General features: G+C 26.9%; 7 protein-coding genes across 8 annotated transcripts in view; 1 reads left to right on the top strand and 6 right to left on the bottom strand.

Annotated features, from left to right (window-relative positions):
- LOC145834566 (5-hydroxytryptamine receptor 1F-like) overlaps positions 1-7,896 on the bottom strand; it is a 15,130-nt gene extending 7,234 nt beyond the window's left edge. Inside the window, exons 1-2 of the mRNA XM_082942021.1 lie at positions 7,673-7,896; positions 793-993 (exon numbers count right to left, since the gene is read on the bottom strand). Coding sequence (XP_082798147.1) covers positions 793-993; positions 7,673-7,881 — 410 coding nt within the window. The 5' untranslated portion in view covers positions 7,882-7,896. The remainder of the gene's footprint in view (positions 1-792; positions 994-7,672) is intronic.
- A 14,920-nt stretch (positions 7,897-22,816) lies between these two features.
- On the top strand, positions 22,817-35,937 carry LOC145833334 (tyrosine-protein kinase RYK-like). The gene is made up of 9 exons (XM_082940517.1): positions 22,817-24,590; positions 25,030-25,045; positions 25,614-25,816; positions 28,244-28,448; positions 31,793-31,896; positions 33,867-34,037; positions 34,150-34,199; positions 34,314-34,506; positions 35,130-35,937. Exons 1-9 carry the CDS (start codon positions 22,842-22,844, stop codon positions 35,271-35,273), a joined length of 2,835 nt encoding a protein of 944 aa, XP_082796643.1. The 5' UTR covers positions 22,817-22,841; the 3' UTR covers positions 35,274-35,937.
- A 1,870-nt stretch (positions 35,938-37,807) lies between these two features.
- Positions 37,808-40,800, bottom strand: LOC145833333 (lysophosphatidylcholine acyltransferase 2-like). Its single transcript, XM_082940516.1, has 4 exons — positions 40,459-40,800; positions 39,814-39,999; positions 39,155-39,454; positions 37,808-38,281 (listed from the first exon to the last, which is right to left on the bottom strand). Exons 1-4 carry the CDS (start codon positions 40,798-40,800, stop codon positions 37,808-37,810), a joined length of 1,302 nt encoding a protein of 433 aa, XP_082796642.1.
- Positions 40,801-44,885: 4,085 nt separating this feature from the next.
- LOC145833332 (lysophosphatidylcholine acyltransferase 1-like) lies at positions 44,886-48,660 on the bottom strand. The gene is made up of 4 exons (XM_082940515.1): positions 48,382-48,660; positions 47,578-47,763; positions 45,709-45,990; positions 44,886-45,400 (listed from the first exon to the last, which is right to left on the bottom strand). Exons 1-4 carry the CDS (start codon positions 48,658-48,660, stop codon positions 44,960-44,962), a joined length of 1,188 nt encoding a protein of 395 aa, XP_082796641.1. The 3' UTR covers positions 44,886-44,959.
- Positions 48,661-58,698: 10,038 nt separating this feature from the next.
- LOC145834614 (uncharacterized) lies at positions 58,699-68,734 on the bottom strand. The gene is made up of 28 exons (XM_082942086.1): positions 68,632-68,734; positions 68,497-68,558; positions 68,315-68,430; positions 67,864-68,167; positions 67,556-67,707; positions 67,146-67,404; positions 66,956-67,078; positions 65,837-66,033; positions 65,349-65,636; positions 64,920-65,279; positions 64,774-64,863; positions 64,481-64,691; positions 64,265-64,413; positions 63,960-64,196; positions 63,443-63,892; positions 63,139-63,373; positions 62,852-63,070; positions 62,531-62,785; positions 62,157-62,403; positions 61,849-62,087; positions 61,327-61,771; positions 61,042-61,255; positions 60,365-60,557; positions 60,167-60,298; positions 59,893-60,036; positions 59,342-59,827; positions 59,152-59,276; positions 58,699-59,081 (listed from the first exon to the last, which is right to left on the bottom strand). The coding sequence occupies exons 2-28, from the start codon at positions 68,555-68,557 to the stop codon at positions 58,884-58,886; spliced, it is 6,129 nt and encodes a 2,042-aa protein (XP_082798212.1). The 5' UTR covers position 68,558; positions 68,632-68,734; the 3' UTR covers positions 58,699-58,883.
- An 18,301-nt stretch (positions 68,735-87,035) lies between these two features.
- LOC145834615 (uncharacterized) lies at positions 87,036-96,555 on the bottom strand. The gene is made up of 28 exons (XM_082942087.1): positions 96,453-96,555; positions 96,312-96,373; positions 96,131-96,246; positions 95,717-96,020; positions 95,286-95,437; positions 94,830-95,088; positions 94,640-94,762; positions 93,867-94,063; positions 93,379-93,666; positions 92,950-93,309; positions 92,784-92,873; positions 92,491-92,701; positions 92,275-92,423; positions 91,973-92,209; positions 91,456-91,905; positions 91,152-91,386; positions 90,865-91,083; positions 90,547-90,801; positions 90,182-90,428; positions 89,857-90,095; positions 89,335-89,779; positions 89,050-89,263; positions 88,699-88,891; positions 88,498-88,629; positions 88,226-88,369; positions 87,675-88,160; positions 87,485-87,609; positions 87,036-87,414 (listed from the first exon to the last, which is right to left on the bottom strand). The coding sequence occupies exons 2-28, from the start codon at positions 96,370-96,372 to the stop codon at positions 87,226-87,228; spliced, it is 6,120 nt and encodes a 2,039-aa protein (XP_082798213.1). The 5' UTR covers position 96,373; positions 96,453-96,555; the 3' UTR covers positions 87,036-87,225.
- Positions 96,556-114,215: 17,660 nt separating this feature from the next.
- On the bottom strand, positions 114,216-129,188 carry LOC145833711 (unconventional myosin-Id-like). 2 transcript variants are annotated; one of them, XM_082940861.1, is made up of 25 exons: positions 129,055-129,188; positions 128,719-128,825; positions 128,406-128,507; positions 128,218-128,303; positions 127,125-127,298; positions 126,262-126,391; positions 125,562-125,701; positions 124,294-124,381; positions 123,837-123,952; positions 122,517-122,593; positions 122,106-122,244; positions 121,668-121,880; positions 120,845-120,990; positions 120,561-120,693; positions 120,126-120,292; positions 119,284-119,370; positions 119,028-119,045; positions 118,207-118,327; positions 117,807-117,919; positions 116,966-117,076; positions 116,248-116,395; positions 115,925-116,017; positions 115,528-115,644; positions 115,051-115,196; positions 114,216-114,980 (listed from the first exon to the last, which is right to left on the bottom strand). In XM_082940861.1, exons 1-25 carry the CDS (start codon positions 129,147-129,149, stop codon positions 114,821-114,823), a joined length of 3,027 nt encoding a protein of 1,008 aa, XP_082796987.1. In that variant the 5' UTR covers positions 129,150-129,188; the 3' UTR covers positions 114,216-114,820. The 2 variants fall into 2 exon arrangements, with proteins under 2 accessions (XP_082796987.1, XP_082796988.1); XM_082940862.1 differs by lacking the exon at positions 119,028-119,045.
- Between the last annotated feature and the right edge of the window lie 14,991 nt (positions 129,189-144,179).

Below are 144,179 nucleotides of genomic sequence, written 5' to 3'. Positions count from 1 at the left end.
ATTTTTTGTTAAATTCATTTAATTATTAAAAACAACCGTTTTAGTGTAATAAAATATTTTCTAAAATGTTGCTTTAAACAGTTCGGATGTTATAAATTACTTAAGCTGTTTTATTTATTCTTAGATAAATTTATCATTGCTTGCAGAAATAGTTTGGCTTTTTTATACTGACATTCAAGTAAAAAGTTACTCTAGTTAAAAATTAAAGAACAATTGAATTTTGTTAAATTTTTCTACTCTAACTTAAAATACATATACTAAAAATTCAAAAAATATCCACTAAAAAACTCTTACTTTTGGTTTTTCTTCTAATTAAGCTTTGTGAAGGTTTATTAATAAAAAAGAGAAAAACCTTGTAACTATTTAAAAATATGAAAGATGTAAGTTTAAAGCTTTCTTTTATGTAGCCAACAAGAATAAAATCTAAATAATTTCTTTGTAGTTCTTAAAAGTTATATGATAATTCCTTTATTATAACACGATATAAATTGAAAGTATGTTGAAGTTAAGATACATATTGCTCGTATATAAAATATACATATATAACTTTAAAAGTAATTTTTAAGCTCTTTACTAAAACAAAGTTATATTATATATAGAGTTTGAAAAAGCTTACTAATTGAAACTAAACTGACTAACAAGTAAACTAAATTTGTTACTAAACATAATGCCTTTTGTATGTTTTAATTACTTAAAAGTTAAAATAAAATAGTTTTTAAGTAAAACTAGTTTTAGTTCGTATATTCAATACAAGAGCTGATTTAAGATTTTAAGTTTTTCTTAAACAAGCACCTGTCGTGAGCAATGGCGCACAGGTGCAGAATCGAAGCAGTGCAACAGGCGACATCTATCGACACGAAAATCTTGCAAGTCATCTCAGGGTCCTGACCTGCGTCCGCCAGCAGAATGTGCCAGTCGGCAAAGTGGAAACTTATCCACGCGAAAAACGGGCTGACTAGAAGTGACACGAGAAGGTCTGTCAGCGCAAGTGACCTGTAAATTAGCATTCAGTTCTATACTTTGTTGGAAAATAAACTGTTATTTTTTATATTATCGTTTTGATACTAATATTTTTTTGTTAATTATTATTTAGTCTTAAAAGTGTTGAGTTTTTTCAACTGCAACTAAACATGTTAACCTAAAAAGCTGGTCCAAATGTTAAATCTAATAAAATTGCTCGTGATTTTCGTGCAAGGTTATTTAAAACAAAGTAAAAATTTTACGCACGAACCAGCATTTAGCATGGTGCTGCAAAATAAAATTAAAAATTAAAACAAAAACCAAGTTGGAAACTTTCAAAGTGTAGCTCAACTTTGTTAGTTTTCTTTCGTGTTTACTAATAAACTTACCTCCGTACGAGCGTTTTTCCGCTTCTAATTAAGTAAGCATAAAAATTTCAGTTCGAATTCGGGAACGCATCAAATGTTTTAATTCCCGTTAGGCATATAATGTTATTTATCGTTTCGCTTCATTACTATTTTAAATCAATATTTACTCCGTTGCAAACAATGATTATAAAAACAATCCAAAAAAGCTTTGAAAAATAAATGCTTTTAAAACTAAGTTCTTTAAGTATGGTTTAAGTGTGTTTTCAATAAAAAAGACTTTTTTGAAATTTCAAAAAAAAAAAAAGCTTAAGTTACTAAGGCTTTTATAAGTTTAAGGTATGGTTATTTTATTTTTAATGATTAATTTAAAGAGTATGAGAGTTAGTATACTAATCATAAAAATAATTTTTCAAAATTGTGCTACTTAAACCATTAAAATATACCAAAAGTAAAATTACACTTATATTTGATGTAATTTTTTTTTCTAATAAGGTTGTAATTTTTCAGAATAAATAAATAAATAAAAAATATTAAGATTTGTTTGAAAACATTTCTAATTTATTTTCAATTTTTCAAGCTTTTACTCTTTTTTTTCTATTTTTAAGTTTAAAAGTGGTAGTTAAACTTTTTAGCATTAGTTATATGTTACTAGATAATACAATTTATTTTTAACTGCTTACAGCATAATAAAATTGAGTATAAATTATTTATTTATATTTTTACTCAAGCTATTTTGCACTACTTCAGTGCAAGCTTAATCTAGAGAATATTGTAAAAGTTCACTAACTCTCTTCTCAAGCTTGAATTTCTTGTGTGATTGACAGTGTTGTAAAAATAATATGTTATACAGTATAAATTACCATTAAGTATAAAAAATATAACTGTTAAAAACAGTACCTCTTAAATAAAAACAATCATAAATTTTATATTGTCAACTTATAAATGATTTAAGTTTTTTTTTGAATCGTACTAAGCAAATTTATTAAAAAAAGATTAATTTAAATCATGTGGCTAAGTATAATGTTACGAAAAAACTAACTATATTCATATTAAAAAAAAGAATAATTTTACTTTTAAGTTTTGTAAATTGTTTCGGGTTTAATGAGAACTTTTTTAATCTTAACATGTGTACTAATTTCATTATTTTTGTAAAGGATGTTTATAATTAAAAAAAAACTTTTTTTGTAGTTTTATCATTTAGATTCAACGGTATAAAGTTGCATTCTGTGTCAATATGTAAGATTGATAATATTTATATGAATAAAAGAAAGTTTTGTTTATAAAATTTAGACAGTTTTTGAAAATGGTTATTAAAATTTACGTTGTTTATTTTATAAGTAAGCTTTAATCATGATAAAAAACTTGTTTTTTAAATGTATTTTTCTTAACTTGTAAAGACTTAAAGAAAATTAAACAGAAAATATGAAACTACAGATTATAAGATGACAGTTTAAATAATTATCAAAATTTAAACATTATATAAACTTTTAAAGATATAAAAGTTATGAAAACGCACTTATTTAATAAGAAGTTTAACGACTTGATGTAACTGAAGTTTATTAACAGAACTGGACTTAATAATGTTAATAAATCATAACTAATTAGCGGTTGTAAATCTCTAAGGAATACTATATCGTAAATTTATTTTTAAAATGTATATATTTAACTACCTAATAAATAAAATAAACAAAGGTAATAAAATTCTAAAACTTACACTCCAAATAGTTTTTCTGAGCGAATTTATGATTTTATTAACGGGTGAAACTTTATAAAATTACGTAGTGCTTATGCTATATAAAAAATTTACATTTTTTTGTTATCTTATAAGTTTAACTGCAATTTATATCTACTAATTGACAAATGCATTATATAAAGTGTTTAACTTTACTAATCGTATATCATTTTTAATTACAAGAGTTTTATAAAAAAAATATAAGCAGCTACCTGGGCAATAAACCGTTAAAATATTACATAGAATTGAAGTTTTAGAATTTTTTTAAAGAATTCTAACAAACGCTTTACGATTTGAAGGTTTTTTTCAATTTAGGTATATTAGTGTTACACATAATACTTTAAAATCAATTAAGCTAAAAGTATGCAAGATTGTGTATAAATTGTTGAACGAAAAACTATTTGAATTTGCAATAAAAAACCCAAACTAAATATCGTTTTAGGTAATCTATCCTTTGGTATTATTATTATCTAATCATTTTTAAATAGCTTAAAGTGTACGTAAGTGTTTAATAAGTCTTGATACATGATAAAATAATATGTCTCAAAATATATTTTAAAGTTAGATAACAACTAGGTAAATGTGAGTAAATAAAAAGTAAATTACTTTAATTAGAACAAAATATTTATGTGAGTAAAACAAAGAAGTATCAAGAAACTAAGGTTAAATAGTTTAAATACTTAGCAACTAAAATAATAATTAATGTTTGTTTTAATTTAAAACCAATGTCAATACTAACCTCTAATTACTTTAGCTTATCCATGCTTCAAAAGATTTAAATTCAAGCAGTAGTGAGGCGTAGACAGACGCACGACATTAATAGTAATTATTACGAAAATTAAAGGGTAACAAATTTAGTACTAAACTATCATTTTGACAAGATAGAATCGGAGCATTAACTTGATTGAAATTTTATTTATTTCAGATCTGTTGTATTTTCAGTTAGGGACAGAAAATGCAATGAAAGCTCAAAAATGATCATTCGAGTAGTTAATTTTTCCAGACTTGTTCCACTTAATCCTTTATACTATTGCGTCATAAGTCACAGTGGGAAGTTTCCGTTATTTCTTATTCAGCTTTAGTAAAAGAGAAAAAAACGAAAACATTTTTTAAAAGAAATGGTAATCAAAAATTTTAGCAATAATTTTTGGATTTAGATTTATTGATTTTTATTTTTAATCTTACTCTACAAGCTTTTCCTAACGAATGAAAGTTTAATTATTGCACTATTTTTTTTTATTATAAACATAAATACAATTTAATTTTCAGAAATTACTCATACAATCTTTGATATCTTTTTATTACGATAAAGCTAAATGATCATCAAATAACGTTTGCTATCTGTTACGCGCATACCAGGGGCGTAGCGAATGTTGGAGTGTTCGAGTATAAAATAAGTATAAAAAGCTTAAACTTGTTTTATGAAACTATTAATTTTTATTCAAAAAAAAAAAACACTTATGTTTATAAACGAGTTGTTTTTATTGTAGTGTTTTTACCTAACTAAGTTAGTTTTAGAGTATTAAATTAAGAAGTTTTTAAATACTTTAGATTTTTTCCACACTAACAAAATACCACGCGTCGCCACTGGTGTAAACTATAGAAAAATAATGTAACTTTATAATTAATTAGACTTTCAAAATGCTTTAGTTTATATTTAGGTTTAACCGTCTATAAAACTTATATTAAAAATAAAGTTACTTAATTATATACAAAAAAGAATTACAATATTAGACGTTAATATTTTAAATAAAGCAATTGTTACTTTTGACCAAGTCACCAAAAGTTTTGAGATATTTCATAAGTGAAGGTATAAATAAGTATTAACGATAACTTATTATTTATGAGTTAATAAAACTCTAACGTACAAAACATAAATAATAATCCTATCAACTCATATAGTTTACATAACGTTTATATTATAAGTTATATAAAAAATATTTATACATATAAATGATATAAGAAATAAATAAAACTTTTTTTAGAGTTACAGTCAAGAATTGTAAATTAAGTCAAACAAGTTTACAGTTTCTTATATTTAACTTTTATGATATTACCTTTTTTACATGACTTGTTTTGTTTTCAAATAAATACTAATAAATTTTTACTTTTTACGTCATACATTAGAATACAAAAACTTTGTATATTTTTAAAGGTTATTCGTATATAAATAATTTAGCATAAAAACTAATTTTAGAACCTTTTTTTTCTATTTTCAATATAGAAAATTATAGTACTACACCCTAAATAGCTAGTTTTTAACTGTTATTTAACAAAATCCTTTAAAAAAGGTGAGTTTTGTTGGCAGAGTCTGCAATATATTTCTTGGAACAAATTATTTTAATATAAAATAAACATTAAATTCGTTCGAACAATCAAAAAACAGGGATAGCAGCAGTTTAAAATCTAAAAGAAATAAGCTTTCTACGCTACAAATCAGCACTAGCTATTTGCCAACTTTTCCGAAGAAAAGTAACTCTGGACAGTGCACATTGATTTAACGCTCAAGTATCAGAGTACAATGCAAATATAAATTTCTGGCACGAGTCCGTCACCACTCCAATTCAATCGAATCGATTTTGTCAACTTGTGCAAGACGTAAACGCGTTAGAGGCCGCGAGTTAGAAGCTAATTTTCCCCCGCGCAATTTACTACCCCCAGCCACGCTGCTATCGATTGCAAGCTCGGCCCTACGCCGCTTGTTTGTTTATGGTTTGTGGTGGAATCTGCATTTGTTACACATGATGCAGATATCAATACACAAACATCAAGCTCGGCGTATGAAAATTTCATTCAATACGGTGCTGGGCACTTTGTTATTTCGATAAGCAACTTGAACTTAACTTTATTGGTCTTTATAAATTAAGGCAAAAACTTTGATTGTAAGTACAAATAGGCTTGACACCAGAACTTACTAAACGATTCAACCTACTTGCGCTTAACTAATTAGTACTACTTATTCCATAGTTCAGTCGAAGTGCTATTATCATTTATTTTTATTCTATTGCTTTAAATATATTTAACTATAAAATATTGATGGTTTTTCTTTAAAAGAGCGAAAAACGGCACCTATTGATCATTGGTAGACAAATTAGTTTACATTACACACGCCAAAGTAAGTATTAACTCAGTAAAAAAGTGTTTAGAAGTAAGTAAGTTTAAACAAAGAAATATAAGTTTATAAGGTATATATTTAAAAAAGATTGAAAAAAAAATCTTTCTAAAACAATACTTTTAAGCCTTTACTTTTGTAAAACCGTAATGTATAAATTATGCCTAGTGCTTTTAATCTATGCTGCAATAGACTAGACAAGTTTATCATTCTGATATGATAATTTAAGTTTCTATAAAATTAAAATTACTAATTGATACTTTCAAATGTCAGTGTGATATGCTATTGATCTTACACTAAATTTTTAACAACTTAAACCGCAACATGATAACCTTTTAAATGTAAGTTAGAAAATAAGTGTTTTTATGTGATTTGATGTAATTAGAAACCTGTGTATGAGTTTCTAAATTATTCCGTTTAAATTTAAAACCAGGAAAATATTGAGTGTTACTCTGTTTTAAGTGATACCAGAAACTTTAGTACTTTCAAACATAATATTTTTTTGTCAAGCAAAACAAGGTAAAAAGCTTCTGTACGTTTGATAATTTTCAGAATCTTTAGCTTTTGTAGTTTAAGCAAGTGTAGCAAAAGTTCAAAACGTAAAGACTACTATTAAATTTACTCAATAGATTTTACTAATATTTTAAAAGTAAACATTGGTTAACTTGTTTTGCTTACTTGCTAAAATATCAAAAAACTTAAATTACAAGCTATCAAAAATGCTTTAAAATACTTGTTTTCTATCCGTTTTAATCTGTTTTTTAACCATTGAAAATAAAAAAACAGGTTTAAGAAAACAACTATTATTTCTTAAAGGTAGAGTAAACATAACTGTTAATTCAAACACCAATTGCTCTAAAGATTAAAAATATCTTGTGTTAGTAATATTAAAAAGTTGTAAATGCTTTACGTTCGATAATAAACAAATGCACATTGTATTTTGAGAATTTGAGTAAATTAATTACACAGTAATTAAACTTTAACTTTCAGCATAAAACTAGTTTATATTTAACATATGGTATACATTTTCGACTATAAGAATTTTAAGAAAATTTAAGACTTTTTTTACCTCACTTTATTGATTACTTATATGTAGTAGTCTTTAATCAAAGTTAAAGCTTGATTGTAACTTTATATAAGGCAAAAATGTATATAAAAAAAGGTGAAAAATCTTCATTTGTACTTAGAGAAATACAAAACTAAAATTTTTTCTAGGTTTTAAAACAAACTTATATAGACATAGTAATATATTTTAGAAAGTTCTGTGCTGCATAATCTAATGCGAAACTTAATCTTTAAATCTTGTTATCTACATACACGCTACTATTAAACATTATATTTTGAAACTAGTCAAGTATTTATTTTGTACATATGTAACAAAAATATAACGGTAGAAGATTTCTTAGTATTTATTCTAAAAGCTTGAGAAGTTTATTTTATTTACTAACACAACATTGAACTTTTTTATTTTTGAGTAAATTGTATACGTAACAAACTCACGCTATAAGAAAATTTCCCCTTGTGTGCAAGCGGTGGTCCCTGACTACACTTGCAATGATGACTGCGTTTCCCACAACTCCGAATACCACCACACTCACTACAAAACACGCACCAAGTACAGTTTTTGCAGTAACTTGCTCACCATTTCCTGGGTCAGTGTTGTTTTCTTGTAAAAAAGTGGCTATTGTTGTGACACCATCAACTGACATCTTGACACTTTTTTAAAAAAACTTATCCTGAGAAAATGAACAAGCTTATCTATTTGAAGTGACTTCTTTTGAATACTTAACAAAGCTACATAAGTAAGCTTTAAGTATCAACTTAGAAGTATATTTATCATTAATCCGTGAAAATATTTTTATAATTGCTGTTACAAGTAGTTCAACACATAAAAATATTTTTAACTTGAAACTATGTTGCTTGTCAAAAAACATGTTCAAAAACTCCTAACGTTTTGGAATTTGTAGATACTTCGAAAATGTAACACAAAAACCCTGTTTTTCTTTGTTGTTAAATAATTAAAAAAAATTAATTGAAAAACATGACTAAAAACATTGAAAATAAAAAGTGCAGCAACTGCATACGACGTAACTGAAACGAAAGAAGTGTGACATGCTCGCTTTTGTAGTTGTTATCTTATCGTTCAATCTTGGCTGCGAGTCTATTGTTATTTGCTGTGAAATTTCCTCTGTAAATTTAATTTTCCAACACAGAGACACTTTCATCTTTACATTAACTTTCACTTTTATAGGATACGTTTTGTTTCCCGACCTTCCGTTTGAATGAGTTTAAACTAGTTAGATTGCAAAGTTGAAAGCTTTTTTTTTGATTTGTTTTGTTTAAAATTTGGCTAAGCAAACAGCAGATTTTGAAATTTATTTTTTGGCCGTTTTTCAACAACAGAATTCTAAAAACACTTTTTGTGGTTCAATGTACTAAATAAATATAATTTTAACTAAATCGAGAAGTTTTTCTCAAAATACTAAATTAAAAATCTACAATTAGTTAGAGTCAAATTATCATGTAAAGCTGAGTTTTTTTCTTACTAACACATAGATGTAAAACTAAAACCAATATAGCTTCCAAGCAATCTCAGTTAACGTTAAGCATTACTAAAAACTTCAAGTTCATACATAAGATTAACTCAGCATGACTGCAACGTTATAAAACATGTCTTTGTATACTACATGTACTTATAAAAAGGTTAATAAGCTTCTGTGTGAGCCAGTAAGCAATGCTTCCAACTCATGACGAGAATACATTGTATGTTTCGTTTTGTATACTATTTTTTTTCTTCTCTAACATTGTCTTCTGTTGGCTTAAGAGAATAAAAACGTAAGTGTTAAAAACTCAAAGTCCTTAGTTCAATTTGCCTAAAATTAATGACTGAAAGCACTTTTGCGCTGCGAAAAAAGGTAGTTTTTGAAGAATAAATTAATTTAGTTTTATCTTGAAATTTTTAGCAAGAATACAAAAGAATTCAAAAACTTCCGATTTTATCTATAAAGTTTTTCCCAATTGTTCAGTAATTTTTAAAGTTACACGTTAGAAATTTTTACAGTATATATAGATTATCATTGTAGTTTAAATATCAATAATCATATTTCTAAGTATATATCTAAAAACCTATTATATTACTTTTCTTTTTACCTTTTATAAAAAATTTATGATTGCTATTCAAATTTAAAACTGAAATTAGCAGAAAATTAGTTTTTAACGAGATTTTTTATGACTATAATAAAGAAGTTATTGCTTTTAATTATAGTTAGTAGCACGAATACCTAGAATATTTTCAATTTCTTTAAAGTATAAGTTAACAAAAGAACTGATTTTAAAAGGTTTTATATTTGGTAAGAATAAAACTTTCGGTCTTTGGTTTAAAGGTCAATTTTTATGTCATAGATATGAAAATTCATTATTTTGTTATGGCATAATGCACATATAAGTTGAAATTTATTAAAATATATATAATTAAAAAAGGGTTTATAATTTTAATGTTTTTTAATTTGAGACAATAACATTTTTGTATAAAACGGTTAAATTATGACAAATAAATAATTGTCATTTTAACAAAATTTTTGTTGAACGAATGTTTAAAAAAAGATTTTAGAAATTAGATTAAAATTGGTTCAAAAGCTAAACTAAATGTGCTCAAAATTTTATATTCGAAGCGTTAAAAAAAGTTAAAATTTAAAAAAGTTTTATTGCGTTTATAAAGTATACTAAAAGCTAAATTATTCAGATACTGTTCTTAGTACTACATTTAGCTATTAAAGTTTAACCTGATTGTAATAAATAGTATTCTATTTTAAAACTTAAAATAGTTACATTTTCAAAATATGATTTCTTTTTTGCTCTTTAAATATTTTTTTTCAGTTTTGTTGTTTATTTTTAAAGTAAACTTATAACGCCGTAATACTATTTCCTTAATTTATGCAAACAGATAGAAAGCATGATATAACAAAATTTATCTACGATTAATGGAAAACAAAGTTTAATAAACATTTGTTTTCAATATGCCGTTTTGTTGTTTTAGTTTGAGGGAAATTACTGTTGTCGTAGCGTAAAGCGTTAATTTTTCCTTTCCATCTTTTACTAGGGTTTAAAGTCAAGTAATCGATTATGTGACATTAGTAACTACTTAGTGAGTGATCTGATACAGAGAGTGTAAATTGTTTCTTCGATATTTTCTAATCACATGTGTATATACATTTATCGTTGCTGACTGAATCAAAATGTTAATGTAGTAGTAATAATCAAAAACTTAATTAAAGAATTAAGTGTTTACCAATTGAAAAAAAAAATAATAAAATAAAATTCAATTTTAAAATGTCTTTGTAAGAAAAAATCAAGTTATCAGAAACAAGAAGTCTTGAGGGAATAGCTGTTTGTTCTACAAAAAGTAAAATAAAAATTAATGGTAATTCATTTTTTTTTGAAGTTCCTTAAAACCTGATCGTCATACTGTTTGACAACCATTCAAAATCAGTTTGCAAATATGAGAAAATAAACTACAATAATGTTACAGTGCCTTTTTTAAATAAAGAAAGTTGTTTAAACTTAAACTTATAATATAAACATTTGTCTAATTAGAAATAAAAAAGTGTTTTAATTTAGTTTAAGATTATTTGAGTCATAAAATTTTTGTACCAAAAACTTAGTTTCAAAAACTTCAATTATATAATTAAACTATAATTTAAATATTTATACTATATTGGTTTATAAAGTTTAGTGCAATTTGACAATATTATTTAATTTTTTTTTGGTCGTAAATTTGATTCTTTTTCTTTAGTATTTTCTGCATTTTCTAAGCACTAAATTTTAAGCTACGTAGGCTTAATTAAAAAGCTTTAGTTAGAAACTACCAAATAATAAGGTGAACAGTTTTTAACTTAACAAATAAGATACTAGAAAGTTTTTTTTTAGTATCTGTTAAAATAAAAAAGTTATTTTAATTTTAATAAAAAACTTAAAAATTAAAAAAAATTAATTAGTTTAAAACTGCATACGAAAACGAACCAATTAAGTTTTGTTTCTGAGTTGTTTGGTTTTACACATGCATTTAGTATAAAATATTTTAAAAACTTGTTTTATTGTTTTAGATAGAGATATAAGTATACAGATACTTAAAATGAAACAAAAGTATAAATTCATTTTCAACGAATAAACTGTCTTTTAGACTTAATAAATTTTAAGTCTTTCTTTTATTCTACCTGAAGTTTATTTTATTGATTATAAAGGTAAGCTTACTTAAAAAAAAAATAGCTTAAAATTATGTTAAAAAGTGTTCAAAACCAGGTGAATTACTTGCGTGTTAAACAAATTGTAAGATAAGAATTTCGTGCATACTGCGTTTGTTTTATGAAAAAAAAGTATAAAATAAAATATGTTGTATATGTCCATGAAACTTACTGGATTAATTTTACTCTTAAAAGTATTTTTAATTTCAGTCAATCATGTTAATCATTGTTAGCGATAAATTATAGTAGTTTTGTGATTCTTGTGAATCAAATAGTCTAAATGTGTAAAATCGGTGGTTCAGTAAGTTGTATATTTTAGCTGTTGGTTATAACTGTCTTTTTTCAAATCGTCAGAATTAATAAATAATATTTCTATTTTATATAACTTTTGTAAATGTTTTGATTATTAATTTTAAAAAAGATTTTACAACTTTAGTTACAAAAATTATTTTTTTAATTAATACTTCTAAAATGAACTATAATGGTGTCTTACAATATTGTAAATTACATATCATGTAGTACAACCTTATTATTTTATATTTAAAACGTCTGCTGCCAGTTATAGTTTTAATTTAAAAAAAATTACAAATTACCTTTGATAACCAAATTGGTTTGAAAAATGATACTAGACATCTGTTAAAAGTGATTACTTCGTTAATAATACTATCAAAAAACAAATACGTAGACAAAATAAAAGCATAGCTGAAACTTTTAAAACTAAAACTACAAAGCAAGATTTATTATTTTATCTAGCCATTATTAATTGTCAATGAAGTCATTCGAGATAAAATTATAGTGTGTTAGTTAAGCAAATCAAGTATAAATTTAATATTAATTCTTTTTTTTTATGTTTTCTTCAAAAAAAGTTTTTGAGGTTATTTCTTTTACTAATAGTTTGTACTGTTTTATATTTGAGTTTGTTTTATTTTTCAAACCCAACTTGATATTAGATATGGTGTACACATCTAAAAAGTAGAAATAACATTACATTAAAATTGCTTGCACAACTAATGCATGCTAGTATCTAGTGTACTAATTTTTTCATCAATAAATTACATTAATTTATAAAAGGTAGTATACAACAGAATTTTATATTTAATTATCAAATGACCAAGGATCAATATTAGGCTATCAGTTTTAAAGAAACTGTAATTGTCCCGGACAAAACGTTAATAGGTATTCAAGTGGTGTGCGATTACCAATAACCAAAAAGTTCTTCGTGCAACATGTTCAAGGTCCAAATATTTTGAGCATCTTTTTTGTCGTTAAAAAAACTATTATTTATTATTAGCGAGTTCCATAACTTTGGTAGAAAAGTGCTATTAGTACATCCTAAATCATTACTATCCTATAATTTTAACTAAAAATTGTGCTATAATATAAAACATATATATATTCTTTACTTTTTAATTTAAAAGATATTTCACACTTAAGTTGAACTTAAATATATTTTAAATACTAAAATCTAAATAGCAATATTTATCTAGATCTAAGTATTTAACACATATTTAAATTACAACGAAATGTGAAATATTTATTTAGTTGAAAAGTTAAAAAGTTGTAAATTAAAACTTTTTAGCATTACTTTTTAATAATAAAACTTACGCAGAAAAAAAAATTAATAAATTTTATAATACTTTCAAACAAGATTTTAGATACATCAATGGCATATTTATTTATAGTTATTATTTTTAAATAATCAATGACTTTTAAATATTTATTTTTTACATTAACTTAAAAATTACAGTTAACTTTTGATAAAAATAATTTAAATAAGCTAAAATTGTTCTGTTTTAGAACTTGGGAAAAACTCTTAAAATCTGGAGTTGTTTCTTTTACTTGATCTTTAGTTTTAAATAATTTTTTAAAAACAAGATACAAACCAATTAGAGTTTTTTTTTTCAATAATTATAAAACAGTTTGAATGTCCTCTGCCAAAGTGAGGGATATTTGTTTTTTTCAAAATATAAAGTATATATTTTATTAGAAACATATGATAAATTTTCACTTAAATATTTTAATTTATTTTATGATATATTAGATTTTTTTTTTATAATGTATAAAATAAATATACTTTAATAATAATAAAATCAAGATTATCTGCAGTGAAAAATAGATAAACTAAATAAATTTAATTTAAAGTCTGTATAATACACTTGGTATAATACTTTTAAGTAATAACTCTAATAGTACATCTCAGCAGTAATAAATTAAGTAGTTTTGTTTTCAAACAAGATTAGTTCAATTTAATACAACAGTTTAAAAACAAACTTTAGCAAAAACATGTTAATTAAATCTATTTTTATTTCTCAAGCGCAATTTTATTACGTCATCAGAATTTTCTTACGCTGTGTTGTCTTACTTGAAACAAAATGAAATGTTGATTTTTCTACTATTTAGGAATATTTTGATTGACACAATAAAACTGACTAAAATTTTATTTTTGTATCAAGTATCACAAAGGTCGTTTTTTCTTAAAGTAAATATAAAAAACTTTTATTTTAGACAAGCTAAAATTTATCTAACTGTATAAGACTATAATTACTTATATTAATATGAAAATATTATAAAATAACAATGATTAATGTTAATTAAAAAACTAAATAAAAATAAATAAATTTCTACACAAGCATTTAACGGTATTAAAAAAAAATTCGAAATACTTACAGGATAGCCAAAAAAACTAAATTTGAAAACTTAAAAAAATACCTGGAATTTTGAACGATAATAACTAAAAAACCTGAAAAATCTTCAAATTTTTAACAGTTTTTACATGTATAATGATAAAATTTTAATTAGGTACAAAAATCTATCATATACAAGATTTTTTATTAAAAAGACATTTCAAAGCATTACTTTATCTTTTAATATTTTTAGAAAATTAAAAACAGTTTTTTACCTTAAACTTTATTTTATACTAAAAGCGGAGAAATAAAACTTATACTTTCAAAAACCTGTAAGAAATTTAGAAAATCTGGAAACTATTTAAAATAAACCTTTGACAACCATAAAAAACTCTGTATTACTCTGTATTTATATAACAACATTTTAAAACTATTGATTGATTTTTAGTTCAAATTTTTCTTGTTTCAACTGAACATAATTTTTGTTTTAAATTTGAAAAGTATCATGTTGATAAAAAAACAAAAACGAATATGTTTATTAATATTCAAAACATTTTGCAAAATTATTTATGAATCTGAGTTTTAGCTTTATAATTGTTTTTTAATATGAAAGTTTAAATGTTATTCAGACATTTTATAGTGTATGGTATAGTTTATAATTTATTGAACGATGAACAATGACGCTCAAAATATTTGGTCCTAGGACCTGGTGCACGAAGAACCTTTTGGTTATCGAGTCGCACAACACGGATACCTTTTAACGTCTATTCCAGAACTTATAAGTGAATAATTTGACTAATAAACTCATTTTAGTAAGTAAATAAAAGTAAAAAGAAAAAGAGTCTTAAAAACTATAATTTAATTAAACTTTAACGACACATTTTTTCGATGGGAAAATGTCTAATAAAACAAATGAAAAGTCTAAACTTTCAATAAGGAGCGATTTGACATGAGATAAATTTTTAATAAAAAAATACATTAAAAAGCGTCTAAAATATTGTGCATGTTTTGTAATTGTGTGATTTTTTTGATTCTTTTTATAGTTTATTTGCTAATAGTTTTAATTTTATAACGTTATTATTTTAGAATTCTTTAAAACTAATATAAAAATACCGTTGATTTATTGAAAAAACTTGGTTTTTTAATTATTATATTGTTATAACTTTTTAGACTAAAAACTTTTGATACAATTTTCCGAAAGTTTTACTAAATATGTTCCAAAAATCAAAAATAATTTGCTAAAATTGTTTTTATTATTGTAGTCGGAGTTCAGCAATAATGTTATATTAAGGCTACTGCACTAGTGCTATGAGTGAAAGCAAACTATGATCTATGTTATTTTTTATGCAAAGTACTTTGATCTAATTTTTTTTTCTTCTATTGACAGTAAAATTTAGCTTTGAAAAGTATGCTAATTGAACTGTGAACTGTAATTACTTGAGTTATAATCAGACAACGATGTTTTGGCCGAAAATTGTATGTAAAACTAGCTGTGACAAAAAAAAAATATAATATAACAGTACTGTTTAAGTATAACGAAATTATTGTAAAAATGCAATATTGCTTCTACTGTCTTAAAAATGAACAAAAAACACGCTTTCGATTCACTAGTACTTTCATTTATTAAAACATTATCAAGCGATGAACGGAAATAAAAAACGGTTTAAAAAGTACTGTTTAAGCTTTTGTAGAAACAACACTGAACTTAAAAAAAAGTAAAATAAACAGTTTCACTGTGATCCGTAAGTTTTTAGTATAAAATATAAATAATTGTTTCAAACTATTTATTTTAATTTTACTATGAGCCTCCTAAAGCAAAAAGTTTGTCAAATCTTTCTGAAGCTTTGTTTTTTTTTAAACTTTTTCTTGTTTTTTTTTTCGCTTATAACTTGTAGCTCAATGAAGATATTTAGTTTCTTTAAATCACATGACTAATGACTGTTAAGGTGTTTATAAAAATGTGACGCTTGAGTTTTCAGCTAGAAATAAAGTGTTTGCTAAATATCATAAACACACATTGTGTAAAATTTTAGCTGATCTAAAAACAATTTCTCGGAATATTTTGAATTTAATTTTTTGAAAACAACCCTAATGTAAAATAAATGGGACATAACAAATGCAATCTTAGACTTTTAGCTTGAAACTTTTATACTTGTGGAAATTGCCACAAAAACAAATTTTGCACAACTTAAGACGATTTGAAAAAATTTTACGGAGACATTTCTTGATGTTTTGAAAAAACTTAATGTTCAGAAAAACTACAAATAACCAAAAAGAGTTACATGCAATCAAAAAGTACCTTGTTGAAATTTTCATTGACCATACTATCTTTAATTTTTTTGCCTTAAATAATATATTTTAAAAATAATTGCTGTTTAACTAAACATTTTCTGTTTGGAAACAAATTTAGTTATGTAAGAGTTTTTTAGTAAAAAGTTAACTTAATGACAAATAGTTTTTAAGGTTATTTTTGATTTATTCCTTATAACTAAATATACTTTTCGTGAACAAACTTATTAGTTTTATTGCAAAAAACTAAAATTTGCTGTTATCAGAAGTAATATTATTTAGTATTTTAGAGCTATTGAAGTTCTGTTTATATGGTATTTTTAAATCATTATAAGTATTATTTAAATATATAGTTGTTTTTATAATTTAAAAAACCTATAACAATCCATGTAAAAATCTCCTGATAATGTTTCAACAAAGTAACAAAGTAGAAAAGTTGTTTTAAAAGAAGATTAGTAATGTCATTAATATAAGTTGCGTTATCATATCTAAACAGCGATCAAATTTAAACATTGTTACTTCATAAAAATATATTATCCTAATGAAATAAAGATCTGTAACCACAATCAAGGTAAAGCTTGCTCAGCGCATATAATATAGTTTAACTTTAATTTTTGTGGTTGAAAACAATGCCTCTTAGAGCTGTTATAACATGTTAGGAGTAAAGTATTCGTTTTCAAGTTATCATTTTTGATCTACGAAGTTAAGTTTTTCAAATTTGATTTTTCAACGTAAGAAAGAACTGTAAAAGCTTAGTTTGTTGCTATAGTTAGAGTTTTTAAACATCCAAACAACAAAAAGTATTAACTTTGAAAAGTTCGTCAACCTACAGCATAAAAACATAATGCAGTAAAGTTTGTTTTGTTTACCTAGATCTATGCTAAATCTAAACATAAGATATGCTTTTTTACAAGTTTTTAAGTTATAGATGAAATAAAGAATTTTCGTTGTTACATAAAAACTTCCCAGTGACCATTTTGTGACGATTTTTTTTAAAAAGCTATAGGAATAGATAATTTTGTGTCAAATATAACTATTTGTATAAAAAGTAATGTACACGTAGATTAGTTAAAACTATTCAAATTTCTAGAGATATAAAAAATCAATTATAACATGATTCTAGTTTTCAATTAACAATTTTTCAAATTATTGTTAAAAGTATAGTAGTAAAGAATTATAAAAATAAGTTTTTTTAAAGACATGCAATGTAAAATTACTATTTTTTTTCAAATATAATTAAATGGTTTTTTACAGCTTTTTGAAAATATAACTTAACTTTATTTAAAATAATTAAAAAAACTATATAAATCTATTCGAACAATAACAGTTTCCTACAATAGGATTAAACTCAGAATTTTTTGATTAAACAAGAAATTTTTAGATTTTAAAAAAGTTAGATATGTATTGGAAAAACTAAAAAAGTGTAAAAAGTTTTCAAAAATGTTAAGTTTTATAAGATGTAAACAATTTAAAAAACATTATTTAATGTGTATAGTTAGTTATCTTATCATTAATTTATACAGTTTACGAAGTTTGATTCATTCAATTTTATTTATACTTTTTTATAGAAAATAATTATTATTTATCAAGTTATTGGTATGCTAATGATATTGATTATGTTTACGTAAGATTAAAAGTTTGTAAAAACAAACAAAGTAATTTTTATTACACGCTTACTTCTACGTATTAAAAAAAACTTCAAAGAATATATGACATTTTTGTATTCTTAAAAAAATTGCAGTGTTTTTAAATAAATTACAATGAACTGCAGTATTTAGTTAAGTGTTAGCATTATACTCGCGTATTATAAAAAAGAAAGTGTCTCTTAAAGATTAGAAATATCAACATTTTCAAATTTAGAAATTTAAAAATGTTTTTTAATTTTTGCTTTTTTTGGCTTTGATTTATTACGTTACAAAAAAGTATATAAAACTTCAAATATTTTTAGATAATAGTAAAATCTCAATTTGGGGTAGTTATATCTCTTTATAGGACGATATTATAAAAAAAAAAGACCACTAATCAGGCAAATGCGACCTACAAAGCAGAAGTATGCAGCCTGCAAGGTGTTTTAAAGCTAACACATAGTTTTATAAAATTCTAAAATTGGTTCTTCTTTTGTGGTAGTAAAGACTTACTATTTATTTAACTATTGTTAACCACTTATGCTAAATTATTGCATACTTCATAGCAGTTTTAAAATATAATTTTTTGTTTCTAGATAACTACACTTATTTTTAGTTAGTGCAACCAGCGGAATATACCTTTCTAAAAAGTTAGGCTCGCGAGTAATTTTTTCTAAGAAAATTGTCCTTAATAAATAAAAAAATTCACACCTGACTTAGACTTACATTATTTTTTTTACTTTGACGTGTTAAAAAGATTTAATAAAACTGATTTGTAATTTTACAGAACTTTAGAATAGAAGCTCTAATATTGAAAAATAGTTGTCATCACTCTTTATAACATAATTCTTTGATAAAATGTTAGATAAAATGCTACATTATATAAGATAATATAAAAAAATACAGGGTTTGCAGCATACTTGTCAGAAATAGAACTTAATTTAATTTAGCTGTTCATTTGAGCGTGTTTTGTTTTATTTGTTTTATCTATTCAAAAAGTTGTAGTTTAGTAATCTCTTAAGAAACTAAGGAGAAAATGTTAGAACTAAATGCTTTCTTGCAACTCTGCTTCAGTCTTTAATAAGTGACAAGCCAATTTTCGAAGAAAAAGTTGTTTGCCGGCCTTTTTTTATAGTAAAAAGTCTTCTACGGACCGAAGTTATTTCAAACAGTGATATTTATAACAAAAAATTCAAATATAAAGTATGCAATAATAAAAAATTAACTATCTATAGGCTATAGCTAACATTAAACCATGATCGTAATAGTAATAGTAAGTTTTCACTATGAAACATTTTGTTTTTATAGCTTTTAAAAGGTATATTTTTAGCTAAAAGTGTTTGTTGCAGACAAAAATTTTATTTTACGGCCGCGGTTGGCCTGGCGGGTTGCAGTTTGCCTCTCTCTTCACTTAATGATGCATTGCCTTTCTTAAAATGTTTGAGTAAAAGTTTTCCTTTTAGTGTTTATTTTTATTCGTATACTTAAAATACTGAACGTCTGTATTATGAAGTTTAGAAAACAAAAATTGAAAAAAATAGAAGTCTACTCTTATTTTATTAATTATATTGAAGATGTTAATTTTAGAATTACATATAAATCCCTTTAGAATTAAACGTATTTAAAGGTTTTAAATGCTACGTTGGAAACTAGCAAGAATATTAATAAAAGTTTTACAAAAGTTCAAGTATATATTCATTAAGAAAATTCACTTATCTTTATGTCTTTTAATTTTAATTTTTTACTTTTTAAGGTAGAAAAACATCATACTCACTCTTCCCTCTACATACAAACGTTTTTTGGAGGTCAAGCAAGCAATTTGTTATCACCTGTCATTCTACCTCCCCCTTTTGAATTAACACTGAACAAACTAAAAAATAGTTAAGAATATAAATAAGAAAATTAAATAAAGTGTGGACACATAAAATTTAGGGTATTATATATATTGAATTAAAAACATCATTCTACTCACAAATTGAACATTTTACCTGTAAACTTAGATTTTTTTGTAAAAAAATCACTTCAAGCTCTACCCTTTGAAACAAATAATATTGGCAAAAAAAAAATAAAATATAATCTTACCTGCCCCTTTAATAATTTAGTTTTAAATAATCAAAAATAAAGTAAACTTGAATTTAATTAATTCTTTTTAAAATAAAAAAATTTGATACTTTTTGAAAAATACAGGAGTATAGAACAAAATAATAGAGAAATATGGAGTTTTGAACTATATATAGTATATTACATTGTTTCTGAAACTTTTTCTAGTGGCGGAACCCTTTTCCAAAGTTCAACTTTTCCGCAGAACCCCTAATTTTAATTTTACATAAAATGTTTAATTAAATTAATGTTCTTTTCTAAATTTCAAAAGACTTTGCTGAACCCCATTTCAGAAGCACTGGTATAGTATATAGTATACAATAAAGTTTTTGTATGTTGCTTTGAGTTTTATTTATTAAAAATGCATTTAAACTAGCATTATTGTATCTTTTCAGTAATGTTATACTATTGAAAACATTATTTCATATTAAATTAAAGTACTACTAAAAAAAGGAAAAAAAAAACTTCTACTAAAAGTTTGGAAATTAAAAAATAGAGTTGCCACCCACAACTTATATTTCCTTCTGTAAATAAAAAACCTTAATCAAAACTTATTTTAATTACTTATTTTATAAGTTTAGACCAAGACTTATCAATGGTAAACAAAGGTATTCATTTATTAAAAATAAATTACCACTTGAAATCATCCATTTCTTATTGAGGGAAAATTAGCGTGCAGTTCTGAATAAAATCTGAACTTTAGCAAAGCTACTTGGCAAAAATAGTTATGAAATTTTTATATATTTTATTGAAGACATTCAAAAACACCTTCTCAATTGTATGGTAAACCATACAGTAGATTTGACATCACAATTAATGTTTGGATTTTGCTTTTGATTTTAGCTAAAAACCTTTTCTTCAAATTTGCTGCACGCATAGTTTTGAAAAATTGTATATGTTCTATCATTAACTACCTTATTAAAGCTTATTCTTGCATTGAACTTGATCCACTAAAAGTTATATGTGAACTTGTACAATTTTTACTTTTTTTTTGGTGTGGTAATAATTATTAGTTAGATTGACTAAAAGTTAGTAAGAGGTTTTATAAAGCTAACATATAGTACTGACAAATGCTTTCTTAAATATACAAGCAGTAATTTTGTTAAAAATAAAGTTGTCATGTCACCTGAAAAAAAGTTTACACATAAAACTTAATATAAAAAGTAATCTTTATTGGTTAATACAATCAGGGTGGCCATTTAACTTGAAAACGTAGAATTTTAAACAATTTTTTGTTTATAGAATAGTGAAATTTAGATTATATAAAAGATAAATAAGATACAAATTTGAAATTATTAATTATTTGAAGTTGTATTTATTATAAAAACTTATAAAGTAACATTAGATTATCTTTTAGACAATTTTATGTATTAAAAACATTAAAACAAAGTTCTTAGTTCCATTCATAACCCAGTTATAGTGTGTTAATCCGTTAACACACAGAAACATATGTTGGTACAATAAAAGAAGATACTGTATAATTTGTTTTTATTAGATTAAAAACATTTATTTTACTCTAACTTTAATCATACAAAAAAAACAGAAAACTTGTTTTAAATAGACCTGGAAGAAATTTTCTAAAAATCAGTGGCAACCCCGATATAACACTATTCTTAACTGTTCAAAGTTAAGTTAGTTTAACAGATATAAGTAAATGTATGTTATTGAACAGAATAAATTTACTTTTTACTAAAAAACTAAACTTTTTTATTATTAAAAATGTTGTCAATGTTTTATTTGTTTCAAAGTTAAAGATATTACTGTTACATTAAAAGTTTTTATCAATAAAAATATATCTGTATTTAAGGGCATAGGGGGGGGGGGGTTAAACACCCTTTTTTGGTTTTTGATCTTATTTTATATAGTTTTTACTAAGCTACAAGATGCTTTTTACAGATTTAAAAAATTCAAAACAATTTTTGAGATATATCCGGTCAAAGTCGTAGGCTACAATAGGTTCCTTATGGGAGGCGCAAACTAAAACGGCAAAAATAGACTATTTCACTAAAAATCTATCTTCTCCTACGTTTTTTGAGATAACTACCTCAAATTTTCAGGAAATGTTCCTTGATATATTTAAAAAATTCTGTCGGAACAGAATTTAAAAAAATTAAAAAATAAAACAGTTTTTTTTTAGTTTTTTTATTATAAAATTTTTATTTTTTAATTTTTTTAAATTCTGTTCTGACAGAATTTTCTAAATATATCAAGGAACATTTCCTGAAAATTTGAGGTAGTTATCTCAAAAAACGTAGGAGGAGATATATTTTTAGTGATTTCTAGTTATTTGCAGTTTTAGTTTGCGCCTCCTATAAGGATCCTATTGTTGCCTCCGACTTTGACCGGATATATCTCAAAAATTATTTTGACTTTTTAAAATCTGTAAAAAGCATTTTTTAGCTTAATAAAAACTATACAAAATAAGATCAAAAACCAAAAAAGGGTGTTTACCCCCCCTATGCCCTTAAATAGCTTACTAGACATTAATCCAATGTTTCAATGCGTTTTTAAGTGTATGTTTTTATTCTTCACAGAAAATGTTTCATAAACCCACCAAGTTTCCCTATTTTACTATTATTTTTTTAAATGATAAAAGTAAATTTGGAAACATAAATGAGTACTACTTAGTGTTTTTAATAAGCTTATAGCTGTTTAAATTTTTAAATTTTAATATAATGTACTTTATATATGTTGGATTTTCTACTTAAACTTTATATAGCATACTAAAATTATTGTTTTACACTTATTAATATTTTATACAGATACTCAAAAAATTTTATAGAAATATGAAATGAAAATCTATTACTTTATTTACTTCTTGTCTGTTTTAAGTTTTACACACAGCTATTTAGATGTACTTCTCAATGAAACTAATGTGTATGAACTGTTAGGGATTCCAGATCACCAGTTGTTTTATATTAGAAATGGTAAGGTGAATGAAAATGCTTGTAAATTTGTTATTCATGCCTCTAGTGATCAACCAATAGTTCAATTATCGTGGAAGTCTCAAACCAAAAAGCATGTTTTGTATGATATTAATGTAGAAGAAACAGAAATAAAATATTTTGATAATAGTTCTTTAAATAGTAACCAAAGTTTAATTTATTCTAGTGAAGATCTGACTCAAAAACTGTCAGGCTACATAACTGATAATTTAAGTAGTTTTGTTTTCCCATTAAACTGTTCTAAAAAATCAAACGGGTCTATTGCCTTAAAAATGTCTTTCTATTTCCAATATCAGGATGCAAGTGTAGCAGCTGGTAATAGTACAATGGTTATTAAGCGTTTAAAAACTTGTTATGCAGAAGATGAGATTAAAGACCGATCCACCTACAAACAAGATTACATACCTCCTACTACTGATAGTGGTGACTCTACTCAAGCATTTTTCATAGCAATATCTGTGTTCACAACATCAATTTTTTTGTTTGTGTTTGTTGTAGCACTTGTACATTTTCGTTCATCTAAGAAACATTCTTTGCTTAACTCTACTGGAGCTGTTATGTATAGTAGAGACAATGGGTCAATTTCCAATCATTTCCTCAAGCCAGATATTCTTAATAACCAAGTGATAAATAGATTTAATAGAACACCTAATATTAAATTTACAAATATTGACTGTATGGTAAATAATTTAGAAGATGATGGAACTCTAGATGAGCTACAAAACTCTTTAAAAAGTATAACAATACCTAAATATCATCTTGATGTTGAAGAAGTACTAATGAAAGGAACTTTTTCTCGTGTTTTCTGTTCAAAACTACAGGACGGAGCCAAAGTTTGGATCAAAACTGTAACAAGTTTAGCAACGTCAATGCAAAAAAAGTTGCTTATTGCCGAAGCATCTATTTTTGTTAAAGTATCAAACCACCCAAATTTGTTAAAAATGGAAAAGTTTATGGTTGACATTAATAAGTTGCCTGTTATCATTTATCCAAGCATTATTAAAGGAAAAAATTTGAAATGCTTTCTACAAGGAGTTGAGTCTAATTTTGATAAAGTAACTTACAGTAGAAACAGGAATGACTACATAACATCTCAGCAATTACTGAACATTTCTATACAGATATCAACAGCTTTAGAACATTTAAGTTCTTACAAAGTTGTACATCAAGATCTTGCAGCAAGAAACTGTGTTATCTACCCTGATGGAACTGTTATGGTAACTGATTCTTCTTTGTCTAGGGACTTATTTCCAAACGATTATTGTTGTCTTGGTGACAATGAAAACAGACCTGTTCGCTGGATGGCTTTAGAGTCATTGATATACCATAACTATTCTTCACAATCAGATGTATGGAGTTTTGGTGTTCTTTTGTGGGAGTTGCAGTCAGGAGGAGGTATACCCTACATTGACATTGATGATTTTGAAATGGAGGCATCATTAAGAGATGGGTATAGATTAACAAGACCTCTAAGTTGTCCTGAGTATTTGTACTCACTTATGGTCAGGTGTTGGCACTATTCGCCAAATGATAGGCCAACATTTTCTAAATTAAAGAAAAGTTTAGTAAAATTTCAAGATGAATTGATCAAATATGTCTAAAGGACATCAATTTCTATTGATCTTATCAACTATTATTTGTTTGTAGAAGAGTTTTTTGTACAATAATTTGTGCTGTCATAATTTATTATCTGTAAGTAGTTTTGGTCAACCACTTAAAAATGTTACTAATTAATTTTTGTTAAATATTTTGAACCTGATAAGTAAATTATTAATATTTTATTCCTTTATAAAAGTATATGTTTACTATGCATATTCACTCCCTATTCAGTTAAACAGTTAACACTTTTTTATCATAAAAATTTATTAATTTGTTAAAAAAATTAATTTAAGCTATTATTATGTCTTATTTATTTTGTATAGTAGCTAATGATTTAAACATGATGAGTCTAGGGGTAATTGGATTTTAAAGATAGAGTGTGATGGTTAAAATAAAAGTGCTTGTATTAAGTCTCTGACAAAAAAAATTAAACAGCTTTTACATTTTATTGGTAAGTATTGATCTTTTATGAAATCTAGTATAAGTTTTTCAAATATTTTTAGAGAGTCATTGAGTCTTTTAATTAATCTAAAAAATGTTTATTATACATTATAATTGATTTCTTTATCCATACATATTTGTTTTTGATTAGAAAAAGTTCTTTTTAGTTTTTATTTATTCTTAAATTTGTTAATAATGTACACATAAAACACAAACTTACATTGACTGGTATAGACTTGAAAAGTTTTATTAAAATAAACTGTTACTTTATGCTTTTAACTATTGAATTTTGAGAAAACATTTTTTTCTAATAATGTTTTAGTTTTTTAGATCATTTTTTATTATTATAACTGCCTAAGTTGAACTGTTTCAGTATTGTATATAACTTACAAACTAACTTTACTTTGTACCATATGATTACCTCTTAATTTTTTAAGTGTATATTTACTTATTGCAAATAAGTATATAATTTTCATCTTCATTTATGTTGTTTATTTATACCAATGGTATGGTATAAACTTTTTGATAAATAGTAGTTTTTTTTTCTTTTGATTGTTACTATAAGTTTCATTTTTAAGACCTCTTTGAAATGTTAAGCGAGTTAAATAAAATAAAATTGTTGTGGTCTGTAGAGTCTGAACACAAATTTAATGATGTTGCTTATGGCAAGTTGTTCAATTATGAAGAGAACGTTATCGCAATAGGAACTGAAGATGGTTCTATAAAGGTTTATATGTTAAACCATTGGCAAAGCCATAACGATGTTTCTAAAAATTTGAAAGTTAGTTGTGACAAAGCATTTAAAACAAATAAAACACTTGTAAATTTAATGTACTTGATAATAATAATTTTTATAATGTGAGGTAGTAAAAAACTTAAAATAAAACTATATTGATAGCTCTTGTGTAACTATGTCAGTAGTTCGAATAATAATAAATATAATGTTTAGTTAAAATTTATTTATTGTTATATAGTCTAGTTAGGATGTATCTGGTATTCAGGTTTCTTCTAGCAGGTGCAAACTAAAAAGACAAATATGTCTAATCGTATGATAAACTCACAGTTTAATCCACATTTTTTACGTAATCTTATCAAATTTTACATACTTGCTAGTTTTTAAATTATTTTAGTTTAGGAGGAAAACTTTTTTTTTGTACCACAGTTATGAAGTATTTTTTATTAATACATCAAAATTTCTTAAAAACATACTTTCTTTTTTGTTTTTTAGTTAAAGTGTTAGCCTAAAAACAAAGTTTTTGTTTTATAAAGACAATTTTGAAGTGGTACTAATGACTTAAAAAGCTAATTTTATGAAATACTTGGACTTCTTTTTTACCCTAAAGTAAAGTTAAAAAATTAGAATAAATTTTAGTTATTTGAATTTTAATTAACATTTAATTAAGTTTTTTTTAAACAACAAAAAACATTTCAATTTTTTAAATTATTCTATTTTAATTAAGACTGTAAAAAGAGGTTTATCATATTATACCTTTTTTTGTTTCGTAAAGTTTATAGTATTTGTAATATTTTACTAAGCTACTTGTTGCTTTTTACCATATCTTAAAATTATAAGTAATTTTTGAATATACAGGATCAAATTTGGTTGATCAAACAGGTTTTATATAATAAGTTCTATATGTCAGGGTTGCCAAAAACCCTAGAATCCTGAAAAATCCAGAATTTGACAATTTATGCTACAAAAGCATTGAAAAACATGAAATTTTTAACAAAATCACTAAAAACCCTGGAATTTCTAAGAAATTTTTCTAAAAATGATGTCAATTTGATTAGATACAAAAAATCTATTAATTACAATATTTTTTTTTGTATCATCTAGAATTTTATCTGTTATAAAACACTTTTAAAGTAGCATTAAATTATCTTTTCAAAATCTTTATTGAGTTTATAAAAAAAGTTTTTTATCTTAAGTTTAATTTTATACTAAAAATAGACAAAAAACTACTTTTGAAAAACTAAAAAAAATTTCAAAAAACCTTTAGCAACCCTGATTTTTTCTCTTCTAATTTTAAATACAATTCTTCAATCATTTCAGTTGAATCTGTATTAAGTAGTTAACAAATTCTATTTGAAATGTTTTTACTACAATAAAATAATTTTTAAATAAGGCCTAAGAGTTTTAGGCAACTTTAATGAAAAATTGTTTTTCTATGAAAATTTTAAGTATGAGTTATTTATAGTACTATATTCTACTGCAATTTTTAGCTAGAGACCTCAGTTTTTGAAACACGTTTTGTATGATTTTAATAATTTAAGATAGATAAAACAAAAAGTTTTGTTGTTTTTAATTGAAATAAGGCTATGACTATATTTTGTTAAATTAAAAGAAATATTTTAGATATAATTAAAGATTTGAAACTGTAATTTATTTAACGTCTTAGAAAGAAATATTGATAAGGTTTGAAATAAAATGAATAATACCTGTATAAGAAATATTTAGATTATCTCCTGTTTTGCTTTTTTACTTACACTTTCAACACAAAACCTATTGGAGTTTTTAATTTTGATTCGGTTTACCTTAAAAGTTAATTTGAATATTAAATTATAGTAAAACACAAACCTGATACTTTAATTTAAAATATCAAAAGTTAAACTAGTGTTAAAACTGCTGTATCCCTTTAATGTTCTTAGCAGTTCTGTTTTTAGCAGGGTTGCTACACATTTAGGCTACTCAGAATAATTCAGACTAGTTTGAAGTTTTTGAAAAACTCAGGCCAATTTTGAACTTTTTTAAAAATCTCAGACGGACTCAGGCTAGTTTTTATACTTTAATTTAAGCGAAACATAATATTTTTTTTTATTTTCTGTTATTGTTTAGTCATTTTAAGTTATTCAAGCTTGCTTAATAGTAATTTTAAAATATTTTAGCTCATGCTTTTTTTACAATTGTCTTATAATAACAGGCCGACTCAGATTAGCTTGATGTAACTCAGACTAGTCTTTGGTCACTCAGGCTGACTTTTTTGCCTTAAAAGTGGCTTCTTGGTGTAAAAACGCCTGTTTATACAAATTTTGGACCAGTTCATGTTTTATAAAAGTTTGAAAATGTTAAGTTTTTGTGTATTAGATTAAATCTTAATTAACTAGTGTTTCAGTAATTTATAAAAATTTTAAACAAAAAACAAAATAGTTATTAAATTTTTAGTACTTTAAGAAAGTATTTGTACATAAAGTTGACTACTTTTTATAGCTATATTCAACATTAGAAGCAAAGTGTGGATCAATATTTCAAATGTGTGTGAATAATATATCTCAGCTCAATTCACACGATCTTGTTGTTGCTGACAACAAAGGTAGATATATTGTGTTTTTTGAAGGTCAAATTCTAAAAGGCTCATCAAATATGACTACTACATTTGATGAAGCTACTGCTCTCACTGTCCATAAAAATATTTGTTAGTAAATAGTTTATGCAGGGTTGCCACTCGGTCAGGAAAAGTCAGGAAATCAGGAAAAGTCAGGAAAAATAAAAAAAAATTACAAAAGTCAGGAAAAGTCAGGAAAAAATGGGGGGTTTTGAAAAAAAGTCAGGAAAAGTCAGGAAATTTGATAAAATTAAAAAAAAAGTCAGATTTTTTCAGTTTAAATTTACAAAATTCCTTCTTTTCCAAAGCCTTCAAATGGTAAAAACTAATTAAAAATCCTTTAAAGTCAGAAAAAAATTCCAAAATTTTCCTAGAAATTTACAAAAAAAATTAATTTTATTTCCAATGCCTTCATCTGGTATAAGTTAGTAAAACATCCTTTATAAAACTGCAAAAGTTTTCTATTAAAATATTGAACAAGTACCCTACTTGAACAAGCAGATTTTGTAAGCTTTTTAGTATTGATGATCTGTAGCATGGACACTTCCATAGTGAAACTGTGATATATACACAAAAGTTTATCTAGCATAATTCTAGAATCAAGGTTTTAATTGTAAAAGTTCCTTATATGTCGTTTGTTTATCTAGATACATTTATGCTAGGAAATGCTAAAAATTTGTGTCTTTTTTCAGACAAGCTGTGTTTGTAAGATAAGGTAATAATACAAGTATTTTGCTGATAGAGCTGTTTATTACAAACATCAATCATACACAGATAGTTTAAGTGATGTACTGGAAGTTTGATGATAGAATTCAGCAAAAAACTGTTGTTCTAACCTGTATTAAAATTAGATTGAAAGCTTTATATAGTTTCAAGTGTTAGATTATGTATTTTAGAATAAGTTTAATGTAAGAGTTTGATTTAGAAAAGTCAGGAAAATTTTAGTAAAAAGTCAGGAAAAAGTCAGGAAAAGTCAGGAAATTTTTCTGAGCTTGATCAGTGGCAACCATGTTTATGATATTTTGTATTTTGAGGCGAAAAAAAGAAATGAAAAATATTTAAGAATTTAGTTTTGTATACATTTCAAAAATTAAAAATTAAACTAGTTTAGATTTATATATAATGTTTACTTTGTTTTACTTACAATAACGATTTTTTTTTTCAAATATTACTTCAAGGCTATAAGAGGATCCAATTTCTTTTTTACAAAAAAAAAACAGCATTTACTTATATGTAAGTTTTTTTTAATTAGTTTTCTCAAAAATCCACTGAAAGTTTATCTACTTCATTATTTTTAAAGCTTTATTTTCAAAATTTCGAATTTCCAGAAAAAGTTCTTTAAACATTAAAAAAAATTATAGACGTAAGGAAGTTTACAAATTATAAAATTAAAGTCTTTACCACAAAAAAATCTCTATTTAAAAAATAAAGCAAGTTTTACATAAGTTTATACCAGTATTTGTTTCGGCTATCATCAACAAAGTTGAGATGTTTTGTGCCATCAACAATAAATAATGATCTTCACTGAACGACCATCAACAATAGCATCTAAGACAACCTACGACCGGTTTCGTCCTTATTAGGACTCATCAGGCAGGCATAGTTGCAACACATATCAACTTTGTTGATAATGGCCGAAATAAATACTGGTACAAACTTGAGTAAATGTTGCTTTGTTGCGACTATGCCTGCCTTATGAGTAATTCCTAAATTCCAATCAGTTATATCTCAAATATTACTTTGAATTTTGTAATTAGGTAAGTAGTTTCTGAAAAATGTTTTAAAACTAAACAGAATGAAATTAATTTAAAAAAATAGACATAACTTAAAATCAGAGTTGCCACGCACCCAAGGTACTCAGGGAAACTCCGGATATTTTGAAGTTCTAGAAAATCACGGGATAATTCAGGGTATTTTGACTTTTTTCTAAACTCGGATGACTCAGGGTAGTTTTGATTCTTTTTAAAAATCTAAGGATAGTTTTAATTTTTTATTTTAAGTCTCAGGGCAGATTTTATTTTAGATCTAGAATGAGATTTAGTTGATCATTTTTCAATATTTTGTTATTTTATATACCCAATTTTGTTCAAGAACGTGATTTTTATTGATTTTGAAATGCTTATTTAAGATTTTTTTGCCTTGCGGCTAGCTCTTCACTATTCTCAGAAATAGAATTGTAGTTTTTATTTTTTATCTGAATGTAATATTTATCATAATTTGATTTAATTTATTAAAGTTAGTATTTTATGTGGTATGATTAAAGTTAGTCAATTAAAATAAAAAAACAGCAAACTTTTTTTAAAATTATATATAAAGTTAACTAACATGGTCACATAAAATTTTCCAAAAATTTTGTTTTTAATCTTAATAGATTTAAACTTTTAACGTTGAATCTTTAAAACAGTTTTTCTCATAAATTTAGTGAACATTTAATGCAAAAGCATACACATACAACCTTCCTTTTATTTATTAAGGAAATAAAAGAACATTAGGTATAGATACTATAGTTTGGGCCAGAACTCAAAAAGTGGCAATGCTGTGGAATTACTGAGAAATAAAGTGCAAATGTATTCAACATTTCTATTTCACTGATAGTTGTTTTATGTTTAAGTTTTGGCATTTCGTTTTGGTTACAAGTTTAAATGTTATTCTTTTGCTGCGAAAGCTCTGTGTATTTGAAAGAACTATTGTCCCTTTAAGCTACTACTTCTACCAACCTTTTAATACCAATTTACGTTTTATTTTCCCTTTTTAGAAATTAAATGCTATATAAAAAAATGTATAGATATAATTCTAAGTGTTTGTTTCATTAAGTACCAAGTTAAGTATTAAAAATTTTATTTATAGAGCTTATTGTTAATTATTCAAAAGGTACATCTTGTGCAATATGTTATTAATATTATCTATTTTAAAAAGCTATCTGTAAAAAAATAATAAATTAAATTAGTTTACGTAGACATGTGAAAGCAGAGTTGATGAATTGTTAAGAAGGTATATTACCATTACTAGGTTTTACTATTACTTTTTTAAATTGGGTAATCATTGATTAGGCTGTTAATGTATAATATTAACTCTATTATTGTTAGCTAATAATGTAAGTTAAATAAGTAAAATGTAACTTATTGGAAGTTGACAACAGTTAACTTTGAAAATACAGTAAATGCTATTTGAGTGAGAGTTTTTGATGATGTTTAAAAAATATTTTAGTTTTGTTAACTATAAAATTTTTCGTACAAAATGTTTAATGAAAACGTTTTTACCTAAAAGTCAACTTGTTTTAATAGTTACACTTTATATTTGTTATCACATTTTGTTAATGATAAACCATTATAAGATTTGTTATGAAACTTAAAACTAAAAATCATGCTTAATTCTGTTCTTAAGTGTTAGGCTCAATTTTTTTGTAAATTTTTATCATATTTTTTATTTTAAAGTAAATGAAGTCAAAATATATCTTGGAAAGAAGAACGGCGAAATAATATGTTTCAATGCATTTACGGAGCATTGGAAACTCAACATAGATAGCTTTGATCCAGCAGTAAGTTATTATGTAATTTCTAGTAATTGTGTTTTAAGCATTTTTTATTTTTCTATACATTAGTTTAAAATTATTATTAGTTTGAAACTATTAAATTTCTTCGCCTAATATTTTTTTTCTTTAGTTATTGATTTTCCTTTAATCTCTAGATATTTTTAGTATTCTTTAAAATTTCTTAAATTAAGGTTTAAAGCAGGGGTCGGCAGGAATTTGATGGTTGCGGCCCAAATTTTAAAGATTTAAATGTTAGCGGGTCGCAGTCGTAGCTTCAGTTTTATCTTTCCATATTTTACTCAAAATGTCTAGTGTAGGTTTCAAATCTCCCGTAAATTTAATCTGAGACCTTTTTTATTTATATTTTTAATTTTTTGCTCTTCGCTTCAAAACTCAAAATATCTAGTGTATTTTGAAAACTATTTTTATATGAGCCGAATTAGCATGCATGCGGGCCGTAGGTATTAAAATTTTTGCGGGCCATACAAACCCAAAATATCTAGTATAATTTTCGAATTTTACGTAAATTAAACCAAAGACCTTTTTTTTTTTACTTCCAACCTCAGTATACCTAGTATAAGTTTAAGCATTTTTATTTTGCGGGACATATTTGCATACTAGTTGACCGCCGGTTTAACCTTTCATGGGTTGCATCCTGTTTAAAATAAAAACATGCTCGCGGGCCCCAGTTTGCCGAACTCTTCTAAGCTCGATTAAACCATTCTAAGCTTCACAGTTTTTTATAGACTTTATGGAAATAGTTCCGACTATCAATAATTGTTTTTTTTTTATTGTGGAAACCTCTCCAGTTGAAAAAATAATTTGTTACAATGCTGGGTAAATATTTAATAATAGTATTAATAATCGTAAAAAATATTAAAGACAATACACGATCAATTATCATTATTTTGAGATTAGACTATAACAGTTTTAAGGGATTGCTAGCTGTGGCCCACTTTTTAAATGTATCACTTCACAGTGTGGGAATCACTTCCAAATTTGATCCCTCATATCTCAAAAGTTACTTAAATTTTCAAAAGCCGCAAAAAGCAACTTGTAGCTGGTGAAAGATCTTCGAACTGAGACTAATTTGAGAAAAAAATAGAGTGTTTTACCCTGCGTGGCGGTTTTATACTGTTTTCATTTAAAGAAAATACAAGACATATGTAAAAGTTATCATAAGTATGTTTTTACTACCACGTACAGAGATTTTGATGTTCAGGATCAGTGTTTTTCAACTTTTTTTATTGTAATGAGTAAAGTTCTGTTGTGAAATAAAATGTACAAGTAGTATTTTTTTTCTACAGCCAGTCTTAAGTTTTATAATATATTTATTTGTAAACCGTACTATTTTATATAATTACAGTTACCTGTCAACTAGGTAAGCACTTCCTAGGTACGCCCTGCCGTTATGGTACGCACTTTTTAGCCGAAAAACCCAGATTTCAAAATGATTTGTTTTTTTTTTTACTTAGCGTTTAAAAAATTTAAAAGTAGTAATACAAAATTATTATATTTAAAAATAAATTATACTATATTAAATTTAATTAAATAATAATTAAAAAACACAGAAATTAATTTATGAACTTATAAATGGTATATTAAAACCAATACTTGAAGCAAAAATATTACAGTTTATTTATAAAAAGAAAAATAACAAAAGTTGCAATTTAATTTTGCATACGCTATGATTAAAACATAGGAATAATAAATACTTAAAAAGTCATAAAAATTTAGATGAACAAAATAATAAACCGTGCAATTAACATTTAGCCTAAGTGACCTGAAATTGTTGTAACCATGATAAATACATATAAACAAAACAAGTAAACACAACAAACCCATTATCATAGTATTTTTGTATCAGAAATACTTTTGCTGCTTTGAAAAAGTGTCACTGTAAAGTTTGATGACGTAAGTCTTACATGTTTTCATGCTTCATTTAAAATTTAGTTCATAAGTAATTTTGTAAACAGAGACAGCATTGTGTTTCGGCAGTAACTCACCTACTTTGTACATCGTTTGTCCATTCAAAATGCTCATTGAAATTAGATTACTTGTTAGCTAGCGATTCAAACGGAAAAGTCCATGTGATAAAGAATGGAGTGTTAAGTAAAACAATTAACGTCGGCCACGTTGTAAACACTGTGAGTTGCCTTTGCCTTGATTTATATTAAATACAAGCTTTTTACGTTTTAGTTAATTGAAAAGATGATAAATTCTAGTGTTGAGAGTAGTTTTGACGTTTATTTTTTTCAGATGTGCAAAGGAAACTTTCTGCATCTGGACAACACTGACGAAGAAAACAAGTAAGTGACAAAGTTATTTTTAATGAAAACAAATAAAAAACATTAAAAAACAATTTTAAAACGACAAATAGTATGTAAACAGTAAAAACGCAAAAAGGAGTTTAATTTTCACAGACCAACCCATATAGCGTTGGGATGCAACGACGGATGCATTCTGCTGATGATCGACTTTCAGGTGATGGCTGAGGTTTACGCCAAGACCAGCCACCCAATCACCCACCTCAACACCCTCCCCAACAGCAGCAACGTGGATTCGATCGTCTGTTGCGGCCATTCAAACGAAGTGAAAGTTTTCAAAAGCCGTGTTGTAAGTTTGTTTTATAAGGTACTTTATACTCTATTGCAAGGATGCCCAGTCTCTGCTGGTTCACATTGCGGTCCATTTCGAGTCATTAAGTTTATGAAAACCATATTTTTTACACTTAACCACTTTTTTGGATTAACTACTTACTAACTTTTTTTATAAATTTTCTTTGTCTTTTTCAATTTTCTAAAAACACATTGTTATTTAAATATTAGTGTATTTAAAATATAAAGTTCTGTTTATTTCAGGCTTCATTAAAAATTTGATTTGCAGACCATTAAACTAGTAGCTTCAACATCAATTATGTAATAAGTATTTTTTTGTTAATTTTTGAAGAGTTGTGTGCATTTGAGCCAAAAAATATATTTTAGACTACAGCTATGAACTGTTATATGTTTGTATAGCAAAGATTTGGTTATACTTATTTATTTAATATAGTATGAGTGTAAAACTTGTTATGGTAATTCTTACATTATAATAGCAAAAAAAAACCGTTGTTGCACGGAATTGCATTTTTTCAAACCTTAATTGTAACTAAAAATCTATTATTTAGTTACAATTTAAAAAGGTTGTTTACTAGTGGTAAGGTGCATTACATTCTGCTAAATAAACATGCTATTTTTCAGGAAAAAGCAACTTTTGTACTTCCTAGCTGGCCAATAACTGTGAAGAGCTTAGCAGAAAGTTCACAGAGTTCAAGCAGATTCGAACGAAACAAGATACTAGTCGGGTGCATGGACAAAAGTGTGCTTCTTCTACAAGTATCTTGAAATTACCGAAAACTGTTACATAATTAAGTTGTCTCAAAAAGTTTTGCTACGTTGACTCTAAAGTGCAAAATTGTTTCAATAAGTTTAGTTTTCGGCTAGTTTTGAATGATTGTGTTGTTAGAATGTGATAGATGCATTATAGTAATGAGAATAAGTGTGTCTAAACCACAAATTCAATGAATATTTTTTTTCTTTATTTAAAGTATATGCTTCTAATAGATTGTTGTAAGTTTTTGTAAAAAAAAGACGCTACAGGTGTTTAAGTTGAAATATATATAAATATTTTGTTGATTTTTGCAAGAGTAATAAATGTTTAACAATACAGTTATGAAAAAAGTTTTAAAATGTAAGACAATACGTTAGTTTTAAAAGGTTTTAAATTAAGATGAACGTTTAAGTTACGAAAACCGTTTACTACAAATTAAGTTTTTATATGAAAGCATTATTGACAAGAACATATTGTACTTAACAGATATATGAATCCTAACTTAGTTGAAAAGATAAATTAGTTAATTCATTTTAGGCATTTTTTGAATTTTATGATTTCTTGCTCAAGCGAAAAACCCAGTTAAAATTAAAAAGCTAATTTATTAATTTGAAAATACAAAAGTGTAATAAAAACAAATTTTTTACAGCTTTGGTATGATTAATATTTTTTAAACAAATTAGATTAACATTTACCCCCGTTTGAAAACTTGAAACATATTTTACATAGTTATTTTTATTGGTAATAAATTTTTTGATCAGCTGTTTTGATATACGCAGTTTAATAAAGAAAATAAGATACAAACAAACGTAAAATTTTTCATGGCCGATTTTCTTTGACATAATAAAAATGTAGTAAATAGTTTAAAATTTAGCTTATAAATAAATGATTTTCTGATTAAATTGTTAATAAGTAGAATAATTAAATTATATTTTTGTTGTTAACTCTTAAAAAAAGAAGATATATTCAGTTAAAAATATCCTTCCTGTAAATTAAAAAAAAAAATATAATGAAACATTTAAAAAACCTGCTCAAAACTGTAGGAGATATATTGATTTGAATAGTATTTTTTGCCTTATTAGTTTGTTTTTTCCATTATGAACTTATTAAGCTCTCTAACCTTAATTACAGTAACCTCTCGCTTATTTACGCACATTGTGTCCACAGAAAAAGTGCGTAAAGATATGAGAGATCGTAAAGAAACGAGAGGTACCAAATATGCTAACTATAATGGATGTTTTTTAATATTGCTTCTAATTAAAAGCAGACTGGGCACTTTCCCACTTTTAACTATTTGTTTACTTCATTTATAAATATGAAAACAACAGATAAAGCTATACATATATTAAAAAAAAGGATATGAATTTCTATAAAAAAATAATATAACGAGTATAAATAATTTGACTATTTTAATAATAAGTAGAATCGTTATTTTTACTTATATGTGACATTTATATTCTATTTTACTTAGCAAATTCAATTTATAATTAAGCATTTCTTTACAATTATAAAATGGTGTTTATTAATATATAGGGCAAGAGTGCTGTATTCTTTATTTGTGTTTTAAACTCTCATTATACTTTCATTATTAAACACAGTCATGTTTATTTCAGAATTTTGATTTAATCTCTTATTGTTAACAAAATTTCTGATATGCTAAGGTATAACTAAATGTTTATCAATTAGTCAAGGAACATTAATTTACAAAGTCTAAAGATATAGAGAGCTGTGTTAGCATTCAAAAACTTATTTTAATTTAAAAATATACATTAAACCTAATTTGTGCAATATAAAAAAAAGTTAAAATTTTTATTTTCTGAATTTTATAGAATTCTGAAGTGCGTAACTAAACGAGAGTGCGTAAAGATCCGAGAGGTTACTGTAATTGTATCTCAGAAGTTTATAAAAATTCTAAATAGTTGTAAAAAGCAACTGGTAGCTTAGTTATTAGTGTAAAAAGTAAGACTAATTTTAAATAGTGAATTACTCCCCCTTAGTATTCTGTTTTTCACATCAAAGACAGCGTTAACATTTTACATATATTGTTACACATGAGCATGATGTTAGCACCGAGTTGAATTTTTTTTTTAAGTTTGCAAATTTAAAATACTTTGGAATTAGTTCTAGATTTTTTATTAATTACTGCTAAATTGTTTTTTATTATTAATTTATCGAAAGGCAAGATAATAAAAAACAAAACTGATTACTTGTTAATCATTATAAGTTTTATTGTAATAATGTAGTTCTATAATGTTTTTAGAAATTTTATTTTTTGTAAGTTTCAAAACACAAGCCATTAATTAATCTCATTTTGCATTTATTGATAGCTTTTATACTTTTTTATGTAAGAATACTTGAATACGAACTGTGCTAACTTAGCTTTTAGAATATTTAATTTTCATGAAGTCTCATCTTTTAAAACGCTTGGTTTTAGGAAAAATGGTTTGTTTTTAAGATAGTATCAAACAAAGCTTTACTGTTGTGTTTTACAATGCTTTAGTTTCTTTTAAATTGTAGAATATTTTAAAAACCTGTAATAAAAAGAAAGTTATATAAAGTTACTATGACATTCGTTAACTACACCTTCATCCTTTGCAAACGAACAAACACCAAAAACAAACTCTTTAAAGTTGATTTTTCCTCGTTGGTTTCTGTCAAACTTTGTCCAAGTGCAGTCGGTGACTTTAGAATCTAATGTTAGTCCGATAAACTTGTTCAGGAAATCATCTTTCGAGGCTTCGTATTCACCACGCTCAACTATGTCAGAAAATTCTTGTAACTTCTCTGCAACAAACTCGAAGCTAACGCTAAACTCATTTTTGATCGTGAAAAACTCTACAACAGCGTGCTCTCGGGGAAAGTTAACTTTTTTCGCGTACCGCATGAGCCGACGGTCTTCGTAAGAGTACTCGGTCGTCGGTAAGTTGATGTGCTGCGCAATTTCGTTTCGAACGTTTTCTGCATACAAACTGGGATCAAGAGTCTCTTCTTCTGTTGGATTGTGCACTGGCATATACTCAACCTAAAGAAAAGCTAATAAAATGTCTTTTACGTTTTGCAGAGTAACGATTTAAAGGATCGAATACTTTTTATACAAAAATATGTTGTTTGTTAAAGTATTTTCAACATACTACACTTTTACTTTACACGTTTACAAAAAAGTTACTATTGAAAATTTTGATTATATGACTGTGTTTAAGTTTCTTACTGATATAAAAAAAAAGAAAATGCAAAACCAATAATTATTTTCAAATAAAATAATAGTTTTTTCCATGATCGCAAACACTAAGAAAAAAATTCAATAAAAGTTTTCTGTGCTAAAATAAGTTAAGAATAAAAAAAAAAACACTTTATAGTTTCACTTGACATTTTAAAGATTTTTTTTTGCATTTGAGTTTCAAACAATACCAAAATTTTTACTTTTTATCATTTTTTTCATTAAATGTTTTGCTTCTTAATTGTTATAATTAAACTAGAATTATCTTAACACATATAGCCCTACTTTACAAAAACACGGTATATCAACTTACATAATTATTTATTTAAATCTGGTAGAATATAACTGATAGAATAATATATTAAATCCATATAGTATATAAGGCATTAAATCCAAGTGATCCAGATATGCAAAGCCAATTAGAAAACTAAACAACTTTTTTCGTACGTAAATACTTTATTTCTTACGACAATTCGCTGCTTATAAAACATGAACAGGTCTACAGGGTTAAATACGTTTGCCATATTTTTGTGAAATTGATTCTGTAGAGCAGTTTATAATTTATGAGCAGTAAAAAGTAGTGAGTCAATAAAGTATTTTCAAACAAAAAGTTTTTTTTTAAATTTCCATCTGCATATTTTAAAACCAGGATGCTTGTCATTTCTACCTTTTTTATACTTGTTGAACACCTACTTCTAGAATAGTCTTCCAGTTGCAAATCAGCATCCAGAGCAGCCGAAACATGCCAGGGCTGGTTTCTGTCTTCGTGGTGTAGTTGTAAGGGGTGTGGTACCTGAAAACAACTGGCTGCACGGGAGCGCCGATGGTGAACACCCCCTGTTTGAATTTGATTAGGCTCGTCCCGTTGGTGCACGTTCCTTCGGGGAAAACCATTAATTGCGGGCAATCGTCGTTTCCGCACGCAACTCGCTCCTTGATCTTTTTCAAAGCTCTCAGACGTGATGCTTGATTCGATCTCTGCTTTTATACGTTTTGTTAGATGGTAAAAGTATAAAGGTACTGATAAATCTTATAAAGTCGCAGACCTCTTTTCGCAAAACAAGTAAGGAACAACGAATTCACTTTGATATATGATGTTATAAAATTTAACTAAAAAAAAAGATATTTTACGTATATTTTTTTTATTAATCTAGATTCTGGGCAATATAAACGAGACCTTATTATAATCTAAATCACCTTTTTATTATTTTTAAAACTGAAGTGTTTTTATTTAAATTTTGAAACGTTAGACTATATTTTTAAGTATTTTATTTATTTATTACAAGTACTACTTTTGAATATAGACTTTATGAGAGATTTTTTAAATTGTTACGGACCTCAACAAGAACTGGTTCGACTACTTTTATAAGAGTTCCCATTATAGGAACTTTGATGTTTTCACGTTTTGAAAGAGTTGACGGTAGGTTTTCGCACATCAGAAAAAACATAGTGTCAAGGTAGGAAGTGTGCGGAGCACCTACAAGTATTGGTGCTTCTTTATAGGAACTTCTTTTACCTTTTACCTACAAACTTTTATAGTTTTACATTTAGAGTAGAGGAAAATAAGCTTAAGTTATACCACGACTATTTATTTAAATATAAACTAACCGTTTTTGCTCTAGTTTTAATACTACAAAAATCTACGTTGTTAAATTCTATAAATTGATAACCATTTTCCAAAAGCTTTAATAAAGAGTTCACACTTTTATTCTAAACATTTAAACATAGTTTTAGTAGAGAAATTTATATAACACAATACAAAATCAACTTTTAAAAAAATCAACTTCAAGAATATTCTAAATTACCTTTAACTAATACAAAATAAAAGAACTTTATATTTGTCAAATTTAATCACATACGAACATGTACCAGTGTATAATACAATTAGAATCATACAATGTAACACTCAGGTAAGCTTACTAGTAAGTTAATGCTATTTTTTTCTACAACTACACTTTAAAAATACATACTAATCGACTTACTTGAACTTTAACCCCTAAAAAGAAGGTGGCAATTGAAAACAACCGGCAAACGACTTTGAACAGTCTTCGGCGGAACGGGTGGACTGGCTTTTCAAAATTGTCGTTTACCCCGATGGTGAAAAAGAAAGCGCAGATCCAAGTGAGAAACAGTGAGATCAAGCACAGCAGAAGGCGGAAGGGAGCAACCGTGAGTGACATGATGAGGTATCGACGCCTCTGCTTGGAGCTCATCACTACGCGATGAACGAAAGGGTTCACATTAAGCTCGTCTTCGCTCATAACTGATTCGTTTACGCGGTTTTTTTCCGGAGCAGTACGAGTGTTAAGGTCAAATAAGTTCATCTAAAGTTTCTGGGGTGTTTTGTAAACGTTTTTTATTACTGAACGAATCAATCATTCATGGTTTAAAAAGAAAAGATAATATCTGGAATCAGAGTGACAGCTTTGAGAAAAAAAGTTAACGTTTTGAAATATATGCATTTTTAGACGCAAAAGTTAAAACTAAGTTGTAACTTCCTCACAAAGTCTAACAACAAATTTTAAGTACTCATTATGGCTTTTAACAACTTGCTTTTTAAAAGTAAAAATGAATCAAAAAATACTTATAAAAATTTAGTACTTTTAAACTCTTCTAATTTTTTAACAAGCTCTACAATAATTACTTCAAAAATATTTATAAGTTATAAGTATGGTTTTTAAATTAAAGTTTTTTTTAAAAATTGTTAAGTATTGATTAATCAATAAGTTTTGGAACTTTATATTTTCGATTAATTTTATTATCAATTTAACTTGTGTGAAAAAACTAGAATTTATATCTAATAATAACTATTTAAAATATAAATTCAAGCGTTTGTTAACAAAAGATCCTAGCGAAACAAGTTCACTGGAATATATAATGATAAAAAATTATACAGTATTCTTCTTTTATTACACTGTCATATAACATTAAGTATTTTATCTATTATTAACCATTAACCTATAAAAATCTATAGCAATTATTTTATAGTAATGGACACATGTATATACCTACTTTAGCTTCTATTCTTTCCTTACAGTATTTATTTTTTTGCAGAGCTCCGTTGAAGTGTATTAATCCGTTAACACTAAGAAACATGTGTTAGTGTAATAAAAAAAGGATACTGTATGATTTGTTATTATTATTTAATAATAAAAATTTAAACATTACTATTTGTTTATTACACTAGAACATATTTTTTACACATGTTTCTAATTCAACGGAGCTGTGTAAAAAAATAATATCGTGAGGAAAGAATAAAAGATGAAGTCGATGTATATATGTGTTTACTAAAAATAAAAACCATAGATTATTGGAGATTAATGGTTGATAGTAGATACAATATAGTATGTTAAATCCAACTGTTATAAAACTATATAATATTAGTAATTATTAAGTCTAAAATAATAAAGCATAGTATAACACAAAATAAAATAACAAATCATAATATAAAGCAACTCACATGAAGGTCAAGAAACTACTGATTCAAAATATTAAGCCGTTGTAAAACTTTCAAAACCTGCTTTAGCTTCTATTATTTTCTTACAAAATTCATTTTTTTACAGAGCTCGGTTGAAGTTTGTTAACAAGTTAACACACAGAAACATGTGTTAGTGTAATAAAGAAAGAGTACTGTTTATATTTGTTATTGTTATATATTCAAGTGAACATGTTTCGCTAGGATCTTTATTAGCAAACGTTTAAATTTATATTTTGAATTGAATTTATATTTATGCTTTTCTTTTGAAATTATTATACAATTGAAATTATCAAAAGGTTTTTTTACAGTGTTTTGTGTTTTAAATTTTAACTGATCGATAAAAATGTTCACCCTCTAGTTTTGAAAATAGTTGCTTAAATGTTACAAAAATTCTCACTTTCTACCAGAAATCAAAAAACCACCTTTAGCACTGTTAACAGTTAATTAAATTGTTATTATTTAGTTTGTTTATATGAAAATAGATTAGACACGTATTTTTTATATATATTTTACAGGTTTGTAAACAGCTATCTTAAAAAAACAGTTTCTCTTTTACTCTTTTGAAAACTTGAATATTGCAACACGAGAAAATATAATTTATTAGTAGTTTTGCAAAAAGTATTTAAACCGTAATTTGTTGGAACAAATTTTTAGTTTCTTATCAACTTAAATTAATGACAAAGTTATTTAAACTTTATACTTAAAGCCTCAAAAACTAAATCGTTATGTAAATTAATTAGTAAGAAAGTTTCATTAACTTCTGTACATTAGAAAATTACACCCGCAAACCATAGATTTTATGAACGAATTTTGACTATCGATTTGAGTTTAAGTCTTAAAAAGAAATATAGTACTTTTGAAAAAAGTTGCTAACCTTTCTATTTCTAATTAAGTAGGTTTAGAGTAAATTACATTAAAAATATGTTTTTTACTCTAAGAATGTTTTAGTTTAGTTAAAATTATTCATACCAAGAGATGATAATAAATTTATTTTATGACGTAAGATTACTTTAAAAAAAGTACTACATTTTTTATTCAATGTGTTAAGTCTTATTAGATTTAGTTAGACAGTTTGGTTTAATTGTACATTATAAAATGGTTATTGCAAAAACATTTACATCTTAAATAGTTATACAAAACGAGAGAACAAAAAAACTTATGATGATATTTTTTATCTAAACAGCTTTTATAAGAACTAAACTATACAATCTTTGATTTTTTAATGATACTTTTAAAATAATGTTTTTTTCACAAAAGTTTCGGTCTGACTGCATGTAAACACTCAAAAAAGTAACCAAGGTAAGTTTAACTTTGTTGTGAGATTTTTAATAAGTTATTAGGGTGAAATGGTTCTGGAATTTTGAAAAGACACGTACAACCTTTTTATACACGAAAATCTCATTTCTCAATTTTTCTGCAAATTGCATCTAATGTAAATGTACTAATGATAGAGTGTTATATATATTTATGTAACCAGCACCAAAAGTTTTCTAAGAAAGCTAGAGAGTAAATAAAAAACACGAAGACGTAACTGTTATTTAATTTATTTAGTTTCTAACAAGTTTTAAAGATTACTTTTTTATATCTTTTTAAAGTGTTGAAAAAAAATTACTTTTTAGTTTTAAACAAATTATATACTTAGGCTTTTACTACATGAAAATACTTTGTATCACGAAAAAAGTTGATATTACAGATATAAAAAAGTTGCTAACAGGAGTTTACATGTCCTAATTTTAATAACTGTGATGGATAAACAAATTTAAAGTTTAGCCAATATAGGCTAACTGCTGATATTAACTAGTAAATATACAAACACAGAAAAGGCTTATCTTGCATTTGTACAACCATTTTATATACCATACCTTTCTATGCAAACAAATGTGGATTTTAGGAACTTATATTAAGTCTCTAAGTTATAGAAGTTTTTCTAGTATTTTTAATAACCAGATCAGTTTTGCCGTTTTTAAATGAACATTTTATTTGTTTTTCAGCACCTCGTTAAAAAATGGACTGTTTATAAGCTTTTTTAAGAAATATGTCCAATTATAAAGCACTTTATGTTAATAATTTATTGAACAGATAAAAAAAATCGACGCTAATTAAAATGGTCAAATGACCTGTGTGTTCAACAAGACCTCTAAAGTCTAAATCTATGATAAAAATTATCCGCCATAAACAGTTTCTAACTTAAACAAATATCGCATGAGTTTTGTAGTTTTTATTAATTATAAAAATAGTTATTCTAACAGTTAAGTGTAATTTAAATATCGTCTAGATTTCAAAATTTGTTTGTTAATCCTTATAAGTAACAAACAATTAGTTAATATGTATTTAATTTCTTTGTATTTTAGTGAATGTTTTATTTCTTAAGGTTTAAAGTTAAAATTAAAAAAACTAATTTTTATACGCTGGTAAAAAGCGGCTGATTTGAGCGGTTTTCTATCTTTCAATAAATAATAACACTTTATAAATTTTATTTTGTACTTTATAGAAAATCAAAAACATTATAAAAAATTGTAAGTATAAGCAAACATGTAGCGGTACAAGACGAATAAATACTTTTATATAAAAGTTCAACAAAATCATTGCGTTTTATATATCATACCTTAAATTTTGGAATGAAAACATGAAGTTTATAAGTTATAGTTAGATACTTTGCAAATTTTTGAGCATAGATTAAAAACAAAAAATAATTTTTTAAAATATATCAACAATAATATAAAACTAACTAAAAACCCATTATTTAGCAACAAAAACAACAGTTTATTTAAAAACTTATTTTCTTTCAAAATACCATTAATAATCAATGTTTTTAACTTTAAGGCTATAGTTTTTAAAAAACATCTTATTCAGTATTCAAAACCATAATAAAGCTAGATATCAATTTATATATGACAAGTAAATCGTTATAGTGAGGTAAATTTTTTCAGTAACTCGTTTATGATTATAACTAATACTGTTTTAAGTACTATTTCTAACTTAAGAGCAAAAGATAATAGTTTGTATTACATATCTTCTCTCAGATTACAATAAGCATAGAAAAACTCTCTAAAGTTTAGTTTTGTTTTTTGTTTGCTGAACATAATATCAAATACGTCTTTATTTTGCAAGCCGTCGAGTTTAACATCCTTGTAATTGCTAAGAAAGTCTTCCTTGGTAGCTTCGTAACAGCCATTTTTGACCACCTTCGAAAACTGTTTTAATACGTCGAACGCAAAGGCCAAGTCGACACCGTACAGCTTTTTTGCGTGAAGAAACTCAACTGCGGCGTGCTCCTGAGGAAAGTTGATTTTTTTCGCGCACCGCATCAGCTGTCGGTCTTCGTAGGAGTACTCGGACGTCGGAACACCGAAGTGAGAGGCCAGCGTTTTGCGTACATTTTCCGCGTACAAGCTCGCATCGTTCACTTCGTCCTCGTTCGGTTTGTACACTGGAAGGTAATCGACCTATGATGGCGAAATATGTTTACTTAAATGGTTTTGTTTTAAAGAAATTAATTGTTTATAAAACATGGTATTTTGTTACAATAATAATAGTTTGATTAGATGTTAGTTGCTAAAAATCAGAAGTTTAAACTTAACTGCAATTCATAATCCTTTTACTTGTTTTAATGAGTAAACGTTCTTATTATCTTGCTTACGTTCACAAACTTCACGTTTATTGCAAATTTAAAACAACATTTCATTGTAAACACAAACCGCATATCAACTTTTATTACCTAATACTTCTTGACATAATAAACTACACTGCTCACTTTCAGAGTCGTCCTAAACTGGCACAGCATTATCCATATCAGCTTGATCGCGCCGCTGCTGATCTCGGTCCACGTGACGTAGTCAAAGGGGACTTCCCACCGAACCGCAATCGGCTGAACCGGCACTCCGACGGCGAAAGCTCCTCTTTTGAACGATATCAGGCTGGACTTGTTCGTACATGTTCCCTCGGGAAACAGGAGCACTTGCGGCCACTTGCCCGGTGACGTCACACGCTCCTTTAGCATGTTGAGTGCTTTGGCGCGAGACTTGATATCCGTTCTCTGTGACAAGTTATTTATTTTTTATTTACTAGTTGTGCTATTTGTTATAATAACAATGAATTGTTGTATAAAGTATTGTACAGAATACAAGGTTTCCCAAAGTGGGCCAGATTTCTTAAAGGAGGGGCTCTAAGTAGTAAAGGGGCTATGAGGCCGTAATTTGAAACTAACATTAGATATTATATATTCTTGAGTTGGTGATAAAGAACAATATAAAGTTTTTAGATGTATTTAACATTAGTTTTATGAAAAATGTTGTTGGAGGGGGCCATATATTTTATAAAATATCTTCAAAGGGGGCCTTATGAAGTAAAGTTTGGGAAACCCTGGTATAGAAGAAACTATACAACTTAGAGTTTATTAGAAAAATGTAACTTTTGTAATAAGTAAAATGGGTAAAAAATTGTAAATTTTAAAGCTCTGATCCTTAATAAGGGACTTGCGATTTTTTATATGGTAACTAACTTTAAGCGCTGTTCACTTAATATTTGTTGATTAAAAATGTTAAAGTTTATAAGTTTTGCATCACATATCTTAATAAAATATTTTAGTCAGTTAAAGAGACTTAAACTAACATTATTACCAAAAACTTCTGGCTTTTGGGTTAGATTTTTTTTCACATAAAAAGTATGAATTTTATTTATAAAGTAATTACAAAAAATAAACAAACCATGGTTTGAAAATCTACCAGTTGTTGCAACATTTTGTTCAAATTAATTTCGCACAACAGTCCTTCATAACTGAAATTTGAAATTAAAAACTCCTTAAAACCATCGTTTATTTATTTTTTGTAACTACTGATGCAGGGAAAAAATTACTAGTAAAAACAATTGACTTGTGTCCTGGACCAATTTGCAAGTTATTTATAAATCTTGATTTATAAATTAAAACATGAGTAACAAGTAACGATAGTTCTCCCGTTAGAAATAAAAAAATCAGTCAACTTTATTTTTTGATAAGGTTTCAAAAAGAAGTATAGTTAATATTTGAAAGTGAAGTTTACTGGTTTTTCGTTTTTTGCATATCCTAAATTTCAGCCCTCTACTAGAGGGTCTCTAGTTTTACTTAAACGTTTGGTTTGTTGTGAATATGTTACAGCTTCATGCTAATGTTGTTCATAAATTTTATTATTTGATTTCGCAACAAATACAACATAAAGTAGATTGAAAAATAGTTTAGTAACAGCTTTTTACCAGAATTTCTTATTTTAATATTTATTATATTTTTGTCATTTCGCACATGCTAGCGCTAAATACTTTTTATAACTTCTTGGCTTTAAACAATATGAATATTTTTATAAAACAGGTTAGTGATAGTACAATATATTTAAAATAAATTAGATATAACATCACCTTATTTTTTCATAAAAAAACAATAATTTTAAACAAAAAAGTCTATTTTTAAATCTGATTTAGGATTAAGTGAGTGATAACAAAGGTGCCGATGTTTGCAAGGCTGAAATATAAAAGATTAGTAGTTATTAGCTTCCAACGTTTTTGAAGCACCTGAAAATGATCATTAGATAACGTAATTTTTTATTGTAACGACTCAATAAATTTCGTAGTACTATGAACGCATTTGACAAACCTGTACGAAAACTGGTTGCACTGCTTTGAACAGGGTACCAAAAATGGGTAGCCTCAGGTTTTCTTGCTTGGACATCGCGGCCGGGAGGTCACCGCCAATAAACCAGTACATTATGTCTAAGTAGGAGGAGTGGGGACATCCTATCAAAATGGGAGCTTCAGCAGCAGAGCTTCGAACACCGCTGACCTTTAAAACAAGACTTATATTTTGGAAATGATTACTGTTTGCTGGTTAACTTTTTAAAACGTGTATTTGGTTCTAAATCAATAACTGTTAGTAACTTTACTGCGTAAAACAGCTTTGTGATGTTTATGTTAAGAAGTGAAGTTGAAAATTAAAATACTTTTTTAAACAATAGTAAATTTTCTACTTTCAAGTGTAATTAGGATAAGTTTTTATTAAAGTATGTTACAAAAGTAAACTGTGTTGTTTTTTTGTTTCTTACTTCGTAATCTTGAAAATTTATAAATTTTTTAAGTATTAAGTAGTACTATTCAAAAAATAATTTTCTAATTATAAACTTTTTTTTTTGTTATTTTATAATGCAATAGTGAGAGTTTAAAGAAATAAAACAAAGTTGTATGTTAAAAGCTAAATTGTATGTTAAAGAAGTTGACTATTACTAATCTGACAAATTTATAGCTAGTTTCAACGTTTATATCTTTGAAAAATTATATATATTTTTTTCAAGATACATTCATAATGAACAAATAGATTAAACATTTTCTATCATGCTATTAAAATGTACATCAAATTGAATATTTAAAAACACTAATAGGATATACAAAACTTACAAAACGCTACCTGAAAATGAATTCCGCAAAAGAAGCCAACCAACGAACCCATTTTACGAAGAAAGTTGTATAATTTTTGACGAAACGAACTGACAGGAACAGTGAAGTCGCTGCTTGCTCCGAAAGTAAAAACAAAACCCATTACCCAGGTTACTAACAATGTTGAAAAAGCAAAGAAGAAGCGCATCGGGGCGAGAGTAAAGGACATTATAAAAATTTGCAGTTTTTGCCTGCTTGAAAGCGACATCCGGTGTACGAACGGATTCGCATGGCATCTTTCGTTGTCCATACTTAGTTTTACTTGTTTGTTGCTTTTTGTGTAATTTAAGCTGTGGTTGCTGCTTAACTTAAAGTTGAACAATAGTTGAAAAGTTTATAAAGCATTGATTTATAAATATGTTATTAATTTTGTTTTTAGACTTATACACTTATATTTTTAGTAATAACTTGGTTAAAAAAAAATAATGAAAGTAGAAAATGTTTAAATATACTGAATAAAAATAAAGTAAACAAAATACTTAACAATTTACTGAATACATTGTGAAAGGAAACAATAATTTAATTTTGTACAAAATGTTTGTATTTCAAATATTTTAACTGCTTGTGAACATAAAAACTAAAGACAAAAATCCAGACAATGTTTAAAGATTTTTCAAGAAAACCTTTCTTTAAAGAAAAAGCTTATATAAAATGTTCTGATTATGTTTTCTAATTGAAAATGCAACTAAAACTTTAACTACAACAACAAGCTAAAAAAAATCTGTTAACTTTTTTAATAAAATAAAAGCTAAGAATACTCTTTTTTTTATCTTAGTACTAGGCTGTTAGTTTCCAAACTTTTAAGTGAATATGTGAATTTAAATAAAACTTTGTATTTGTTTAACTTTAAACAATGCTTTGCACAAAAAACGAACTTTGTTTACTTAGTATCATAGTAAATTTTTCAAAGCGAAAACTTTAGTGTTCTGCTTAAAAAGCTTCGTTCTAGTCTTTATGTTTTATTTTTATAAAAAACAGTTTTGAAGACTTAACCTAAAACTACTTTAATTTTATAGAGAAAACTAAAAATATTTACTTTTTTAATAACCTACAACCAAAATCAATTAAAAGTAATTTTTATTATACATTGTGTTTTGTTTTTAGAATTAAGAAGGTAAAATACATAAAACTGAAATAATGTTGAAAACCTAAACACAATAAACTCATAATTTTAAGTTTAAATTACTCTATCATCTAAAAGATTGTTTAAAAAAAATATTTTTTTTTCAAAAGCTATGTTAAACATATAATAAATTCTGTTTGAAAAAAAATCTTTTTCCTTGTTTATATTTTTCTAGAACAGCAGTAACTTCTTATTTCTAGTAAAGTACATAACAAAAACAGTTGCAAATTTCAATACAATTTTCTATTAAAAAAAAACTTTTTAAGTCTTTTAGTTTAACAAATAATCTAGGTCTTTAAATTTTAGTACAATAATTGTCTAAATTGTCATATAATGTATAAGTACAAAAAAAAAAAAATTGATAAAATAAAATATTAAGAAAAGATAAAAGTTTTTTGATAATCAAAGCTTCTGACAATACTTCTAATCTTTGGTATTTAAGAAAAAGAAAAACAAAAACTAGCTTCTAAATTTTTAGCATCTTAAGTATAAAAGCTTAACTTCAGTTACTTAAAAATGGGTTTACAATTAAAGCAAAGACTATATGTAAAACAAAGATCATAAATGCTTAAATTATGCATGAAATATTACTTCTTAAACAAACCAGTGTGCTTTATTTTTAACTGAGACATAAAAGATTTACAAGATTGACCAACAAGCTAAAAAAACTTCAAGTAAATCTATTAATAAAGTATTTAATAAATGTTAACTTGTTGTTTACAACTTTTGATGCCTCACAGTTAAGTTCAGCATTAAGCTAAAACGAATTTTCTTTCTATTGTCTCGGTTTCTCTCTGTGCTTTCAAGCTCATATAACATAACACATTTAGCTAAAATACATGAACTATTACTATTAAAACAATATTGAATATAAGCACAACCGTCGAAATGACTATATAGAATGCATTTAAAGTTATAGACTTGTTTGCTTTGCTTTTACTCTTTAAACTTGTTAGCGTGTAAAAAGTTGCAAGATGTACTGAAATATACTTAATAAGTTTTAGTATCAGATAAACACCTTGAATTAATTGCATGAGTAGTTAGTTGTATTTACAACATATAAATAATCATTTGGTTTATATTTCAAATAAAAATAGTACTACATTAGGCAAAAAATTCAAACTAAAAAGAAATATGCATTGCATTTTTAGCATTACCTACTAAAATTAAAGTAATAAACAAACATTACTTACTATTATAAATTGTACAATACAAAGAAGTCCTAAATCAAAACTATTTTGATTTGGTATAAAATAAAACTTTATTTTAAAAATCAACAATTGTAACACTTGTACAAAAAGTTATACAATTTTAAATTAGCTAACCTAACTGTAAGGCATCAAAAGTTGTAAACAACAAGTTAACACTTATTAAATACATTATTAATTACTTGAAGTTTTTTTAGCTTGTTGGTCAATCTTGTAAATCTTTTATGTCTCAGTTAAAAATAAAGCACACTGGTTTGTTTAAGAAGTAATATTTCATGCATAATTTAAGCATTTATGATCTTTGTTTTACATATAGTCTTTGCTTTAATTGTAAACCCATTTTTAAGTAACTGAAGTTAAGCTTTTATACTTAAGATGCTAAAAATTTAGAAGCTAGTTTTTGTTTTTCTTTTTCTTAAATACCAAAGATTAGAAGTATTGTCAGAAGCTTTGATTATCAAAAAACTTTTATCTTTTCTTAATATTTTATTTTATCAATTTTTTTTTTTGTACTTATACATTATATGACAATTTAGACAGTTATTTTACTAAAATTTAAAGACCTAGATTATTTTTTAAACTAAAAGACTTAAACAGTTAAGTTATGCTTATTTTTTAGCTTAATAAAAAAAAAACCTATCCTAGCTAAATTAAGTAGTTTAAAAATAAAGAATGCTAGTGTATAAGATATGCAAAAAAAGTAAAAAACAATATGCAAAAAAAAAGTTCTTAAAATTGTTTTATTTACTTTTGTTTTATTTTTGTTTAATAAAATACCAAAAGTTCTTTTAGAAATAAAATATTACAAGCTAACGATTTTAAGTCTGAATAATTAGTCTGCCTAGACATTTTTCCTAATATTTTTAAATAGGTGTTCGAATTTTAACATGTTAGGTTTATTCACACATACTATCATAACTTTATAGAACTACATTTAAAATTTTAAATTTAGAATTCAAAATGTTTTTAAAGTTATTATGGAACTATAAACGTTACGTTTCCTGATATAAAAATTAATATACAAGTATTTGTTTATTTTGCTCAAAGAACAACTACTAAATAAAATTGAGCTTTGCTGGAAAATGCAAAGTAGTGAAGCGATAAGTACTTTTATAAAATCGTATCGTGCAATAGTTTTAAACAATTTAAGTAGTATATTGCACATTAAAGAAATCAAAGTTTTTACAGTTGTTTCAGCACTTTTTAACTTGTGTAAGTGAGAGATATGCAAGGAGTGTAATTTTTCACGGCGTCACTTTTGAACGAAGGGTCATTCTGCATGAGAGTAAAAAATTGAATAAATAAAGAAAAATGAAAATTATAGAAATTAAATAAGTCAAAAAAAAAAAAAATACCGACCAAGGGTCAGTGGTAACAGTGATAGAAAAATTATTGTTTTAACCCGTGCAAAAGTGACCCTTTATGCATGTTGACACCTACCCCTTTTGGACATCGTCATTTTAGTACGGGTGGCTTTTATTAAATTGAAATAGAACTGAGTTAAATTATATCAAACCTTTTATTAAACTCATTTAGATCTAATTATATTAAACCTTATACAGAACTTCATTATAAATGAAATAAGCCTAAGAAAAAGTCAACAAAAATTTTTATTAAAATTAATTTTATAAATCAAAGTTATTAGTTAATTATATGGTTCATTAAAAAATTTTCATGGAGGAAAGTTCGCTCGTTTTTTGGTGTTGTTTTCTCACTCACTTTTTTACAAACTTTTTCTTTTCAATTCATTATCTGTTTAGTTACCGGTTTAAATTTATATAATCTCTTGTGTGCTGTTAGTGAAAATGTATTTTGTACGTCAGACTTTGGTGTAATTTCAATTCTAATGAAACAATTTATTGTTGAATTAAGATTTAAAATTTTCTTTAAGTATTTAGTAATTTGTTTTTTTAATAGTTTAAAAAAATATCTATTGACACTGATACGCTCAAAACTAAAATATAGAATAACATAAAGAACGCACTGGAACAATAATCGGGGTACGTACTTTACTGTGATTGGGTCAGAAATGCAAGACGTCACTTTTGCAAATGTCATCATTATTACTAAAGGAGGAGTTTTTGACGGCATTCCTTTTGAACCAGTGACACTTTTGCATATAATGGATGTATTTTTTTTTTACATAAAAAACTGAATTTATTTCTGTAAAAAATTAAACTGTTTGGATAAATTTTTAAATTCTAAGACAATATTTTGCTAAAGTAGTTTTAAACATGTATTATGTTAAAACTTTCGAAAACTATTATATTTTTGTATATAATTAAAATACTTTGCTTTATGTTTTGTGGATACAAAAAAATAAAATAAAAGTTTATATAAACTTCTAATACATTTAATTTTGTTCAAACTAAACAACAATAGTTAGAAAATAATAATGGACTAACTTAACAAAATAAAACCTATTAGGTTTGGCTTTCTTTTAAATCACTTATAAGTTTTTAATTACTTTTAAAAAAAGTAGAAATTAAAATAAAGTAAATTTTTTTATTAAAGGCGTTTTGATCAAATTAATTACTTAATACGTTTCGTAAAGTTGTAAACTGAGTACATGTTTTTACATATTCAGTGTAGTTTTATATAAGAAAATTCTAAACACTCTTTTAGATGCAAAAAAAGTCTTGTAACTTTTAAGCAAATTAAAAACTAGTTTTAAACTAAATTATATTTCAACTTTTTGTTTATAAAAATACTCGTTGCTTAACATTTCAAAAGTATAATAACTTTAAAAAAAATTCAAGTTATTCTTTATTTTTATGTAAATAATAGCGTACAACCATAATTCTTTAGGTTAAGAACTATCTAGCTGATGCACGAGTTACGGCACGCATTTTATTATAAAAATAAAACGTTAAAGTAATACTCTAGAATAGATATAAAAAAAAAGAACATTATTATTTTTTAAAATTTGGATGTCTCGATTTGCTCTGTAGTGCGTTTCTGTACTTTGTTTCAATGTTTAAAAATATTAAGTCAGTGTCATCTTTGAAATCATATACATTGTAAAATATTTTTATTTATTAAGTTAGCATTTTTTCAAAGAAGTTTATAAAAGTAGGATACATATGTTATTTGGTCTCCTTTTTCAGTAAGTGAGAGTTCTTAAACTTGAAATCTTTAAAAAGTATAGCTTAAGATTTTTTATTTATATTAAAAGTTAATTAGAAAAAAAGTTTAAATGTCACCAGTTAAATAACTTTGAAAAATTAAAACGACACCTTGATCTCCTGTGAAAAAAAAAACATTACCTTTCACAGCACATAAAACATAATAGTCACTTGTAGCTGGTAGTAAACGAAAAAAACAAGAAGACAAAAATTCAAAAAAAAGTTGACATAAGACTTAAAAGCATGTGAACTTTCCTTAACGATTAACTTTATTATTTATAGTTAAGTTTTAACTCGATTTTTTAAAGTTAAGTTTGTCTTTATTTTATTAAATTTTTACTTCGGCTAATTTTAGAATGAGTTCTAATAAAATTTCTGGTCTTATTTTACTAACTTTGTCTATTTTTTACAGAAATTATCCGTGCAACGTTATTCAAAAGTGTCTTCCGTGTAAAAGTGACGTTGTTGTGCGTATTTATCCCATTCCAGAGTTATTAGTCTCTCTATAATATATAGATTATGCTTTTATTACAAGTAGACTAAAAACTGTTATGTTAGGATTTATTAAAAGTACTTTCATTAAGGTATAGATAAAAATCAACTACTATATTTAACTTTGTTGTTAAGTCTCAATTTGTTCAAACAAATAAAAAATAAAGAAAATAAGGTTTTAGTTTAATTAAGTATAATTCAAAAACAAATTAAGTCAGTAAAAAGCTTAGAAAATGTTTTGCGTTATTAGAAAACTTTACTACGCGGATATTTTCACAATATGCATACATAATTTATTTTATTAGGTTAGTTTTTATGAATAATTACTTTACAACTAACGAATTTCAATCCACAAAACTTACAGCTCACACCAAAATACTTTCTGTATAGTTTCTTTACGAAAACCACAAGATATTTATCAAACCAAAATTTTTCAGTTATCAACTGCGTCTAAGTACATAAAATTTGGTCAAAAAAGTGGCAAACTAAGTTAAAAACATAAAGTTACATATAAGTTAAGCTGTATTTTCAAACCTCTTTAACGTTGAAAATGTTTTCTGTCAAAAGGATACAATTTTAAAACACATGAGTAAATATTGTAACTGTGGTATAGAAATGTTTGTACTCTAAAGCTGTTGTTATGTATAACTTTTATATGCTCATTGTATTTGTTACTGCTTGATTTTTATAAATTTTAACCATTTTGCTAGAGCTGCAGTGTTTTATAACAAGGAACTTAGAATACATTTGCGCGTATAGTCTTGTTTTTATTTTTCATTATACATTAATCCTGGACAAGAGACGTTAAACTGTATCCAAGTGGTGTGCGACTCGATAACCGAAAGGTTCTTCGTGCACCAGCTTCTTGAACCAAACATTTTGAGCGTCTTTTTGTCGTTCAATAAACTGTATATTTTTCGGGACTCGTTAAAAATCCATCCGATCAAAATCCACCCAGTCAAATTCGAGAACCGCTTAGCGATCGAGGTTAAGGGTTAGGGGAAACAGTGATAGTGATAAATGAAAAAATAAATAAAAAAATGCAAAAAGTATATAAAATAGATTAATAAATAACGAAAATATAAAAAATAAATTGGGTGGATTTTGAACGCAGGTGGATTTTGAACGCGGGTGGATTTTGACAGTATACCATATTTTTCATACAAAAAACTTAAAAAATAAAGTTAAAATCAAAAAATTTTAACGAAATAACTATTAAATACTCTTTATTGCTTACTCATGATTATGTTACTGTCATTTTAAAAACCTTTGTTAGGTAAAATAAAACAGTTTACGCTCTTGTGCATTGACTCTTTAACAAATCGCAGACCAGAAAGTTATACTTAAGCGATCCGGCCTGCAGACCATAGTTTGCAGACCCTTAAGTTATTCGTTTTTAAAAGGTTTAATTTGAAACTAACCTGAAAAGTATCGAGTTCAGTAGTTCCTAAGCATAAAAATTATAAAATTTAGTTGTTATTTAAGATTAACTTTTTTAACACAGTTGTTTAGTTCCTTTAATTATTTTATCCATTTTCAAATGTTTAACTTTTAAAAAGCTCAACATAGTATTTGTATGCATTTTTTGTAAATGACATGCGTAAAATGTACAAAAAAACTTTTAGTGTGTTTCTTTAATTACAATATTAACTGGACTGGTGTATTCCACACGGGTTCACGACTATTCAAATTCGGACAATTCAAATTATTAATAAAAAATTGAAACGGCTAAAAATAAAAAAAGTAATTTATATCTGTCTAAAATAAAAAATGTATATTTAAATCGTATAAATATCTACAGACCATTTTTTTCTTTTTGCAAAAAATATAAATATTTTTTGAGATATGGCTTTAATTGAATAAAAGATATAGTTATTTTTAGTAATTTCAAAATATCTTTGAATTTTTTTTTGATTTCTCAAAAAAGATAACAGTGGCTTGTAGATATCAATAAGATCCACATACGCATTTTTATTTTTTTTCAAATTCATTTTACTTTTTAAGTTGTAGTTTTTTTTATATTTTTTCAAAAATTTTAACTGTCGGTACTTGAGTTGTCCGAATTTGAATTGTCATGTAACCATTCAACACCACATTGGGAATATAAACAAGACAAAAAATACTTTTGTTTTGTTTCTATCTGTGAGAAAATGGTAATAGCAAACGCTGACAGAAAAACTCCATTAAAGTAAAGGAATTAATAACTTGGTTGCTGCCCCACTTTAAAAGTTTAAACATGTAAACTTAGAAAACTGTAATGAATATTGTGTGGTAATTAAAAATCTATGTCTATCTTAAGTTATGTATTTAAATATAAAAACAATATGAAAAACATTAAAATTTGAAACGCTCTAATACTATTGGATTTTTAGTAAAATTTATAGTTACGTGGTAACCTTTAAAATATTATTTTTAAATACATAAATACAGTTATGAGTTTAATTTGTTAAAGTTTAGTTTGCTGAAAACATAATTAGGAATCCATGTGTTTGTTTTACTTAGTTTAGTATTTAATTTAACTTGAAGATGTCGCAATTTTTTGTCACCGAAACCTGGTTGTGAATAAAATTTTTAATTTATTTTAATTAATCTTTATTTAAATAAGCTCTTCACATTTCAGTAAATTGAGCAATCTTTTTAGTTAAGACAAACAACTATATATTTTTACTTACAAATTTTCGAGACCTAGTTTGTAAGTCTTTTTGATTAATATTTTTAAATACTTAAAAGATGTTTTTAGTACTACTTAAACCTTAATGTAAAATTTAACATATTTTTCAAGTTAAAGTTAAATAAGTTTTATGTTTTTAAATTGTTTTTAAATATATCTTGTAAATTCAGTTTAGCCTAAATATCTACATATATCTTTGCTTCAATTTCAAGAATTCATTTATAACTGAAGATAGCTAATTGAATCAAACATTTTTTTACATCACAGTTCTTGTACATACAATATTTTTAATTATCCATTTAAACCTAAGTTTATAACTTTAGTAGTTACACTTAAAACAAAAAGTATAAACATTTATAATCATAAAATCTGCTGAAAATCTATAAGCTAACAATGTCTTTTAAGTGTTTACACCTGAAACGCCTTTGATCGCCAATCAGTAGAATTCATTACGAAAATGTTTAAGCTACAGCTTAAAGGTGTATTTACAAGTGGAACAATTCCAATTTAAATATCTCTTAATTTCTACTAAAAACTAAAGAGTTTATAATATTGCAAAAAAATAAGATTCTATTTTATAACCTTTGGTTACACCAGTCTTTACACAGCTGCTTATTTACAAAGTTTTTCTTATATGAATAGACTTGAATTATTAAAAAGAAAAGTAATACGTAGTAAAGTATAACGAATCTTTGAAAAACATGAAAAATGCTTTTTTTTGTAAAATATATTTTGGTGGTATGCTTCTATTTAATTGTACTAATAATCAAAGTAGTTGTTGCTTTTTTTTTTTAAAGACCGACAATTATTAATTTAAAACATTTTAATTCAATAATAATCTTTAAGGAGAAACAAGAAAAAACTGAACATATTACATTTGAAGATATTAAACTTCGTACTCAGAAACTTTCTCGCACGTCATGTGATTAAAAATTTTTTTTTTTAAGTTGTTTTAATTATTCCTCCAAAAAGTACATTTTTTTATGTTTCAACGTATGTCTAGTTAACTTCTGTAAGTATGAAACACGCTAAAATTTTGTAATGCAAATGTTTTTATGTTTTATCGTTACTTAATATTTTTACCAAATCAAAGTAAAACTGAACAGTTTTTCATAGCTTAGCTTAATAGTTATATTAATTTTTGTTTGAAATTTATTATTAGCAAACAGAACACTTGTTGTTTAAAAAACGTAATTTTTAGTGACCAACAGTTATTTTATGAAGTATTGACACGCGTTTTTGTTATATGATTTGAACTTACTGTTGTTCAACATTTTCAAAGTCGATAATTATCAGTTGTTTACAAAATAAAATAAGTAAAATAAAATAAAAAAGATTAAAACAAAACTTAGTAATACTTATTGAAGTGAACTGTTTTCCTAACGCTTGAGATAATGGTAGAACAACTTTAATATATGAATAAGATGAAATAGGCAATTTCAAACACTCCAGTAATTTATCAGTTTTAAAAGCAAAACATATTCAAACTGGTAATTTAATAGATAACGGTGTAGTTATATACTTAACTTAAATTGCTAACTTATGTATTCTTAAATATGTTTTCTAGTATTTACCTGTTTATATAACAAAAAATTGCTTCTAGTTAGGAATAGACAATTTTAATTTTACTATTAATTAACTAATAAAAAAAAGAAACAACTGATTTTTTTTGTTCACAAGTTTGAACATTTTATTTGCAGTAAAATTAAATTAATAAAAAAAGATGTGGTAATTAGCTATACATGGAGTTAAATACACAAAATATTTAAACAATGCATAGTGGTGAGACCGTTCCAAAATTGTTAACGTAAGAGAGATTACTAATGATGCTTATAATCTTGTAATGCTTTTAGTTTAATAATTATCATAAGCATCATAATCACCATTACTATTACTATCTTTCAATGCTTCTACTACGCAGCTACCAACTGGTACTTGTTCTTTTCCTTCGAAAACGAATTCGCAGTATCCATTTCCAGATACACGCTCGAGATCGCTCTGAGAGAAGATCACTGCGCTACCTTCGTTTCTCACAACAGTACAGAACCATGACTGCAAAAAATTAATAATAAGTTCGAAACATAACTTTTTATGTTTAATTATAGTGTGTTTAAAAACTTACAGATACGCTCTTGATCATGGTAGGTATTGAAACCTTCAAGAATGGTGATCCGGTGACCCAAGAAGCTCTAGCTTGAGCACCATTTGGCCAGGTACTGAGGAAGGCAATTTCTCCACCGGCACGAGCTATTTAAAAAATAATAATTTAGTTCAATAATTTATAACTTTATTCGCTTTAACAAGTTGCAAACCTTTTTCACAGACAGCTTGTCTACGGAAAAGACAATTATCAGTGTTGAACTTTCCGTTTGCATCAACATACACGCACTTGTTGAAATCTCCAGGTGAACCATCAGCCCAGTTGTCCAAAGCATTAACACTTCCGTCAGAGTTGACAAATACTCCAGCTTCAAGTTCGCTTGATGAACCAACCCAAGCTCCGGCAGCAACGCGTCCGACCAAAATAGCAGTTCCAAGGTCATTGACAGCCATCAAACGTGCTCCCAAACCAGTACAAGCGGCTGCAGCGTCAGCGAAAGAAGTGGCAACATCTACAACAGCAACACAAGTTTGTCCAAGAGGAGAGAATCCGGCACCACAGCCTACAGCAGTTGTGCGTGCGGAGCAAGTAGATCCATCGGCATTAAGGACAAATCCGGCACCGCATTCACAGAAGTATCCACTTAAAGTGTCGACACATTGCTGTTCACATGGGCTGCTAGCACAGTCGTCGATGCCTTGGAAATTTAAAACAGTTAATGACAATAGTCTAATATATTAAAAAATAAGAAGGTCTACATACTTGCGCAAGTTTTGTTGTCGGCTTCCAAGTACATGTTATCAGGACACAAGCATTCGTATGCTTCTTCAGTATCTTGACAAGTGTGAGTACAGCCACCGTTGTCATCGGCACACTCATCAACATTATCAACTTGATCAGGGTTTTCTGAAAATAAAAATTGAAATATAACTTATCTTAATGGTATATCTGTATTTTTTTCATTTCAGTAATCATTGTTATATAATCTTTAATCACTAAGTGATTTTTTAACTTTAATTATAGTAACAAATCTTACCGGCGATTGAGACGCAAGTACGGAGATCTCCACTAAGAACGAAATCTTCTGGGCATGAACACATGTATGAACCGTCAGTGTCAGTACAAGTATGAGAACAACCGCCATTGTCAACCAAACATTCGTCTTTGTCTAAAAAATGTATTAGTAGTTTCTTTTGTTCAGTACTTTTTAAAATATGACCTTGCACAAACTAACTCTGGCAAAGAGAAACACGGATGTTTTCGAGTACAGTAGTTTCCAAAGCAGCGAAAGAAGCAGTGGTGAAAGCACGGTCTTCGGCTCCAGATATCTTTACAACCTCAGATCTGTCGATTGTGGTACCAATACCAACGGCGTAGGTTGAAATTCCAGATGCACGAATAGCTTCACTTGGGGCAAGAACATCATCCTTAAGATTTAAAAAAAGTTTTAAACATTAAAAAAACGCTATAATCAAAAAAAGTTCGTGAAGGACAATTGTCATAAGATTTAATAAAAAACGATTGCGAAACTGAGCATTCAAATAGAGAGATAAGCGAACAAAAGAAGTTATATTACTAAACAATAGATCTTAAGTTTTCATTAAAACTTATAGCTAGTGGCAAATAATATAGAAAGTATTGTAAATATAAGAAAAATAGATGTGTCCTAATTGAAGCTTAATACCCTGCTGGTTTATCATTTAAACATTAATTTAATTATTCTTTCTATTTTCTAATAAAATAACTCTTAGTATATAGGATATAATAAAAACAGAATAAAACTTATAACAAATCTAAATTTACGTTCTGAGCTTCTTGAGTTTTTATAAGTTTATGATCACTTGATTATATATTCTTTAATGTCTACTTATAAAATTATTTTGTTTTTAAAATGATGATAAAAATACAAACCTGTGATTTTCCATCAGTAATTGTGACCAAGATTTGTGGAGCTTCTGGTCTCATTCCGTTTGCGGGTTGGAAGATATTTTCAAGAGCGTATTGGATGGCTTGGCCAGTTCTGGTTCCAGATCCTCTGTAAGGAGTTTGACGAACATCGTCCATGACTGCGTTGGCAGTTTGGCTGTCAGCAAATGTACGACGGACATCGACGTTTTTGTTGTACCTGTTTTAAAATTTAAGAATTAAAAAAAAGTTAATTTTAATATTTAAAGCATTGCAACAGAATATATGTACCTAATAAGAGCTACGTGGACCATTCCGACTCCAACCTGGAAAGCGTTTACGAGATTCTGAACGAAAGATCTCATGGTGTTAAAATTCTTGACTTTGACAGAGCTTGAAGAGTCCATGATAATAGCAAGATCGGCTTTGTTGATGTTGCATCTCTTGCTGCAAACACGTTCGGCTTCATTACACAAATGGCTGGTACAACAGCATCTGCATACATCATTATCTTCGTCACCATTACACTGTGTTGGTAAGAAAGCTTGACGTGGGTTCTGGATCTGGTTGTTTCTGCAAGCATGCTCTTGTTTGCACCTCTTGAAAATTTGTTTCTTTCCGTGGTGGACGCGAACTTCATTTTCACAAGCCTGTGAGTCTGGTCTACATACTTCCATAGGTCCAGCATTGCACTCTTCGTTAGTAGCAGCTCCGTGACATGAGAAACATGCAAATCCTATCAGAATGTAAAAGTAACATTTTAAAAACTGTCCTGTTTAGATTGTTCTTCTTTTAATTCAATTCTAAACTTACCGCAAGTTATTCCATCGTGATCCAAAGCAGTTCCTGGTGGGCAGTTACATTGGAAACCTCCAATGGTGTTTGTGCAGTTGTAGCTACAAGTGTTGACTCCTGGAGCACATTCATCAATATCAGTGCAGGTTCCGTCATCGTTCAATGTGAATCCACTTTCACAAGCGCAAATGGTGTTTTCTTCATCGACAATGCAGAGCTGTTCGCAACCACCGTTGTCAGGGAAGCAAGGATCATCACTAAAAAGTTTAGGTATTTTTTTAATTTTAATTAATCGGTTTGATAACTTTATTTATATTCCCACTTACCGGCATGTCATACCATCATCAGTCATGATGCGTCCTTCTGAGCATGAGCACTCGAAGGCTCCGTCAGTGTTCAAGCAAACATCGCTACAGCCACCGTTATCGGTCAAGCACTCGTCGATATCTTCACAAGTAACACCGTCTTCACCGACAGCATATCCAGCGTTGTGACAACCACACTCGTTTCCTCCCAAAGTGTTGATGCAAATTTCAACACATCCTCCGTTGTTTTCACGGCATTCGTCGATGTCTGAAGTTATAAGTTATTTGTTTACTTTGTTTCATATTTTCGTTTTATTCTAAACACATAATCATACAACTTTTGGTTCATTGTGAAAATTTTTTTGATTAAAGTTATTTTAATAAGGCAGTCTTACCGCAAGTGAGTCCGTCAGTAACAAGGCTGAGCTCGCCAGGGCAATAGCACATGTATCCTCCGATGGTGTTAGTACAGTTGTGAGAACAACCTCCTTGGTCGATATCTGCGCACTCATCTCTTTCGCAGATAGTTCCATCAACGAGAACGTAATCTTCTGGGAAGTCTGGGCACACACATTCAAAACCACCAGGGTAGTTTACACAAGATGCTGGTGCAACGCAGCCACCGTTGTCTACAGCGCATTCGTCAATATCTGCAAACAAATTTTATATTTATTTATTCATAAATATAGACAGTTAATAATAATTTTGTTACTAACCAACGCAAACGTCAAAGTCTTCTGATGAACCATCCCAAGCAGATGTTCCGTTAAGCATGTCGTAGACGCAGTTAAGCTTGGTAACTCCAGCATCTCCAAAGCTGGGTTCAAACCCTTCTGGGCAGACAAGTGCAGCAACACCTCCTGGAAGGATTGAACCATCCAAATCAACACCACGGAAAACAACGTTCTCAACGACGAAAGATGCACAAGTTGGTACTGTACAAAATTATAACTTAGAGTTTTGTCTTTTTAGTATTTATCTTATCTTTGAAAAAAACTCTTACATTCGTTGGGGTATGGGCACAAGTCAGCATTGCACTCAGTAGTGAAGCAGCAGCATTCGCATTTTGAGTGGATTCCGTTCACGTTGCATTGAGATGGACCTTCACCTTGGTCGCGTGGGTTTTGGACAAGATTGTTGACACAAGCAAGATCTTGTTTGCATCCCTTAGAAATAAGAACCTCAGATCCACGTGTACGCATAGTGGCGAAGCAAGCAGTCTCGCTTGGTGGACAAGTCTAAAAGTTATTTACAATAAGTAAAATAATAATAACTCAACATAAACTAGCTACTTCAAAAATACTTACAACAAGGTCGCTGCACTCTTCGTTTGATCCGACATTTTCGCAAGTGTAACATTGGATGACACAGCTCTTTCCATCAGTGTGCAAGAACATACCTTCTGGGCAAGCACACTCGAATCCTCCTTCGAAGTTGATGCAATCGTATTGGCAGCCACCGTTGTTGCGGTCGCACTCGTTGACTTCAGTACAGTTGTGCATGTCTTCGCTAAGTTCGTAACCGTCTTGGCATGAGCAGACGTAGTCGCCTCCGGGGATGCTGGTGCAAATGTGCTCACAGAGTTCAGGATGGTCACGTCCAAAGCAGCTATCAGCAACGCAAGTGAGACCGTCAGTGTCAAGTGCAAGTCCTGGTGGGCAGACACATTCGAAACTTCCTACGAGATTGACGCAATCATGTGAGCAACCGCCGTTGTCGTCAGCGCACTCATTGTAGTCTACACAATCGACTCCATCCTATAAAAATCATATTTTGACTACTACTCTAAATAATTAAGTAATCTGTCAGAAAAAAGATACTTACAACTTGGAACTCGTTGTCACACAAGCAGTGGAAACCACCAAGAGTGTTGACACAATCACCAGAGCAACCTCCGTTTCCGACAGCACATTCGTTGAGATCGCAAGTTTTACCGTCGTTAACAATTTCTTCACCTGGTGGGCACAAGCACACGTATGAACCGATAGTGTTAGCACAATCATCGGAGCAACCACCGTTGTCGTAAGCGCACTCATCGACATCACAAGTTTTACCGTCAGACTAGTAAAAACGTCAAGTTTAATAAACAGATATAGTGGTACTTAACAAAAAAAAAATCTTTAACTCACAGTCATGTAATGCTGATCTTCAGCACCAATGCAAATGCTCATATCACTAAGAAGTTCTTCGGTAAGGGCATCGAAGTTGTCAACTTGCCTGTATCTGGCTGAGACTCCTCCAGCAATTTTCAACAATTCCTTTTCGTTAGAGTTTTCAGCTGCAATGATAATATTCGGTTATAGAAGCCTATTCCCTAGTATAAAACGTGAATTTAGGCTACTTACAAACACCAATGGCAAAGTTGACGGATCCAGCAGCAACCAATTGTGCAAGGGCTTCATCCATAAATCTCTTATCAGAAGCTCTTCCATCAGTAATTACTACAGTTGCCAATGGTGCGAAAGCACGACGTCCAGAAGCAGCTGACAGCATTTCAGCGGCAGAGAACCTGATAGCGGAAGCTGTTCTAGTACCACGTCCTTCATAGACAATAGCCTGTTTTTAATGTGTTGTATTTTCAACATTTAAAATGATCTTTTTAAAACTTTTAAGGCTTAGTATGTTCACTTAAACTAACATCAAGACCTTTTTGGAAATCTTCGATGCTGTCAATTTCGTTGAAGAACATTCTTGCAACTTGGTCGTTGTTGTAAGTTACCATAGCAATCTACAAAAACAAACTGTTTGATTTTAAACAGTATTTCCCTAAAAAAAAGTACTTACCCTTGTGAAATCTTGTCCGACGGTAAAGAGGGATGCGGCGGTGTTAAGCCAGTTGACCATAGTAGCCCAGTTGTCAGGTCCGATTGAACTAGATGAGTCAACAACGAACAAAAGATCGAATACTTGGAACTGACATGGGTTTTCATTGGGACATCTGCACTCGTATGTTCCGTTTAAGTTAACGCAGTCGTGAGAACAACCTCCGTTGTTGTCAAGACACTCATTGATGTCAACACAAGGTGAGATTTCTCCAACCCAAGCACCTTCCAAAGATCTTGGTTTCAAGTTACAGAAAACTTGATCGTTTCCGTTTGCAGGTTCGTATCCGGCAGGGCAAACAATGGCGCATGAATCACCGATCTGTACATTTATACAAGAGATTTAGATAAATAAAAGTTATTACTTGATATAACTAAAAATTATACTTACAGCATTTCCTGAGCATTCAAGACTTCCTCCGTTAGGTGGAACAAGAGTGTCAGTAGATGGGCATCTTACACCATTGTCAGCATCTTCACAGTCACCAGCGGAGTTACAGTATGATTCAAAGCAACAGCACCTGCAAACAGATACCTCTCCTTCGAGTTGACATTGCTTGATATCAACAGCATCACGGGGGTTTTGGATTTGGTTGTTTGAGCAAGCTTCAGGCTGTTTGCATCTTTTGGTGATGTAAAGAAGGCCATCGACAAGACGAGTCTTAGTTTGGCAGGCAGTCTGAAATTTTATTATTCTTTAACACGCGGTAAAATAAAAATATTTTAATAATAATGCTAATTGTGTATGGTTTAAACGTTTGTTTTATGTTATTCCATTTTATTTTTATTTTATCATTAAGTATATACAGTTAAATCTTAAAAGTTTCCTATAACATAACTCAACGTCATAAAATAAATTTCACACTGCTTTCTTTTTACCTCCAAATCCGAGCAGATAACGGCTTCATTGCATTCGTCGTTGGAAAGGACATTTTCGCAAGTGTAGCAAATGGTACCACAAGTAAGACCATCATCACGAAGTCCTTGACCTTCGGGACATGAGCACAAAAATCCTCCAACGGTGTTGTTACATCCGTGTTGGCAACCCGATGTTCCTTCCAAGCATTCGTCAATATCTATTTTATATTTTGTTAAAACTATCCTAAGAAGTAGTTGACAAATAAGTTTTGAGATAGTTGTTTATATACATATTAGTTAAAAAGTTTTTATCAAAATGTTGTCGTTTTCGGCTCACGTGTAAACTTGCCTAAAGACATATACGTGGTTTCTGTTTATCGACCGCAGTATTTAGTGGCCTCTAATTTATGTACTTACAAACCGCTAAACTTTTAAAGTGGTTATAAAACTTTGATACACCTATAGTATATCTAGGTGTGTTTCTACCCGCAAAACCAAATCGTGATACGTTATGTTAAGATACATAATTTAATAAGTTACCACAAGTTTTGAAAAGTTTGTTTTTAAAGCTTGAAAATTATGGTTAAAAGTTATAGCAATTAAAGTTTCAAATGCTTTTAAAATTTGTTCAATTAGAGTTAAAAAGTTTATTAGTAAAAAAGTATTTAAAAATTGAATTTTGTACAAGGCTTGTCTCGTTTATTGTTGGTAAAAAATATTTTAAGTAATTTAAAGCAGTCATTTAAATATATAATTTAGGTCTTATATTTACGCTTAAACAAATATATTTTTTATTTCAACGCTTACCACATGCTTTTTTCTCAAAAATGTATTTTGTTACTTTTTAATAGCTTTAAGTTAAGGGTAAGTCACGTTACACCCGCCAACAAAAATATCTGGCCAGCGAAGTGTTTTTACTTTAAGACAAACTTTTACAAAACAAATAAATTTCAGCTATCTATAAAAAACATAAGTTTGTTACGATTAAAAAAGAACAAAACTTGTGGATATAAAAAGTAAGTTTCATAAACTATCACTTTTTATAGTATTCCCATTAAGTTCTATAAAAATGACACAGAAAACATGTTTGTCATTAAATAATTCATTTTATGACGGAGTGAATAGTTTATTTTTTCTAACCTACGCAGCTGACGAGATCTTCAGCAAGTTCGTATCCAGCGTCGCAAACGCAGACAAATTCTCCGCCTTCGACGTTCTGGCAAGTGTGAGCGCATGCATCGTTTCCGAAGCAGCTATCTTCAACTGTAAAAGGAATTAATTTCTAAAACAAAGTTATCTTAAATAGTTTTTTTTGTAAACTTTTACTAACCACATGAAAGTCCATCGTTTCCGAGAACAAGTCCTTCGGGGCAAGTACAGGTGTAGCTTCCAATGCTGTTTTCGCAACCACCTTCACATCCACCGTTTTCTTCCAAGCACTCGTCAACATCTTGACATTCAGTGCTTCCGCTAAGAACATATCCAGCGGGGCAATCGCAGTAGTAGGCGCCCAGAGTGTTAACGCATTCAACTTGGCAACCTCCGTTTCCGACAGCACACTCATTGACATCGTCTTCAATTTCACAAACCTTAAAAGTTTATCAATTAAAAACCAGAAACATAAATAAGTAATAAATAGCTAAATTGAAAATACAAACTTATTGTCAAACAAAAACAAAGTATAAATTATTTTTTCAACTTCGATTACTAAATCAGTTATAAACAAATTGATGATGTTACCTTTTCGAGGATTTCTCCGACAACACCGGAAAGCTCTTCGAAAGATGGGGTCATGTAGACGTTGGTGTCACTGGGTTGAGAGGCAATGGTGACTAATTCATCACCGACAACATTAGGTCCAATACCGATGGCAATGACGCGAGTAGCTTTAGCTGTAAATTAGGATAGTAGTAAAGTTTTAAAGCAATGTTATTATAATCAAACTGTTAAAAAGTGTTATAAAACCATGAGTAGAGCAATATTGTTATTTTTAGTTTATTATAGGATTCTAAAGACTATTTGTACAAAAAAATCACGTTTTAGACTACCTTTAATTGCTTTAGCTGCAGCAGCAAGACCAGCAGAATCTTGGCTTCTTCCGTCAGTGATTACAACAACTGCGGTGGGATGTCCTCTGTATCCGTTGTATGGCTGAAGTGCGTGAGCGGCAACTTCGGACAGAGCTTGGGCAGTTTTTGTGCCACGTCCGTAGTAAGGACAGTTTTGGATTTCTTCCAAGACGGCGTCCTTATCGGTCATGGTGTTCAAAAAGAACCTGTGATCGACCCAAGAGTTGTACCTGGACAAACCAACACGAACAGCGTCTTTTCCGACATCAAGGTTCGAGACAACCTGTTTAGTGTGGTTAGTCACATCACTTTTTAGGAAACTGTAGAAGTCATTCATTGAACAAAAATGTTCAACAAAATATGAATATCTCACTAAATTGCTTTTAAGTTATGTTCAAAATTGAGAAGAGATAAAACATTAGTTTCTTACTTCGTAGACGAAGTCTTTGACAAGGGCGAAGTTTTCTGTACCAATAGACGATGAAGAGTCAATGACGAACTGAAGGTCTCCAGTGAGTACGCAAGCGGACTCGGGTACTGGTGGTGCTATGAAAAAAAAAAGATTATTTATTTTTTATATGTTGAAACAAAAGTTTTTTATTGAATACTAACGTGGGACTTCTTGAGCGAAGACAACTGCCACCAAAAGGGCAACCAAAGAAATGCACCTCATTCTGTTTGTTTTGTATCAAAATAATTTATGTTAAACGTTACTATTTAATTATTAAATCGTAGTTGATTTCTTACCTGTACTAATGCAGACCTTTCTTTTATTTTTAGAGTTAAATTAAAAACTATATAAGCTTAAAATTCTAAGATCGAGGTAATTGCCCCTTCTCACTTTAACGCTGAAAAATTAAACTCGTTTCGTTAATTGTTTAAGCACCAAAAAAATACAACAGTTTTAAGTAGCTATATTTTAACATTTTAAACTACATATTCTCTTTGATAATTTTTGTCCAGCTCATCTTAACCCTTAATCTTGAAAATATTACACTTTAATTCAATTTCGGAAAGATGCTTATTCAAAAACTTAAAACATTCATTTCTAATATAACAATTACTTTTTTTAAGAATTTTTAAGCTAACTTCATAATCAAAAAGCTTTAAATTTAGTCTTAAAACAACTTTACAAGCTTGGTGTAAAACATTTTTGATTATAGTTTAGATGGAAAATTAAGCTTTTTAAATAGGAATTAAAAAGGCCTGGAGGCATGTCAACAAAGCATACATTTCTTTATTAATGTTTTCTTAATTGGAAAAAATAACACATAAAATGACTTTAAGCGTTTGAAACACTAACAGCCACAAAATAAAACCATAAAACGTGGAATTGTGTAAGCAGTCTTTCTGAAAGATAAAAATTTTGTTCAAGTAAAAGTTCATTAAAACTTTTGATTTTTAATACTTTTTAGTTATTTGAAAAGTTTTGTAAACGTAATCTAGATACGAAAACTAGCACACAATTAAATTATTATCTACTTACATTATTGCCTCTACTTAGTCTAAGTTGAAAAAAAATTATATTAAACTAAGGCTGCTGTTTTGTTTATTATTAAATTAAATAATAAAATGAACGTAAGTAAAGTAAAGTCAAGTAAGTAGCAACTATGTTGTTAAACATCCTTACAAGTTTTACATGGTACCAGTTAAGTACGGTAGTTTTCTTACTTTTCTTTGAAATTTCGATCAAATATTTTTGTAGATCATGTTGTTTTTCATGTCATAAATGCTATAACATAATGTTCCAACGAAAGCTATTAAATTTTTAACATAATTAAAAAAAAATAAAAGTTCTAAACTTAAGATTTATAATTAAATTTGATAATAACTTTGGTTTTGCATTTTATAAATTCTAAAATAACTGCAAAATTTTCATTAAACACTATTTGTATTTAACTTTTAACACTGTAGCATCTTAATGTCATAGTTGATTTAAAGTTTATGATCTAGTTGCTAACAGTTATATTATTACTTATCTGGAACTATAGTTTAATATTGTTAGATATTTCAATTGGGTTGTTTAACATATAAGTTTGTTGTAACTTTTTATTAGTTTTCAAAATTTATCTTCATAAGACTACAATTTTGTTAAATTAAAGCTACTTATGTTTATAAAATCAATACTAGCCAGAAAAAAAAAAACTACTGCTTAAAGTGTAAACTTTTCAGAACTTTTCTTTAGATAATAAATTGGGTCACGTTAAAGAAAACAAAAGTAATATTTTCAGCAGTATCTTAATTTTTGAACTTTAAAATAGACAGATATTATAAATAAGTATATCAAAACTTAATAAAACACGTTTTATTTGAAAAAATGTTAAACAGCATCTAAATTATACCTAAAAACCTTTGTAATAATTATAATTGTATGAATTTACTTTCTAGTAAAAGTTTTCAAGTGTAAAAATTCACAAGAGAAAACTTGTTTTTAAAACAATTGTTGTAACTTTTGAGCGAAAACAAAACTAACAAGTTTACAAATGTTTTCTGTTACGTGCAAAATTTTTAATACGGTTTTATTTGTAGATCAACTAGGTTATTTTGTAAAGGTAAATAATTATTCTAGATTGGATTTACCTTAAAAAAGCTTAAACCAGTTTTAAAAGTTGTTTTTTTTGAATCAAATTAAAAAAAAAAATTAAATAAAACTAAAGTAAATAATTTTTTCAGTTTTATTTTTGTTTTGAACATTATTGTTTCGACCTATTTAAATATAAATTGTATCATATACTGAAAAGATCATGGTTTAGATATATGACTCAAAGCTTTCAATATGCTTTTAGTTTTGTTATTGCATTTTTTAGAATGTTTGGTCAAATAACTCCGACCAATTTTAATAAAACAATACAATACATAAATTTATATACTTTAGTATTTTTGTTACATCTTATTTTGTTGTTAAACAAACTTGTTATTACATTTATTTTGGCAACTTTACCGAGCCTTTCATACAAGTTTAAGTTTTAAGTATGAAAGAAAACTTGTAACAACAGATAAAATGTTGCGAACAAACAGCTTAGGTAATTTGTTTACAACGTACAAACATTATTTGTTTTTTTTACAGCCACGCAAAAAAAATCAATTATTAAATTAGTTTTGTATTCAATTTGCTTAATTTAATTAGTTATAGCTTTATTTAAAAATCCCTGTACCAAACTATATAAGATTGTTGAATGAAGTTATGCTTAATAAACTTTTTTTTTTCAACAAAGGTTTTAATATTAACCTGTAAAGTATTTATTCAAAAGCTTGTGCAATATTTTATATAAAAAAATAACATTTTTTACTCACTAAACACTCAAAATGATCATATATTTTATTATTTGGTTTTTGAGCAACTTAATAAAAGTTTCAGTTGTAAAAAAATATTTTTCTTTGTTTTAAACAAATTAAAATTAAGCCTAGATTTAAAGTAAAAAATAGTTTTTTCCTAGATTTTAAAATTGTATAAATTTAAAAACATTTTGTATCGGGTGTTATTTGCATCGGGTGCACTTCACATGTCAAACTTTTATTTTACTATAGTTAAATGATAATAATAAAAGACCCGCAATCAGCCGAGATTGGCTTAGCGTAACTGTGCATAGAAAATAAAAATAAATGATAATAATAAACTTAAAGCACAGTGGTTCAATAGATAGAACAAACAGATAATAAGCAAAAATGAAAATAAAATTAACCTTACTTCTAAATGCTTCATTTCTTTGGGTTCTTAAAGTATTCTTTTTCTGTTTCTTTCAGTCTTTTGTGTACAGTAGATCTTCATTTAGCGCGGTCATTTGCAAGCAACTCCCACTCATCAGTTCTTATTTCAATTTTTTTTAGGTCGCGGTTGCATACGTCCTTAAACCGTAATTTTGGATGACCTCGGTTGCGTTTGCCAACGACCAACTCGCCATTCAACAGAGACTTTGGGCTTCGCTCTACACCAATTCTTAGAACATGACCAAGTCAGTAAAGCCTCCACTGACTGAGGGTAAAGTACATGGTGGTAAGACTAGTACGTCACAATACTTTCTCGTTGGTGATCTTTTGTTGCCATGCAATTCTAAGGATGCGACGAAGGCATTGTAGGTGGAAGGTATTGATTTCCTTCTCCTGCACGCCAGACAAAGTCCATGTTTTGCTACCGTATAGCAGAGTACTGCATACACAGGAACAATAAACTAGTTCAATATGTTTCTACAATATGTCCCCATAAGTTTTAACTTTACACCAGGCTTAAACTTAAAAAGTTTCTGTGTTACAAAATATTTTTTTGAAGTCTAAAGAAGTAGAAACTTTACGCTAAGTAATCAGGAATATTTGTTATTTTTACAAGATTATTGTCCTACGATGGACCCAGGCGTCAAAACCTAGGCCACTTGAACTGAAACACACATAAGAAAGGACAAAAAAGAAAACATATACAGCACAAAAAATTCATATTGTTGAAAACTGATAGATAAACATTTAAAAAAGTTTAGCACATAAAACGTGTACTAATTAAATTAATTACGATTTAGAGTAGAAAATTTTCTGAATATCTTGTTAAAATTGTCTATTCACCTCTTTCAAAAAGTCTTCTTTGCAAAATTCAGCTGAACATTCTGAAACGCAAAAGTCAAATTTTTCAGTAAAAGTTAGCAACATAGTCTGAATCATCGTCAAAACTTGAGTATAATTTCAATTAGTATAGCTTTTGTTTTGTTGAAATAGATAAAATTGAAAGTAGTTCGAATAGAAACTGATTGAATAGGAATTATGAAGTAGTAAATAGCTTTAATAAAAATTAACAGGATGGGAACTGATCGGATGTAAAGTTATTTAGATATAAATTGATAGATTAAAATTCAATTTTACAGGATTAATCAGATTGGAAATATTTAAAAAAATGATTCGGGTAGTAACTGATCCAAATCGGAATTAATAGCATACCGAACTAGGATTAGTGTGAAAAAAATTAAAAATTGTTTTTTTATTTAAAATGTTTTATTAATTGATTCAAGTTTTAAAACTACAACACTGGAATTTTCAAAGTAAAGATTTTATGTACAAAGAAAGAGTTTGTAGAAATGAAAACTGGAAAGTTAATTCGTATATAATCAAAAGATAATTCTGTGAAATCAATTAGTAAAATGTATTTTTTAAATAGTAGTTATAGATTTGATTAAGGGTAGAAAATTATTTTTGTATATATAAATTTTAAAACTTTATTTTACTGACTAGTTCAAAACTACAAAAACATTACTTACAAAAATATTTAAGACAACTAAAGTCTAAAATAGAAATTGATAAATTGTAAAATTCAATAATTTTAATTATGACAGTTTAAATTCTGAAAGTTTTGATTACGACATTTCGAACTACAACTCAAATTTCGATAGTTCAAATTAATACCATTTAAGCTTTTATAAGTCATATTACAACAACTCAAATTGCTATAATTTAAACCAGGACGTTAAATCTACAACGCGTTTAACTTTTACTTATTTATTTTCAATGAACATGATGACACACCTAAATTTTATTTATTGAGATTTCTTCTTATTAGTTTCATCATTTTTAATTTTCATAAAAGTTTAGCACCTTTTACTAAGTATTTTTTAAGATATGAGTTGGCAACTTTCATGGGTCCCTTTCATTAGATTTACTAGAAAAAATATTTTTTCGGCCGGAACTATTAAACAGGTCTTCGTAGAATGCCTAACTTAAAAAAATTGTAGTATGAATATTTTAAAAACTCTTAACGAGCAAAATTGTTATAAAGTTGTCACTTAGTAAAAAAAACACTGTGTATTGAAGACCAAACTAAGAATTTGTTTTTTTGTTTTTAAATTTATTTAAAACTGAAACTTATTTAAATTTCACAAATAGTTTTAGCTGAAGATTTTTAAATACCACGCTGGTTCCGGCCTGCGGGCTGTACGTTACCCAACCATAATTTAAGACAGTTAAAACAGTATCAGTTTTTTTGTGATGTTTACACTACGTGACCCTTTTGTTTTTGTTTTAATTACTGACACTTAATTTATTAAATGCATCCCTAAACTTTTTAATACTAATAATCATTTTATTCTTTGTTCGAAAGAAACATCAGGAACTAGTTTTTAAGTTTTTAAACAGTAAAATTTCAACTTTTGTAAATTTTGTACAACTATACTTTCTTAAACACAAAGTTTGTACTTGCAAAACACAACAACAAATAAATAAGCTAATACAAGGGTGCTTTTATATGGTGACATTTTTACTTTTTATAATTCTATTTAAGCTTTTGTTATAGGTTAAAGTTTATTAAAGTGTAAGATAAATTTTTTAATTAGTGAAAGTTAAATATTTTGCACATCGTGAGTTTTTTAATTGACAGATGCTAAAAAAATTATATAAAGTTTAAAATAAAACCATTTAAACTAAATTAGTCATGTTATTTTTATTAAGTGACATGTAAACTAGCTTTTTGATAAATGTCAAACTGTTCAAACTAAAAAATTATATTTTTACGAAGGTATTGATAATAACACTTTTATTACTCATAAAGGCTTTAAGTTTAAAGTAGTTATGTTCTAATTAGGGTGGGCAACGTATGACACGTTGGCTGTATCGGACCAAATGCTGATAACTCTGGCCCACAACGTATTTTTTAGCTTTAAGACATCTTGTGCGTGCAGATCAAACAAGGTTGAATTTTTTTATGATAAATGTAATAAAAAAAGTTTCAAACAACATTTTTGACACCTAATAGTTCTATTTTAATAAGATTTTATTTAACTGATGATCTCGTTTGATTAAGTTCAGGCGAGTGAAACATTGTATTATAATAAACTTTAAAATTTTGAATTGATCATTCTCCTTATACTTAAGTCGAGAACTTTAATTGTTATCTATCAAGTAAAAAGTACACAACGATTATTCAATTACAATTCTACTTTTATAGATGTATGTTTTTATTTTTATAGTGTAGTTTTTCAAAATTACACGACACGCTTAAAACTATTTTAACAAGTTTAATTCACAAAGTATTTATTATTGTTAGTTTGGCGCCCCGACAAAAATAAAATTATTCTACCCATATTCTAGACCTAGATGGTGACAGTTGTATGTTTTTTAATTTTCATTCATATGATCAAGTTAAAGCATATCAAAATCAGGAAGAAAGTATTTTCTTAAAGTGTTATTTTTTTAATGACTAGTTTATGTTTTCAGGATTATTTTTTTTAGTCTACAATTAGTGGAATTTATACATTTAATTTTCATTAATCTTTAAACTGTAAAACCGGTGAGGTTATATACAGTTATAATAACGAAACTAAAGTAATATAAAATTGTTTTACAAGGTAAAGCTTTAACTGTTTATTTGAGTGAAAACTTAACCTTTAAGTATATTAACAACTTTATATTTTTTTTATTAATGTATTAGAATATTCTTTTTAGATAAAAATTTTTCAAATATTTATTTAAGAAAGTCTGTTCATGTAACATAAAATAAAACTTCTAGTTTAAAAAGAACACGCGGAGTAGAACTTTATTCTGAAAGAAAGATGTTTAATTTGTTTAGTGATTCTAATACTGCATATTTAAGAGTTATTGTGTAAAATTGATGATATTGAAAATTTCTTAATGAATTTAGTTATTTTTTATAAACAATGTGTACACTTTAACAACTAAAATAAATTTAAAATTGTTAACACAAAACAAAAATATTTTTGCACAAGTGCTAGTTTAGTTTTACTTAAGTAGGAGTAAATTGCTAAAATATGTTATTTATACATATAATTAGTTACCATAGTGTAGGGTTGGCAATATTTTATAAGTCGCGGGTCAATTTTTGTTCATAAAGTTGACCACAGGCCGCACTGTACAGAAAAAAGTCTTGAACGGGCTCCAGTTTCATATAATAACTGAATATAAAATTACTATTTTTAACAAAAATGTGGTAAGATAATTGTTAATAAATAAAGTTTATTCTGGAAAAGACGTTAAAATGAACTAAAGTGGTGTACAACTCGAAAACCGAAAAGTTTTTCCGTACACCAGGTCCTTAGAACAACTATTTTGAGCGATTTTTTCAACTATTAAAGTTAAAGCTTAATTTTAAGCTTTTATCAATGTTTTTGTTAAAAAAAAGTATTTAACTTAAAAGTCTATTGCAGTCCGCAAAGTTTAGATTTTCATGCAGCATATAGTCTGCGAGCCACAGTTTGCATAATTGTAATATACTGATAATTTATTGATAATTAAAAACTTTGATAGAGTTTGGAGTTTTAGCTTTAATCAGTAAATCAATAGAGATTTTAGTGCATATATTTTTATTTTATTCAGCTAAAAATCATGCAAATAAAAAGTATAAGAATACGTTTTGGGTAAAATAAACATTAACAACATAATAGCATCAAAATTTTTTTTTACAAAACAATCAGAGAATGTTTTTCAGATTAATAAAAATCTTTATTTAGTAACATACTTCTCCGATCTTACTTTTTGATCATATTTTTCGACTAATTTTGTTTACAACGTTTTATTGTAACCACATTGTCTATCTAATTATACATTTTTCGTATTATGCAACAAGTGTTTCCTCAAAAACTTCAAATTACTAATGAAGTCATACTGGTTTATTGACTAAAACTAAAACTTTATTGTAGTCCTAAAAATTTTTAAATAAAAAAATGTAAGTTTCACTAAAGAAATATCAAGGACAAATTTATTAATTCTATTCGAAGAAAAGCTCTTCTAGTTGTTAAGTTTTGTAAAAAAAAAATAAATCCCATCAAACAAAATATACATTGTACGTAAAAAGAATTGGAATTTTGTTAAGAAAGTTAAATTTAAACTTAAAAATTTAGCAGAATTTTTTAAAGCTTTGGAACATTTAATACTCAAATTTCTACAAAACAACAAAATAGGAACACATCAAAATGCTAATTACTGCTGTTAGAAAAAAATAACATAAATTAGAAAATTTAAAGATTTAGTAAATTCTATTAACGAAGAAGCAAATAAACTTTTGAAGCTTGAAGACTGAAACTACAAAGGCAACTTGAACAGATATCAGTAACAAGACTGATCAATCTGACATACTCGGAAATAAGTTACATAAGCTAAATAACTTTAGAGAACTCCAACAAAAAAATGTAAATCTGATAAACTAAATCAGTTGACTAGCAGTGAGTAAGTTGTACAGTTGTATGAAACACTAAGATAAACTAGATAAAAGTTATAAAATTCCATTAAAAAAATTCTATCCCTAAGTATAAAGGGAACTTTGATAGAAAGAGCTGGAACTAGCAATGAAATAAAAATTTTAGCAAAGTCGGTCCTAACCAATCAACGATCAGTACGATGCAAATATATAAAGTATATATAAAAGTTTCAGCGATGGAACTTATACTTTTGGTATAACAATGAGATTAAAATATGCAGAAGTGTGTCAAATAGCCGGACATTAGAGTGAATCTGTTGCCCCTCAAAAATGAAAGTTTTGGAATTTAACTTAGTAAAATTTATTGACGTTGGGAAATCGCATGGATAGAAAGTAAAAAAAATAAGCTTCCTAGCTTTAAGTTTGCTGGAGCAAAATACTTTTGAAAGTTTAGCTTTTAACTGGTATTTTTATAAAGGGGAAAAAGACTATTTCACTAAAAATCTACTTTCTCCCACGTTTGTTCAGATAATTACCGGAAACGGCTAGGAAATGTTCCTTGCTATATTTAGAAAGTTCTGTCTCAACAAAATTAAAACAGAAAAAAAAATTATGGCAAAAATTACAAAAATAAAATCAGTTATTTTTTTTTTTTTTTTTTAATAATTTTTTTATGTTTTTTTTTTCACTCATTTTAAAATTTTGTTATTATCAACTATTTACATCACAAAATGAGATTTCATGTATGTAGAAGAAAAAAAAAATGTTTATGTTATTTTCGCATAATTTTTATTTTTATTTTTCTAAATTTTGTTATAACAAAATATCTAAATATAGCAAGGAACATTTCCTAGCCGTTTCAAGTAATTATCTCAAAAAACGTAAGAGAAAATAGATTTTTAGTGAAAAAGTCTTTTTTCCCCTTCATAAATATACCAATATAAAACTAAATTTTCAAAAATAATTTACATCAGAAAACTTAAAGCTAGGATACTATTTTTTTTTGTGCTTTCTATTCATGTGATTTTCCAACGTCAAAAAATTTTACTAAGCGAAATTCAAAAGTTGGGGTAACAGAATCACCCTACCGGACATTATTTGCTAGAAAGGTTAAAACACAAATAAGACTAAGTAGAGATAACAGATTATTAGCGATAAAAAAACAACAAGATGAAACAGCAGAAAATAAAAACAAACACGAAATTTTCAGGTAGTTAGAATCAAAGCTACATTCGATAAGTCATGCAAGCACTGATGGTAAACTTTCTAGATTTCAACTACACTACAAAAATTCCTGTTACACCTCCAAAAATTTTAACAACCAAATCAGCTATGCCTTACTCAATGTTTAATAAACCTCACACCCAGCAGTAAAATAAAACAACTTGAGATTTAGTAGTCATGGGAGATTTGACAGTGCAGAAAAAGTTACAAACAACCCACTAAAATCAAAGGTATCAAAAAACGAAATGAGTTATGAAGACTTAAAAGAAAAGAAATAGAAAACGTAATAGTATATAACTTTACCCTAAATCTTGTAAATCTGTGATCACCAATGCAGAAAATTGTTTTTATTCAAATAACGTAAAATTAATCTACAGTTCCAAGCCGAACATCACAAGCCACAACAAAGGCTAATACTAACAAACAACAATGATTCTATTTTATCCTGCAACTACAATAAAAAAGCCATGCCTTTATAGGGAAGTACTTACTGAAAACAAAACGTTTTAATTTACCAAAATTTTCTATAGCCAAAATCAAAACAGACAGTGAAACCAAAGTTTACGTTAGGTAAAGAATTATTCAATTTAAGAAAGTATAACAACCCATGAAACTACATTTGATCCAAAACTGAAAACAAAAACTATACGTACAAGAAACTAAACTTAATAAACATATTCACAAATTTGCCAGTAACAAAGTAGGATATGAGATAAGCTGGAAAGTTTTTCATCTGAGATCAAAGCGTCGAAATCAACAAATATTTACTAAAACAAAACAAAATATACAAAATGCTGGTAGTAAATGTTGGTTTTTAATAAAAATACAAAACGAAGCAAGTTCGTTTGGGTACAATAAAAACAACTACAAAAATAACTTAAATTATCAAAACTAACGATTTTTCTTTGTGCTATGAACAACACAGTTCGACAAAATTCTGAAAAATAAACATAAGTACTTCGAAAAATAGAAGATATAAGAGGTATAGATTTATGTTTTCTAATAAAGTTTAAACGCATATATTTATACTAGTTTTTTACTAACTAATGAATATTTGTAGGTGTTTCAATTCGTACTTATAAAAAACACATTTTTAACTCTTTATATATTCTACATTTTAAAGCACTTACATTTTTTGTACTGAGAAACGTCGCTAACTTTATTATATACTAATATAAAATATTGTTAATTTGTAAAACCGTAAACACTTTACTAATATGCATCAAAACTTTAAGCTTATTTAAACGCTACTTCAATAATACACCAATGTTTATTGGTACAGTTCTTTTTAACTATGGTATAATTTGTAGTCGAAAAATAAAATAACAACATTGAAAAGATAGTATAAAACATCGATAAATAGCTTGTTGTAGTGCATCTCTGGATGTGAATCTGTGCACAAAAGTTTGTGTATAGAGTAGTTGTTTTACTAGGCACAAAAATTTTTGTCGGATTATTTTTAACCTTAGTTTACTTTAAAACTCATTTTGACGGGTAGGAGTCAAATACGCACGAAGACGCTTTTGTACGAGGGGTCACTTTTGCACGAAGACACTTTTGCACGGGTTGAATTTTTATTTTGATTTACTAAAATTTTTTATTGATTTTAATTTTTTTTTGATTAATTTTTCTTTTACTACCACTGTTACCTCTAACCCTTACCCTCAGTCGGTAACTTTTTTTTTTATTAACTTTGTTATTATGATTGTTTTTTTGTTTGTTTTTAACTTTTATTAGTAATTTCTATAAGTTATTATTTGTTTTTTATTACATATTTTTACTATCACTGTTATCCCTAACCCTTACCCTCGCTTAATAACTTTTTTTTTTAATACTTACTATTATTTATTTTTTATTATTTTTTTTTATTTGTTTTTTTTTTTCTTAATAATAATTGTTGTTATTTTTTTCTTATTACTATTATTTTTACTATCACTGTTACCCCTAACCCTTACCCTCGGTCAGTAACTTTTTTTTTCTTGTTTTTTTATAATGTTTATTTTTTCATTTTTATACTCTCGTGCAAAAGTGTCTTCGTGCAAATTTGACCTTTCGTGCATATTTGACCCGTTCTACATTTTGATAGTTTCTAAGAAGTTTTAATATGTTATGTACCAATAAATACTTTTTAAACATACTCAAAATAATTAAAACAACAAAATGTATACTGAACACTCTTATACACACAGAGAATTTTTTAAATATTTTTTTGTGTATAGCTTTTGATGGCTTTGTGAGCTACTGCTGTATTGTATATACATTTTTTAGTTATAATAGTTTATTTAGAACAATATTTTTATAATTTGAAAATACCACGTCAATGATTTTGACTACAAAGCCTGACTAGTTTGTTTGAATAAGGGTTTTTGATAGCTGTATTATTTTTTAAACTTTACTTTTTTCAAAAAAAGGTAATGTTAAAACAGGGGTCGGTAAACTGGGACAAAACTTAGTCCAACTTTAAACTTTAAAGAATTAAACATTTAAGTACTAAGAACAAAGTTTTGTAGGCAACGAACCATTGAATGCTCAATATAATATAATAAATATGTTTTTGCTGAACATAAGCTCATTACTAAAAAGGTTAATTATAATATACCAACTCAAATTAAATTATCTTGCATCTAAAGTAAACAGAGGACTAGCAACTCGAGATGAGGAAATTTCATTAAAAATTACTGGCTTTAAAGCCAATGTTTTTTTATTTAGAGTTTCAAAACAAAATTAAAATTTCGTTTACAACAGAAGTTATGGAAGTTGGCACGAGAAGATTTCAAGGGTCTTTTCATGGATCATATTATGATGTCTTTTACAGCAGGAAATCATCCATCAAAGAACAAACATTTAAAATATACTTTCACATAAAATTATTTTAATTTTTTGTGCAAAAAATATGCTTTAAAATTTTGTAAGATAAATTTAGTCAGTATACCTATCTTATTTTTGAGTTTTTTACAGAAGAAAATGTATTTTATAAGCTTTTTTATCGTTAAGCTAGTGAACTTTGAAAGATTTAAGTATTTTACTGACAAACTGAAGGTAAAAAAATATATATATTTATAAATAATAAGTTTAACAGATGTTGAAAAGGTTAAAAATATTTGTCACAAACCCTTAAAATAAATTTTTATCGTTTTTAGACACTTGTAACCGTATTCTATGACACGCTTAAAATATTTGGTTCTAAGAGCTGGTGTACGAAGAACCTTTTGGTTATCGAGTCGCACACCACGGATACCTTTTAGCGTCTTGTCAAGGACTATAGAAGTTATCATTTAAATTTTATTGAATAGTTTAAGTAGAATATGTTATTTTCAATTTTTTAAATTTTACATTTGACTTCTATTGAGCATTTTAAAGTTTAAAATAAACTTGTTTGTTAGATAAAAACGCACAAAGCAAAACATTTTAGAAAGGTGCTATTTTATGGATGACGCCTTTTGTTCTGATGGGAAATATCTTAGTTAGTAAGAAAAAATCTTTTGACGTAATTAATTGACATTTTTATTGAGTAAGTTTTTATAAAAACACTGATTTTATTCTAGTTTTCACCTACATTTCCGCTCCAATCCGTTTTGTATCCACTGTGAAGTATCAATAAAATATAATCGGAACTAAATATCAATAAAAAGCTAAAAACGCTTTCCAAAATCTTTGAAAGAAATGAAAATTTAACTTCTTTGTATGAAATCATGAAACCAAGTTAAAGTTTAGTAAAAACGAAAGCGAAAGTACGACTATAACGTGCAAATTAGCATAGGAGTTAACGTCAGCTAGCTAAAGTCTAAAAAAGTTATGGCAAAATTAAATAAGATGCATATTTTTCTAGTTTTTTTTTTCTATTCTTAAGTTTCAAAATATGTTTTATTTAACTGTTATTTCTTGAAAATTTAGCCACTTTTAGTTTTTAATTTGCTTTAACACGAGGCATTCAGCCTTTTTTACGGTAAAACTTGTAAACAACTTTTTAAAACAAACATCATACACGTTTTTAATTTCAAACCCATTTAAGTTTAACTTGTGAATTAAAGCTACGTCAGTATAAAATACTAAACTGATAAAACTTCTATATGAAAAAGCATTAAAATACTAAATTTTTTCTTTAACTTAAAGCTTTTACATACATTTAAAGATAGGCATAAGTTTAATTTTTTAGTATTACTAAGTTAGAGATTTTAACAAAAAAAATGTAAATAGAAAGCTAGAGTGAAATGACATAAAACATCAACAAAATTTCAAAACAAAGCAGTTTTTCAGCACTTCTTTGAAAAATAACTTAAGACAAATTTGTTAGATCGAGAAATATATGAAATTTATAGTCAAAAACTTTTACAAATCTTTTTGAAATGAAGATCTAAAAACGGTCTCAGTAACAATTGGCTAGATATTTCAGACAAACAATATATATTCCGACGCCTGTTATGGACATTGAAAAAGTCAACTTGAAACTAAAACTACAACTGCGGCCCGCGAAGTTTTTTATTTTTGATTTTTTTTCCGCTACTACCAGATGCCACTCTGAAGTAGAGTTAGATTTTTAGAGTTTACAGTACATAACTGTAGAATAAACGGTTAGTAGCTGTGAATTTTAAAGGAACTGTTGTAATTTCTAAAAAATATACACTAACCATATTATAATATTTTTATATAAATATTTTGTAGTAGAAATTTAAACTTTCAACAGTTTTAATAAAAAAGCTTTTAAGTTTTAACATAATTTTATGTGTATTATACAGCACTACTTATTAAGCGTAAATCTAATTATTTTAGTCTGTTTTAGACGAGGCTGTTTGACAGAACAGTTTTAGTAATTTCTAAGGTTCCTACTAAACATCTTGTATTATATTGACAATGCTTTTAAACATTTTTTATACCTGTTTATTAATCTGTGAACAAAATTATGCTTAAAACACTAAAGAGATTTTGACACAAAACTAGTACTTTAGCGGTTGTACAGGTTTCATTACATTAAAAAATTCAACAGTGTTTTTGTTTCTTTTTGTTAAGTTTATTGATTTAACATGACTGCTTGATATTCTATTTTCTTCTAAGAAATATCACACAAACTTAAAAATATGCATTAAAGAACATGATTCTTTTATACCACAAAGTCTTACAATTGACTTCAAAATTTATAACAGTAACAATCTGATAAGTTTTTTTATTACAAAACAAATGTTTTTTTCTTTTATTTTTAATGTTATTTGATAAATTTAAATGTACAATAGTAACTTTTACATTTACGTTTACTGTATATATATTTTATTATCAATAAAAAAATTTAAGCACTTAAAACGAATAAGCTAGCCTTTTCAGATTGTTTCCTAAAATTTAAACTTCAATAAAGAAAACGATTTTAGTCAAGAATTGAAAAAATAAATTGTTCTGTTGTTTTATAGCAGCATTGTGTAAAATTATATTTAGTATCAAATTGAACTACTTTTGTTTCAAAACAAAAGTTTAGTTATTATTTGATTTTAAACAAGCATAATATATTTAAACGTATAATTGTATAGTATCAATATCAAAATATCCAAAAGCTTCAAAGCTATGGTTACTATTTTAAATAAATTATTTACGCTATATGTTCTTTATAAGCTAGACTCTAAAAAAAATACATCAAAAAATTGAGAAAAAACAAAGAAGCTTTACTTGTTTAATTATTAATCGCTGTAACATTTCCAATTTATCTAGATTAATTAGACTTGGCTTAAACATAAGGTGTTCGTTAATCATACTTTTAAGTTTTGTCAAAAGAACTATGTTTTAAGAGGAAACAAAAAGAATTTTTTTTAAATCTAATCATGATTTTACAAAGAGCTAACAAAAAAGATCTTTTTTTCAACAAATAAATGAACTTGTGGAATAAGTCGTCACATATAGTAGTTTTGGCCGGGAGGGTAGAGAATTTTCGATCAAAACTAAAAAAAAATAATTTAGACAAAATAGTTGAAGTTAAAGCTTGATAAATACCCCCAAATACTCGAAAGAACTTAACTTTTTTTAAAAATATTTACTACTTATGAATAAAAAATTTTAATTTTTTTTTCTACGCCTTCTTCGATTACTTGACTTGAAAGATTGTGATGTGTTATCTTGTAGTACTTTTATAAAGTATTATGTTATATTGTGTTTTTACTTAAAATTTTAATTTTCTTATCTGTATAAATATCAATCAAATGTTTATCAATAAAAGTTTAAATATATTTTCACTGCAACTCTTTAGAAACTTACTGCAGACAATTGAAACAAAACTATAAACTTTTATTTAAAAACAATAAACTTTAGAAAACTACTTAAACTAATTAAATTGATGTAAAAAAACAATCAACGAAAACCATTTTTTTAAATAATCAATTATTGTAAGATAGTAATTACTGCGAGAATAAAAATTTTTAGGTACAAAAAAAAAGATTAAAACAAACAAAGACACTTTTAAGTAAAAAAATAACCAAAAACTATTTTAAATAATTAAAAAACCTTATAATCAAACTCTTTCTGATTACATAATTCGGCTCTTTTTATTTTGAAATATTGAGATTGCTTCTAATCTAAATGAATCAATGGAATTTGTACAATTGTTAATAACCTTAAATCTCGATAAAACATAGTTGTTTGCACAATCGAAGTTATTAATTAGATTCGAAGATCTTTTTGTCGCATCTATAACAGCTTTCGTCTTATTATTAGTCTTTTCTTTTATAAAGTTTAATTTTTATTTAGGTATATGTTCATTCACTCTCGTTTTTCGATACCTAAATGTTTGTCCAATGTAACTTTTTTTGCAGAAGCAATTAAATTTGTAAATAATACAACTTTTGTTAAGGTAGGATATTGGGTCTTTTAGTTCCAATCTAAGAACTGGTTTAGAAACAAATATTACTCTAGACTTTCTTTGGTTATAAGTCGTCTGTGTTGGTTCTTGCACTTTCTTCTCAAATTAACTTGATACGTTACCTAAATATGGTAGCCTAGGAACCGTATTAAATTTCTCCGGTCGAAACAGTTAAAGCTTCCTACGGTGTCATCGTGTGATTTAATGACTCTTTTTATCAGCTCTAATGGATAACAATTTCCGACTAGAAATTCCTTAATCTTTTCTGTTTCAGTATGATGCAATTCAGGAGAACAAATTATACATACCCGATGGTAGAAGATTCTTATCATGTTTATTTTTCTATTTTTTGTATAGAAATATTTAAAATGCAAATAATGCCCTGTAAAAGAAGGTTTTTTATACACACTGGTAAGGATTTTGCTTTACTCGTTGTAATCAATATACCCAAAAAAGGAATTTGGTTATTGGTTTCTATTTCCTTAGTGAACTAAATTTTTCATGTAACACGTTTAACTTACAAAACAAAGTCTCATTAACTTTCTCTGTTTGTGAAATTATTAGACAATCGTCCATGTACCTTATGTAAAGAAGAACTTGGGATGATAACTCATCAACCACTTTAAATTCTAAGTATCCCATTAAGATATTTGCGAGAGTAGGCCCAAGAGGAGACCCCATAGCCACTCTGTCTGTTTGAATATAAATCTCGTTATCGAAGCTAAACTGAACGTGACTTGTAGCTACTTTCATTAACTTTATAAAACTAGTTTTCTTGATACTTAGTTTTCTTAAGCTATATGATACTTCACTTTGTAAAACATTGAAACTTCTATTGAAAAATATTGGATTGTTATTTATATAAGTAAAAAAAACTATAGTAGGCTTATGTTTGTGACTTTAAAATTCGATTAGTTTTTTTTACGAAGTTTCATATTTGTTTGTTTGATTTATTTTGTTTAATTGCATATAATTTTATTTTCTATACATTTAAAAGTTAAAAAATATCTGCCCCTTTAGTTCTGGCTTTTTTCGTTTTTACTCTTCGTGTGTCATCTGTTTAAGCGGCTCAAGTTTTAATGTGTGAGTCTAACGTTGCAGGATAAACGACAATAACAATATAACGTGTCGTATCAGGTAAAAGATAACAGTTTCGTTCTTTATCAATCGTAGATAAAAAATTTGTATTATTGATATGTTTTTTTTAATATATCTTATTTTATACTTTTATTTAAGTAAGACTTATAATAAATACGATCTATGACAATTAAATTTAAAAAAAATAACGAAGGATTGAAACTTTTTTTCAATTGTTTTTTATAAGTTTTGGTTTGTTATGCTTATTATATTTTTTAACATAAACAAGTTTACTTAATATTTAAACAAACAAATACTTTCCTGATTGTAAGAATTAGTCAAAAATAATCTTTAGAATTCAGTAAATATTATTCTTACAACTAATACTGATTAGTGAACGACCTAAAAGGATTAACAATGACTTATTACAGAAATAAAAAATAATTCTAATAAAAATATTCTATAAAACTAACTAATCAAATTTTAGCTTGAATTATTGACACCAAATACCAAAAAATGTAAATAGAGTTTTAAACTTGTTAATACCTTTAAAAAAACAAACATAAATATGTTATGGTTGAAAAAAAATTTTGAATTTTATTTCCATTTAGCTTATACTACTTAAATAGTGTTTTTCAATTAATTTTAAACAAGAAAGAACTTTAAAAATTAATATGGACTTTTATACTACGTTTTTGTACTTTACTTATTTTTGACTTTTACCTAAGACAAATAAAAGACACTACTTCTATTAATAGTTTTATAATCAATTTTTATCAATATTTAGTTAAATGCTTAACAAAATATATATAAAATACACAAAATATCTGCCTTCTAAATTATTTCAGCGTCTAAGTATTTTTCGAACCTTAAAATAATATACATATATATACATTGTTTACAAGACCTTGTAAAATTTATTAGCGAATAATAAAAAAAGCAAAACAAAAAGCAAAAACAGATGGAAGTTTCGTGGTTATCCACTAAGCATGATATTTAGATGACTTTAGAAATAAACACACAATGCATAGTGGTGAGATCGTTTCAAAGTTCTTAATTCGTTTCAAAGCTATGTTTATTCCGTTTAATAATCATCATAATCACCATTACTATTACTATCTTTCAGTGCTTCTACTGTGCAGCTACCAACTGGTACTTGTTCTTTTCCTTCGAAAACGAATTCGCAGTATCCATTTCCAGATACACGCTCGAGATCGCTCTGAGAGAAGATCACTGCGCTACCTTCGTTTCTCACAACAGTACAGAACCATGACTGCAAACAATTAATAATAAGTTCGAAACATAACTTTTTATGTTTAATTATAGTGTGTTTAAAAACTTACCGATACGCTCTTGATCATGGTAGGCATTGAAACCTTCAAGAATGGTGATCCGGTGACCCAGGAAGCTCTAGCTTGAGCACCATTTGGCCAGGTACTGAGGAAGGCAATTTCTCCACCGGCACGAGCTATTTAAAAAATATTAATTTAGTTTAATAATTTATAACTTTATTCGCTTTAACAAGTTGCAAACCTTTTTCACAGACAGCTTGTCTACGGAAAAGACAATTATCAGTGTTGAACTTTCCGTTTGCATCAACATACACGCACTTGTTGAAATCTCCAGGTGAACCATCAGCCCAGTTGTCCAAAGCATTGACGTTTCCGTCAGAGTTAACAAATACTCCAGCTTCAAGTTCGCTTGATGAACCAACCCAAGCTCCGGCAGCAACGCGTCCGACCAAAATAGCAGTTCCAAGGTCATTGACAGCCATCAAACGTGCTCCCAAACCAGTACAAGCGGCTGCAGCGTCAGCGAAAGAAGTGGCAACATCTACAACAGCAACACAAGTTTGTCCAAGAGGAGAGAATCCGGCACCACAGCCTACAGCAGTTGTGCGTGCGGAGCAAGTTGATCCATCGGCATTAAGGACAAATCCGGCACCGCATTCACAGAAGTATCCACTTAAAGTATTGACACATTGCTGTTCACATGGGCTGCTAGCACAGTTGTCGATGCCTTTAAAGTTTGTTTAAATTAATGTAAGTATTTCAAGATATAAAACGAAAGGAAGGTCTACATACTTGCGCAAGTTTTGTTGTCGGCTTCCAAGTACATGTTATCAGGACACAAGCATTCGTATGCTTCTTCAGTATCTTGACAAGTGTGAGTACAGCCACCGTTGTCATCGGCACACTCATCAACATTATCAACTTGATCAGGGTTTTCTGAAAACAAAAGTTGAAATATAATTTATCCTAATAGTATATATACATTTTTTAATTTTCATTAATCGTTCTTATATAATCTTTAATCACTAAGTAATTTTTTTTTTATTTATAGTAAGAAATCTTACCGGCGATTGAGACGCAAGTACGGAGATCTCCACTAAGAACGAAGTCTTCAGGGCAAGAACACATGTATGAACCGTCAGTGTCAGTACAAGTATGAGAACAACCGCCATTGTTAACCAAACATTCGTCTTTGTCTAAAAAATGTATTAGTAGTTTTTTTTGTTCAGTATTTTTTTTTTAATATAATCTTGCATAAAACTAACTCTGGCAAAGAGAAACACGGATGTTTTCAAGTACAGTAGTTTCCAAAGCAGCGAAAGAAGCAGTGGTGAAAGCACGGTCTTCGGCTCCAGATATCTTTACAACCTCAGATCTGTCGATTGTGGTACCAATACCAACGGCGTAGGTTGAAATTCCAGCTGCTCTAATAGCTTCACTTGGGGCAAGAACATCATCCTAAAATTAAAACAGTTGATTTAGTTTGGTTTTTATTTAAAACTATACTAATGTTATAAATAAACTATCTTAGGTAAGAACATATTCATATTTTTTTTTCTTCACGCACTTTATGATATAAATTAGTTAAATATGAAAATGCATTTACAAATTCTAACCTGTGACTTTCCATCAGTAATTGTGACCAAGATTTGAGGAACATCAGCTCTCATACCATTTCCTGTCTTGAAGATGTTTTCAAGAGCGTACTGAATGGCTTGGCCAGTTCTGGTTCCAGATCCTCTGTAAGGAGTTTGACGAACATCGTCCATGACTGCGTTGGCAGTTTGGCTGTCAGCAAATGTACGACGGACATCGACGTTTTTGTTGTACCTGTTTTAAGATTTAAGAATTAAAAAAAAGTTAATTTTAATATTTAAAGCATTGCAACAGAATATATGTACCTAATAAGAGCTACGTGGACCATTCCGACTCCAACCTGGAAAGCGTTTACGAGATTCTGAACGAAAGATCTCATGGTGTTAAAATTCTTGACTTTGACAGAGCTTGAAGAGTCCATGATAATAGCAAGATCGGCTTTGTTAATGTTGCATCTCTTGCTGCAAACACGTTCGGCTTCATTACACAAATGGCTGGTACAACAGCATCTGCATACGTCATTTTCTTCATCACCATTACACTGTGTTGGTAAGAAAGCTTGACGTGGGTTCTGGATCTGGTTGTTTCTGCAAGCATGCTCTTGTTTGCACCTCTTGAAAATTTGTTTCTTTCCGTGGTGGACGCGAACTTCATTTTCACAAGCCTGTGAGTCTGGTCTACATACTTCCATAGGTCCAGCATTGCACTCTTCGTTAGTAGCAGCTCCGTGACATGAGAAACATGCAAATCCTATCAGAATGTAAAAGTAACATTTTAAAAATTGTCCTGTTTAGATTGTTCTTCTTTTAGTTTATTTCTAAACTTACCGCAAGTTATTCCATCGTGATCCAAAGCAGTTCCTGGTGGGCAGTTACATTGGAAACCTCCAATGGTGTTTGTGCAGTTGTAGCTACAAGTGTTGACTCCTGGAGCACATTCGTCAATATCAGTGCAGGTTCCGTCATCGTTCAATGTGAATCCACTTTCACAAGCGCAAATAGTGTTATCCCCATCGACAATGCAGAGTTGTTCGCAACCACCGTTGTCAGGGAAGCAAGGATCATCACTATTATAAAAATCATTGATAGAAATTTTTTTAAAGTTTATTTTTTAGCTCATAATTTTTATTAAGTTTGTGATTATCCTACTTACCGGCATGTCATACCATCTTCATTCATAATACGTCCTTCTGAGCATGAGCACTCAAAGCCTCCGTCAGTATTTACACAAACATCGCTACAGCCACCGTTATCGGTCAAGCACTCGTCGATATCTTCACAAGTAACACCGTCTTCACCGACAGCATATCCAGCGTTGTGACAACCACACTCGTTTCCTCCCAAAGTGTTGATGCAAATTTCAACACATCCTCCGTTGTTTTCACGGCATTCGTCGATGTCTGAAGTTATAAGTTATTTGTTTACTTTGTTTCATATTTTTTTAAACACCTAATCATACAAATTTTGGTTCATTGTGAAAAATTTTTGATTATAATTATTTTAATAAGGCAATCCTACCGCAAGTGAGTCCGTCAGTAACAAGGCTGAGCTCGCCAGGGCAATAGCACATGTATCCTCCGATGGTGTTAGTACAGTTGTGAGAACAACCTCCTTGGTCGATATCTGCGCACTCATCTCTTTCGCAGATAGTTCCATCAACGAGAATGTAATCTTCTGGGAAGTCTGGGCATACACATTCAAAACCACCAGGGTAGTTTACACAAGATGCTGGTGCAACGCAGCCACCGTTGTCTACAGCACATTCGTCAATATCTAAAAACAATTTTTTTATTTAACTATTCATTAATATAGACAGTTAATATATATTTTACTGACCAACGCAAACGTCAAAGTCTTCTGATGAACCATCCCAAGCAGATGTTCCGTTGAGCATGTCGTAGACGCAGTTAAGCTTGGTAACTCCAGCATCTCCAAAGCTGGGTTCAAACCCTTCTGGGCAGACAAGTGCAGCAACACCTCCTGGAAGGATTGAACCATCCAAATCAACACCACGGAAAACAACGTTCTCAACGACGAAAGATGCACAAGTTGGTACTGTACAAAATTATAACTTAGAGTTTTGTCTTTTTAGTATTTATCTTATCTTTGAAAAAAACTCTTACATTCGTTGGGGTATGGGCACAAGTCAGCATTGCATTCAGTAGTGAAGCAGCAGCACTCGCATTTTGAGTGGATTCCGTTCACGTTGCATTGAGATGGACCTTCACCTTGGTCGCGTGGGTTTTGGACAAGATTGTTGACACAAGCAAGATCTTGTTTGCATCCCTTAGTAATAAGAACTTCAGATCCACGTGTACGCATAGTGGCGAAGCAAGCAGTCTCGCTTGGTGGACAAGTCTAAAAATTATTCACAATAAGTAAAATAAGAATAACTCTACATACACTAGCTATTTCAAAAGTACTTACAACAAGGTCGCTGCACTCTTCGTTTGATCCGACATTTTCGCAAGTGTAACATTGGATGACACAGCTCTTTCCATCAGTGTGCAAGAACATACCTTCTGGGCAAGCACACTCGAATCCTCCTTCGAAGTTGATGCAATCATATTGGCAGCCACCGTTGTTGCGGTCGCACTCGTTGACTTCAGTACAGTTGTGCATGTCTTCGCTAAGTTCGTAACCGTCTTGGCATGAGCAGACGTAGTCGCCTCCGGGGATGCTGGTGCAAATGTGCTCACAGAGTTCAGGATGGTCACGTCCAAAGCAGCTATCAGCAACACAAGTGAGACCGTCAGTGTCAAGTGCAAGTCCTGGTGGGCAGACACATTCGAAACTTCCTACGAGATTGACGCAATCATGTGAGCAACCGCCGTTGTCGTCAGCGCACTCATTGTAGTCTACACAATCGACTCCATCCTATAAAAATCATATTTTGACTACTACTCTAAATAATTAAGTAATCTGTCAGAAAAAAAATACTTACAACTTGGAATTCGTTGTCACACAAGCAGTGGAAACCACCGAGAGTGTTGACACAATCACCAGAGCAACCTCCGTTTCCGACAGCACATTCGTTGAGATCGCAAGTTCTACCGTCGTTTACAATTTCTTCACCTGGTGGACACAAGCACACGTATGAACCGATAGTGTTAGCACAATCATCGGAGCAACCACCGTTGTCGTAAGCGCACTCATCGACATCACAAGTTTTACCGTCAGACTAGTAAAAACGTCAAGTTTAATAAACAGTTATAGTGGTACTTAACAAAAAAATCTTTAACTCACAGTCATGTAATGCTGATCTTCAGCACCAATGCAAATGCTCATATCACTAAGAAGTTCTTCGGTAAGGGCATCGAAGTTGTCAACTTGCCTGTATCTGGCTGAGACTCCTCCAGCAATTTTCAACAACTCTTTTTCGTTAGAGTTTTCAGCTGCAATGATAATATTCGGTTATAGAAGCCTATTCCCTAGTATTAAACGTAAATTTAGGCTACTTACAAACACCAATGGCAAAGTTGACGGATCCAGCAGCAACCAATTGTGCAAGGGCTTCATCCATAAATCTCTTATCAGAAGCTCTTCCATCAGTAATTACTACAGTTGCCAATGGTGCGAAAGCACGACGTCCAGAAGCAGCTGACAGCATTTCAGCGGCAGAGAACCTGATAGCGGAAGCTGTTCTAGTACCACGTCCTTCATAGATAATACCCTGTTTTCAATGTGTTGTATTTTTAACTTTTAAACTAATCTTATTGAAACTTTTAAGGCTTAGTATGTTCACTTAAACTAACATCAAGACCTTGTTGGAACTCTTCGATGCTGTCAATTTCGTTGAAGAACATTCTTGCAACTTGGTTGTTGTTGTAAGTTACCATAGCAATCTGATTAAAAATATATCCAATTAACACTTAAATCTTATTAATAAAACGCTTGTATGTCTCATAAAAAAGTACTTACCCTTGTGAAATCTTGTCCGACGGTAAAGAGGGATGCAGCGGTGTTAAGCCAGTTGACCATAGTAGCCCAGTTAGCTTCACCAATGGAACTAGATGAGTCAACAATGAACAAAAGATCGAATACTTGGAACTGACATGGGTTTTCATTGGGACATCTGCACTCGTATGTTCCGTTCAAATTAACGCAGTCGTGAGAACAACCTCCGTTGTTGTCAAGACACTCATTGATGTCAACACATGGTGAGATTTCTCCAACCCAAGCACCTTCCAAAGATCTTGGTTTCAAGTTACAGAAAACTTGATCGTTTCCGTTAGCAGGAGCGTATCCGGCAGGGCAGACAATGGCGCATGAATCACCGATCTGTACATTTATACAAGACATTTAGATAAATAAAAGTTGTTACTTGATATAACTAAAAACTACACTTACAGCATTTCCTGAGCATTCAAGACTTCCCCCGTTAGGTGGAACAAGAGTGTCAGTAGATGGGCATCTTACACCATTGTCAGCATCTTCACAGTCGCCAGCGGAGTTACAGTATGATTCGAAGCAACAGCACCTGCAAACAGATACTTCTCCTTCGAGTTGACATTGCTTGATATCAACAGCATCACGGGGGTTTTGAATTTGGTTGTTTGAGCAAGCTTCAGGCTGTTTGCATCTTTTGGTGATGTAAAGAAGGCCATCGACAAGACGAGTCTTAGTTTGGCAGGCAGTCTGAAATTTTATTATTCTTTAACACGCGGTAAAATAATAATATTTTAATAATAATACTAACTGTGTATGGTTTAAACGTTTGTTTTATGTTATGTCATTTTTTATTTATTTTATCATCAAGTATATAAAGTTAAGCCTTAAAGGTTTCCTATAACATAACTCAACGTCATAAAATAAATTTCACACTGCTTTCTTTTTACCTCCAAATCTGAGCAGATAACGGCTTCATTGCATTCGTCGTTGGAAAGGACATTTTCGCAAGTGTAGCAAATGGTACCACAAGTAAGACCATCATCACGAAGTCCTTGACCTTCGGGACATGAGCAAGTGAATCCTCCAACGGTGTTGTTACATCCGTGTTGACAACCTGAGATACCTTCCAAGCATTCGTCAATATCTAGTTTAGTTGAAAAAATATTAGATCAAGAATGTTTTTGGTTCTAGAGAAAACCCTTTTTTTAGTATTTTGTACAATTATCTAGATAAAATTATTCAATTGTTATTAATTTTTTCTTTGACTTTAAAAGCTGCTCACAAACTAAAACTTTTTATAGATATTAAATTTTAAAGTTGACGTGTTAATTTGCCTAAGGACAAGTTTAAATGTCGATGATTTCGATAAAGATTTGTAGTTTTTTCTAAAAACCACAGCAACATGCTTTGCGGTTTTTTTTTACAATTTAAAAACTGTGCTACGTTTTTATCTTGCACTCAAATTTTAGTATTAAACAATTGTTTACTATACTCTGTGCACATTTCTATTAATAAAACTTTTGAATGATACATTATTTATTGTCTCCAAAAAATAGAAGTTTCAATAATTTTAAATTTTACCTACTTATTAAACGTATTTTGTAGAAATAATAGTTTCTTTGATTTTTATTTGCTCTTAAATTTTTCTTTAAAAATGCAATATAAATTTTAAAACAGTTTATCCAAGGTAGCAAAAAATAAAAACTATTTTTTATCTAACCTACGCAGCTGACGAGATCTTCAGCAAGTTCGTATCCAGCGTCGCAAACGCAGACAAACTCTCCGCCTTCGACGTTCTGGCAAGTGTGAGCGCATGCATCGTTTCCGAAGCAGCTATCTTCAACTGTAAAAGGAATTAATTTCTAAAACAATTTTAACTTAAATATTTTTTTTTGTAAACTTTTACTAACCACATGAAAGTCCATCGTTTCCGAGAACAAGTCCTTCGGGGCAAGTACAGGTGTAGCTTCCAATGCTGTTTTCGCAACCACCTTCACATCCACCGTTTTCTTCCAAGCACTCGTCAACATCTTGACATTCAGTGCTTCCGCTAAGAACATATCCAGCGGGGCAATCGCAGTAGTAGGCGCCCAAAGTGTTAACGCATTCAACTTGGCAACCTCCGTTTCCGACGGCACACTCATTGACATCGTCTTCAATTTCACAAACCTTAAAAGTTTTTTGTTTTATTGCAAACAAAAGTCATACTAACATATAAGCAAGTTAAATTATTTGTAAAAGTGTTAGTGTTTAAAAGTATCTTTCAAGCAAAAACAAACAGTATAAACTTATGTATCAAACTTTTCGATCTTCTTATTTTTTAAACCAGTTTAATAGCTGAGGTATAACTATTAAGGCATTATTACCTTTTCGAGGATTTCTCCGACAACTCCGGACAGTTCTTCGAAAGATGGGGTCATGTAGACGTTGGTGTCACTGGGTTGAGAAGCAATGGTGACTAGTTCCTCACCAACAACGTTAGGTCCAATACCGATGGCAATGACGCGAGTAGCTTTTGCTAATAAGACAAAATTCGTTTGAATATTTTTGTTTTTGTACGATCTTTTTTTTTTGTTTGCAAATAGCAAATAAACTTGTTTATTAAGCTTTAAATTGAAATTGAAATTTTCTGTCGAGTATGCTTTAACTAGATTTTTAAATACAGTTTCTTTTAAGATGAAAATTTCGTTTTTTTTTTTAGATGTAGATTGCAAAATTTTATTTTAATTGTAATAAAATGTTATCAAATAAAAGTATAAAATAGTGAAAAACTAAATTGCTTTTTTAGTAAAACTACCTTTGACGGCTTTAGCTGCAGCAGCAAGACCAGCAGCATCTTGACTTCTTCCGTCAGTGATTACAACAACTGCGGTGGGATGTCCTCTGTATCCATTGTATGGCTGAAGTGCGTGAGCGGCAACTTCGGACAGAGCTTGGGCAGTTCTTGTGCCACGTCCGTAGTAAGGACAGTTTTGGATTTCTTCCAAGACGGCGTCCTTATCGGTCATGGTGTTCAAAAAGAACCTGTGATCGACCCAAGAGTTGTACCTGGACAAACCAACACGAACAGCGTCTTTTCCGACATCAAGGTTCGAGACAACCTGTTTTAGTTAAGATTAATAAATGACATCAGTGTTTTTATTTTATACCTCTATTAACTTAAAATTTAAATTATGTCCAAAAATAATAAAAAAAAAGTTTATTTTCTTACTTCGTAGACGAAGTCTTTGACAAGGGCGAAGTTTTCTTCACCGATAGACGATGAAGAGTCAATGACGAACTGAAGGTCTCCAGTGAGTACGCAAGCGGACTCGGGTACTGGTGGTGCTATAAAAAAAAAAGATTATTTATTTTTTATATGTTGAAACAAAAGTTTTTTATTGAATACTAACGTGGGACTTCTTGTGCGAAGACAACTGCCACCAAAAGGGCGACAATAGAAATGCTCCTCATTCTGAAAAAGAAGAGTGTAACAAAATTGAAAGTTATTAAAATAGGGCTAATCAATAGCAATTCTAAAAAATACAACTTACTTATCTATTTGTTGATACTTTTTCTAGGATGTATTAAATAAAAAAACTATATAAGGTTAAAGTTCTAAGAGTGAGGTACTTGCCCCTTCTCGCTTTAACGCTGCAAAAAATAAACACTGTTATTGCTGGATTTAAGATGTTAGTAAAAACTAAAATTTATTAACAAATGATGTACTTAAATAAATACTTTCTTGCTGCGTTAACAACGTTTTCTCTGACCTTTATATTTAGTTAAAAAAATGCTACTATGAACTTGACGAAAAAAAAAAAACACACATTTGTTGCGTTTTTATTTGATAAATTTGTAACTTATACAATTATATATTTGCCTCTAGTTTTTAAATTGTTCTTTTAAAGAAAGTTTATATATAAAATTTTTTCAGTTGTATCGTTTTATAAAATATTTGTTTAATTAAAAACTCAGATAAGATGTTTTCACATTTCTGCTTTCTAGCTCAGCCGGAAAGCTCTTATAAGCAAAAGTCAAAAGGCCCGCGGGCAAGTCAACTGAGTAGAAAACACGTTGTTTAACAGAGCAAAAGGCGAAAAATGTCGTAAATCAAGAAAGAAAATCATAGATAGTGCTCCTTAGAGCTCCCTCGACGCGTAAGCCTGACGTGTTTTCATTGCTTCAAACTAGAGTATGAACACGATATTAAGTAAAACTTTTGCAACACGATTATACCATAATGTTCGTATTGATATTTGATATAGCTTTTGATATTGAATTACTATTTATGGCATAACTTAAAAAAGCGCTTCTTAATGTAAGTATTTTGCTTATGATTTAGTACAAAGTATCTAGCTTAAACATACATGCTCTTTCAAATACTTTAAACAGTCATTAAGGTCTAATTTACGTAATTAATGCTTTCAATTTTTAGTTTTTTAGTTTTCTGATCAGTGAGGTTACAGAATAACTTAATCTTGAACGAATACAACCAAATTTTTTAAATAATCTTATTTATTTAATTTTTTTTAGATATTTAATTCTTTATTAAAACATTAATTATGCGCTCGTAATGTCTACAGTAAACAGTTAATAAAGTTGGTGAACAGTTTGTATCTTAATTTAACAAAACTTATTTTTTTAATTAGTTTTTTGAACAACTTTGATAAGCAAAATACACAAATTTATCAAAAAAGAAAACTAAAGTAAATAGTTAAACCGGTATTCAGATCGATTAAACAAAAATACTACAGATTTATTGTTTCATATTTTGAAATAAAAAGGACTAGCAGCTGTAGAAATTAAAGACTAAACTTTGATAATACTTGGGTGCACTTAAAAAATTATTTGTGATTTGTTAGTTTAGTTTTCATAATAGCTTAAAATTAATACTTTTTCAGTTCAAAAACATAATTTGAATTTAATTTAAAGTTTTTGCACATTTATATTTTGTGGTTTTTTTTTTCCAAAAGACTTTTTTTTTATAAGCTTAGCTGACCTTATAAGCTATACTACTGCGGACCTTTAAAAGTCATATTTTATACTTTTTTTAATGTTTTGAAAGTAATACATTAAAAACATTTTATACTAAAAAATGAAACTTAATAAAAACACTAAGTCATTACTTTTTTATATTTGTTTTTTTAAATCAAGAGCTTATTAATAGTTAACCATTTTCTGCTATTCATTTAGTCAAATTGTTACTAAAATATGTAAACATTAAATAATATAAAAACTATTATACTAGTTTTGTATTTTATAACCCATAAAGCTTTTGACATAACTTTTAAAAATGATTTGCAAGAGTTTATATTAAATACTAGTTTTATATTACATTATTAATAGATCGTAAAAGTATATTACCAAACCAAAGTTTTAAGATAAAGTCAATATAGTTTAAACAACAAATTTTTCTTGTTTTATATTATACATGTTGCATTGTTATTTACGTATTATATTTAGTTATTTCTTTAGACTTTTCAAGAACTATAGTTTTCTTTTTCGATGATTTTCTTTTATTTTTTTTTGTACAGAAGAAAACTATTAGTATGAAAAAAATAAATATATTTTATATGTCAGTTTTATACACAACATATTTATAATTCATATTCGATTAAATACTGAACGGTTTTTAAATTATACATTCCAGTTATTACCAGTTTTTTCATAGTATCGCATAGAATAAGTTTTAAACTTAAAAAAACACATTTAGTCTACTATTGCATTGCAAAGGATCAAATACGTTAACGTATATTTTTAACTCTGTAGTTTAAGTTCAATTTACATGTATAGGTTAAAGTTGCTTCAGTAAAAAAAACATGCTTTAACTTAATTTTTTTAAAAGTAACTCTAGACTGTTTGTTTTATATTTACATCAATCCAAACAACAGTTTCTTGCAAGAAGTTTTAATATGTTTTGTTAATGAAAAACACTGCATTTTTGATTTTTTCTTAAAGTAAAAACAACTTTAAATTAATAATAATATGAAAATAATTTAAACTATTAAAGTACTTTAAATACACTGTTATACCTATTATAATTTTTTTTTTACCTCTAAACCATTTTGATTGTATTTTTAAGAAGACACAGGTGTATAAGTTCTTTTTAAAAGTACTATTACTTTTAATATTTAGACTGTTGACTAAATCTATGTAGCATTAAAATTTTATCTTTTTACAGTGACATGTAGAAGACTTTTTGTTTGTTATTTTCGATATTTCCAAGTAAAAAAATCAGAAAACTGCGATACACGGACCAAATGCGGCCTGAAAAGCAAAATAAAATGCAACCCGGGATGAGCTTTCAAAACTGAAAAATTTACTTTAAAACAATAACTATTACTTTTTAATATGGCTAAAAATTGGAACTAGTCTTATAGTTTTATCACTTTTATGGTGTATTCTTTTTATAATGACTGCTAAAACAATCTTAAAAACTATAATCTGCTTAAGCCTTTGTTAAAAATACGGTCCGCGAGAAATTTATTCCTGCAAAATTCACGCATTTTATGAAAGGCTGCCGAACTCTGTCTTAGCGTAAAGGAAGATCAATTGTGTAATGCAATTTTTTTATAACTTTATTTTTAAAAGCTTATCTAAAAAACTTTTTCAAGTTAAAAAAGTATCAGTTGATGACTTTTAAAACTTAAATTTACTAATAATTTATTTAAATACCAAAAAAAAAATTTATTACAATTGAAGTTTTAACTCGGGTTTTGTTATCATATCAGTTTAACTTCAACTAATTTTTACGAATTCATAAGATGGTTTACCAATTAAGGTTTCGTTTATTGACAAAATAGCATTAGATTAAACACTAAAAGTACACTCTCTTAGTTTTATAATACCGGCTCAAATTTAAGCGCCAGCGCGTAGACACTGAAATCATTAATTCCACACAACAAAAGTCGTTTTGATGATATATTTTCTAAAGCTCGAGCCTAGCTAAAGCCGCAAGACACGCGAGCGTTCGAGAACCGGCTACCGAGTTTCATCACAATGCTTTTACTTCAATACATTGCTTTTATTATTACTGCTGCTGCTGCAAAGTTACCTTGACATATCGGCTGTGTTTCTCAACGGAAAGATCGAGAACGTCTTCAACAGCGCATATTATTGCCTGCGGCCTGAGTTTGAGTTCAATATTTCGTTGTGTCGTCTGCGCGGATACATAAAGTCGCCGAAATAACGGTGGTTAAAATATTTTCTACAAAAGTTGATGCAACCAGGTTTTTTAAAAGATATACGTTTCCATTAAACTAACCTTCGTACGGTATTATAAATATTTTTTGTTATATAAAAATCCGACTTTATCTAATACTAGTAGTGCTTAATAAAAAAAATGTTTTAATCTGTTTTACTTTAAGTTTTTACTGTAAAAAATAAGTTTTAAAAGAATTTTTAGGTTTTTTCGTAAAAAAATGTATTAAACACAAAATACCCTTTAACTTTAAAATCACAACTTAGTATATCGTTATTATTATTTTTTTTAATCTTTGATTACTACATTTTTTAACATTAGAGTTAATAAAAATTTAAATTACGTTCAAATTTAAGTTTTTTCAATAAACATCAAATTTGTTTTAAATTTCTTTGTTTCATAAAACATAAGCATTACTAAGTATCTATCTTCAGTCATTAAAACCTTTTAAAGTTATAAGATTATTTCATTCAAATTAATCATAAAAGTAAATACTTCTTTAAAACTGATAAACTAAAGTTGTCTTTTTAACCTGAACCAAAATTCAGAACTAAGCTGTTCATTTTGAAAGTTTTTAATTAATATAACTTTGTTTTAAATAACAACACCATAAACAAATAATGATAAATTTAATTTTAGGATTTATTTATTTTTGCTTAAATCTAAAAGTCGGTGTTGAAAGTTTTGCTTGATTATTGGTTATTTTCAAATAGTCTTTATAGGTTTCTATTTACTTTAGTAAGAAGATACCAAGTTAAACAACATACTACTTGGTAAACTAGCAAAAGCAAGTAAAGTTTTAAAAATATTGTAGCTTAATCATCAATCATTGGTTTTAGGTTAACCGTCGATGTTAATTAAGTTCTAACTTAAATTTAGAATGCAAAGTTTCATCGTTGCAAAACTAGTTTAAAGCTTTACACGGTTTTTTTAAGTTTGAAGATAATCATTAATTGACTTAAACTAAATTTCGTTTGCAATGTTTTGCTATAAACATTGTAACTACGAAAAGTTTCAAGTTCATTACTTTTTTATCAAAAATGACTAATTTTAAGGTCAAAACGAGATAACATCTAGTAGAAAGTGTTTACCGAATTTTCGTGCATAAATACTGACTTGAAAAATATCTGTTTTATCTAAAATGTAAATAAAACTGTCTAAAGCATTGTAACTATAATACCAAAATACAATAATATTATGGTAATGTACGATTATCACTGAAAGTTAAGTAAAACACAGTAGTGAAAAGTTAAAAAGGGCTAATTCTAGCTTGTATATACCAGGCAATTTAATACAAAAACTATGATAGAAAAAATTATAGTCTGTTTAAATCAACAATTAAAACTAGTACTTTAAATATTTAAGATACACTAAAAATATATAAATGATTGATATTTTGTTTTTTTAAGTAGTTTAGAGAAACATGAAAAAAATTTTTTCATTCAACTTGCATCTTTAAAATCTTATATCATGTCGTACACGGCAAACATTTTTACTAATTAAAGTTGTACCTAAGTAATTATTAAAAAACTTATAAAAAATTTTTGCATAAGTAAAATAAAATGAGGAAACAGTTAAGTTATATTTAGCTGAAAAGCCTACAAAAATTTCCTTGTTACATACGTTTTTTTTTTGTTGTTGATTTTTTCTCTAAAATTTTTATGTATAGACCTACAAACTTCGTATTAGTTTATAAAATTGTTACATAAACTAAAAGTTGATAACAATTTAACGTCATTGCGCAATCAATATATCTTAATGGTTGGACTTGTCAAAGTTATTTTGTGTTTATTCATAAATTAAACTTAATTAAAGCCTTTAAAACAAAGTTTTAGCATAAAATTTGTTAAAAAAAAGTTTTATAGGTTTTTGAAAACAGATTAAAAAAAATCGTTTAGGACTAACTAAGTTTTAAATTATTTAATAAAAATTAAAAAGTATTTTTATACACATAAAAGTCTCAAATAAAAGTTTGTCAAAACAACTCAAAATTATCTTTAGTTTATATGTAGCAAAATTTATGCAGAAATAAGCAAAAATAATCTCAAAAGCTTGAACAAAATTAAAATTAATGTTTACTTTGAAAAAGTAAATCTGCCTCTTTATTCAAACTCAGAAAAAAATTAACAAAATTAATAAAGATATGATTAAAGTTTATCTGTTAAAAATTGTGTAGAACAGCGTTTTTTATGCGCAGAATATATTTTGTTTGAGATTGTATTCAATGATATTATTTTTATGTAAACTTTAATTTAGTAGAAGAAAATTAAACATTCTACAAAAAAACATTGATGCTTACTTTTATAAATTGTTTTTTATGTACATGTATATATATTGAATTGAAGTCAATCACTTCTATTAAAGAAAATTAAAACTTAAACGTCCATTGAATATTTAGTAAATTTTAAATAATAACTATAACTTTTTAGTAACAAAATACCCGATTTATATTACGATTAATTGTTTATTTTTTATCAAAACGTTTACAACAAGGTTTATTTACTATAAAATCAAATTATTCAAAAACACTTTACAAAAATGCTTTCCTTAAAAATTAATAAGTTATTAAAGTCTTACAAACAATGTATAAAAGTACTGAAACTATACATTTTTTTACTCATTTACCACATAACTATTTTCAACACATATTTTTATTTTTTCTCAAAGCGTTAATTTTCAAAATTATTGTATACAAACTTTGCGCTACAGTACGTTTTTATTTCTATTACAATCAGCATCTATTATAAATGTTATCAGCATCTATTTAAATTAAATAACATATTTAAGTTTTTTTTTATATATAATTATTTCAGTGCAAAAATCAGTAAAATGTATTTCAAAACTTCAGTGCCGAAATTTTTTCAGTGCGAAAATCAGTAAAATGTATTTCTAAAAATTTCGTAACATCTCTAGTTAAAGTCTTAATTAAACCAAATAATTTTAACTTGTTAAACTTGATATGTAACACGAAGTTTATTATTCGTTTTTTACGCCATGAATAACAGGTTTAAGTCATTTTGTATGTTTTATGTTACCCTGCTAGATAAATAAGCGTAAGAACAAGTATTAATCGCTAATTGTTCTATCTTTTTAAGAAAAAGCAAATAAAGTTAAGTTTTATTTTATTAAAATTTAACAAAATAATCCAAAACTGAAATGAATACATTTTTGTATTTCAAATGCAGTTTTCAATAAGTATTTTCTGTAACAACAAATTTTAAAGTTTTCATAATCAAAACTTACACTATCTATAAACATATATTCATATATATATATATATATATATATATATATACAAACAAAAACTTATGAAAAATAGTGGCTTGCTATATTGCGTATTAACAAACAAAATAGAAAATTATAATTTAAATAAAAATAGAATTATTTCGTACATAAACATGGTAGGATAGATTACAAGTTTTTGTTTTTCTAATCCTTTAAAAACTGATTAGAAGCCAAAAGAGTTTTATTTATTATTTAAATTTGTTGATGAGTATCAGTAAACTGTACTACAACCTGTTTAAATTTTAAAGTGTTTATAATCTATAAGCTATATTTTTTTCTATATCTAAAAGTTGTTTCTTTCAAGTGATACAAAAACCCTTAAGCTCTTATACTCTTGTGAAATCTTTAAACTTTTTTTTGGGATTTTAAATAATTTTTTCGATTACAACGCAAAAGTACTGACTGCTTGGGTATCTAAGAATATATATTTGTATACTATTACCACAGTTTGCTTAAAAATTAACTTTTAATTTTTTAGAAAATCATGTATAACTCTTGCGACTAAATAGACTACCTTAATTTTATTTGTATTTTTATAATACCAAAAATTATAAACCGAAAATTCTTTCTATATACCAGGTTCTTTGAAAAAATTTCTGAGATTTCGTTCACGTGTTCAATATACTATATCATTTTCAACATTCTTCAAATTTATTTGATATGTAATACGTTTTTTAATGTTTTTCATCGATTATTTGTTTACTTCTTAAACTTGTATACTTTAAGAACTTATTATGATTAGTAGTCTAATTTTGAAAATTTTTCTTTGAATTTTTTATAACGATATCAAACATTTCAAAAAGATAATTTTAAAGTTGAATTCCCGTTTTAGTGTTTTAAAAAAGATATAACTAAACTTGAAAAATTTTTAGAAGTTTCTGACCATTTTTATTATTTTAAAGTTAAATTTTGCAAAAAAAAAAATTGTTTATTTTCTGAACTTTATAACTAAATTTCAGCGAGGTTAAGTTGGAAGTTAAACCTTTGATGTTAATTATTAAACAAAACGCTTAATGTAAGTGTAGAAATGCTAATTGTTTTACATTAGAAATAAAGCACTATTAAAAAAAATCTTATTGAACAAAGCAATAAAATGGTTTTAAAAACGTAAGTAAAAAGTTTAAAATTTATATATGTAAGTATACAATAAAAATACAATAATGTTAAATTAATAACGTAAAGTTTTTATGCTTATAGTTTAAGCTTATTTGAGCTACTTACTGCAAACTTTTACACCTAACAAAAACCAGTGTTCGTTTTACAATTACAATTAGAGAACTTCAGCCCTTGTCAGTTAAAAAAAATTAATTACTTAAGTATTTTTTATAAGTTGAAACTTAGTTTTTAACACTTGCAGTGTATTATTGGAGGCAGTAATTAAATATTAGTCTCGTTTAAATTATTTTCTTTTACTTTATTTTTTAAAAAGGGAAGTTTTAATAAAGTATACAGTATAATTTTAATGAAAATTGTTTATAAACTATTTTGAATTGATTTTACTGTGAGCCTTCTTTCAAGTTTCTCTGTCAAAAAAAAACTGTTGTTCAGAGCTATGTTTTTATTTTATAAAGTTAAGCCAATGTTTTAAACTACAAATTAAAAACTTTTCACTTATTTTTTACATATTTAAAGCTACAGTCTATGTGAGTTTAATAAAAAGTCACAAAAATTTCAACCCTTTAATTTTAAATATTTCAACAAACAAATAAGTTGTTTTAGATATTTACTATCTATCTTTTTCAAACAATATTGCATACCCAATATAGCCAAGTTAGCTTAATTAACTTAAAAGTTTAGTCTTTTGCGTTACGTAGCTCGTTTAAAGTTTTTTTTTTTACTAACAATACATAACTTAAAAATTTTTACAAGTTTTAAAAAAATTAATAATTAAAACATAGCATTAGATTATTTTTATAGTTTGTAAATTAAAGATAAAAACTAGCTTTTGAAAATATTCAAGCCATTTTCAATCTTATAAAGTTGAACAGATGTGTAAAGTTTTTGGTTAAAATTTGTTGTTAAACAAATATTAAGTATTATGAAGATACTTTTTTATGTGAACTGGAAAACTTATGTTTTCGTAAAATACCAAAGTGGTATTTTTTGACTAGTGGTTTACAAGCTTTAATAGTACGTTTCTTAAAAGCCTCATTACTTTGTAATTTATTTGCACTTAATGAATTAAAGAGTATAATAAACAAATTAAAAATATTTATTCTTCTTTCTAGCAATCGATTTTTTTTTTATCACGATAATAAAATTACTTTTAATTTTGCTTGATTTTAATTTAAGCACAACTTTTTTTTTCAATACGCGCGTATATTAAACCTTAACAAGTAATAAATTAGAAAGCAGTCATTTTATAAGTAGTTGATGAATTAAGTCGTCGACTAGCAAGGTTTTTATATTAATTGATAAAATTAACAACAAAGATCTGTTTTTTAAGAAAATAACTGTATTATATTACTTGTAAAAAAAAAACCTTAATAAAGTCTTCGACCAGTTTTACGTCCTTTGAAAAACTTAATTTAGTCAAAAAAAATTTTTGGGAAATAAACTAAGGATACATCAGCAATTTAAAGGTAATTTGTGTTTTTACAGCTTTTTAATATTATAAGATGTATTTTCAGTTTAAAATATTAACAATATGTAAAATAAACATAAAATTAACAATTTACAGTAACCTACCGATAGTAATGTTTTATGAACACAGCCAAGCTATGCGTACTTAATAAGAAGTTCTGGTCTTTAATATAAACTATGTTAAATTTAAATAAATAAAAAATCACTTGATTTTAGAGATTATAAATAGATATAAATTATGTAAAACAAAATGTAGACATTCACGAGAAGTCACGACAAGCGTTCTTTCTATTAATGTTTTTTGAAGTACTGCGTTTATTTTTTATTATATCTAAACCTGTAGTTTCTAAATTTATCTTGTATCGCCTATCCTTAAGATTTATCAAAATAACACTGCTCAGATTAACAGAAATCAACAAATGTTCAAAATATTAGCAAAAGTTTACAAGCTAGCGATAGTTTAATAACCTTTGCTCACCTATGTTAAAACAAAGTTAAGTCAAAATTCAATAAACCAGAAACTGTTTACCTACAGTCATTTATTACCTGAAACATAACTAAAGAAATTAAAAAATATTAGAACTGTAATTGAGCATTTGAGACTTATTCTAACTTGGTAGATGATTAGTTGTAACTAAATAAAGTAAGGGACATTTCAAACAGAATAATGGGCGAAGGACCTTCAATTTAAAGTATAACCAGAGTCTATCAAGTAATATATTGAGAAAGGTTATGTAGCATTTTCAAGTTGGAGCAAGTTTTTCATTGGAAAACTACTCGAAGGCTGCACTATACAGATAATAATTAATTAATGAGCTGTAGTTGTTTAAAATAATTATAATGGTATATATAAGAAAATTACTTTAAACGAAAAGTTAAATAAGTTAAGCTAAACAAAACATTTTATTATTTAACTAAAAAGTGTTTACTTTTTATTAAACTAGGAGCCTTAAAAAAAATCTTAATATTTTTAGAATAAGTAGTCGATTTGCCGCCCCCTGTTATTAAGGATATAAAATGATAAAAACTTTAACATCGAACAAACTGCTAAGCACAGATGGTAATTGCAATAAAATCGAACAAGATTTAAAATGTTTATCACATTAAAATATATAATTGCATAAAAAATCTTGGCTATAAGCTTTTTTTATTACTTTTCCACTACTTAAAAACAAAGTCAAATGTTTTATAAGTTGTTCTATGCAAATGGGATATTTTACCACTAATACTGCATCTTGATCAAAGCTTTATGATAGTCTATTAAATGTACAAATCATGAAACAATTTTATGCTGCAAATTAGGACGCAAAAAAATAGTTCATATACCATCTAAAAGTGTACTTGTAGTTACATGAGACAAATGATTGCATTTGTAGATTCTTTATAACACCTAGACAGAGGTACCCAACGTACGGCCGTAAAAAGGTAAAAACTAAGAGTAACTTATAACGCTACGTAATTTTTAGCTTGAAAAAAAAAACTAAATGAAACACAGTTTTATATAACAAACATTTTTAAATGTGCTCAACTTTTAAAAATGAAATTTAAGCTTAAAATTAAAACCAACTTTTGTCGAAAATTATTAAACTTGTTATTTAAAATACTTTTTTAAATGTAGCTAAATGTTTTAGTAAATTAATAAGCTACTAAATACATCGCATGGTTGTTTTTTGCTTCAAAAAATTTAATCATTATTTTTACAGTAAAGAAAACCATGTCTTTGTTGCTGAACTTGCACGTAGGAACTGCTTACTGATCAAGGATACAATTAGGACTGTTTAGTAACTTCAAAAAAAGGCACCGACAAAAAAAAAACTTTGTAGTTCGTATCACTTCTTATTTAAACTAGATCATAGCCCAACACATTTGTTGGTAAACTCATTAAAAAAGAACTATGGTAATTTTGTTACTATAATGTGGTCAATCAAAAACGAGAACTGACTAGTAAGATATAAATATAAACTTTCAATTGAAACATGTACAAGATTCATTAAAAAATTTAGCTCATCACTAAAACTAAAGAAATAACTGATTATTTATTGCATATAAAGCAGTAAGGAGGGAGGTGGGGTGGCTAGACTATGACAAGAGACTTATAATAGGTATCCTGGAGTTTACGAAAAAGAGCAATAATTTTCTTAGGCGTATTTAAGAATAGTTTTGATAAATATAATAGATATGACGAGAAAATATCTTGCGCACAGTAGATTTTTAAGAAACTTTATTGGAGGGGGACCATTGCTTTTTAAGTTTTTCCAAAGGGAGCGTTATAAAAAAAAGTTTTGGAAACCATGGTTTAAACACAATTAGCAATTTTTCTAACGTTTTTTTATTTGTAGTATAGTTTTAGACATTTATTTAGTTTTTTTTTAAGCTGTATTTAGCCCAACTCATTTTTTTATGTATAAAACAAAAATCATTAAATGTTTACAATTATCAAACAGCAAGGTTTAAAAGAATATGTTGTATTAAAAATAGCTTATATGTTTCCCAATTCGCTTGGAACTTCATGTCCTGGACAAGACGTTAAAAGGTATCCGTGGTGTGCGACTCGATAACCGAAAGGTTCTTCGTGCACTAGGTTCTAAGACCGAATATTTTGAGCACTTTTTTGGTCGTTCTATAAACTAATTAGCTTATGAAGAAGAAAAATTTACTTTTCAAAAGGGTTGATCATACCAATTGATCATCAGACCACAGGATTTCGGTAGACTGGGATAGACTTCTCCTGATTTGGACTCATTAGCCGGTCTCAATTAAAAAAACTGCAGTCTTCAATCTACATACGATTTGTAGATGCAAGCATGAAACAGCTTTTTGCTGACATTGATCAGTGACGTCAGCATTGTCTTTTGTCGTGCAACATTCAATAATGCGTGCGTGTAGTACAAGTAAGACTTTAAATTTATATATATTTTAGTTAAACTGCTACATGATTATAATTAAACTATTTGTATGGATTTCTAACGTTCTTACAAAAAAAATGTTCTCAGTATCTTATTGATAAAGTTTTCGTCAATCAAAAGCTATATGAAAAATAATAAGAAAACCATTTTGTTTATATTAAATGTTGTCTTTGGTTGTTACTGGGTAAATTTAAATCATATGTACTTATTCTTTCTGTGTTTTAAAAGACAAGCCAATTAGCTAAAAACTTACTAGTTAAATAAAACTGACTACTGTCATTAAGAAATAAAACTAACTTAATTAAAAAGAACATTTTTAGTTAATGAAACTATTCCAGCATACTTTTTCTTTTAAAAAATTCAAAAGTGACCAACTTAAAAACTACATACTTGTTTAATTTTTATATTAGGTAAAAATAATCTTTTTTTTAATAAGATTTTACAGAGTTTTTACTTATCTCATGTGAGCATTTAGTTTTGAATATAGAATATATTATTTTAAAAAACCGTTTAAATGAAAAATTTACAATTGTTGAACCCTTGTTGGTCAAGCATAGTAAAACGATCTCATAACAACTATTCTTTATTAAACATATATTATCAAATGTCAACTTATTGGACAATACTTTCTTTTAATAACTATTTTGAAAATAAATGAGTATTTAAAGTTATCTATCAGGCAACTTTGAAAGTAGAGTCGAAGTTATAAAAATAACTGTTAATTGTAAGGATAAAGTTTAAATTCGTTTTACAATTAAAAAGTTTGCTGAAAATGTTTTTAATTTGCACTAATATACGTTGAAATTTATTAAAACTTAGATGAATTTTTTGTTAATTGTTTTAGGAGAAATCCCTATACGAATATAAAAAAGGATATTTTTTTGATAAAACACAAAAAACACTACAAATTAAAAAAAATACTTATGACTAAATTTCAGTGTGACATAAAAAAATCATATTTGTAAACCAAAATTTTAAGTAAATTTTCAAAAAACAGTTGTTGCAAATTACAGAACTGATCAAGAAACATAATTGTAAAAAAGCTCCACTAATATCAAGCCATAACAGTTTTTGAAGACCTAATATAGTTGGAGCTTAGTTTGAAATTTAAGTCCTGTAACTACTTGTTAATTAAAAAGTTAGTAAGCTTAGTTGTTTTACTGTTAATTTCTGTAATCTTTTACTGTTTAATTTTGTGTATGAACTTGAAATTATTTATTTTTTATTATTCTCTTTTGCTTAAACTTTATTTGGTTACCTTAATAATAGTGAACCAGCCAGTTATTTATTTTTTACTTGCATACTATTAACTTTGTTCTTACAATTTATTCAAAAGAATATTATAGGATCACGTCTATTTTTAAATATTTTTTGATGACTCTTGAGTCGTGATCTTTCTATTAATGTTTAATTTAAGTAGTGTATCTTTTGATCAAGCGTTGTTTAGTAAGACCTAGCAAATTTAAAGTTAAAAAAATATTTTTATATTGAACTTAAATTAAAAATGTTTTTACAAAACGTTGTTTTTGTTTTAAGAACTTTCCACTTTGAAAATATATCTCATATAAACATTAAAAAACTTAGCTCTACTAAAGCTATTTAGTTTTTCTTCAGTTTATTATTTCTTTTTTTAACCATCAAACAAAAATTATTTTCAGTAACCTGTCGCTTGAGTGCACACTTTTGAGACAACTGTAAGAGAATACTGAAAAAGTCTTTTATATACATACATTTAACAGAGCTGCCATGGATTAAAAGAAATTCCAGGTTTTCTTAACTTTATAAAGGTTTTTGAAAGTATATTTTTTACTTCATTTTTTAATTAAATTAAATTTAAGGTAATAAGTTGTCTGAATCAGTTTAAAAACAGTTATCTATGACAATGTTGAATAGTTATCGTAAAGAAAATTTAATTGTGTTTTATAAAGACTACAAACCTAAACTTATTTTATATCATAGAATTTCGTTTCTAACCTTTCGTTTATTATACATGTAAAAATTAATAAAAATTTTTAGCTTTTTTAATGATTTTTGTTTAAAGTTCCAGTTTTTATGGCAACCCTAATTAAACGTTATATAAGTAATGATAATCATTAAATAAAAGTTCTGAAAACATAAATTAAATATTCTTTTTTAAAGCTACTAGAAGTGTTAAAATATTGTGTTGTTTTGTTATACTCAAAATATATATTTTTTTATTACTAAATGCACCTTACTATGCTAAAGAGACATGGGACAAAATTACTGGTAAAGCTATCAAAAATGCTTTCATGTAGGAAGATCTTGAGTGAAATATAGATTATGCATTGATAAATTAAAAACACTAATTTTTTAACCAGCCCTTTGTAGACATGAATTAAAAGCCATTGATGATGAAATTAGTCAAGTTTTTCGTGAAGAGCAAATATTTTTTTCTACATAGAAAGAAATAAATGCAGGCCACAAAACCTAGAATTTGACAATTTAGGTTAGAAAACCTGGAATTTTAAATAAATTTTACATGTTAATTAGTAAAATTTTGATTTATACACAAAAAATATATCATACAGATATTTTTTTTTGTCATCGTCAAAAAAATCTTTATTAAAAAACACATTAAAGTAGCTTTACAGTATTTTTTCAATGTTGGTATACTACTTAACGCAGTTTTTTACCTTAGTCTTAAATTTAAACTAAAAACAGACCAAAAAACGTGTACTTTTAAAAAACTAAGTGAAATTCAAAAGACCCTGAAGAAACTTTTCAACACTGTAAATGAAAATTTTACAACAGATTAGTCAATTTATACCTAAACGACAAGCCACTATAAAAATAAATGTTTTAAAGTGCATGTAGTTTCTCGGATAACTCGGCTGCATTGTTCCTTATAAATTTTACTATAATTATTTTGTATACTTTTGTTTCCATCATGGGGTATTTGGGAGTGGTCAGTTTCGCACGAAGGATCATTTTTGCACAAGTGACAATTTAGCACAATAAAAAGTAAAGAAAAAAGTTAAAAAATTAATTTACCATCCAAGGGACATCCATAAACTTCAGTAAACTTATTTTTTAACTTTTTTCTGGTGCGAAATTGTCACTTGTGCAAAAATGATCCTTCGTGCAAAACTGACTAGTCCCCAAATGATACAGTGATAGTAACAAAAAAACTATAAGAAAAGAAAAAACTGACCAAGGGTAAGGGGAACAGTGTTAGTTGAAAAAAAGAAATTATAAAAAAAATAAAATAAAAAAAGTTACCGACCAAGGGTAACAGTGATAGTAAAAATAATTATAATAAAGTTTCAACCCTTGAAAAAAGTTCCTTTTTGCATTTTTAACACCTAACTGGGGTATATAGTATAGTTTAAGGGTACACTATGTTGTTTACATAATTTTTTTATTTACGTTTTTTCTCCTAAATTTTACATTTAGTATGTAAGAAATTGCTCCTTATATTACTACTCTCAAATTTATTTTTTGTTGAAATTTGAAAAAAAAAAAAATTGAAAAAAAAAAAACACTTTATGGCACACAAATACGTAACCAACTAATAGACAGAACTCAAGCGGCATGTTACTGTGTAAAAGTTTTAACTTAAAAAGTCAAGCTTGTACTACATCCTACTTCGTTTTTGACACTTTTTCGTTAAGAAAACCTAAACGTTATCTAAAAATTAGCAGATTGAAATTAGTTAAGAACTAATTACAGCAGTTCCATAGCTCAAAACAAAAATTATCTTACAAAAATTTATTAATGTCTTATAGTTGTACTCTTTCTTGCAAGAGTAATACATTTTGTAAAAAAAAACATTTTAGAGGAACTTATAAGTAAGACAAACCTTAAGTATAAAAATATTTGGTAGTTATGTAAAGTATTAGAATTAGACTTAAATAAGAAAAAACCTATTTTTAAAAGTATATAGAAATCTTATAACTAACAGTTTACTATAAATGCTTTAAAGAGTTAAAAGTTTCCTAGATAGTTATCTTTATTGGATGTTATTGCAGTACTAAAATAAATTTGGTTGTTTTAAAACAAATATATTTACCAAGTCAAATATAATTTATCGTTTTGTAAAATTAAAAAATATCCAAAATTGATGCTATCCTAAACTACTGTTTAAAAAATTTATAAAATTAAGTAGTTATCTATAATTTTATTGCCTTAAATCTTCAGCATAAAATAACTTGTTATGAATCCAAAAAAAAACTTCAACTTTTTTTTTAAATGAGAACTAAAAAGAAACTTAAATTATTATTCCAAGGAATCTTTGTCTAGGTTTAAGAAACTTATAATGTGTGAGAATAACTTCTATACCAAATTATAATTTTTTTGTAAACTAAAATCAGTTCAAGTTGAAATATATATACTAATTAAGTTGTTAATCAACTGTATCTCAGTAAATTGTAATCTACAAAGCTTAAAAAGTAATGAATTTTAAATGGTAAAAACTAGTTTAGTACAAATTTTTAAGAAGGAATTTAAAAAAAATAATATCTTATAAATATTTTTATATTAATTTACATTGTTTTTCTTCGATTTAACCAGGGTTGCCAAATGTTTTTGGCAAATTTTCTCCAGGTTTTAAAATTTCCTCCAGATTTTTAAAAGTACATATTTTTAGGTCTATTTTTAGTTAAAAGTTAAGTATAAGGTAAAAAACTGTGTTGAATAATATAAAAATAATGGATAGATACTGTAAAGCTACTTTAAATGTATTTTTTATTAAACAAAATTTTTGATGATGACAAATTTTTTCTATATGACATATTTTTCGTGTCAAATCGAAATTTAACCACTTAACAAGTAAAAATTATTGAAAATTTCAGTTTTTTTCCAGTTTTTTTTTTCAAAATTTCTAAAATTCCAGGTTTTTTAGTTTATATTGTCAAATTCCAGGTTATTCCAGGTTTTGTGGCAACCATGTTTAATGAATCAAACAATAATATACACTGATAACTTTTAAAGTAGTAAATTCTAATATAGTTTTTATAATTTTTATTATCGAAGGTATCACTTTAAAATTGCTTTAATTAATTCAAAACAATTCTGTTTATACTAGTAATTTCAAAAACTGTTTCTAAGACATTTAGCGACAAAAAAGACAGTGAAACACAAATTGTAACTAAAATAAACTTATTAAAGTTTTGTTTTTAAGTACCAAAAGTTTTTTGAATATAAAATTTAACCCGCATAAGAATAGTGCAAAATATCCCAATTTCTATAATTATTCTCAAAAAATCATAATAAAAAAATTTTACTGTTCTAATAACAAAAAGCACTTTTCTTTGAAAAGTAACAAAAATGTTGTAAATTATCGAAAACAATTATGAAAATAGGCAAAATACGCCATAGGAATGATTACAAGTAATAAAGAAATGCAAGAAAGAAAATAAGAAATTGCATATTTAAAAAGCTAAGGTTAATTTCATAACTAATTTTGTTAGATTTGTTAATTAAATAAAACAAAAACTTAATAAAGAGTGTGTATTTCACAAATATTAAATATGTACTGTTAGATATAAGAGTTTTAGATTTTGGTATAAAAGAAGATTAAAAAAATAATTATAACTAATCACACATAGATTTTAGAAACAAATTTTAAGGATATATTCATTATTATCATAAAACATTGTCTATTGCTAAGGATTTTAGTACTCAAACACATTTCACTTGAAAAATGCTTTTCATTGGAAGACATAATTAAGATAATAAGAAAGAAGAGGTTTACATGATAAATTAAAACGGTAGAAAAAAAGGTTTTTTGGCATAATAGATAATAATCAGGCGGACGCCAGAAGCACTTGTTCTATAAAATTTTTACACTACTTTCTAGTTGATTAACTTTATCATTACATAAAAAATATAAATATTTACATTTTATAGAGGAGACTGCACTTACATAACTTCATAGATTTAGCTTGTTGGAGAGATGTTTGTTAAATTGAAATTCAGAACAGTTCTAGTAAAAGGGCGCCACCAGCTGGAGCATCGTGTTGGAAAGCTTGTGAAAAGTCGGGGGAGTTCCCCTAGACTGTTCCACCGTCAGCATCTTCGTTTTGCCGCCCAGCGAACAACTCGCTTGCTTGCTTACATTGACGGCAATTTCGCGCTGCAAAAACCTGCAAAGACACATTCAATGACAATAAAAAACAATTTTCAAGAAAAAAAACGATGAGCAGATCAGCTAACTTTTTGCAGCAGGTGAAGAGTCGGGTGACCGCTTCGACGACCAGCTCCCGGTCCGCTTTGTCCAAACAAACGACCAGATCGTCCCCGCCTTCCACGTGGATGACCAGCATCTGGTCCGTCGTCTCGCTCGTCGACAATCCCTGCACCTGAGAAACTCGTTGTTTAAATTTGTCTAAAAAGAAGTGTTTAAGAAATTATATTAACATTCAATTGTGCTGATTGAGTTGAATTGTTAATTTATTTGAAACTTTCATAACAAATATAAGAGTAGATAAAAGTTAACACAATTGAAAAAAAATAGTTAAACAAAATAATGCATATACATTACAAAACTGATTTTTGTGTTAATATAAGATTTAAGTTTGGTTTCAAAATAAAAACTTAAAAATTTTAGACAACTTTATTTTTCTTTGGATATTACTTGAACTTTTTAAATCAAAGTGTACCCAATGTTTAAGATATAAATAAAAATCTAACTTTAGTTAAGGGTGTTGGAGATTTCATGGGTTTGTAGTTTTTACTTGGGTCCAACTTAAATATGCACCTATCTGTGATAAGCACTGCTCTATCAGCATTTTTGTTGAACCTGTTTATCTGTAAATAAATAAAAATTTTGCCAAATGTCTAAGCTTTTAATACGAAATATTATATTAAAAAAAAATTGGGACTAATTTTAAAATGTTTAGGTAGTTACTTATGTTTAATTACTACGTCCATATTACCTAAATAATAAAAACAACAAAATAATTTATTACTTACTATTTACTTTAAGAAAAAGCTGTTAATACAAAATGTTAAATAAATTAGACAAATTAAACAAGCGTTTACGTAAATATAACAAAGTAATATAACAAATAAAAACTTAAAAGCTCACTTTTTTGACGTGGGCACTGAAAACTACATTGGTAAATCGATGTTTTGATTTGAGTAAATTCAAACTTGTACGGTAACTCATTGCTGATTGATCCTTTTAAATATTATTTTTAACAGTTTAATAAAAAACGTTAAGTATTTATTACAAAATCTGGTTAAAAACCATTAAAGTAAAACAAAAATATATCTAACCAAAATTTATTTAAATTTAAAAACATAATACCATATAATTCAAAACAATTGCAACAACAATATTTAGTACTTAAAAATACTAGAATAATGTTTATTTAAATTTAATTGAGTAAACTAATAAACAAGCAATACTTGTGCAATGTAATCGGCATTCCAACTGCACTCATTCCTGTTCCAATTCGTCCTCTTGCCGTGGAAGAGCTTGTGCGCGGTGCATCTCATCCTGAGAACTTGCAACTGATCTTGAGGCACTCGCTTGATCAGTCTCCCCGCTCTCCAGCTGTTTACAATAAGTTGACACCATAACAATTTTCAAACAAGTGTGAAAAGAAGTGCGTAAGGAGTTTTTTTTTTTTGCTAAAAAGTTTTTCTGGCGGTTGGTTAAAGAAAGAAATTTCCAGTGCCAGTTGTGGGCTGTAGTGGTTTTATTTTAATTTTTTATATGACCAAAAGTTTAGATTTTTTTTAATTAAGTCATACTTATTCAATAAGTGCTTTTTTATCATAAGCTTTATGACACTTAGTTTCAAAATTTTTAATCAAATTTTTTTTATGTACTTAGCTTACAATTTCAGTTTTGCTTTAAAAGTTTTTAAAAGTAAAAATAGTTATATACTAAATCAAACTAAGAACGTATTCACTTAAAATGTTTTGTTTTGCAAACAAAAAAAATACTTTAGACTATATTCTTTTTATGACTTAAAAATACTTAATAAATACATAAAATAGTATCTAAATTTAAAACTTATTTCAGTCACTAACATTTCAAATCATATTAGTTCCTATACTTTCTTAAATTATAAACTATCTATCAAAATTGCATGTCGCACAACTAATAAAATAAACTTACTTCTTGAAAAGTTGTCGCATGACATTAACCATAGGAATAAGAACTTTAGGAGCTGGATTCCATCGAATAGACTTGCCTAAATCTGGCATTTTCTTGGCATCTTTGTACTTTCTTTAATTTCAAAATTAACTTTTTTTATTTGAACTATTTATTTACTAAACCATATTTTTATCAATGCTCGTTTTTCAAAAATTAAAGTAGTTATAGAAATATTTGTATATTAAGCTAGAAATTAAAGAAAATATTATTATTTTTATCAAGACAAGTGAGTTTCTAATAAAAAAATCCGGACTGTAGTTTTTAGATAAAGGTTGGACAAGTTTCGGACACGCGAACCAGATTCGGTTCGCGACGTATTTTTCAGATAAACAGCTGAAATTTAAAAATTTATTCTTAATTTCATATGAGTAAACGGTGGTGCTTTTTCAAATGAAAGTTTTATTGCAATTTGGCATTCTAACTATTTTTATTTCATTAATTAGTAAAATTGTTCAAAATTACTATAGCCCCCGCAAAAGAATTTTTCTCAATATGTAGCCCGTCACTTATAAAATTCTGCCGATCCCTGCTACAAATCATTCTACTACTATTTTCTACTTTAAGTACGAAATATATTCTAGGTAAATACTTTATATAAAATTTAAATATTAACATGTCTAAAACCTATAATTTTTTAAATTCCGAACAATTTTACGACATGCTTTTTTAGTTTAAAAACTTCAAATTAAAATACATAAAGCTAACTTTTCTTAATCATTTGATTAATTGAAAAAAAGCACTTTATAGTGTTAATACAAACAGTAAAATTAGATAACTTAAACGAATTTATAAACGCATTTACCTGCTCATATCGACGAGGTAGGCACGAACTTTGTACTTTCTGTAACTTGCCATTATTTTGTTCACTGCTTTCCTCTGTTTAAACCGCCTCCTTTCCAACGTTCCTCTCCAAACCTTTCATGGAATATTGAAAATTAATAACACAAAACTATTAATAAAGAGTGAGAAAAAACTTGTTATAAAATTGTCAGGTGATCTCGACAAACTAAAAGAGTACAGTAACTTTTCTGTTGAGTACGCACTTTTCACACGAAAATTTTGTGTTCAAAATGCGATTTTTTATTTACACTAGTACTTCTTAGGTACGCTCATCCTGAAAAGTACGCACTTTTTAGGCTGTGTCCAAAGCGCGTACTCAAGAGAACAATACTTAAGTAAAAGATTTACGACAGCAAGCAAACTTTCTGCAGGAGGATGATAATTTGGGGTATCAACTCGTTCCTCCTGTCTTCCAACTGCTTGAGCGTGTTGGGGGTGCGGATGAATATCTTCGTGTTTCCGTAAGCAACATCGCTCTCGTGCCTGTCAAAGCGCGTAACTTCAATAAGTCAATTGTTCATTTTATTTAACTGATTTACTTTTTTATCATACTAATATAAGATTTGTGTTAATTTCATAAAATCGCTTTTCTCTCACTGTAATTGTTCGATACTTAAAAAGATGATAATGTTTTTAGAACAAGATCCAAGTAAGAAAAACTTCACATAAAAGTATTTGTTTAAGTGTTTACAAATCTCAAATGAGTATTACGTTTTATTCACATTTTTATAATAGTTCAACACACAATTCTTTGAATTTTTAATATTTTAAAACAATATTAGTTTCTATTTCAAAACTTAACATGCTGAGTTATTACAACTTTAAACACTACGAATTATATTTAAACTACCTTTTGTAACGTCGGTTTAAAGTATAAAACATGCAGAACAACAAAACATTGTAGTGTAATAATAGTGCAGTTATAAAATTAAATTTAACTGTACTTTAGCTAATGATTAACATTGAAAGCTAATAAGAAACATAATAAAAATATCAATAAACAAACTTTACTAGATTAAAACTATTTTAAACAATGAAAATTGTTGCAGGAAAAACTAATTAGTGCTTAGTAAGCTATATTGAGTGCTAATAAAAACAAAGCACACTGCAAAGACAAACTTTCATATAAGCAACAACAACAGCACACACTACGAGAAAAGTTCAAAACTACTACAACACTTACCCTTGGTCTTTGATGAATCTTTGAAAATATAAAGTAGTTAAATGGTAATATTAAAAAACAAAAAATTTAGACTTACTAGCTTTTAAAAAATACTCGTACGTTGAATTGCTTTAAATAGTTGAAAAAAACATATATTTTATACCATAGTATTAAATTAGCTTTATAACCCTTATTCATTTCAGTTGCCTTAAAACTTTACAAAAATAATCATGTACTTTGCTTAATTTTTCAATTTTAAATATAAACAAACACTCACCCACAACTGTTAATAAGAGCTTCAACTGCTTCCATGTCGCTACTAAACTGGTGGTTGGGCCACGTGTAACCCGACAACATTTTATACCTGAGCAACTTATATTTATAAGTAATTTCTAACTAACACCACAGTTAACTAACATTAGTAAAATAAATATTTTGAGAGCAAGAATTTAAATTTAACCTAATTTAAGTATGTTAAAATAGAAACAAGCGGGTTGTAATATTTAATAACTTATTATTTTTAATTAAACCATTATTTTTATATTAATCGTTTGATAAATATAAATAAAATTTTGCATAAATAAGTTTTAGCATGATAAACATACTTTTGTTTATAAAAATTACCTACTATTTATAGTCTAACTAATAACGTTTTTTGTGCTGTTGCACAAATAAACAGAAATCACGCATTAGCTTAATAATTGAAACATAAACTACTTGACTTTTAAGGTGTGTAATGTTTACTCGAAACTTATTTATATTACAGTTATTACTTAATTTCAACAAAAACGTACTACATTCAAAAGTATACCAGATTTTAAGTATTAACACTTTAAAACCTACAACAAAAGTATCTACTTATTGTTTTTGTTATATTTAAAAAAATATTCAAGAAATCTTTGAACTTTCTACTAAATGAAGCAATTTATCTACTTCTATACTCTTACCTAATAGTTTCTGAATCCAATTACATATTTTTTGTTTATCTAAAGATGAAATTTTTAGTTTTATTTATAACTAATGAGTAGTTCAGTTAATGTATCCTTATGTCGTATCAAAATCCAGCTGAAAATTCATGGAAAAAAAAACTTTGATTTAATGTACGTTTAACCAACTTACCGTTGTAAAAATCTCGAGTAAGGCTGCCTGTTTGCAAATCCGGCCCTTCTGACTCTGACGTTTTCGAGCAGACCGAGGTATCTGACCTGGTGGCTGCACCTTTCCATGTCGAACATCACCGGAGACTTTATCTCATTCGGTTTGATGCATCTTACATAGTATGGCGCCTAAAAAAGTAACATGTTTAAAAAAAAATCCAAAATGAGAAGTTGAAAATAACTTTTTTAAAAGTTAACTTCTGTATTCAACAAACTTGATAGTACTCTAATAAACAGAATGGATAATTTAACAACTTTACAAGGATAAAAACGTTGAATTTTAATTTTACATATTTACTCTTTAAAAAAACTTATACATTCTTTTTATGTTGTTACGAAAAATGCTATTAAAAATAATCGATCAATTTTACTTTAAAAAATATCTTGTATCAAATACTTTTGATAGAAGCTTGTCACTCAAAGTAATCATGGACTCTTTGAACAGATATCCAGAAGTCTTTGGGACTCTATTCACCGTTTGTCTTGATTGTGCTCCTTCGGGCCACATACATGAGATCACTCGGTCTTTGCTGAAATGTATTTTATTACATTTTTTTTTAGTTTAATTTTGTTTAGTATATGATTTTGTTACTGAGTTACTTTATAAAATTAAGTACATTCTTTTTATGAGTTTTTTTTATTAAATAACGGATATATTCACAAAATACAGTTTTAACTTACCTATTAAACAGCAATCTTTTAAAGTCTTGATACAACTGGTCTTTATTTTTGTCCATGAAACCGTCAACACAGTACGTTACGTCTCCCGCATAATGCTTTATTCTGAAGTCCATGTCATGACGTAATGATTTATCTTTCGGAGTTTTCTGTTGTTTTCACAAGTTTAATAACAATACTAATATATTTGCTACTCACTATTCTTTAAACACAATAACAGTACAAGCCAAAAGATGTTAGCAATAATTCTAACAAACTATGGAAAAAACATAGTGGTTTACATCATTATTTTAATATACTTTTTACTAAAGTTTTAGCAATCAATCAAAAAGTATAAAAGTTCGAGTAATACTTATATATAGAGTATATTTATAAGTAAAACAACACTTTGTGTATGAGTTGAGCTGAAGTATTATAAAAGTTACGACTGTCGTAAATAATAAATACTATGTGTACATAATATGAAGGAAAATTATATATTTAAAAAAATTTTAAACACGATAGTTTTTTAATTACCACGTTATAAAAACTTTTGTTTTGAAACACAAAACATAAAACTTTCGCGTAAAAAGTTAGAATTAACTAACTTTTTCTTCCAGTTTTTATTATGTATATAACAATATCTTAACACTTGTTTCAGAATTCAAATAACCTCATTTAATGTAGTTTTTAAGATTTGACAAGAAAAATATTTATTAATTTGTTTCAACAACTTTTCTGCCAAAGTGAAAAGAAACCTTTATCATTCACTGACCAGCTTAACTTCTACTTTATACAAAACAACTCCGCAGAACTCCGACAAATACCACACGACCGTTAAACAAACCCTCCTGCTGGTGTAGTGGCCGTGGTCTTGCAGCTTTTTGTCCATGAACTCGAGGAAGTTCTTGTCGCTGATCCTGCCCACCGACTTGCACGCTTCGTCGAGTATCGAGAACACTCCCTCCGACCTGTCCTCTACCAGCTTGCAGATGACGTTGTTGTTGAAATACTCGATCTCCTGCCACTCGATCCCCTCCCTACGGTACTCCTCTTGCTCCTGAGTTTTTGCAAAGTATTTTTGTTCTTGATCTTCTTTTATAACTCTTATTATTTATTTTATATATTTTAGTTTCATAATCACAACAACAACACACATAAATTCAGTTTTCGTTGAAATTAAGCGTGTTTGAAATTTCAGTAACTGCTGCATACGGATTTTTTAATAGATAAAATTAGTGTCATGAGGTAATTTCGTATTTATTTAATGCCAAGTATTACCCACTTGCTTGAGAACAAGTTCAATAAACAGCTGCTGAAGTTTCTCATTGCAATAATTGATGCAAAACTGTTCAAAACTGTTATTGTCAAATATTTCAAATCCGTATATATCCAACACTCCAATAACTGTACCTTTTCCGTACCTGTTTAAAACAAAAAAAAATCAGTTAAAAAAACAAGCCTTTTTCATAGGCATAGTTTAAATTAAATAAGTATAATATATAGTGTTTACTAATTTATAATTATTACAATTTTAAAAGAGTCAATTTTTATGCCAGCAAATAATATCATAAGTAATCCTAGTAGAAATAAATTAGCTAAAAAACAATTAAATACCTTCCTAAAAGTTGTACTGATTCAAAACTGTAAAATTAAAAAAAATAAAATTTAAAATATAAACAAAATAAAAACTTACTTTATTATATCTCTGCTTACTTCAATAACTTCATTTATTCTAGTAACTATCCAAGAGAACATGTGCTCATATATTGCCTAAATGAAGTTTTGTTAAGTATTTAATCTATTTTTGCTTTCGGATTAATGATGTTTTTTTTTAAATAACATTTACAATGAATTAAAACTCATCACTTTAATACTGTTTGTTAAATTACACAATCAGAGAACTTTAAAAGCTTTATTTTGTGTACAATACTTAACGTGGAATTAGGTAAAATATTTAAAACTAAAAAAGAATAAAATTAGAATGCTGATGTAAAAACCTAACAAACAAAACTACTGTTTAGAAGAAACATGAAAATCACGTTTGATCCACACAAGTATAATTTAAATATTGTTTTAGAAAACTTTTGTAAGGTTTTAAAATATTTTATTAAATAAATAAAAAAAGAAGCATGTATTGCTAAGAATACAAGTAACTTTATATTTTTAAGTTCTAACCATATGTTAAATTTGTTAAAATATCAAGAACTAGATCACCATAACATTATGAATAATAACAAATTACACTTAGTGGCTATTTTTCACTGCATTGCGCCAACTAAAAATTTACAATTTATTTCACTTCCGCTTAAAAATGCTTTTCAAACTCGTGCAGTTGAAACGATGTGAAATGTGTGAACATAGTCACAAGTGTGCATGAATTTTTTTTGTACACAGCAAATTTAATATACAAACAAAATCTATCACATTAAATTAAAAATTAAAACTTGAAATATTTTATGCTGAAGTATTTAATCAAAATAGTATTGTACTTCACACAATAGTGATACAGATTTTGTAAACAGAACTATTTAAAGTTTTTATTATCTTTAATTGTATTCTTTTGTGACTTTTAAATTTGTTTTAACTTAAAAATTTATTCATAATTTGCAAAGTTAAAATTAGTTTAATCATAAACTTGTTATTTAATTTATACTTACGGTATTTACTGTGTATATTTTTTAAAGTAAGACTACTATTAAAATCAATCTTATTGTAAATATTCAAACAATAATAATTTGAAATACTTCATAAAACACTAATTTTAAGTTAGATTTAACTAAAAAACATTGAACCTCTAGTTAAAAATTAAAAGACAATATAGTAAAACTGCTTCTTAATTATTTAAGTTTGAAAATAAATTTCATCAAAATTTTCTAATCAAAACTATTTTAAGTAAAAAACTATTTGTATGTTTAAATCACAACCAAATATTTAAATATCAAAAAACAAATCACTCGCTCAAGTATCTTTAAACAACTGTAAAAAACAGTAGTACAGTAGTACAAAAACAAACTTTGGCAAATGCGTCTCTTCCAAATTGAGCTTCTGTTTTAGAATGATTTTTATTGATAACCTCGCCTCTACCTGCAACTATCCTAGTCAATAACACTTGTTCAACTTCCGTGGCATCTGCAAAATTTATAATACATGTATCAATTTGATTGAAGTGTTGAAACTTTCTCAAAATCATTTTTAAATCTATGAAGATATATACATTTTTTTGATTGAGAGCATCAAAATATTCTACAAAAATTTTGTGTTTAAAACAACAACTATTTTATGTAAATACTAAGAAGGTTTAGTTTTATAAAACACTTTTTTTTAACCTGGCCCGCCGACTATAAAAGTTGCCTACCCCATTGTCTTAGGTTTTCTTTTTAATTTTTCATAACTTTAAAAATTATTTAAACTAGAAAATACAACAATAAACTATTATAACAGCATGTAATCAAAAAACAAAAAATGTTTACCTGAACCAATGAGATGAGCTATGTTTCTAACTGAACTCATATCTGCAATGTTAACTACATTATCTTCCACTGTGAACTCTATGTTTCCCTGTTAAAAATAATTGATAAACTTACAGTTAAAAACAAAATTGCAGTAAGATTATTTATATAATTTAATTTTAGTCGTTAAATCTTTTAGTTACCATAAAGAAAGAAAAATAAAAACATGTAGAGATTTATAATATAAACATTATACAGCGCTTTTAGAAACAATAAGCTAATACAATTTTAACAATTACTACAGGATACTTATAGAAACCTTTTTGCAGAGATTTAAATAATGAAGATACATAATTTTATTTTTTTTGTATGTTTTTTAAACTGTAAACAAAAGTCTTATCAAAATATTAAGGGCATTGAAAACAGTTTTAAAAACTTTTTAAACAAGCATAAGCAGTTTTTAAAAATCTAATCTTAAAAAATTAAAAAACTTTGCTTTTCAAAACTTGTTATGTCATTTCAAGAATTTTAAAAATACTGAAAGAAAAATTTAAAAATTTTGTACAGCCTCCTAAAAATATTATAAACAATAACTAGTTTATAAAATACTGCTTTATTAATTTTAAAACATAAATACATGATTATTTAATTTTTATACAAAATTTTGTAAAAAACTCAATGTATTAAAAAAAAAGGAATTATATAAGAATATTTTTAACGTAAACAATTAATTTCAAAATAAAACCTTATAAATATTTATCAGTTATATGCAGCAAATTTAGTACAGGTTGCCATAGATTTTTTGAAAATTTTTCAAGGTTTTTAAGGTACAAGTTTTTTGTCCTTTTTAGTATAAAATCAAATTAAAGTTAAAAAACTGTCTTAACTACTATATAATTATTGAAAATATACTGTAATACTACTTTAAAAGTGTTTTTTTATAGATAAAATTATAAAATATTTCTCTGTTATAGATTTTTTAATCAAATCAAATTTTTGTTATCTTAGATGTAAAAAATGTTTCAAATTCCAGGTTTTTCCAAAGTTCAAGGTTTTGTGGCAACCCTGTGTTTATATTAAAAATTTACAAAGTTTTTACCTCAATTTTAGAAATGTAAAGTAATTCTGTATAGAAAAGAAATTTTTTTAATTAGTTTTAAAAACTTGTAAAAACAACAATACTAAACAAAATTTAAGTATTTTTGAATGTATATAATCTACATAAGGCAACTAGTAAACAGTACATAACAAATTACAACTTTGTTCTTAAATACACAAACAGTACGAACCAAATGTAAGATAACAGAGAGCAGTTTGCTAATTGAAGCTTGTTCCTGTTGAGTGAAGCCAACCGAGTTGAAGGCATTGTTCAATTTTCTGAATTCTCGCTTGTCCTCGGCTGCTCTGCTCTGGCTCGCTTTACCTTGACCTGGAAACAGTTTTTAACACTTTTGTAAAATTAGAATAACAAAAAAAGAATAAACTGTAGGTTTTTTAATGTAAAATAATACAACATAATTTCAAAATTTTAAGTATTCAAGCTTAGGTAATAAGTTTACTCAATATTTAATTTCAGTTAATTTTACAGGTAATAAAAAATTAAATTTATAAGTAGAAACTATAAAATAGAAAAATATTCTTTATTCATAAAAAGTCAAATTTACAATTTAGATTTTTACATTTTAAATGGTTTCAATAAAATATCTTTTTAATTTAACACTTATATTTGCAGTTGAAAATAAGTATAAATGTTTAGAAAGTCGAAATGTCTTACTGCCTTCGACTTGCAATTTTAATGTAAAAATTTAAGTAAATTCTATGTTAGAGAAGAGAAATAGTGTTTAAATAGTTATTAAAAACCATACTTATAAACAATTAATAAAATTGAAGTATTTACTTAAGGATTTAAACTTTGCTGGTAAATGTTCTTTTCGAATATTAAAAATTTAAATATGACATGAAATTATTTTCAAATATTTTTGGACATACATGTGAATTGATATACGTCTGGATCACGCTTTAAGTGAAGATTCTTTAAGTTAGCATCTGTTGAACCCAATAGCAATTGGTAAAATGAATGAAAATTTCTTTCTCCTAACTGCTGATACACTACCCGAGACTGTAATAAGATAAAATATCTTTAAAATAAATTCATTATTTAAAACAAATTTATGAATATTGTTTTATTCAGTATATATATACATGGTTCTGAAGATACGTGTTAAACGTTGAAACTTAGTAAACGATATGAAAATTAGCTGTTTTTGTATTATTAATATATATATTTTTTTTTAGATATTTCTTAATAAGTAAATATCTAACACATAAGACAATTAAAATATACTTATTGTAAAAAATTTGGTCCATAAATTAAAGCCGTACGTCTAATTTTTAGACATACTCTTCAAACTTCAGCATGAAAGTTTGTTTTAAAACAAGATGTTGAAAACTCTAAGGTTACTTCAATTATCTTTTAAAAGATAAAGGTTAACATAGATCAAAGAAAGCACCATTTTAAACTTTAACTACTTATAATAGAATCTAACAACATTTTTAGATTGTTATGTAAAAAACTATATGATGAAATTTTGAATGTAGTTATTTCAAAGTTCTTTAAACATTAAACAAAAAAATATATATGCAAAATACTTAAAATAATGAATTTTATAATAAATTTTTATAAAATCAATTCATAAAAGTACATATAACATGTAAAACATAAAGCTGATAACATAGAGCTGAAAACAGTATCATAACATACTACTTTATAAATGCAATTAATTTTATGTAACTGAACAAAATTATCATTAAAAATGACATAGTTCTCATCTTTAAATTTAAAATACAACAACCTTCTCAAGCAGATAGTTGTTGATGTGTCCTCCTATAGGATCTCCTTTAAAGTCAAAGTTGATGTCCATATATTTACCAAACCTACTTGAATTATCATTTCTGTTTGTCTTTGCATTTCCAAATGCTTCCAAAATTACATTGCTTTGCAACAAAATTCCTGTAACTCGTTCAATCTGAAGTTTTACAGTTTTCAATGAAACTAAAAATTGGAATATTCAAGAATAGTATTTGTAGATATATTCAAATAAAAATTATAATTAGCCAAAAATAAGATATTCCTTATACTTCTAGTTTAACATAAATCAAGCTTTTAATCATATTATATGTTTGTGATTCGGTTAGGTTGGAAAATAAATTTATAGTGCAAAACATTAAGCTACACTTATATTAAAAAAATTTGATTCTTACAAACTGTTGTACAGTACAGTGATTAGTTAGTTGTATATCATATATATATAACTCATCTATTTTAAACAACATGTAATAAAACTTCCATAACTTAGTTTGACTGAAGATTATGAACATAAGTATGAAGTGGTTACATGACAATTCAAATTCGTACAACTCAAATTCCGACAAATCAAATTCTTAAAAGAATATTTAAAAGAATATACCTCAATAAGTAATATAAGTTTGAAAAAATAAAAAATACATATGTAGATCTTATTGATATCTACAATCTTTTTTTTTTCTTTTTTTCAAAACGTAACATACTTTTCAAGATATTTTAAAATTACTAAAAATAATTATGTTTTTTACTTTATTAATTCCAATCTCAAAAAGTATTTAATGTTTTACAAAGTTAAATAAATGGCTTGTAGATATTAATATGACCTACATATTTATTTTTTAATATTTGACAAATATACATTACTTTATTATTTGTGGCTGTTTCATTTTTTTTTTAAGAACTTGAATTGTCGGAATTTGAATTGTCCGAATTTAAATAGTCGTGGACCCGTAGAAAGTAAATAGTTGGATAATATAAAAAAATAAATCTGTTCAAAACCAATCATACTTTTTAAGTAGTTAATAGAGTATTATAAAGAACTTCACAATAAATTATAAACACATCCATTTAAATTAACAAACTTCTGATCTTGAGCTAGAATTTGTAATAGATGCAAAATAATTCATGATGATTTTAGAAGCTTCGGTTTTACCTGCTCCAGATTCACCTACAAGAAACTTATTATTGAGTTTCTCAACATTATTAAGTCAAAAAACTTTACAATCCCACAAAGACTTGTAAACAATGTTTACACAAAAATCACACAAACCTGAAATTACAATACACGTATCTTTCAGGTATCTTTTCATTGTTTTATAGGCAGCATCAGCTAGAGCATATATATGAGGAGGTCTCTCCCAGAACTCCCTACCTAAACAAAAATTGTCTAAACTGTTTTAAGGTATATAAAAAAATAGAAGTCTACAATAACAAGCTTTTTGTTAAGTATTGAAATATGTGTACCAATTTTTTAGAAAAATAGTTTATAACTTTAACTCTATACACCAGCTTTAAATACAGTTTGAAAATATTACGATTTCGTTCTAAAAACAATTTAAAAAAATGTTCATATTTTGTTTTACCTTGGTAACTTTTAATGCAGTCTGGTGTGTATATGTTCATGGTTTTGTAAGGATTTACTGAAATAACAACTTCTCCAATATATGTGTAGATCAACCCTTTGTTAAATCTGAAATATTATAAACATAAAAAAAGCAGAAATTTTTGATATTGATGTTATTATTTTTTACAAAAAAAGTATTTACAAAAAATAAAAAATAAAGCTAAAACAAATATTAATTAGAACTTTTTTTAGTAGTAGTGTATAAAATGCTGCTTTTGAAAACTACTAAATTTATTTTAAAAGTATTTGTATTTAATCCTTGATAAATAACTTGAGCATACAAAGTTAAAACTACCTTAATTTAAGGTTGTCCATGAACGCATCATGGTTGATGTAGTCCAAAAGAACCATATCTCCTTTACCAGGTTCTGGCCGCATAGAGAAAGACATATCGGCTTTTAAAAAATTAAACTACAACTAACTACTACTGTTGTTTATACAAAGTTTAAATATATAACCAAGCTTACTTCATATTTTTGACTTAAATAATTAAAATCTAATTTTTTTTAACAGCAATTTTTTTTAAATAACAATATACTTTTTTAAATAAAATAAACCTAAATAAAGTTATAAAAAAACACTTATTTTACAGAAAATTTTATGTTTAAAACTTAAAACTTTTCTACTTTTTTTTTTTTAAGATACAGGATTTTTTTTGAATTAAATTTAATAGGCTACAATACCTTGATTTTTTTTTAAGAAACTTTTTGTGTTAATTTCATTTTAACTATTATTTGTTGATAGAATTTAAAAAAATAATTAATTTAATTACAACTAGAAAATACTTTTTTTATTATCTTTTTATTAACTTTATAATTTGGAGTGTACAAATGTTTCCTTTTTTTATTAATGTCTAGAATTTTTTTGATTTAGAGAACCATTAACTTAAGATACTTATTATATTCTTCTTTAATTAGTGTTTTAACTTTTTTAATTAACTTTTGTTTACCATACTTAAAGAATATACTTAGTTCCACAAATGTAATTTTAAATAATAAAACTAATCACTTAATCTAATCAAAGACTTTATTGAGATATTTTTATAACACTAAAATTATACTCGATTTTTTTTTGTGCTTTTAAGTAATCAACCTTTCTGTTTCATACATCAACTACAAATTGTTTGCTTTAGGATAAATTTTTGTTATAAACCACTTTATATACAAAATAGCATAACAAGTTCATAGTGTTTTATTATTTGCTAAACTAATGATAAATATAAAGTGAAATTAACAAACAATTTTGGCTAAAAGTTAAAAAAAATAGTTAAAATTAAATCACACGATTACAAATTAAAGCACAAAGAAAGAAAACTAATCTTTATGTTTTAAAAATAAATAAATTGTTGGTACTAGCTTACAATTTACATACTAAAAGTAAAATATAAACAACAATCGAAAATACTAATGGTTATACTAAACCTAGTTAAAAACTGAAAGACTCAATATTTTTCTATTGTAAATAATTATTTAATCATATGTGAAAATTATCAATCAAAAAGAAAACTTCAATAATCTATTTTTTTAACAATTTTATTAAGGCCATGGGTGAAGAACAAAACTTTTTTACAAAAATTAACACTGGCCTTTTTTTGAAAGCTCAAATTATACACTCTAATTTAGTTTTTATTAGACATATAATTTTTTATTAATTTCTGAAATTTAATTTAATATTAGTTTCTGATACTAATGTATGAACTTTTTTAGTTCTGATTTTCTCAGAATTTTGAAAAGTTTACTAAAAATCTATCTTTTATCTCTAAAGCAATTAATCTAAAGTTTTCAGGAAACCTTCCTTGAATTACACAAAAAGTCTTTTGGTAACCATCCATTTTTTATAAACCATTATATGACTAAAATATTTTTTTTTAACTTGTATTCTTTCTCAATATTGAAAAAAATCCTACAATAAGATAGTTAATTATTAAAAAAAAAAGAGTAGACTGAGAGAGCTGAGAATAATTTGTTGAAAACTGTATGAAAAGAAATACTTTTGATTAAATTATATTTTTTGTATCAATATTTGGTCCTTACATAACGAACTTAATTAGATCCTTCACTCTGTACTTTTTACTTTAAAAAAAAATTACATTTTTTAAGAATAATAAAAATCTCAAACTAGATAACTTAAACTTCTGCTAAAAAAATAACTTATTGAAAAAATAATTTACACTCTTACGAGTTTAACAACCACCTATATTCTAAAACAACATTTTGTATTTAAAATCGATAAAAAAAGTTTTAAGGCTTAAAATAATTAGACTGAAATGTCGTTGGTAAAAAATAACAATAACCTTTAGAATAAAAACTAATGCCCTCTTTCTTTTAAAGGAAAATCTCTACAATTATAAGATAAACAGCATTTTCAGCTTATTTTATAACAAATATTAAAGCAAACAAATTTAGCATTATAGTTGTTACATAATGAATCAAAATACAAAAATTCAATTTATTATTTAAAAAGTTTTAAGGGATCCATCTCAAAAAGTAATAATACAAGTTGGTCTCAAGTTACAATACATTATCTCAGCTACTAGATGCTTCTATATTATGTTTTTACATTCAAGAGTTTTTGTAACTTTGAGATAGGTTCAATTATTTTTCCAACAAGAGAATTTTGGTCAAACATTTCTTTTAATTTCTTTAGAAAGTTTTAAATTTTAAGAAAAAATAAAACTGTTAAATATAATACTGTTAGATTATGTTTTCAATAATTCAAGATTTCCAGCTCAAAAACTTATAAAATTTTAAAAGCTTTTAGTAGCCAATGTTAAATCTTGTAAACAAATTCCTTAAACTCCCCTTAGCCTTGACTACATATTTTATTAGTTTATTAACAACTATCTAATAAAATTAAACTTTATTATAAACAATACGCTATAAAATTATTTATTTATTAAAAAATTAACTTGGTTGTACATCTGTACAAGGTACATCCTAAAAATTACATACTAGCAAAAAGAGATTCATTTGTCTTAAAAATTTGTAAAACACTATGATACCTTTTTCATTTATAAAAGTACTATTGTCATTTATGAGAATTTCAATTTAAAGACAAATAAATAAAATCATCATTATTCTAAATAATACCCATGGTTACTGCTGGTAATCTTATGAAGAAAGACTGCCATGCAAAAAAAATTTGAATTTACAAAAAACTAACTAGTTGTAATAAATATCTGCTAAAATATGTTTAAAAAGATTAAAACTGCTAATCAAATTGTTCAAATGCTTTAGAAAAAATTTAATTTTAACAGTTTATAACAATCATTCTTTCTTTGACAACACAATATCTGGTATAATATAACATGAATCAAAATTTAGTATAAAACATAAACTCAAACTCACTCTAAATTAACTTTTTGAAATGATTTTATAACAAGTTTTATGACTACATTAAAAATGATGTTTCTATAAGTATGACACTAGACTAGGGGTAGGCAACGTACGGCCCAAAGGCAGGATCCGACCCCCGGAGTCAAAATGACCAGCCCCCAAACCTTTTTTTAATTTAAGCGGAATCTGGCCCGCGGACAAAATTTATCTAGCCTGCTAAGAATTTTCAAAATTTATATTAAATCCTACAGACCAATGTAAATACAGTGCTTATTCACTTATCCGGACTTCACTTATCCGGACGCTCACTTATCTGAACAGTTTCAGTCAGATGAAAATTCAAAAGATTTTTCAATATTAAAGACTAACATTTTTATATAATACAAATGTTTAAGCTTTCGTGATGTAAGAAAATTATAAAAATTTTATCAATACTGAAAAACATGAAAAAACTATATAACAAATGTCTATTTTTTCTTATTTTAATAAAACTTGAAAAAAAAAAATTAGTTTGTTTGAGTGATATGTTTCCGTTAAATTTACTTTATACTTATGTATTTTGTCAATTTTTTTTTTTTGCTTAAAATGTTTTAACAATTACTATTTATTTGTTTTTACCATAACAATTTTATTATGCATTGCATTGTATGCAGCAATTATATTATTATATGAAAATATTAATTTTTTGTACTTATCCGGAATTTTGGTAATCCGGACATGTTTACAGAAAAATCTTGCCCAACGTGTCCGGATAAGTGAATAAGCACTGTATTACAAAATTTGTACAAACTTTTTTTTAATTATTTTCACAAAATAAACTTTAAGACTTTAACCTGAAAACCTTTGTAAGCATGGCTTTTAAGTTTTATAGTAATAAAAACACTCTTTTGTTATAGTGTACCTTGTTCTGTTTCAAGTCAGTTGAATTAATTTTTTCTCAAATTATCCAAAAAAATTGTTTGCTGAACTAACTTTGATGGTCTTACCTATCATAATGATTTTCATAAAAAATGACATGTAAAAAATTGATGTCTTCCCAGATGTGTAGTGAGTTGTTCTTATAAATGTTAAGAAAAGTAGTTTTTAATAACATTGACACCTACTTTAAGTAAAACTGCTCAACTTTACATTTTAGTAGAATATTCCAAGTAGAGACTACAGTTTGCACTCTTTTCTGCTATTGGTATTTTAATTGAAAAATTTTTGATTAATTAAATGGTTAAGTTTAATGATGACCAACTGATGACAATATTTCAAAACAATATCTCATTAACTTTAAGTATGATTTAATAGGAAATTTATTTGTGTATGTTTGTAATAACTGTTTACAATCTAACAAAATTTTGAATGAATCTTTATAAGTTTTTTTAAATAAAAAGGTAGTAGTTTAATATTGGAATGTTAGTTAATGTAGCCTTGAGCCAAGGATTACCAAAATTAGATAATTTCAAATAGTTAAAAACTTTTAATGTTTTAGTTTGAAATCTTAGGCTCGAGTAACTTTTAGTAGGTAAATTATTGTTTTTATAAAACTAACTAGTATTAATTTGGTCCATAGTTGTAATAAATACATAATTATGAGTACTTAATAAAAATTAACTTAAAATTTTATACTTGAGTACCTTGGTAATTAATAAATTGATTCAAAATTTTAAAACACCAGATCAATTGGCATCCAGCCAGATCCAAGTCTTTTGAAGTTAGTTCTATTCGGATACAAACCTTGTCTAAAATTAGTATTTAGCGGGATCCGGATAACATTTTTGAATAAAGATCCGAATCTAAAAAAGGATCCAACTGAATCTGGTAGATCACTTACTTGAAATGCTCCGGCACACTAAGGACTAATTTTTTTTGGATCCGGCCCGTCATTTATTTACGTTACCCACCCCTACACTAGACCAAATTTTTGGACCAAAATACCTAAAGCAGATTAAGCCAAGTCTTGTCTTATTTCTTTCAGTTATAAAGTTTAAGTTTAGTTCTTTGGAAATCTAAAGTATTTTGTGAAAAAAACAGAACTAGCAAGTATTAATTTATTGTGCTTCTCATCAAACCTTTTTAAAGTATTAAGCATCAACTTACAAATTCTAAATTCAAAAACATCACTTAATTTCAGCAGACTAGTCTTTTTATAAACATAAGGTTTGTTACAGTTGGGTAGGTACATAAAAAACTTATCTGATTATCTCTTTTGCATACAAACAATTGGTTTCAAGTTACAGTAAGCAGCCTGAAGCAGATATACAATATTTTTAGTATGTGCAGATAACACAAATTTTGTTATACCACTTTAAGTGTAATTATGTCCATTTAATACCTCAACTTTGACAAAATATAATATATAATCCCAGACACTTATGATTTGAGAGATCTCAAATGTTTCCTCACACTCAGCCTATCATCCAAAACTACACTCGAGTTTCTTATACTATCTGCTAAACAATAAGTAATATATTAATCTTTATACAAAATTTGTACTTTTTGAATTTTTAGTAAAAACCAAAAAGTGAAAAAAAAGGTTTTGAAAGTGAAAAAAAAATAGTAGCACACAACTATTTATTATCCCTAAGAAATTATTAATTATCCTTATTAAAAACACTATTCATTTACAATGTTTGCTATGTTGATTGCTTACGCAGGCATTACAATTTACTGAACTCATCGACTTAAAACTAGAAAAAGGTTTAAAATAGGTCTTCAATAGTACGTATACAAAATTTTAATAGGTTTATGGGCAGTAATTTTTCCAAAAATAATGTTTTGATTCAGCACTGCAATAACTGTCCTCCAAAAATAGGTGTATATTATCAATAGATGGAGTAGTGTAGAAAAAGACTTAAGTCCTCAAGTAACACACCAATTTTAATCATTACTATTGAATTCTATGAAAGCTTTTATTTAGTTGTTGAATAAACAAGCATGTGCTTTGGAGTCAAAGTGTGGTAACTGTTTTTCTTTTTCTTCTATATGAAAAACTGTTCAGTTGTGAGAAATATAACAATTTGATAATTTAAAAATCAAACATAGGTGTGACAGTTCATACCCTAAGTTAAAACTATAGCTTTCGATGAAAGTAATTTTTATTGAAAGCTAAAAAAATAAGTGATCAAAAAGTTTGATCCCAGGACCTGATGCAAGGCTTTCACTAATATTTAAAAAAAAGTTATAGGAAAATCGATAAAATATAGCAAATTTATAGGGAAATTATCAAAATAAAAAACAATGAATTTAAAACGTTACGAACATTTTTTTAAAGTATAATATGTAATTTACCGCTTATAAGCACAGCACAGACTTAATAAGAAATTTACGAAAGTTCGAGGGTTTTTTAGCTCTAAATTTAGCTAGTTATGCAAACTTTAGATAAATTGATATAATATAGAAAACGGAAAATTTTTATTCGCTAGGTGGTGCAATAGAGTCACAGCTTTGAACTGAGATTGAAAAGATTTTGGTATTGAAATATTAATTAATTTTTTATGTGTTTTTTCACCTTGTGGTGCTGCTGTTTTGGCTTTCAAATTTCAATCACCAAGTGAAAAAAACGTAATTTGTAGGGATATCTAGGGATTTTCACATACTTTTCAACTTTTTCTAAAGATTTATAGGGATTTTTCAGAATATTGCAAATTTATAAGGTTTTATAAAGAAGTGGGAACCCTGCTGGTGTACAAAAACTCTTTTAATTATCAATTCATACACCAAGGATGTAGTTTAATGTATTTTCCAAGAAAAAAAAATTGATAATTTTGTTTATATATATATAATGACCGGTGATCAAGTAACTATCAAAAATTTTTGCACTTCTTTTCAGCTGCTCATTTTCAACACTAAATTACTCTACTACTCTGTATTTTACTTGTAAAAGTAGAGGACCTCTACTTTTACAAGTAAAATACAGAGTAGTAGAGTATGACCTCTACTAAAATACAGAGTAGTAGAGTAGTAGAGTATGACCTCTACTAGAGGTCATTTTGCTTTGAAGAAAGAATTTTTGTTATAAGTTTTATCCGATGAATTTTGTATTTTAACTATGTCAAGTGTCAATATTTTGTAGTAAACTGGTTTTGACTGGTGTTGAAATTGTGGCTATTTGCGTATCACCACACCGTTTTCTGGAATTAATCAGTTTAAAATCAATATGTTGCACTCATTTATCAGATCTAATTACGCGACAGTCTAATTGCAAGAAAGTAAAAAAAATACAACATCAAGATTTACAAAAATCTAACTGTTGCAAGTTTTGATAATCCTGTTTTTTAGCCAAAATTTGTGTAAATCAAGAAGTTTTTACCAAGAAGTGATAAAAAATTAAATTTTAATCACCAGTACCTTAAACTATAGACATAAAATAAAAGAAAATCTGCATTCATTAGTTTTAAAAGGTTCTTATTTTATTTATTGATGTGTTCTGCACTTCTGTTTATTATTTGAAGATGTTTATTTAGATATTTATACTTTAAATAATAATTTCCTTACAAAATTAGTTTTTATTTACTTATTTTAAACTTTTATAAAACACAAGTTTAGGATTTTAGTAGCTTAATAATTGTAGTGTCTATAAAACTAGAAACGTATACAAAGCTGTATTCTAAAAGGTTTGTATGTTAATTTTAAGTTTACTATATTAAAGTAATGGCTTCCACAATATAGACACAATTTTAAAGATTTTTTCTATAGCACTATACAACCTAATATTTTTTTTTTGTGAGAAAAAATATATATTTGATAATAGTCTTTACACTGCATTAAACAACTATATGCATAAACTAACTTACTTTAAAAAAAAGTCGAACTTTGTTTTTTGATAGTCTTGTTAAGTTTGTAAAAGATAAATTAGTTACAAAGAGAATTAAGATTGGAATCATGCACTTACTGTACGTATTTTCAGCTTAATAATTAAACACAAACATATTTTTTGTTTTTGATCTGTTGAGCACAGCTTTAAAAAGTTCGAGAACAAATAGTTTAGCCAGGATAACACAAATCACTGTTGTTTATAGTCATCATTTATGGATTTTGATATTTAAACATTAGAAGAAATTTTCAATAAAATTAATTAAAACAATTACAATAGTTATAAAACATTTCACACATCAAAGATATTATGAAATCGACAGATGATTAAATTCAAAACTTTACAGTGGGAACTATTTGAAATAATACATTTCTAAAGTAGTTGTTTGAATTTTTTTATCAAAATCACGATAAAAAAAATTTAAAAATAAAATTTATTACTTTTTTCATGAAAAATACGTTACTTTTTATTGTAATAAATTTTCTAATACACTTTTAAAACAAAAAAATCGGACAGTTTAAGATTTTTAAGTATGAACAAAACAGAAAAAACAGTATATTTTAAAACAAAAATACTTATATGTTAAATGAGAAAAATAATTTCAAAGCAATAAAAAAAGTAGCTAAAAAATCGAAAATAAACTAATTTAGTGTATCATAAACTAGATTTTTAAAAGCTACATACAATTATTTACTACATATCCAAGTTAACAATTTTTTATTAAGATTTTTCAAAAACTAATAAATTTAATAAACTTTAATATTATACTGAAATTGTTTTGATAAACAGTTGTTAAAGATTTTTATACAAAAGTTTAAAAAGTTTTACAAGTTGGTACTCGTTTATTTTTTGTTTACTTAATTACAAAATACTAAAAACTATATTACTAGAAACTATAAAACTTCTACTAGAAACCAACTTTCTTTTATTATCAGTGATGTTTATTGAACGACAAAAGCACTCAAAAATTTTGGTGTAAGGAGTTGGTGTACGAAAAAACCTTCAGTTATCGAGTCATACACCACGGATGCAGCATTGCATGTAGATACAGTTTTAATTTTTTATACAGGAATAGATCAATCTTTACAATTACTGATAAAAGTATTATAATAACCTTTTTAATTGACTATTAAAATTTTAGTAGACTTATGTTTTGACAAAATCTGCTGTAACTTAATGTTTTTGACAAAACTACTGAACAAAAACGGACGTGATTGTTTAAACTGTTATGTATTAAGAAGAATCTGTTAAGGTATAAAAATGTTTTATTCTTAAGTAAAGTTTTATGATATTTTAATAACTTTAATTAAATTTTCCAGTTAAAAGCTTAATTTTTTTGATTGTTTCACTGCAAGAATTTTTTTAACTGTTTTGAAAATAATCTTTTAAAGTTTTATACTTCACTTAAACTTATAAACTTGGATTAGATTTAGATAGTTTTTTTCTCTTATTGTTCTATCAATCTATCTTAATCAAAAAGAATATTTCAAAAGTTAAACAATCAAAAAACTTAAAGTCAATAATAATATAATGTGTTTCAATTAATAAATTTCAAGTATAGAATTTAGTAGCAAAAAAATTAACTATATATTTTTGTTTAAAACACATCAAAATTAACTAGAATTAATTCATGTACAACAGATTTATTTAACTAGTAAAAAATGAAATCAATGTAAATGATAAAACACTTATTACTATTATTTTAGAATTGTTGTATCATATATGTCATTGTATCATAGAGTCAAAAAAATTTGGGTATTTTAATATAAACCATAATTGTAAAATCATGCTATTTAAACACACGAAGTTTGTCTAAGAAAGCAATAAATTAGATTTTCTTAGAAGTACTTGATATTTATATGTATATTTTTTCTAGTTTTTTTTTCTTAAGTTTTGTCTATGTTCCGATTTTTTGTGATGTATCAAAAATTAAATTAAGAAATTTTTTTTTGTTATTTTTCTTGAAACTTGTAAAAAATCAGACTAAAATATGATTTTTTTCTTTTATTTACGACTATCATGTATTATATTTTATAATTAAAATGTTGTAAAAAAAAAGAGAATTATAGTTTAAACTAAATTTTTTTCTTAAACTTTTTTCTTATTTTCTGGTTAAATAACTACATCGTTTTATTTGTATATTTTATTGACTTCTTGAAAACAATCATAGAATTTATTTTAATTGTTATAAAACATTTAAAAAATAAAGGTGACAATAAAAATATTAAAAGTATTTTAACATTTTTCTATCATAAACAGTAGCGTGGAAGTTTGAGACAACTGAGAAGCAGTTCAAACGCTGTTCGTATTTTTTAAACTAGGTGAATAATACAAACTTGTCATTAGAATTTATAATGAATATGTGACAAATAAAACAAACATTCTTTTATAAATTTCAGTTTTAAAGGAGTCCTAACTTTGTAACTTTGGCAATAAATAAATATTATAAAAATACTCGTGCTAAGTTATATTTAAATCTTTAGAGAAAATTAAGTTTCTAATTTTTTAACTTTATGTAAAAAATGTTATACTTATTACAGCCCTAAAAAACATTGCTTAAAACCTCTTGTACAAGACAATGATTTCTAAACTTAACTTATTATACTTTAATTAAAGTTCTAAATTTGTTTTAGAGTGTTTTTATTTTAAACTTTAATTATTTTTAACTGATAATAATCAATAACTAAACTATATATAAGCAAACAACAAAATTTGTATTACAGTAACTTTTATTACTTAACTATTTACTTGACAAAAAAGAAAAGCTTAATTTTTTACGTGTATAGACTTTAAAAAATGTTAGAGCTTATAGTCACAAATCGGTCTAACTTTATTATTTGTATTTATGTACGCTTTTTTTAACAAAAAACCGTTATGTATTTTTTACAAAATTAGTTAAGGTTTTTTTTTTCTTCATTTGTGTTATACACATTTAAAAGTTATAAAATTTAGCTATGTTTAAAAACTTTCAAGAATTCTCCTTTTTTTAGTTTTTACTTTTTTAATTACATAGTTATTTGTCTTAGTACAACAGCTTATCGAACAACAAAAAATAAGCGCTCAAAAAGTTTGGTCCAAGGACCTGGTGAACGAAAAAACCTTTTTGGTTATCGAGACAATAAATTAGATTAAAAAAATTGCTCTTTTATTGAAATGTAAATGAATTATTCAAATAAAAATTATCAAATTAAATATTTATATACTACCAGGTTTCGGTGGCAAAAAAAAGTTACGACCTTTTAAGTATAATAAAATACTAAACTGCACAAATATTGTTGCTTATTTATAATGTTATTTAAAAAATTATTCATGCATGAAAATCTAAACAAAAAATTTGGTACTTAACACTTAGTTTTAATTCCAATTTCAGATAGTATTAAACTCCACTTAGACAAATTTCCTGATATAAATTCCTTTTTAAAGCTGTTAATTCAATTTATTTATTTTTTGACTTATTACATTAATTTATTTCAATTTAATCTAAATTTGTACTAGTTTTACCCAGTTACACACTTGTAAGCTTGAATTTTTAAGTATGTAATATTTAAGTTTTTTGTTTAGATTATCATGCATGAATAAGTTTTTAAATAACATTATAAATAAGCAACATTGTTAAGTTCAGTTTACTATTTTGTTGTACTTGAAAATCTCGTTATTTATTTTTTGGTACCGAAACCTGGTGGTAAATAAAATATTTAGTTTGCACATTTTAATTCATATTTAAAAATAAAAAATAAATATTCTATCAAACAAAAACTATACCCGTACAAAATAAAGATTAACAAGTCATGTAGTATAAAATAAGTTCCTTTTTTAAAGGTAATGCACTCTAAAAGTTTGCACTTACTACAGTTCATAATAAAATATTGTTCTGCTGATTTTTTTTTCTTCTCCGGTTCTAAAAATGAGCTTTTATTTATTTTCCGACCTTGTTTAGTCTGTTTTTTGTAATAAAAAACAATAAAAGAGTTTATTACATATGTACAACACATATTTAACTAGGATTTATGTCTCTTTTCAAAAAAAACATTCATCACTCCTTAGTAACTTTTAGTATAAAGCTTTTTTAGAAAGTAAGCTTAGTAAGACCATTTAAATTTTCGAAACTGAACCCTTAAACTTTAGTTTAGAAATAAATAAAAGTTAAGTCAACTTATAACTAGTTAGAAAAATTGATTATTTTATAAATTAATAATCCTTCAAGTTACTCAACTTACAAACTAATACTTTTATACCTAGGCTTTAAGACTTAAAGGTTTTTAAACTTTACTAAACATTTGATCGACAAATATTAACAGTTACTTTTTTTAGCTGGTTAAAGTAGTTGATACACTCGATAGGGCTCACTGATACCAAAACGACATTTTTCAGGAACTTCTCGAGTATCAGAAATTTTGTTTAAAGCACATCTAAGTCGCGTTTTCCATACAATCGGTTCTAGTTTGTCAAAACCTACTTTTTCCACTATGTATTGCGCATGCCTGTTTAAAATAACTTTCTGATGAGCTTTTGACTGTTGTTTATTTTTATAAAGTAGATTTAAGAAAATTTTAAGACTCATTTCAAACATCAAACTTTTATGTTTACTTTCCTAATGTTTAGATAAAAAAATATATACACAGGTTTTTATCATGTTATTTATTGCTTTTCTAAACAAACAAAAATCTTAGTATGACGAAAGCTATTTCATTAAAAACTAAACTCAAAAAAAAAACTCCATTACATTTTATGTTATACTTGTGAGTATGTCCTTTTAATATATTAATAATTAGAATAAAACATAGTTTTGGGAAGTAATCAATTATTAGATTAAATTTCTGACCATTGAAGTATACTATTTTAAAAGATAACCATTTAGAGAAGGGTTTCGTCGGCCAAAAAAATTTATAAATAGTAAAAAGAAAGCAATAAGGTAGATTTATACTATTATCTTATTTGTTTTAAACTTTTTTTAAAGATAATAGATGCTTACAAGTTTAGTGTGAACATAATTTTTCTGCCATTGGTGTGGTTTGTTTTTTGAACTTGTTTAGTTACAAAACTTGAAAATTTGCTAGTTTTACAAAAATTCTAAAGAATAACTATTTAGTAGATACATAAAAACCTGGTCAAGATTATAATTCATTAATAAACTGATCGAAGCAGCATTTTATTGAATATAGTTTATATTTTAGTTTATAATCGTTATACTATAAAAATATACTCTTTTTTCCCCAAAATTTATTTAGGATATTAAGTTTGAAAAAAGAAGTCGTCAGCGTATTTTATAAAAGGTTCTTCAGAAACATGTAAAAGTCGTGGAGAGTAAATTGTAAACTAAACAATTAGTTAATACTTGAAACTAATCTAAGACCTAGACAAAAAAAAATAAAAATAACTTTTTTTTTACATAGTCTGAATAAAATTAACTAAATCATTATACTAAATAATTACTGTAAGTAAAAAACTATAAACTTCTAAAATAAATCTTTATTAAACTTGTATGCTTATTGTTTAATTATTACATTGCAATATATTAATTTGCTCCAAAAGCACAAATAAGATGACTTAAAAATAAAAAAAATAAAAAAATCTGCTTAAGAGTTAATAACTTGTTATTTAGTAAATTAAATGTTTTATAAGAATATAGTTAGGATATAAAAAGATAAAAAAAATCTAAATATTTAGATAAAACATAATTTATGAATAGTATTTGAAACATTTTAAAAATCTAATTTTTTTTTTCAAGTTTGTGCATTTTATAAACATTTTGAAACAAAATTAATACAGAAACTTCGCTTTAAGTATAACTTTTATTTCATAAAATAAAAAGAATAAGGGAGGTCATTTTAATAAAACTTAATATAATTTGTATAGTTTTTTGGTTTGTTTAATAGAGTTTCTGAATAATATGTTTTTGACTATACTTAGGTTTTTTAAGCTATATTTTAACGACTACAATGTATAAACTAAATTAAATGTTTTTCAAACTAATTAGTAATGCTTAAGTAAGTAACCGTATTTTTAATTGATATCATAAACTTTTACCAATTTTTTATACTTTCTATATTACATTATAGGTTATTTAAATAAATGTGGCGTTTTTTTTTAATTTTTACTGGTAAAGGGCATTATGCAAAGGTAAATTTCATACTTAAAAAGACTTCCTGATAAAGTTATCAAATAGCATACTAAAGTAAGCTACAAATGTTTAAAGTTTCGTTTCTTTTCTGCTTACAAACTTTTTTAGAACAAATTTTCATATACGTTATGAACTATAAGGTAATAACAATAAACGATATACGAAAATGTAAACAGAGTAAGTGTATACCCTAAATCAGTTGCTCTGGAATGGGGTTCCGCGAAGTCTTTCGTAATTTAAAAAATAACATTTATTTAATTAAACATTTTATGTAAAACTAAAATTAGGGGCTCCGCGGAAAAGTTGAACTTTGGAAAAGGGTTCTGCTACTAGAAAAAGGTTCAGAAGCACTGCCCTAAATTACTCATTTTGTTTTCACTCGTAAATATTAAAACAATTTACAAATTTTTACTCTTGTAAAAATAATTAAACAAGTTTTATTTATGAATTCCGAAGTAAAAAGTAAACCAAAAATGATTGATTATACAAAAACACATGAATACATTTGTAACCAATATCTCGAACATGTCAAACTATTTTAACTGAAAATTTTGACTAAACTAAAACTAAATACGAGCATAAAGTTAATTTTATAGGCAAATTTATTAATTTTTCAAAAAACATAAAACTTTAATGTGAATTATTTTCCTTATCTTAAAGTCTATCTAAAATTTTTTTTTATTTTAAAGAACGCACCTTTGTCTTTAATTTAAAAAAAAATATTTGGTTTTGGGTTGGAATTATTTCATGGGGTCCCTCCAAAAAAAAAGTTTTTTTTTTGTTTTTTTTCATCATATGGTATTAAAACCAAAAATATTTTTTTTTTTTTTTTATTTTCTTTTTCCCTTAGTTTGCATGTTATTTAAACTCTTAAATGTTTATTTTATAAATAATGTTAATATCTTTTACGATTTGGCCCCAAATCAAAATGTAGTATATTACACTATCATTTGCCTTGGCCATTTCCTAGATAAAAAATTGATAAAAGGAAAAAAAATAATTAATAAGAATGAGAATTACAAGAAATTTAATTAATATTTATCTTTATTTTATTTTAATTAAATAAAATTCACATTCTTATTAACATTTTTTTTTCCTTTTATCAATTTTTTATCTAGGAAATGGCCAAGAAGGCAAATGATAGTGTAATATACTACATTTTG

The sequence above is a fragment of the Thalia democratica genome, chromosome 4 (assembly GCF_965202585.1).
Source record: "Thalia democratica chromosome 4, ktThaDemo2.hap1.1, whole genome shotgun sequence".
In the NCBI taxonomy this organism is placed as follows: domain Eukaryota; kingdom Metazoa; phylum Chordata; class Thaliacea; order Salpida; family Salpidae; genus Thalia; species Thalia democratica.
The sequence above is the reverse complement of the archived record's forward strand: the minus strand, read 5'-3'. Positions and strand labels throughout refer to the sequence as shown.

Coding starts and splice junctions, on each gene's coding strand:
- LOC145833334 (XM_082940517.1), top strand. CDS start 22,842: ATGAAAATCTATTACTTTATTTACTTCTTGTCTGTTTTAAGTTTTACA. Junction 28,449..31,792: donor CACTGTCCATAAAAATATTT/GTTAGTAAATAG, acceptor TTTATTTTAAAG/TAAATGAAGTCAAAATATAT. Junction 34,038..34,149: donor TCGGCCACGTTGTAAACACT/GTGAGTTGCCTT, acceptor TATTTTTTTCAG/ATGTGCAAAGGAAACTTTCT.
- LOC145833332 (XM_082940515.1), bottom strand. CDS start 48,660: ATGGACAACGAAAGATGCCATGCGAATCCGTTCGTACACCGGATGTCG. Junction 45,991..47,577: donor TGCAACCAGTTTTCGTACAG/GTTTGTCAAATG, acceptor AACTTGTCACAG/AGAACGGATATCAAGTCTCG. Junction 45,401..45,708: donor AGTTTAGGACGACTCTGAAA/GTGAGCAGTGTA, acceptor TCGCCATCATAG/GTCGATTACCTTCCAGTGTA.
- LOC145834615 (XM_082942087.1), bottom strand. CDS start 96,372: ATGAGGAGCATTTCTATTGTCGCCCTTTTGGTGGCAGTTGTCTTCGCA. Junction 89,780..89,856: donor TCACGATGGAATAACTTGCG/GTAAGTTTAGAA, acceptor ACATTCTGATAG/GATTTGCATGTTTCTCATGT. Junction 88,370..88,497: donor TACTTGCGTCTCAATCGCCG/GTAAGATTTCTT, acceptor TTTTGTTTTCAG/AAAACCCTGATCAAGTTGAT.
- LOC145833333 (XM_082940516.1), bottom strand. CDS start 40,800: ATGAACTTATTTGACCTTAACACTCGTACTGCTCCGGAAAAAAACCGC. Junction 39,455..39,813: donor TCGAACCAGTTCTTGTTGAG/GTCCGTAACAAT, acceptor GTATAAAAGCAG/AGATCGAATCAAGCATCACG. Junction 38,282..39,154: donor TAGAAGTAGGTGTTCAACAA/GTATAAAAAAGG, acceptor GCTTTTCTTTAG/GTTGAGTATATGCCAGTGCA.
- LOC145833711 (XM_082940861.1), bottom strand. CDS start 129,149: ATGTCTTTCTCTATGCGGCCAGAACCTGGTAAAGGAGATATGGTTCTT. Junction 126,392..127,124: donor ACAACTATCTGCTTGAGAAG/GTTGTTGTATTT, acceptor ATCTTATTACAG/TCTCGGGTAGTGTATCAGCA. Junction 114,981..115,050: donor CTCTTCACCTGCTGCAAAAA/GTTAGCTGATCT, acceptor GTGTCTTTGCAG/GTTTTTGCAGCGCGAAATTG.
- LOC145834614 (XM_082942086.1), bottom strand. CDS start 68,557: ATGAGGTGCATTTCTTTGGTTGCCCTTTTGGTGGCAGTTGTCTTCGCT. Junction 64,692..64,773: donor ATTTCCAAAAAGGTCTTGAT/GTTAGTTTAAGT, acceptor CATTAAAAACAG/GCTATTGTCTATGAAGGACG. Junction 59,082..59,151: donor CCATGATCAAGAGCGTATCT/GTAAGTTTTTAA, acceptor AATTTTTTGCAG/TCATGGTTCTGTACTGTTGT.